This window comes from Dreissena polymorpha, chromosome 12, assembly GCF_020536995.1.
Source record: "Dreissena polymorpha isolate Duluth1 chromosome 12, UMN_Dpol_1.0, whole genome shotgun sequence".
Classification (NCBI taxonomy): Eukaryota; Metazoa; Mollusca; class Bivalvia; order Myida; family Dreissenidae; genus Dreissena; species Dreissena polymorpha.
In genome coordinates this window covers 49051339-49172754 of record NC_068366.1, presented here as the reverse complement: position 1 = coordinate 49172754, position 121416 = coordinate 49051339, and the positions used below count along the sequence as shown (strand labels likewise).

General features: G+C 34.0%; 2 protein-coding genes, 1 long non-coding RNA gene and 1 other non-coding gene across 4 annotated transcripts in view; all 4 read left to right on the top strand.

Annotated features, from left to right (window-relative positions):
* LOC127852581 (E3 ubiquitin-protein ligase RNF213-like) overlaps positions 1 to 5914 on the top strand; it is a 30177-nt gene extending 24263 nt beyond the window's left edge. The window contains exon 27 of the mRNA XM_052386532.1: positions 5844 to 5914. Coding sequence (XP_052242492.1) covers positions 5844 to 5914 — 71 coding nt within the window. The remainder of the gene's footprint in view (positions 1 to 5843) is intronic.
* Positions 5915 to 8764: 2850 nt separating this feature from the next.
* On the top strand, positions 8765 to 94444 carry LOC127852580 (E3 ubiquitin-protein ligase rnf213-alpha-like). Its single transcript, XM_052386531.1, has 51 exons — positions 8765 to 8797; positions 12391 to 12527; positions 16091 to 16288; positions 16764 to 16884; positions 18733 to 18974; positions 19148 to 19253; positions 21922 to 22014; positions 22126 to 22260; positions 22603 to 22763; positions 25384 to 25606; positions 25752 to 25922; positions 27826 to 27888; positions 28007 to 28116; positions 28288 to 28425; positions 28621 to 28783; positions 30090 to 30283; positions 30388 to 30570; positions 31633 to 31765; positions 33600 to 33791; positions 34431 to 34567; positions 34735 to 34942; positions 36479 to 36609; positions 37135 to 37349; positions 37499 to 37643; positions 37808 to 37973; positions 38246 to 38408; positions 40829 to 40962; positions 41165 to 41380; positions 43874 to 43974; positions 44553 to 44741; positions 44867 to 45115; positions 47598 to 47712; positions 48318 to 48422; positions 49338 to 49535; positions 49740 to 49855; positions 51542 to 51692; positions 52677 to 52842; positions 53581 to 53588; positions 53849 to 53906; positions 54950 to 55146; positions 55892 to 56021; positions 56182 to 56268; positions 56689 to 56878; positions 57005 to 57233; positions 63012 to 63086; positions 63276 to 63467; positions 64733 to 64831; positions 68471 to 68670; positions 69667 to 69806; positions 86686 to 86773; positions 94153 to 94444. The coding sequence occupies exons 1-51, from the start codon at positions 8765 to 8767 to the stop codon at positions 94442 to 94444; spliced, it is 7686 nt and encodes a 2561-aa protein (XP_052242491.1).
* A 5502-nt stretch (positions 94445 to 99946) lies between these two features.
* Positions 99947 to 108537, top strand: LOC127853315 (uncharacterized). Its single transcript, XR_008036562.1, has 4 exons — positions 99947 to 99965; positions 101395 to 101502; positions 106405 to 106469; positions 108211 to 108537. It is a non-coding gene; the product is annotated as an uncharacterized LOC127853315 (long non-coding RNA).
* Trnas-uga (transfer RNA serine (anticodon UGA)) lies at positions 103898 to 103979 on the top strand. Its single transcript has one exon. It is a non-coding gene; the product is annotated as a tRNA-Ser (tRNA).
* Positions 108538 to 121416: the final 12879 nt, after the last annotated feature.

Genomic DNA, 121416 nt, shown 5'->3' with positions numbered 1-121416 from the left:
ATTAAATTACCGATGACTTTGCAAGAATGGCGTATCTACATGAAAAATACAAGCTGAGTCGGTGAACGTGTTATTCAAGGTAATGTCTGTCAAGACGAGTACAGATTTTCATTATGAACTAATATGTCACGAAGGATTTCGTAAACTACACGTTTATCATCCGGGTATGTGCAGAATCTAGGGCTTGCTTTTGGCTGGTGTTGTAATTGTCGTACAACGTCATACTATATATTATATGTAAACATAGCCACGGATAATTCAATCCAGTTTAATCGATTGCATTTACATGAACGTTAACTAGCGAAATTAGGCTGTATCTGTGCGTGCGTCTAGTTGTTTGTCTTCTTTATATCGTTGTGATTTCTGAACTAATTTACCAATTACTTGGTGCAAATATTAATTATTGTGTGAATATATGTAAAGCGAAGACCAGGGCTCGTCTCTCTGATTTCAAGTCATATTTGGAGGTTACCATACATTTTGTAATTCGTAACTTTATCGTTAAATTGTTCATCATTTGCCTTAGAAAAGTAATATAAAATCAATTATATTCACCAAGTTCAATTGCATTATACTCATAATTGTTTGTTTTGGTGTAAAGATTTGTATCATTAATCTTATTACTTTTTCTTATATCATCGTTTACTTAAGACGTTCTGTTGAGAATTTTACAACGCAGTAATTTTTCTGTACAACAACAATCATCGAATATTCTTTATAAAGGTATTCACATTTTGTTTCCGTCATTAGATCAATTTAATTATTTGCCGTAGGATTACGTTGAACATTTCCTTAACCTACGAAGAATATTTTTTGCACAATTTAAGCTTTTTAAAGCTGGCAAGTATTTGCCAAACCTCGCCGCTGAAGTCGTTTTACCTCGCCGAGACAAAAATTACGGACCTAGTTTTGACATAAACTCGACTTTGGCAGAAATTTGTTGGATATTTGGGTCAAGGGGGATTTCTACAACAAAACTAATTGAAACTCGTGTCGAGACTCTTTTCTAATCGGCTTGAACAGTGTAGCAAGGTTAAGCGTGTGTACGTGTTTTTAGTTAACATACACGTTAGGAAAACGTTATAACCACAGAATACTGCTTCTAGAACTGTTGTTAATTATCATGCATGCAATATATAAAATTTGTATTAAATTCTACGTGATTATATATTGAACGTTATTGGAGAAAGAATTAGTAATATCCCTTTTAATTGCCCGACTAGGAACTACTTTTTACGTTTAATGCGATTTGAATTTGATTTGTTTGTCACATTATCATAGTTTATCACCACAACGAAATATCAATAAATGCAGTACATGCTAATAGTACCGTTACTACTCACTCCTACTCATGTCATATACAATGTAATTATCAATCGGAAAGCGTTACATTTAATAATATTATTACCTTACCTCTTTAATCTACACGTATTAGGCCTCCTAAGTCGTATTGAGCAAAGGTGATCAATAGATAATGTATCGATGGTACTGATATAACCCACCTGGTTGTTAATCTTGGCATACACGTTACTTAAAATCAATAGTATGTTGTACCGAATGTCTCCTTATCAAGGTCCGACCATGCGTCTCTAGGTCAACTTTCCAAATCAGTTCGGAATACATAGCGAAGAAAACAATTACTACACATCATTAATCCTCTTCAGAACACTGTTTCATCGTACATATTTACATTTTAAAGAGTATATTTCAATTTATCCATCGTGTATGCGTTTCAATATTATGACCGCCGTGAGGTTTTGTTAGTAAACACTTACCCAATTCCGCGCAGAAAATGTTAATTCATGAATTGTTTCTGATCGGATGACGCCGGTTAAAATGTTTGACGTCCCGAGTGATTGTCCATTGATAGGACCAAAAGCAGCACCTACACAATACTTATGAAGTCATTTATTGTAATCGTACATAGTGCTGAAATATTATTTTCTTAACCAAATAACTTCACATCAGTTAAGGTATAGTACGGTTATAAAAGGTAATACAAGCAATTAATATGTAAAGAAGAATGAAAAGCGATGACATCATGTGTTTGCTTTCGTTGAAGTAAGAAAATTCATACATATTCACTCGCGTAAGCGCTTAAGAAAGTATTTATTTTCTCAATTTACAGAGAAAAATCATTCACATTATTAACCCCGAAAGTAAACCCATATCCTCTATATGTCGCACCGTGGAGTGACATCCAGGCTATTTAAAATATAAAAATGATATTTTATCGGAATGTACCGACATGATAGGAAAATGTTTCGTCCACAAACCATGCACTTTGCGTTTTAAATTATTCACAATAAGTTTGGTTTATTGGTGTTTAAAAGAACCTTCAAATTCAAAATTTCAAAAAATCATATACAAATGCCATACATGTTTATGGACACTTACGGCAGACAATCGACATTTAAGTTTTTTAAAGCCATGCCTTCTCACGCTGTATGTACTGATATTCGACCCTCGCAAATATCAGCGTATTTTTTCTGAAAAAAAACATACGTGTCGATACCAAATTGTGGGCTAACAATTTAATGACTAAATATGTATTTCATATGCAAACAGCTTTATTATGGTGCATGGATGAAAGCGATAATGTTTCGAGTAGTGATGAACTGGAAGAAAATACAGATGTTGCAGACATAGATATGGCGCAGTCATTTTCTGGATGGAGTCAGTGTACATCAACTATGGCGTCGATTATACAATCGAATTTGTCAAAACTTAGTTCGCAAAGGTATCCTGATTTACACATGTTTAAACTATCGTATGCTTTAGCCTTGTCCTTAGATTTTTTATTAATATGTTTTATTGTGAGTCGTTGTGAGCGGATATGGTGCACGAATCGCTTTAAGGCTTTTGAACATGTAAACAGCATTATTAGTTGTCAGATTTTGAACAATGGTTACCAACACATCTCAAAAACAGAAACACTTTTTATAATAATTCAAAGTAAAATTTCTGATAACTTTGAGTTGTAAACGTTGACATGATACGTTTTTTTACCATTTAGTTCAGGGTCAGTAATACAAAGGCTAAATGCTCTTTGGCAAATTTTCCTGGGATCGATTTCATCAAATATCAGCGACTACCTAAGTCTCGAGCACTTAGGGATAGTTCTGAAGCACCTTGCTGGTACGTTTTTCATTCCTTTTTGGCTAATTCATCTCAATTCATTTACTTTTCTATATATCCCATTGAAATGTCTCATTGTTTTATATGTTAAATATCAATAAAAAATAAATAAATCGTATTGAAGATTTTTATAACTATTACTTTCAGAGAAGGAAACGCTGGACAGAAAACTTGCAATGATTTACCATGAAGGAGAGCCAAACCTATTAATTTGCCGTTCAGGTTAGTAATTTCATATATACAGATATTGCTTTACATCCGTTTGTATGTTCATGGGTCGTTAATGGATCAGTATAACAGGAATAAGTCACTGGTACTCTGGGTACTTTCTCACAAAGAATTTTAAAGGACCTATCCTGTTTATGCCTAAGGAGATACACATATTATTTTCTGCTTCGTTCCATGTATATATGTTGTATGTTTAAATAATTACAGATGAGATCCTCAAAGTGACACTGTCTATTTACATGCATGACAAAGAGCAACCTCTTCCACAATCTGATGAAATACTCGTTTGTTCAACGAGTACATCACAGGATGAGGTACCGTTCATGTCTGTCGTTTCATTCCTGTCTTACGCTTATAAATGTGTTTGACGCGAAGTTATAAATAACGCTTGTCATTAAATGTCTACATATACATACTTTTAGGTTGACATATTTTGGCGACGTGCAATCTTTGGTAGCGGACGAAGGATTCATTGTCTTGTACATGCAGATTTGTTAGATTTTGACGTCAGTGAAGCAGCAGAAAAAACTTTAGAAGAATACATTTTAAAAAACAGCCGTAGAGAAAGTAAATACGATAAGTATAAAACACGATGTTGGGTATTGATCAGATCTGTTAGTATCCAGTTTGCATGTTTCGTGTGGCGTTATCGTCACGCATTCTTTCACTGAAACCTATTAGTATTTTGACACCTATTATGACACAATCATACATATGTAAACACCTTTTATTGTATTTAGGGGGACCATCTTTATATTTAAGACATTTTTTTCTTATTGTCGGTTTAGGCACAGGTGGTTAGCGTGTGGCTATGATATTAATTAGTGAAAACATCATTTTGAATGGTAAATAATCATATTATAACGAACAATCAACTTTTCTTTCAAAAAAATCACTATCAAATATATATGTATATATATATATAACAAGGTATCCAACTCAAAATCACCCGAAAACGAGGTGCATCGCTTTGAACAGCCATAACTTCATCAATTGTGCAGCGATTTTCACGATCTTGGTCTTACCGTTTTCGGGTGATTTAGAGATGGATACCTTGTTATATATATATATATATTTGATAGTGAATTTTTTTTCCAGAAAAGTTGATTTTTCGTTATAATATGATTATTTATCAATCAAAATGATAATTTCACTAATTAATATCATAGCCACACGCTAACCACCTGTGGGTTTAGGTACATATTTCATACATATTCACAGTTCGTTTAATTGACATATTCGTTTAATTGACATATGGAAGTTCACTATGATGCTATGCTTAGTAATACAAATTAACGAAGAATGTTAGCGCAATAAACAGTTGAATCAATCAATTTACTAAAATTCTTTCTTTAGATATATACTTTTCTTGATGGCATAAAACCACGACAGATATTGTGTTTGTATTTGGTATTTTTATGTTTACGAAAATGCTCGTGAATGTTTTAAGTTTATACGGTTTCATTATTGACATCACTCAATAAACAAGAACATAAAACAAATAACTGTTGGGGGTTTTCCAGATCAGAAATATCGATTATTTGTAATATGCGGGTCGGACAACGAGTACCGGTCGCCATTTGTGTCTTCACTGGATAAGTATGTTCGGCAAACTCCAATCTTCAATAAAAATGTTCTCCTGAAATATATTGCTGAAAAATTAATACTTAACACATCCAACGTTAAGTCAGCATCACTTGTTGACTGGGAAAGGTACGCATTGTTTCTTGGCATTATATAATAGCCTTAAATTTTTAAGAGATTGTTATTCTGCCTAAATTCATGTATACAATTGTATTTGTGCTGTTCCTTGAGGAAGTATATATTAACGATTAACACCTTTGTCTAGTTGATCATCGTTCTCATATACAATATTCCGATATAAAATGATTGTTGTATTACGCCTATCGATAGTTTTCTTGAATGTTACGTGGACATTGTTTGTATTATAAGCGCGTTCTGTGCAAGGAATAGCCTATATAGTATTATATTCAACGCATCTAATGTTGCTTTGTTGTTTTACATTTTGAAAATAAAGCTAGGAACTCTCTTTGTTTTTATTAATTACAATTAATACATATTTTATATACATAGGTCTACAGCACGAATAATAAAATCACATCGAGCTGGCGTTGGCAAAACCCTGTACGTTCAACGGCAGGCGGAAAAATTGCTGGAAAACTATGCACATGGCAACACAATAGACAGTGTTTTGGCTACAATTCAATTACAGGAAAAATGCATTAATCTACACGAAATGATACAGACACTTCTTAAACATACGACATCCTCTGAGACAAAAACGGCACGAATATTCCACATTAATATGTCTCACGAGGTTTGTAATTCTACATAAAACAGTTACACTTTGTTTGCTCATATCGACAAAAACTACTGAATACGTGTTCGTGTGTAATGTCATGTCAACACCAACTTCATAGTTGAATCAGTCGAATTCATATTGACATTGTTATAAGGCCAGGATCATGAGCAAAAGGCCAGAGATGAGTCGTTTCTATTCAAGGTGATTATGGTCTCGGTGCAATGATAGCGCAAACGCTCAGTTCACTCGCTAATTCTTATTTCCTTTCTGGTGTTTATCCGCTACAATAGTCATTCAGATAAAATTAAATAGTTTCATCGAATTCATTACGACACAATCATAAGCTAAAAATGAAGAATATCACAATAGCATTAAATCGGAAGTAAATAAAACCGGCCACACATTAAACCGGAAATTCGTCACTCGATAGACTATTCAAAATGTATATTAAAAATATTAGTTTGGGCGTGTGTTATGTTTAACGTTTCTGTGCACCTGCGAAGTCCTATAGTAGTTATCATCATGGGCGTGTTCAAAATTACGGTAAATAATTTTTATATTTCATTTGCCGAGCTTATCCTGAGTTTTGATTTGTTGAATCTCTAATTTCGGACATTCGTGGACGAATGTCGTTTGCTATGCATCATTAAAATTTTGATAGTACCCACTTGAGAAGCAAATGTTGTTGCTTTTTATTGTAATGACACTTTGTCATTAGGTATATATATATATATATATATATATATATATATATATATATATATATATATATATATATTTATCTCAACTCATCTGTTTATTAATTCCATAAGTTATAAGTTTCTAGTTATAGAACAGTTATTTATAATGTTTATAAATATATCAAATAAGCTTTTGTGATAAGAAATACGAGTATTCATAATATTGTTTTTAATATCGGTACCGCCTCGATAGAACCTATGTGTTAATGCAAACAATTCTATTTATTTGTATTTTTAAATTACTATTTAATGTTATGTTGTATAACTATTTCGTGACAGAAAATAATGTGTACGTTTAAGTATGAATACGATGCACTTGTGTTTGAGCATGAATACACTTTGGTCTATCGATATATCGACAATATCTAAGCCAAAAGATGTCAGAACATGGCCACCCAGACAGACGTTTAAAAAATCTATTGTTATCATTATAGATGCCTTATTGACTTTGTATTCATGTTACAATTAGTTTTATCATAATATATAGGTTAGTTCGAATATTGGTTTAAATGGGGTTATACACACGTTAACTACTCTAGAATCCCTATTTATGATTTATCTTCATGAACATAATAAAACTGTTTGTATTGACAATGCGTAGCCCAAATTACAATTCGGTTCAATATCGTAAAAAGGTAGTCACCATGTAAACTGCGTGAAACACTTTGTCCCCAGCCCTGAAACCATATTTTCGACTCAATCTTGTTGAAACATGGTCAGATTATATATATATATATATATAACTGGACAATATGTGTTATATGTTTTAAGTCGGTCAATCATTGTTATTTATGACTCAGCTTTCACAAAACTTGGTCAGAATATTCATAATAAATATATCGGCAATTCTCGAATTCGCGTCATGTACGGTTTCAAACTAGGTCAGCGGGTCAAATTTTATTTGAAAACAATATTCTTCACAACTAGAGAAACAACTTTCCATATTGACGAAACATGGTCAAAATGTTTATAATGACATTACCAAGGCTGTGTTCGAAGTTTGGTGAAATGCGATCAATTATTAACACACCGCTCTTAAATTAGAAACACCAAACATAATACCTGATAAGTTTTATGAAGCTTGTGCGTCAAGTTAAAAAAAGAAGGTAACTATGTCAAATCAAATGAATTTATGACTACTGCAGAGGCAACAATTACGATTTAATCTTGAACTAATACAATTTGAATTGTTTTATTAATTAGGTTGATGTTTGTTTACACACGCAATGTCTGTTGTGTTATTGGTTCTGCGCGTAGCGTGATGCTAGGTTAGTCATCAACAGGTTTAAATCCCCAATGCTTTGAATCTCCCGTTCCAACGTTCTTCTTTTATTTGAACAATAACTCGGACAAATCAAAATTGGTCTCAGTGGGATAAAACATAAGGTCATCAGGTCAAATCTAAAATAAAGAATATAACCTCATTTACTACTAAATGCCGGTGATTTTTGGTCAAAATGTTTACATTTTCATAACTTATGACAAGTACAATTTTGGGTGAATACGGTTTATAACTCAGTCACAAGTTCAAATCAAAGAACATAAATGTTACCACTGTATGATACATGTGTAGCACAATTTTTTTTACTTTACAATTATTATTGATTAGATATGTCAATTATGTAAATTTTAGCGGTATAGACATTGATTTTAACAGCATTGATTAAATACGGTTTGTGTGACAACTTTTATCATTTTTTGCCTTTAATAACATTTTGAGCATACCATTTTATAAAATTAATTGCAAGAAAAAGATATCAATATCAACAACTTTGGAAATAGATGTCAGATAATTTTGTTAGAACGGGACATGGTGCGAAATTTAAAACAGATTAACCAACCTCGATGTGTTTAAAACATTTCAAATTTTACCTCGGTTAAATAAGTAAGTAATTGCATTACTGTAATGATAATGTTCGCGTATTAAAATCGTATCAGGTGTTACCTTATAAATGTAAATATAAAGGGACTTGCGAAAAATGTACGCTTGATTTCGTTTAAGTAAAATAAAGGTTCTTGGTTTCTCGCAAGTATGCGTTTCCTCATTAAGTATTTTGGCACACCTTATACGTATGCCGATTTTCCATAATATGCCATATTATTCGACGTTATTATGTAACTATATATACATATATATACATATAAATCTTATATTACACAAAGACCCAGTCGTGTGTATTACGTAATTTTGACGTGTATATTATTTGACTCGGATTTGTAGGTTCAAGATGGTGTCGACTTCCTTTTGTTTAATCTCTTGATCCTGAACTGCTTGGTGGACAAGAACGGTTACGTGTGGAGAAGGAGCATGGATGATCTCTATTTGATCGAAACGATGCCAATGATGAAAATTACTCCCGAGAAGCAGGTCGGGCTACACAATAACGTTGTTCGAAAAATGAATGTTTGAATGAACGTTGTTATTGAGATTTCTTAAATGTTTCGTTTTGTTGTTAAATTTTGTTCAATGTTATATAACATTCCTATTTGTATTGATTTTTAAAGATTCAGTATGTACATCAGATGTTTGAAATACTACCAGATGTTACATGTAGATCACCACAGGAGAGTTTCGGTGTATATGCTGAAGTAAAAATGTTCACACCTGGAGGTAAGATAAGATAAGTGCACTATTTTATAAAAGTGCTGTAGTTACGTTAATAATATGTATTCACGTTAAAAATATCGCGCAAAAACGAAAGATACGTGCGTTCTTGTTTGTTTCAGACTACAAAAAGACGGATAAGCTATTTGACGATACACAATTTAAAAGTACAGTGTTTCAAAGAACATACCAATATCTTCGACGATTAGACACTGGGACAAAGATGAATGACATAAATCCTAAAAATACGGAAGGAGATGTTAAGACATGCTTGGAGGTTTTATTAAAGTAGTGATTTCTTTACACAATACTCACATTGCATTTTGATTTAATACAGTATAGTTCATGGTTTGGGTATTTTAAAAGATTATCAAGATTAGCCGCACATAATGTATGCTTGAAGACTCAGCGACTACTACTACTACTACTGCTTCTACTACTACTACTACTTCTACTACTACTACTACTACTACTACTACTACTACTACTACTACTACTACTACTACTACTACTACTACTACTACTACTACTACTACTACTACTACTACTACTACTACTTCTACTACTACTACTACTACTACTATTACAACTACTACTACTACTACTACTACTACTACTACTACTACTACTACTACTACTACTACTACTACTACTACTACTACTACTACTACAACAACTACTACTACTACTACTACTACTACTACTACTACTACTACTACTACTACTTCTACTACTACTACTACTACTACTACTACTACTACTTCTACTACTACTACTACTACTACTACTACTACTACTACTACTACTACTACTACTACTACTACTACTACTACTACTACTACCACCACCACCACGCAAAAACGCCCGCACGCACGCACACACACATGCATACGATATTTACAAGCTTAACAAAATGGATAGTTTTGCACATGTTTGTATATTTATACAAATTTGCAAAATCCGGAACATATAATTTAACAGTAAATATAGATATAAAAGTAAATACACTTTCTATCTCATTTACACGATATAATATATTAAATTTTGTTGTGATGTATTAAGTCGATGCGGTGTGAATAATCCATCCTGGTCGGAGCTACAACACTTTGTCTGGTTTCTCAACACTCAACTTGTCGACTTCGAACAAAATCAATTTGTCGGCGATGCTGCAGCAGAAGATTTGCCTGGATTTGATTCTTTTGTTCTAAGATTCCTCATGCAGATGTCTAAGGTAATATGTTAACGTCAATCAGAACTCATTTTTCTGTCTTATTGACGCTTTTTTGTTACACAATCAACAATGTAAAGGGCGAAATAATTAATATTATACCCTATGATTATTCTGGCCCTCCGTTGAGATAAATTCCACTGAAATCTGCTGATAATCAAAGCAAATTCTAAATTTAGATTATTTAATTACATTTATTAATTCTAAATTTAGATTATTTAATTACATTTATTTTAATTTTATCTGTATTTATAATTTTGTTCAAGACATCAAAGAAATAATAAAACTATACTTAAATAGACAACGTTTTATATAGTTTATTCAATAAAACTACTTACCGTTAACATTGTAAATATATTATGACTTCTTTTAATCATTTAAATTGCATTACATTTTTATCGTATTAACATCTCTGAATATTATCTTACTTATTCTTTATTGTCATATCATTCGAAAAGTAATGAACAATAATGTAACTGCATGAAACATCAGTATTTTAACAATTAAAACATCAACACAGACAATCAATGTACATGCAATCAGAAGAGACACAGAGAAACAACTTTACTAAGAAAACCGAACGAAACACAAAACTGCTCAACCATATTAAATGTAAAATGTATTCGTTTTGCATTCTTCCTTCGATATATATCGGCACACGAACGAATCACTAGCACGTTGATAAAAGCATTGTGGTATTTTGGTTAGTTATGATATTTGACAATTAAAAATTGAATGAGCCGTAATTGCCTTTGATATCAAGTATTATACCATTAGTATAAATATATGAATCTGATTCTTATTCATAAGATTGATCATGATCATAATAAATAATAGACGTCCTTAACTAGAGTCTTGTAATATTCAGGATGTAATGCTGCATGCACCAAATGTAACTCAATCTGTCTTAACGAACTGCGGAGGATTTGTCAAAATGACAATAATACATCTTTAAACTAAAAAAGTAAAAAAAATAGTTTCAGTTTATGCCGACTGTGCGGTAAAATATTATGTTTAGCTAAAATACAAACTGTTATTATAGCATAACCATCATGAACATCGCTTATTTATGATTCAATATGTCTTATTATAACAGATTGACATGAGTGACGCTGTCTCAAACCCGACTGATGCTTTTTGTATATATGAGTGTTTTGAATAAGCAGGCAATTGATTTGACCCGCCTTTTCATTAGTTTGGGAATAAGAAGTAATAACGAAATGTTTCTTCGCTTATTGGGATTGTTCATCCCAACTTATAATCAGCGGTAGAACTGTTCCATTTTATTAGGCTTTTACGCCTTTCTTATACACGAAGGCGTGTGTTTTTGTTGTGAATGATGTCATATCGTGGAATATTCCATCCGTCAGTCTGCCGTTATGTTCTAAACAATGATCGCAGATATGTAATAGAGGAAATAGTAAAAAAATAAAACAAAATAAAAGTATACATTGCCATATATTGTTTCATCATAATTAGCAAATTTGCTTATTTAAAAAGAGCGTGTGTTAACAAAATTGATTCCGAATTTCTATTTTGAGATATCTATGTCGTGGCAAGTAGGCATCATTCAATACATATGGTTACTGTTTATTATGGTATTTAACACGGTATATGGTTAGGTTCGTACTCACATTAATGGTAAGTTTTAGAAAAACAAAATCTGTTTCATTTTAATGCAACAGTTGTCTATCATCCGACCATTTATTTTATTACATTGGGTTGATAATAATGTCATATTCGGTGTACTTATACGCTCTAACCGTGTTTCTTTGGTCATTGATAATTTAAACTGCTTGCTATTTCGAATGTATTGATATCTAAATTTTGGGCCTACGGGAGAGATTGATAAATTGGTTAGTTTTACCAATGATTCACTATTTTAACTACAACTGAAGAGTGCAAAAGAATCGCAAAGTATATCGATGTGTTTTGAAAACAAATGTGTTAATATGATTAAATACCGTTTTTATATTACGGCATTACTGTTATTGCAACATGTTACAATGAATTGCAACTATATTTATTATGTATCTTTTAAATTATAACTTGTAACAGGTAAAATGTTACATAAAATGTTTTAAATTATCTAGTCAAGATATCTGTACTTTGAAGAACTTTTGTCTAGGACTTCTCCACACGATCATTGCTTATCAGCGAGGAAACGCCCGATTCTGCTCCTATAGAAGACAAAGAAACAGATTCCAAAGATACTGAAGACACTTTCATTGAACGATTGGCTTTGAGGCGAACTTGGGAAAGCAGGTGAGAACATTATTCATATTCGATAATATCATATTAGGAAAAACTATAATGTTACTGTTCAACATGATAATGCTTTTTATAAGTTACGCTGTTGTCAATTTCATAATTTTTAAAGTAGATGATATCACTTTTATAATAAATTCCGGCTACTAGAAATATTACAAAAATGATGTGTTGTTTATTTTTTCATAATATCGTGAACATCCCATTCATGTACAGAATAACTTAATTCTGTAATAAAATGAAGATATCTGTGTGTGTGTGTGGGGGGGGGGGGTGTTCGTAGTAAAAAGAAAGCAAAAACACGACAACATTTTTAATGAATTCTTTAAATTGGTTTTTAGCTAGATTAAAAACAATTTTTGGAAATGATCAAATATACACCTACAGTAGATGTATATATCAATTCTACTCATTTTTTAAATGTGTAATTCTTCCAATTTGTTTATAAATTTCAGTAAAATCAGAACCAATACGATATACCAATACGTAGTACTCATAAATCTACACATATATTTAAAAGTAAAACAAATATTTTCAACTCATTTTATATTTATAATCGCCAATATTGTTACAAAATATGTATTGCAACAATATCTTTCTTTTTTATTGTGAACGTATTCATGTATGATCACCATTAATGATGAAGCTTATAATAGACTTTAATTTTAAAACAGTCACATAATGTACATAATACATAACAAGTATATTAAAATGGCCAGTTTATTAATGAATTCATATCAAGTTCATCATAATCTTATTTGATAACATAGTGCACATTGTGAGCTTTTGTGGTCGAATTTGGTCCCTCGTCCGTCGAGCGTCTCACAGAACTGATTCTTTGGTGATCATATTTGAAGACTTTTAAATTGTTTTCTATACGCTCAACTTCTACTTTTCAATCACAATTTCTAAAGGTAAACTACTTTGGTAGTTGCCAAGCCTCTCACCACCTCCTCAAAAGGGATGACAATGTCCTCTTGAGTATTTTTACTACAGGTTGTATGTGAAGTCCTTATGTAACATACCGCGAATGAAATAACAAACTGCCGTACATCTATCGTTGATGTTGACTTAAACTTAATGTTGGATGATAGTGGACGTTTAAGTTCGACACACGAATGGTCGTTGATATTCTAGTTGTGAAGCTAAATAATTTTACACTGCAAACAATTTACTAAACCGGTCATTAACAACGCATTTTACTTCAACAAGCATTTTGCGAACACTAGCAATGCATCACATATCTAGTGCAACATATTGTTGTAACAGCTAACCCATTCGACGACAAGTCTAAAGCATTTTTCTCAAGTTCTATCTTTTAAATTGTGACAATTATTATTTTTACACGCAAAATGTATTCCATAAATTTGTGTTGTTATTGTGTTCGTTGCTAAGCATTTTATAAAAACTCGTAAATAAATTAAACCACCAGCATCAATTTAACCGGCCATGGCAGATCGGGTTTCAATTACTTGATATAAAGCCCATTCGCTTTACCCGCATAGCCGATTGAATAAATGACCCCACCTGTAATTGCATTCCGCATTTAAAGAGTATTTACTTATTCCCTGATGTTTTATTAAGTTTCTCAGTGTAAATATTCAAATCCTGAATCATAAGTTGGGTACCATCTCATAATATATATTGGATTGCGCATAATTTGATGTCAACATGTATGCAGTCATTTATTAATTATTATTATTATTATTAATTTTGGTACAAAGAGAGGGCGTGTTACAAATTGTGTTTGCTAATTTGAAAATTACTGATTTAATACTTAAATACTAAAAATATATGGCTGTTTTTTTTATACGTGTTGTGTTATTCTGCTCTTTTTATCGGATACATGCGACCTGTGCTTGCGCGACGCACACAGATAGCAAATACACCTACAGCGACAGCCTGACCTATACTTGAGAGTGGCGGACAGTTGAAGGGGTAGACGAATCAAAGTGTTAAGAAGAAACCGCAATTGTGTGTGTCTGAAACCAGCATACCAGCAAACCAACGCCACCCAAATATCAACCATATCTAAATAATGAAATCATAAGCCCATTAGTATATAGTAGTAGAATTTGACGGCAATTCACGTTCTTTTGTCTTGATCGTGCCATATGGACTAATGACCAGGGCAAACAAGCTAAAACCAATACCCATCAGCAATCACACTGCATTGACAAATTAGCCCGTCCGAACCCTTTCCCTTTATTGCAAAATAGACACACTTTCAAGAAGATATTCAGTAGGGCCGCAAAACTCCTGCAACTCTGACAAAAGTCCATAAACGTGATCATATAGCATGCATTACTGCGGCGGCGTATTATAGTCCAAGATAATTTTCGGTTTGCTATTAAAGGATTCTCTATTAAATAATGTTTGCACACACGAAAACGCAACCAGGCTGTTGATGTTCCTGTTCAACACTCTCATATTCTTCTGTTTTTTTTCTACTTCTTCTCAACATTATTAGACGTTAATAATCTTAAGTCAACGCGATTGAACTTGTATTGTTTGCATCCGTGTTTTTCCGTAAGCTAACGAAAAGGAAGTAGGTTTAACAAGTCAGAAGGTAACAGGTGATTTGTTTCTGATAGCATTATAAGAGAAAGATTATAAGGCAGCTTGCTGTTACGATTCAATAATAAATTATGCCTGGTGACATGGTATAGCGGATCTTTTTTTCAAACTACAATAAAATTATTTGAAATAAAATAGTATATATTATTGGAGATGTTAACCCTGTTTTAGCAAGCAGGCAGACTCATGAGATTCTAGATTATAATAGAAACTATAAAAAAATATGTACAAAGTGTATTCAAATAATGCCGAGGGGCTAAATACTTAACAAGCCATTCATAAGATGGCACTAGATAAATCAATTCGTATTAGTTGTGTTATTGGATAAGAGGCAGTTTCATTATTCCAAATTTAGGCTTAATATTCAGCTGCGTTTCTCAGTTTTAAACTAAATACTTTTTTGACAGCAGTTTATGTGTTTTTTATGGGTCGATTTCACTATTCATATTTGTCACGCGACAAAATATAGTAAATGTATGAATTACAACTATCCCAATATCACGAATATTATACAAAGTCTAAAATTATAAATATCGAGCGTTTTCAAAATGACTTCAAAAATCATATCGTATTGGCCACGATACTCCTTAATTGTAAGTGCTCTTATCTCGTTATACCCGCGGTATATACTTGTAAATGTCGCTCGAATATAATGTGCTTCGTATTGGGATGTTTTAGTTAAAAAAAACGATACTTTCCGAGTTAACGTTTATAGAAGCTTTCTTGATACAATTGTAAAATGTATAATATTTACAGATTTACGCCAAAGTATAGTGGTTCTCTGCAAAATATTTTAAAATCTTACCACTGATGTAAAATATTCCATTGTTTGCAATTCCCCGGCGTCACATAAACATATTATGTGAACTCCATCAGACTGTCCTATTGTGTGACAGCCTTGGATCTGATACTGCAGAGAAGTCACATTTCTTGGATCAGTTTCAATATTTCTCTTTTATTAATCTCATTCGATTGTTTTTCAGTCCACATCCGTACCTGTTTTTCAACTCAGATCACTTCACGTTCACTTTCGTTGGATTTTTCATTGACAAATCTACTGGAAATCTGAAAGATCAACAGACTGGAAAAATATTGGAGCAGGGAATAATGAAAGCTAATTTGTATGATGCGTTAGTGACTAATAATGTTCCGCTGCGAGAAAACTTTGATGCGCTTCCAAGGTTTGCTGGCATATATTAAAAATTTATAATATATATATCTCATTATGTCCTTTATAAAAGCATCATTATTTCTATGAATAGTGTTTGAGGTAGTAACAGAATATTGCTCAAGTAAAGAAGCATTTTCAAAATAACTAATAAAGTTATTTGTCTGCACTCCAACAATAAACATTATATCAACTCAACTCTGAACATATCTTAAGTGTCGTAGAACATATCCATTTATTTACAAAATGCAGAGTTATGAAGATCCAGAAATTACGAAATATAATGGGAGCAAAGTCGACAAAAGATCCAGATCCTACATATGAACTGACGACTGACAATGTGAAGAAAATCTTGGCCATATATATGAGATTTCGGTAGGTCATTGCAAAGCTGTTTCGTGGCATCAATAACAAAATAATTTGATCTTATAAAAACATTGATGGATAATGTTTCTAACAATAATGACTTACTTTTATAAATGTTGTAGCTGCGACATACCCGTCATTATCATGGGAGAAACAGGGTGTGGCAAAACACGTTTGGTTAAGTTCATGTGTGCCTTACAAAGCCCATCCGAGGTCGAGGTCAACAACATGATTCTAATGAAGGTACGTTTTAGGTCAACCTTTCAATATGCTATGAATATCATGAATGTTTAAAAAAAATGGGCCGAGGCCTTTCAATGTATATTTTATTTACTTGTGGTTCTTATACTTTTTATGTTTCGTTAAGTGTTTTATTGCTGTTGTACCTTTGCTCTCGGTCACTTGCAATAACAAATCTGTTAATTGAGTAAAATGAAGTACAGTTTTGTACCAATACACTTTGTATCGAGTTTTTTTTATAGTTAAAACAATGCTGATAATATATAAGATTAGGGTGAGAATCCAACTTTTTAAACTTTCTTGTTGTATTTATAAAGCTTTTTTGTCTCCATGATACACGAGAAATTTTACATTGCTTAAAATATGATAACATATTAGATCCTAACAGACAATCTGGTTGATTCCGCTTGCGGTTTACTTAATATAGATATCACAGTGGTTGAGTGTATAATTATTTTGTATTCGTGCGTTTGTTCGATCATCTCCAGCCATTCTTAAATTAATAATAAATAACTTTAAAGAAAACATACCTGCCAACAAATTAAAATGAAAATTTGTTTGAACATATATGCGTAACAATGCAACCCGTGTTTTTAAATCATTAATACACATCTACATATATGTAGCTCGTCATGATCTTAACAGTGCAGAACATCTAGCTTGTCTAGAATTAAACTTCATTATTGATCTGCCAGTTTTAAAATATATTTATTGTGCCCAAGCGCAAAGATGTAAGTCACACTAAGAGGCACACAGTCAAAGATTGGCTTAGGGCAGCTCTTTAAATATATACATGCATTACTTGCCACAGACTCCACATAAAATTAATACATGCATTTTTAAGAATACATATCTTGTCAATATCTAAATAAATACTGACTATTGTTTTCTTTTTATTACTTTTTGCCTGTGGCAGAACACGCAATAAAGAGAGACAACACACTAGCACATTTGTTAGAGCTTAATATGTTTATCAAGCTATTTTTTGAAGACAGTAGCACACACCTTACTATATAAAACGCAAACAACACCAATATTTTATAGTTCGTATCAAAATAGTGGCTTATTAACCCGAGGATTATTCAAAGTGTAAGTAAAAAATTGCTGAAAATACACTTTTGAATGTGCAAATTGCATGAGGGTTAGGATCAAATCGACAAAGATTACCGATGATCCGTATACATCTGTCAGATTTCTTGAATGTTTCAAGTTAATTTACGATGAGGGAGTTTATCACAATGGGCCCAGATATGACGTTGAAGCCAACCACGTTCAAAGTTAACTTTTGTGGCCCTTAACACGAGGCCATTTTCTGCATGATCATAGAAAAATGCCATTTGTTGTTACGAGTGTGTTTACAAAATGGCATGTAAACGTGTTCCAAGACTCTTTGCATTTATACTTCACAACCGCAGACGTAATAGGAAACGAAAAACAAATATACACTAAAAATAAAACAATATAAAGCGAGCACATTTTTGTATGACAGTTGCCATGTGTGGATGATTGGCGTTGTGCTCTAGGGATGTCTTTGAATCCTAGTTAATTACAATGACCATTTTTCAGAAAGTCACTCAGGTGGAGTAAATGTACAATATGCAAACATTCACATCACAGACACATACCATTTATATGACTATAAAGTCATGCACATGATTATAAAGTCATGCACGTGTCGTAAAAAAGTAAACATACACAATGTCAAGCCAACCTACCTACCCATATTGTTTTACTGATGGTCATTGAAACAAGTGAAATGTTATTGTTGGTATCATACATAAATGACGCACTGGAAGTAATCTTAAATTACACTATCCTTAATTACTCGTAAGTTTGTATTGTGTTGTACAGGTACATGGTGGAACAACTAGAAAGGATATCCAAGAAAAGATTCGCAAGGCAGAGAAAATATCAGAGAAAAATATGAAAGACCATGGTCAAAACATGTACACTGTACTGTTTTTTGACGAGGCAAACACAACCGAAGCAATTGGAGTTATTAAAGAAATAATGTGCGATAAGACTATTTGTGGCGAACCTATCACGCTAAGCCAGAACTTAAAAATGGTCGCTGCGTGTAATCCGTATAGAAAGTATGATTCAAGAATTATACATAATGGCAACGTTCCAACTGTATCGTTATGTTCTATAAAAAGTTATCAAAGAATGTTTTAAAATCAAACGTCGTATGTCATATAATATGTAATTTATATTTTTATCTTAAGATTTCTCAATGTTCCCTAAAACTAAATCGCGAATATTACAGACATCCCGATATTCTAATAAAGAAACTGGAACAAGCCGGCCTAGGCTACCATGTCGATGCCGAAGAAACTACAGACAAACTGGGCAGAATTCCGATGAGACGTCTGGTATTGTGTATTGTTATGTGCTCTGACATTAACAGTATTGCATCAATGCATTATTAAATATAAACGTACAATATTAATGCAAAAACGGTGCCGCGAAACTCATAAATACAATTTTAGGTGCAAAACAGTTCTTTCCCACAAAAACACCAGCTTACCAAGATAACACGCTAAACAAACGATATATGATACATATACATTTAAATAATTACTATGAAACTTGCTTAGGAATATTCAGGTACGATGAAGCAATTTATATATGCAGTTATATGTCTAATTCTGGACAACCAAATTGTAAGAAAGACAGTGTATACTGGAATATGGTATTCTGGACGCAGAGTCGTACGGCGTCAGAACTTCGTATATTTTGATATGGACGAATCTAGTATACTTTCAAATTGAAACTCAACAACGTTAACTTTCTTTTTATACGTCAAGAATTATTACCGTTTGTAGGTTTCAAATAGTATTTATGTCATGCCTCGGATACTGAATGAGTTATCAGATGAATACTAGATGTATCTCATTTAAGGAAAAGTGCAGTACGAATGATCCCTAAATCTTGATTCTATATTTTAAAGTTATTACCAGTTGTTATTTTCATATTTAGTTTTTTGTCAGAAAACAACAAGAGGTATGTTTAGTTTTTGGTAGTGTAATGCACACAAGACAAACTCTCATTTTCATATGTTTGAGTTATTTTTGTTGTTTATTACATATTTATATTTCTTTTCAACGGCATATCTCGTGAACTGTAAACATAGGCACATACAGCTCAGTGAGATACAGGTCAGTGCTAAAGAACATTAACTCTGACTTCCATTTTCCGAGATATTTCCTTTTGATTTGTTATGTTTAAAGTGTGTCCAAATATTATGTCGAAAATGACACGATGTATGACCAAGATACTCCATATGGTATTTATCACATATATGAAGACTGCAGTACCAAACTGGTAAACAATTCAAAATGCAAATTCAAAAGAACTATGAACTTGAAACTTCATTGGTAGAAAGATCTTATTACGGCGACGTGCAAGGCGCATTAACCATAAATTTTGTTTGTATAATTTGAGACTTGTTGCCCTTTAAAATTGTTTTCTAATTTGTTCGAGGAGCATATCTCGAAAGCAATAAGTTGTAGCTATAACAATACAGTATTTTCATGCACGACGAGGACTGAAGTAGCTATATTTTTACTAACATATTAATTTTAATTTGGGAATTAAGGTACAATTAAAAAGCATGTATTAGTTTATTTTTCTTAACCTTTCGGTATTATCACCACTAATAATAAATGTCACAGACCCCTTGAATAAAGTATTATTTGAAGTTGCATTCGTTTCAGATCGTTCAACCACTTGAATTTAAAAGACAAATATATTTTATTTTACTAAAGTTTTGTGATAAATTCCGGAAGTTGTTGCTGCCATATGATGATTTCAGCGTCTTCTCCAAGTAACGTCATTCGAAAAGGCAGTTCTACAAATAATAGCAAAGAAAACGCCCAACATACGTTCACGATGTGACAATTTGATTTTATTAAACTGGAAAAAAGATATTGCCTGTAAAACAAATGCATACACTATGAATATAAATACACACAATTTGCATTAAAAGGAAGCACTTTTTTCCAGGTGTATAGAGTACAACCACTTCCGCAAAGTTTGCTACCACTTGTGTGGGACTTTGGACAACTAAATACGGACGTTGAAAACTTATACATTATTCAGATGGTCAGACGATATGTAAGTATCCCAGAATGTTCATGGCTTAGGGAAAAAGGTTCTCGTAACTAAATATAAATATCATAATTACATTTTGTTCTAAACCGCACGTTAATATTCGATTTGTCATGTCAACATGTTTGGTGTGTTCTTTTAATATATTTAACGTTAACTCTTGTCACCAATAAAAGCTAATACTCTGTTTTATTAAAATCTATTCAGTGATCAGAACATTATGTTTAAGGAAGTGTCTTATACAAACGCAAGCATCTTCGTGTATAAGTTAATGTCATTTGCATGTTTCCGTGTAGTTATTTTGTTCAATATTTGTATATTAATACTTTTTGGGGTGTCCATTCGCACAATTCCTGTCATTAAAGCGAGATTATACGATTTTTCATATGTGTTCAATTGTAAAATATTGATAAAATATGTCACAATAACACAAAATAGGCAAGAAAATTATGCATTAAATACGAATTTCATAAAATGCAGCAAAGACAAATTAGCGCCCCGAGCCGATTGTGACGAACATATTTTCCTAAAATAACCGAAGCATTCGTCTTTTTATTAGGACCAGAGTTAGTGTTCGTGTGTCGTATGAATATATATCGTTGCAGGAATTTAAAATGAACCGTTAAACTAAGTTTATGTTCACATCGTACATGTATGATATACATGCTGGCGAAATCGACTGTACAGCCGTTTTCGATTTCAGAATTAAATATCTGGCTTATTTCGCATTTTTCGACAAATGTTCTTCTGAACTTTAATTTTTATTGTATATTGAAGTATATATATAATAAGTTTTTTACACATTTTATATAAATTCATTAATATTTGACAAAATCGTATATACTTGCTTTAAGGAATTTAAAGTATTATGATACGATACATAACATATAAGATAAATTGCCACAATCATGTTTGGTATTTCATTTGTAGATTCACAAGAAACTCCTTCCGGATACCATAGGTCTTGGGGAGCTTCTTGCTTCAGTCCTTACGGAATCGCAGAAATACATGCGTGATCAAAAGGTTTGCGATATAAACCGTTCATTTCAACATTTACTTATACTTATTTAAAGAAAAAAACGTATCCGTAAATGTCTTGAGCATGAAATTAAACGTTTTCGTATTTTATTGTAGGATGAATGCAGTTTCGTATCATTGAGAGATGTTGAACGTGTATTGATGGTTATGGCGTGGTTTTATGAACAGGCAAATACAAATAGGTTTTTGTTTGATGCAATGGATCCTATATTAGCACGATGTGATGATGATGTATGTATATTTTAAGTTTAAGTTTTAGGTTTCTTATGAAACAAATTCCCTTTTTAAAGTGTATTGTTTTAAATACGTTACGGAAGGCAGATATAACTTCCTTTAAACTGGAACTATTCTATGAAGATTTAAAAACACACTTAGTCCTACATGTATTTTTGAAACAAAACACATGTTCTAATAAACTTTGCTCTCTATATTAGATACAAAAATAGCTCATTGTGTTTGTGGATGTAGGTTGCTTTTGTAATGTGCCTAATTGTCGTAAACACAAGACCACGCACTCTTATGGATTCCTCTCCTGCTATTACTGCTCATCAATGACATTTGTTTTACTTCTAGTTACTAGACGATTTGACACGTTCCCTGATCCTTGCTGTTGGAGTGTGTTACCATGCTTGTCTGCGGACACGACAGCAGTACAGAGAAAGAATTGCACCCACATTTAAAGAACCATGCAATTTACCAGGAGGTGCAAGGCAAATGCTGAACGAAATAGAATGGTATGTTGGTAAACTAAAAGAATATATGCACACGGTAGCATGATACATTAAAACTGTGAATAACATTTTGTTGTCTAGGTTTGCTCTTTTACCGTCTGTCCTTCCATCCGTCGGTGTTCTGCGTCATTCAATCATGGCTGTTGGACAAGCGGAAATATATTTGCTAGAATATATAACGAACCAATGATAATGTGAGATTTTTTTCACCAGAATTACTAATCTGCGGACTATACTGTTAACGTCTATAAGAAACGTTTTATTTTATTTCTCAGATGCTTTAAGTAGCCAAGCTATTTTTGTTAGGTAGGTGAAACTTATTTACGCTCTATTTTCACCTGGTTTGTTTGACAATTTTCTTTCCATGCATCGCTTACTCGATAGTTTAATATCTTTAATAGATGGATAATATATTTTACACTTTAAAACGTATCCCTAATCGTTTTAATAAATTGCGATTCGAACGATACTACAACAATACAATTAATTGTATAGTACTTGATTCGCGCTCCGCACTTTGACATTCATGTTTTCTGCCTGCATATGTACAAGTGATTGAAAACGCGCGTTCGGTTTTGCTTGTCTTTGACAATTTCATAATAATACATGTTTTTATTTTCGGTAAGCGTGTCTCAGTTTCTAACAATACATTTTTCTAAGACATCAATCGTGCATTTATAAGTGCTAAATATGTTTCTTACGTTTATCTTATAATATAATAATTTATTGTATATTAGATAGTATATACTGTGAAATACCTGTTCAATGGAAAGGGTAACTATATAACAGTTTAGCACAGATATTTAAACTAAAAATTGCATAATTGTTTTAATTTTGAACAAGCAAATTAGTTGACTTGTTATCGCCCGCCAAATACATTTTGTTTATGGATGGGTGCGAATCCCTTGATATACGGTATAACCCTTAAACAAATAAGTATTAGAAATTGATTTCATACATTCTTGTAGCGTATCCGAGATATAGCCCTATAAAGTTTCTGAGGCAAAGCCCTAAAAAGTTTGTTACAGACGGACAGACAGACTGACGAACGGACTGACGGACTAACGGACGGACGGACTGACAGGCGGAAAACCCCATTTTTATATCCATCCACCTTTAGCGGGGGATAAAAACATCGCTTTGACTGATTTATAAACAATTTTGTTTCATGCAATTTGACACATTTCTTTTATGCAGTAATGCAAAAACACGAAGTTAATATTTTGTGTATTTCATGAAATAATACTTGATTATCATTTGCTCATCAACAAACCTTAGAGTGGCAAAACCAATGAGAAATATAAAAAATATGACAATTCCGACATTTAGCAAGGACATGTAACGGTACAGAGAAAGCGTTGTTTTATTGTTAAAGCTTTATTGTTAAAGCTATTCTTCCATAAAATTTAGATATATTTAATGTATTTTGATAAATGTTTAACTCAGTCGATGTATATATAGTATTTGTTGTATCAGTTTTAAACACATATAGGGTTTAGTATATTAGTTTAAGCGCAAAACTTGCTGTACTCATTCGGTTCGACCTTCGAGCTTTTATTCACCCAGTTCGCCCGTCTCTTTGTCTAAAAATATGTAACCTCAACAAGTGCAGTTAACTTAATATACGCATTTGCTTTGTAATGGTTTTGCGTGTGTGCGTTCGTTAATCGGTTTCGTCCCTACTTGCATCGTGAATGAGGAAAACATTAGGTTACTATTACTAAATAGAAAACAAAAGGTCCCTGAATGATTTGCCTTAATTGCTCGGTCACTTAAAACCACATTGTGATATTATAATGAGCTTTGCCGAAAGATAATTTTTCAAGATATTTCAAAGATAAAGTTTTCATTTTGTGCATAAAGGAAAACAAGTTATCAATAGGACGAACGGTACTTTGCCTACATAATTGATAGTTGAATGCACTTGATCGAAGACCACGTTATGATCTAAAATACAAAATATATACACCACATGGCCCTGCGGTTGAAAACCAGATTTTTAAGACATTTCTCTATTAGAGTGTCAATATATACCACTGGAACCCCCAAGCAAAATTGTATCATACAGGCATAATTTGAACAAACGTTTCACATTACGTATGGAAGGACAGTAGGAACGAAGGACGGACATGAGCTCGTGTATATTTGAAGCATAATATATGAAGCATAATATATATTCCAAAAGCACGAACAATTCATAATATATGGTTTTGAAAATTGGTATTCGTATTCAACGCATTGCCCGGTTAATGCGCAAACAAGCAAACATATGCTTTATGTTCAAACACAGATAAACTATAACATCTTAAAATGCATATTGCTGAGGAAAATAAACCTCGTAATAAGTAATTAACCGTCATGTAATGGGAATTGGTTAACACTAAGGATATAAACATTTTAGTTATAGGGGTTTTAACCTGTATAGATCGAAAGTTACCATGTTTGTATTAATGCATGTATATACATTTTCTGAACGAAGTACGTAATTGTATATGAATGATGCAGTTTTGTTAGCAAAAATACAAGTTGAACATATGCCTTCGTGAAACAATTTGTGAGACATAATGTGTTGTATATCAATTTTATAAATTGTACTTATGAAAATGTGCATCCATGTTTGCAGTTGCCAAGACGTCTTTCTGAACAATGTTTCACTAGATGAAAACATCGCCCGCAACACAGCCTTAAAGGAGAATGTGTTCATGATGGTCGTTTGTATTGAGTTGCGGATTCCACTGTTCCTTGTTGGCAAGCCAGGGAGTTCAAAGTCCCTTGCAAAGACAATAGTTGCAGATGCTATGCAGGGAAATAGCGCGAGATATCCATTGTTCAAACATTTAAAACAGGTTTGTTATGGCAATTGGTTAATACTAAGGATATTAACATTTAAGTTTTATGGGTTTTAACCTGTATGGATCGGTGATATGAATTTGTATCAAACATTGTTTATTAGCACCGCCACACTAGCAGTTTTTCATTACCTTATTGTAGGTCCAGATGGTATCGTATCAATGTAGTCCGTTATCGACACCAGATGGTATTGTCGGAACCTTCAAACAATGCTCAGAATTTCAGAAAGATAAAGATCTAGATAAATTTGTGTCAGTTGTTGTTCTTGATGAAGTCGGGTTGGCAGAAGACAGTCCACGAATGCCGTTAAAGGTAGGTCTTTAGTTTTAGTGGTGATGATTAAATCCACGCTGTTGTATGTTCTGTAATCAGAAATGAATTTGTAAATGACGAGTTTAAATATATTAGGTCAACTTAAGCATATTCATAACCCCACAAAGTATATTTCCAATTCGAACTTTGACACTCCAATGATCGAGCATACAACTCGTCCATTCATATGTGTTATGAAGGGCGTTCATTGATAATGACAATACTGATACATGTTTCAAATATCAATGAAAGCGTAACACGTATCCGGGTCAAAAAGTGAATTTTCATTATAGACAGAAACGCAATATGCCTTTGTCGGAAGTTTCGGGTATTTTTGTTTTAAGGAGTAATAAATAGCATATGAATAGCGTGTCAACATTTAATAACACATTTGATAAGTCACACATTTGCATATGATGTTAGTAATCTTTGTTTTCACATGTCAATTTTCGTATTTATTGGAAAAACAGAATAACACCTTGAAGTGTATAAATCACGAAGCGTGTGCAATAGTATTCAACTTTCCTGAAATGTTTAATTTGTATGCCCTTACTCTTTCAAAGAAGCGGGTGAATTTTGCTTTTCACATGTATATATGTCTTTCGGATGGATTAATGGACAAGTGCGTAAAACATTAGTTGTCGCACGATATCTTAAGAGAAGCAGCTTGTTTTCATCCGCACCTGTCAATGACAAAAGTTTGAATATAAGAGGCTCGAATATAATCCCTAAGGGCATCCCACAGGTGTTGCGTTGTTATGCGACAATGCACATGATGTCCATATGATAATTAGAACCAATCAACCCTAAAGGAAACATCGATCGAACCAATGGCTATAGCGTCATTACAAAAATAAAATGTTGTACCGTGTCAAATATCTTTGGAAACTCAAATATGATCATTCTGACGATTTGGAACTTGTTGGATAGATGTTAAAGGCATTTGTCGAGAAGTGTGTTATTGACCAGTCATTATTTCAACTAATTACCAGCTGAATGACCATAACTGAAAACCTGACTATATGCATGTTTTACACACATCACTTTAAAAATTACCTTTTGTTAAATTATGATATTTCACTAGCGTAAGAGTCTTGTATGGTCTAGTTTTTAGCGTGTCGAAATGTTATGTTCTAATGAATTATTTTTTTGAGTTGAAGCGAAATTTAAACATTAACATTTTATGTCACATATAACAATTAATATTAAGTATAAGTTTGATTATAATCGTATGCCGTTTTTACTTCTACCAGAATTTAATGTCAAATGTCTTTGAACTAGGTAAACTTGTTTGTTTTTCTCGATCATGGCTTTGCAAATTTCACTTTCGTTTTTAAACGTTATTAGAATGAACCCATTGGTAAAATGAACCCATTGGTAAGTTGGTATTTGAAGTTTTAAATATGTAAAACATTATATATTTTTAGCAAATAGAGTATGTTTACTACGGCTGTAACAGATGAACCGCGTGACCGACTGTACGATGAATATTGCAATTACTTGTGTCTGAAGGATATTTTTCCTAGTATAAGTTGTTTTTCTGATAAAAGGCGGATTGGTCTTCATAGTTTGCAAATTGTTTATGCTCTCGCTCCTATGGAGTACACGTTTTAAGTTCCGTTGTGTATATAGTTTTTGAAAAACACATGTCATATCAAGAAGACATTAATAGTTGTCTAACAGTCATTCGCAAACTCAATTTGTGAAGAAATATTCGGCTCCCGATCTGTAGTCATTGTTCTGTCTTCAAGAGTAAGCGACACCTTTTACAAAGAATAATGCCTTGTAACATGTTTGTCTCGTGATTTCCTAATCATTAGGCGAAAGGTCGCAACGCCTTTTCATTTTAAACTGTATATTCGACATTTGTAAACTTTGTAATACTTAATGATTATTTAAATAGACATTACATCCACTTTTGGAAGATGGATGCCAGGGAGATGAAACTCCAGAACCATACAAAAAGGTACTTGTTTGTCGAAACGAAATGTTCTTATTGATTTTTGTTTGTTCAGCACGCGTTTCATGTTTCACGTTTGAAATTCTTTGGGTCGATTTCCATAAACGTCTCTGGTGATTTGAAGGTGGCCTTTATCGGTATCTCTAACTGGGCTTTGGATCCTGCCAAGATGAACAGAGGCATTCTGGTGCAGCGGGAAGTCCCAGATCTTGACGAGTTAATTACTAGCGCAAGGTAATTAATTAGCTTTACACGAGTACCTGTCATGACTTAATAATTGAGCACACAAATGATGCAATATATGTTACAAAGATAAAGAAGAGTTGAGAAGGATAAATACACGATGAAGAGATGCTGGTTTATGCTCTACGCTCCTATTGTATTAATATGATTATTTGTTAATAGGGGGATATGCCGCACACAAGAAGACGTGGAGTCATTTATAGAACCACTAATTGAACCATTGTCCAGTGCATACCTGGAGGTGTTCCAAAGAGCATCTGTAAAGATGAGAGAGTTTTATGGACTTAGAGATTTTTACAGGTGCTCGATCGTTTCTTTATTTCAAAATTAAAACAATCATGATGTTATGTCCTATTAATTCCACACTACACTTTTTACAACGTGTAATAGTTTGACGTTTGATATTTAAAGCTTTCAGGATTTATATATAAAACGTAATGTGTAATTAATTGTATACATATGTTAAGTATATAACATCGTTTTGCAATGCAACAGTTTAATGAAAATGGTATATGGCTTTGTGGCGACGAAAAAGCGTAAACCAAAGTGGCAGGAAATGCTACATGCGATCAAGAGGAACTTCGGCGGGATGGATCTTGTAGATCCAGAAGAATGCTTCAAAAAGTACCTTTGCAAAGTCATGGATTGCTTGCAAAATGTACGTTATCTTCAACATTAAAATGATATGCTGTGAAATTTATTGTGAACACTATGATTTATTTAATACGTTATCTACTATAATTGCTAGTACAGGTATGTAGTGTTACATTATTTTGTAGTGCGATGACTTATATCCTGACTGTAGTGCAAAGGGACTGATTGAAGCATGCCTCTTTGATACATTGCACACGAAAGGGTATACAATATATTACTAAGTGTACTTATGTAGAAAACTTCCGCGCCGATGAAATATATATCAGTATATAATAAGCATGTATCATAGACACTTAATTTGAATGAACCAAATATATATGTTCAATTATGCAATAATGTTTTCTTACGTTAACAGTGGTTTTGAATAATGCTGTCGTCTGTGTCATTTTGTAATCGCTGACAATAATGCTTATATTGAATGAGCCATACTTTGTTATGTGCACTTTTAAGGGAAAGCCGATATCTGTTGTTACTCACAGACAACTATGGAGCATTGGCGATTATCCAGCAGCAGATTTTTACCAAACGAAACAAAATTCGACCTATTACTATATTTGGAAGCAGTTTCCGCAGTGACCAGGAATACACTCAGGTGATTATGTTTATTGCCGAAGTTTTATGAATTGGTAGCATGCAACCGATAGGTTTTAAAACCTGTTTTTAAACATGCAATCGAAAATTATTATAATTATCATTGACGTTGCGATATTGGTGGATTAGGCTTAAATCAAAACATAACTAAATGCATGAAAAACAAATAACTAATGTGTAATAGTTGGAATTGTGTACATGTAATATGTCGCCGTTCATTATGTTATATTATATGTGTTGCATGTTTGATACAATTAATATATATATTGATTAAATATATTTTTCGACGTAGTATTTGAAAACGTTTGCAAATGTTTTTGAAAAAGCATATCATTATATGCTTATGGTTTTTCGTCGAAACGGACAAGGCTTCTCAATATGACTGTGGGAGATTTGTCATGATGGTTTGATATGATTATAGTGAAATATGATTACAATTCATACGTTTATATATCACTTCCAATATGGGATAAATTCATTTATAATACAATACTAAACACTTCGTAACAATAAAAGCGATGCATTCATTATTACGCAGCTTTATGCAAACAATAAAATTCCAGTACATGATTAATCTCATAATACAAATAATAATTGAACAAATCGGATGCTTGATATTAAAATTAATTTGGAATGATCTTATTGAAGCTTTGCAAATCTTCCTTAATGTTTTAAAAACAAAACTTGGTTTAAAAAAAGGTTATATTGCATATGTGCAGGTGTGTCGGAACATCAACAAGATCAAGGTTTGCATGGAGACGGGTAACACAGTTGTATTACTGAACTTGGAGAATCTGTACGAAAGTTTGTACGACGCATTGAATCAGTACTATGTGTACTTTGGAGGGGAGAGATACGTGGATCTTGGCCTGGGGACACACAGAGTGAAATGTCCAGTTCATAAGAACTTCAGGTAGGAGAAGTCTTAAATAATAATAATTAAAATGTGATTATTGTACATATAACTTTTTTCTTAAAAAAATATATCGGGGCACATAATTGTTTATTAATTTATAGGTTAATTGTCGTTGCTGAGAAGCAGACAGTCTATGCGAAGTTTCCAATACCTCTGATCAACCGATTGGAAAAGCATTTTTTATCAGTAAACACAATTTTAGACGAGAGACAGATAAATCTTGCAAATAAACTGCAAATATGGGCTACAGAGCTAGCCTCGGAAATTCCCTCAGGATTCCAAAGGTATCGTAACATTAATTTTTGGCAGTGTAGATGGTTGATTCTCATATCTTCTTCTTCTTCTCGGTCGCCTTGAAATGAATGTCAGTGTTGAATGGCAACATTTGTTCTTTAGTCCGCTATTTAACCTGGGCTGTCGAATCTGAAGTTTTTTTATTTGGAAATGTTTTATCCCCCACCAGAGGAGGAGGGATTTAGATTTTGCGGTGTGCGTCCATCCACCCGTCAGTCAGTCCTTCCGTCCGTCTGTCACACGATTTTCATGGTTATATCTCAGATACTATAAACGACATCAACATGAAACGTCATAGTTTTATTGCTATCAATGAGGACAAGTTCCATGCACAAGAACCATAAACCTACATTTCTTAAATAAGAGTTATTGCACTTTGTAGTTTTTGTATTTTGCAATTTTTCAGATATGATACAAGATTTAAGCATGAAACTTCATGGGTGTATAGATATAAATGTGGAAAAGTGAAATGCACAAGAACCACAACACTACACGACTTAAATAAGAGTGATTGCCCTTTGTAGTTTGTGTATGATGTAACTTTCAGAGCTATATCGCATATATGATACCAGATTTAAACATGAAACTTCATGGTTGTATTTATTTCCATGAAGAGAATTGCCAAGCATAAGAACCACAAACCTCCAATTTCTTAATTATGACTTATTGCGCTTTGTTTAGTTGTTTAAGATGTTTAAGATGTAACTTCTCCGGTCATTATCTTAAATACGACACAAGACCTCAACATGAAACTTCATGGGTGTATAGATGTCATTAGGAGAAGTGTCACGCATAAGAAGCCTAACCATACCCTTAACTTATCGCAGAGCTATATTTAAGATGCTAAACAACTGTCAACTTATATGATATAATATATACCGACATTAATTTACTTTTTAGTTATTGCCCTGTTCACGCAGCTGCACCCATTAATTAACAAAATTTGGCGGGGGATATCAATTCAACAAATTTGCTAGTTTTTTTACACTGGCCTTGTGTAAAATTTTATATTTTTTTTTATTTTATGCATGTGTTTTATCGTCTATATACAGGCAGATTCGCAAATCCACACCGAACGTAGGGGACGTTTTTATCGGATATCAGACAGATACATGTTCTGCGATAATCATGCACGTATTTGGAAAAACATCAGCAAAACAAGACGCAACTATGTCTGATCAAGAGGTATATGTAAATTGTTTAAGGGTTACAATAATCGGTACATAAATACAACATGTTAATAAAATTATTGTATATTTCAACAGTTACCACGCACAACTGGATATAACACGTTGTGCAGAAGTGCACATCCTTGCAACATTGTTTGTATACAGTATTGTATATTTGGTAGATTGGATGGGAATATTTGTCTTTCGGTGACCACTATCAGCTTGATAATTTTATATTGTGACTATGTATACGATTACGCGATAGATAAGTTTGATATATAAGTATTTACTTTAAGTTTTTGATAGTATTTTCAAGGACGTCGGCAGTTATGCACTTCATACAACATACGTGTAGTTGTATTATTTCAGTACACCAGTATAGTGATTATAATATATTCATAAGGCATTTACTTTAACAATATACATATATAATTGTATTGTCGATTGACTCACATAGTCAAGATTTGGAAAATATTATCCATATTTAACTCTAAATGGACTGGCATATCTACGAATAACTGGGATTTTACAAACAATGCGCTTTGCATGTATACCTAAGGAAGCAATATATTGTACGATAGCACATTAAAAAAAGTATTCTTACTAGAAGTAGAATGAATGATGTAGACAATTTGAGACTCCAATTACTTTAACTCTAAAAATTAACATTAAAAAGGTTAGTGACGATTTAATGTATCTGCAAGACACGCTTGAAACCAATAATTAGAGGAAAAGATTCAGACGTCAATAAAGACTTGTTTTAACTTACATCAATACTAATAAGTGGTTCGTTCAACTTAAAATTTTAATTTCACGTTAGATTTGAAAAACTGTTAACATCAGACTAGTGTTTTTAAGAGTCTTATAAGAATTCTAGACCGAGTAGCTCTTCAGTTGATGTCAGGTCGCCGGAAGTGTATTCTTCGATATGGCTCATCTTTCGATAACCCTAAGACTTCCGATGCAATAGATTTAGAATAAAAACATTTAAAGCTGATTGAGAAAATAAATTGTACTGTTTCAAATCCATAAAAAATATATATTATAAATAGGAAGTGCATGAAGTAACAGTGTTGGTAAATTTTAACGGTTTCGAACGCCCTGGTTTAATCATTGTAAAGCATTGTCAATTTTATAGACGGCTCAAGACTGTCTTCAGCTAATTTGAACTATTCGCGGAATTTACACATCAGTTTCATTTACTGAGTATCATTGCTTACCAACGAGACATTCTAAATTATAAAGTCTTAAAAATGTCAAATTCAAAGAATCCGTTCTGCACGCAGAATCCCCACATTCAATCCCCATACGCGCTCATAATTTTTCAAAAGTATTAACATATTTGCAATGTATTTCCAATATTATCTCCCAGTTTGTTTTTCATTTGTAAAATGTTCATCGTTGCTGAGTTGTAATATGTATGAAGCTTAAATCTAATATAAACAGATCATTATGTAATGTGTTTGTTATACCAAGCGCGTGGAGAGGTCCGTTGATGCAAAAAATCGATAGGCACTTACTAAAACGTATATTAACCAAATATATTTTGACTAATGCCTGATTCTTATATTCAATCTTAACGTTCACTTTGTTAGTTTCTTACTAAACAATTGGCGTGTTCCGTATATTAAAATGAATTAAATGCATGTTTACGGAAAAGTAAATCGTGCATCATCGAATGGTAATACTTATTCGGCCACTATAGACACCTTTCTCTTATAAATGAAAATTTTACTTTACCCATCAACTTATATATATTTTACATCTTAAATTATTGGAAAATGAATCAATACACCTTTCATAAAATAATCGACCATATTTATCTGTACATTTCCACACATTTCATTTAGATACTGGAAGAGGCAAAACGAGTATTACTTTGGAGTGCCACACCCGAAGCTCTTTATAGAGAAAACAAGCTAGAAACAACAGAGCGAGAAAACGTCTGTAAATGTTATAACAAAGAACAGGCGCACGCTAGTGTCATAGAATACCTCAACTACATGCTAGCAAATATGAAGTGCCCTCAATTATTTGCACAGGTAATATAAGCACTAGTTTCATAGGATTATTTGTGTGCGATTTATGAATGTTGTTGTCGTATATGTCTTACCCATGTTTTGGTCTAATTCAATAACAATGGAATTTTGGATACATTTCCCGCCTCTACACCTTAATTGAAACATCATGATATTTGAGTTTCTGATTTAAGAAAATACCCTCAAAACACTGGTGACATCCCTTTTGGGGTGAATTATTATAGCGCAAACGATTACACTGTTCAGTGTATGAAAATCTTCCCTGTTCAGTGCATAGGGTCATCCGAAACAGACAAAAACAGTATGGTATTGTAAGTACCAGCCTACGTGTCAGGATTGGAGTTGTTCTTACTATATCTTTGTCGTCATGAACATCATTACTCCTGTCGTTTTGTTGGTCCCTATGCCACCATTTGCGATATATAACGAAAAGCCACTTCGTCGCATTACATTTTAATACCAACAAATTTAAAGTAGTAATAATCCAAATTTAATAACAATGCAATGATGTCTGCATTTTCTTTTAACATGCCATCTCGGGCATATTAGATTAAGTACGTCTTTTGAATGCACTCGTTAAATCATTGCCGACCGGAACAAGACCATTTATTTTGACTGGTTGTGTTGTGTAATGCTTTTCAGATCACATGCCATTCAAAGTTATTGGCGGTGAATCATCACGAAAAAGCAATCACAAAGGAAGTTGAGTCACTGCAACGGGTGGAAATTCTTTCCTTGTCAGCTTTTGATACAGAACAACAATTCAGTAACCGCGTCAAGTAAGTAGCTCATATATAGAGAATATTTAAGAAGCGGTATTTAGTTATGATATCCATAAATATTTACAAACACGTGCACATCGACTTGAAATCAGACAGATAATACTCATGATGAAAGTTGTGTACACACTATGTTTCAAAGAGTTATTTTGTGTTCTTTGTTTTAGTCAGCACTTTGTTTCCACTGAGAACCTACACAGTCTTCTTGTAATCCAGTGTGATTCAGGCGATAAAAACACTAATTTGATAGCCTGTGCGAGGTACTGTGTGATGGATGAGTTAGAAAAGATCAGGTTTAAACTGAAGATGCCGAAACACATCGTGTTTATTGTGCAGCTTCCAAGACAGGCTGGAGGCTGCTTCAGTGGGTTCCAGGTTTGACAATTTTACTGATTTCAATCGTGTTACATAACATATAAATCCGTCATCAACATTTCACTTCCAACGGAATCTCCTTCTGAACCGATTGACAGATTTTCCCGAAACTTCAAATGAGCCATGTGTAATCATTTCCAGTTAGCTGTGTATTAAATCATACTTAATTCATACTTCATTAGCGAATATATATATTTGCTTTTGAAACCGTCACCACAAGGCCATTTAATACATGACAATGCTCATGAAAAAAGTGTGTCAAATTAAAAACTGACAATGTCATTGAGATCACATTTAAATATAGACCTAATTTGGCAAATATGTTAAATCGGCTTTTTATTCACACGGCTCAGGTGTGTAATATGGGGAATGGTACATCATATATTGATCATCTGTCAGTTTTGAAAATAATTCCCATTGGGTCAAAATCATCACAACAAGGGAGGTCACATAGTTTATATATAATTCATTATAAAACGGCAAATATATTAAATCGGCTTTTTATTCAAACGGCTCAGGTGTGTAATATGTGGAATGGTACATCATACATTGATTATCTGTCAGTTTTGAAAATAATTCCCATTGGATCAAAATCATTACACCAAGGGAGGTCACATAGTTTATATATACTTCATTGTAAAACGGCAAATATGTTAAATCGACTTTTTATTCAAACGGCTCAGGTGTGTAATATGTGGAATGGTACATCATATATTGATTATCTGTCAGCTTTGAAAATAATTACCATTGGATCAAAATCATCACAACAAGAGAGGTCACATAGTTTATATATACTTCATTGTAAAACGACTTGAAAAACCATCTCATTGGAAATATACAGACTCAGAATAATACATATGCATGTGACATAAATTGTAGCCTTAAAGTGTTTTTAAACCGGACAACTCAGGTTAACACTGATCACACAGTGGTTCCATGATTTATATAAACTTATATTTTTATATTTAGAAATACTTCTGGAAGTCTATATCTCTGATACAACAAAGCCACGAGCTCGGCCAAACATATGCAAAAATATTCTTGTGTTCAGGTGTTTCTAATATTGTTGTGCTGAACTTTTGTTGTCATGACAACCAATGAAAATAAATAGTTCACACTTGCAAGCTTTAGCATTGGACATGAATAATTATGGATGGACCGCTACCGAGATTGTGCAAACTGTTATGTAGCCCTGTGGGGGATATTATCATTGCTAATCAGTAACATTAGTTGTAAGCTGCAAAACATAGTCTAACATTGTCTAACATGATATAACATGTATGCCAGTATAGTGCTATACAATTAGGTGAGCGTTTGATGACTATATTAGCAATAGTACTGCTATGTTTCGTCAGATATTGAATGAAGTTGAAACCTAACTGGTATTTTTTTAATAAATCCACACCATTAAGGTTCAGACCAGCAATGTCATATGATGATGTTTCATAGGGGAAACGCACAGATGATTTTACCTCTTTGCGCAAGAGTGAGTGGTGTCAAAACATTGTGCTTTGATCATATGTATTTTTATAATAGTGTGGAGTATGGCAATCGGTTCATATAGACGATTTGTATGAAGAAGATAAAGGGCTGCCTCGGATCGAAGATATGTACGACAAAGGTCTTGGCGAATTATTCAAGGGATTTCTGCAACATCAGACAATAGGGTATGACACTTGAGAAGCATGTCGTTATATAATTTCTTTGCTAATAATTTGTTTTAAGAAAATACAATACAGTGTAGATAGTAGCACACTGGCTGAGACAGATTAAGAAGAAACATACTGTTCGGATTGTTTTACAATTCGGCCATGATTTGTATATTGTGTGCTCATCTTCTAGATTGCACATAGTATATAAGTAGGATGAAAACAGCAATTGATTGCAAAACGATTAAAATCGCGTTGATATCTGGTTTGCTTGGTAAAAAAGTAACACACGTCTGGTAATGTTAGTTAAATTTAAGTTAATGCAAAATTTAATGGTGTTTGCACTAGTATGAGGTAAATGATCGTCTGATTTCGGCTACATTTATAAGTATAAATAATGTATTAGCAATGATCCATTACAAATTCACGTATCAAATGAATATACCTTTTTTATAAGCACGTCTGTATAATGATAAAAAGTCGTTATATTTATTTTAATTCAATATACTTGCCGCTTTGATTACCATGTTTAATTACGCACAGATCTTGGGAGGACCCAGAAAAATTGGAGGCTGAACACGATGACTTAGGAATCGATACGGCAAAAACAGTTGATAAAACAAACCTTAAGGGGATTATTATGCTATGTGTGCAACCGGCATTGTCCATGGTAAAGGATAAGGATAAATTTCCAAACCGAGAAACAAGAAGAGTGGATATTGTGTTGAGCTCTTTACGTGACAATAAAGATGAGACAGGTAGATCGTTTATTTGTACGTTTTCATGCAATGCCGTGTTTGATTATTGATATTTTTTTTTAATCTATCCAAATCATTAAAACTGCATACAATTTGTAACTGTTCTGGATAATATAAAGAATCCAAAAATGTATGTTTAATTATCTCAGGAAGCGATGCGTTTGTAATCGGTGTCATCAGTTTGCTTGGAAAATTACTTATTGAGAAGGAAAAGGGAAGCGGGTATCTTGCAAAACAATGGATGACCAAAGAGGCGGCTGCCACAGAAAACATCAACAAGAACGGAACTTTTCGGTTGTTGTCGGATTACTATTTAGATATCATTATGAAAGTGAAAATCCATTGTACAATTATAGTTGCATGTAAAAAATGTCTAACTTTCAGTGACATATTCATTTGTATAATATTTACAGTAAAACATATTTTATTACGAAAATATGGCATTGTATACTTTTCAGGAGATCGTGTTATAATACAATTGTTGCTAAGGTGAAGCAATTATTAGCTGGCGTATGTGCGTTCTTGGATACCAATGGCAACCTCGACCTTATGGTTTGCGATGTTCAGTGGAAACGCACCTTTTTCCATCAATGTCTTACCACAGAGGGTATTTTTGAGTTGAAGGTATTTGCTATAAATATCAGTAAATAACTTAAATATGTTGGTATACATTTTCATTTATATAAGAAATGGTTAGTCGTTACGAAATATCAAATACGCTAAATAGATTGAAACTGTTGGTATATTAAATGTTTTTACAATAACACGTTTTTAATTGAAACAGGAAATAAAACATGAAAGTTAGAAAACATAACCGAGTAAATACTACACTTTCATATACATATTCGCATGTCATTATGGAAGAGGTAATGTGACCTTTTTTTCTTTGTTTGTAGTATTCGGCCTTGCAATCACCAAAACATAAGTGCGAGTTCAAAGAAATGATTGTGTCAAGTACAGGATTCCAAGAACACCCATTTCAACCCCGTTTTCCATTTTCGTGGGTTATAATTGAGACTCTTGACGAGCTGTGTAGGAACCTTGTCTCCGACGCGGATGGTAATGTCTATAAAGATTGTGTTTTAGATTAACCTGTTTATTATATATCAATCGCAATTAGGCATTTTTCAGGTAAACATCAATTGCAAGTAAGTATTAATATACTCTTTAAAAGTATTGTGTATGCATAACAATCTATAACTTTTCTTAACATTATTTTAACTATTGCCATTTTACAGAAATCCCTTTTAAGTATTTATATCCTATATTTTGATTAAAAAAAATCCAGTAAGGCTCCGGTACTTCTGTACATATGTTGTAGGTGTAAGATAGATATTACTCAAATCAACATGTTTTAAACCGTGTATTGCATGTGTTTAATATAAAAAAAGTATCATCAAGTGGAAAATGACATTGGGACATTTTTACTCTCATTTCTCAGATTCAGACATCTGAACATGAGCAATGTATAACAATTAAAAAATTCCACCTCCTATGATTGGTGTTAAATATCTTAAACCGTGGATGTAAATTCATTTTTATTTATTAGAAGAAATATACATGATACTAAAATACAACGAAATAAGAAATGATTACCACAAGATTGTTTCTGACAATGTCGTCCTTTATGTAGACCATAATTTGTTTGAGATCAAATTTACAAGAGTCTTATCTGGCCAATCTTTGTTTGTTTCTCAGTTTTTCCTTTATTTAAGTCCCGGCAAATACTAACAATCAATTTCAAGTTCATGTTATGCATGTTTGGAAAATATTTGAAGAAATAAGCATGAATGTTTACCTAAACATTTTGACCACTTTATGAACTCCATGTCAATATGAAACTGGGTGGTGAATGCTACTCATGTCTGCAGTTCTAGTTGATTTAGTGAGTCATCTTACTGAACTAACCATATTTATGTAATAATCATTGGTACGAAAATCAAGGGTACAAAGTCGAAGGTAACTGTAAGGCTAGTGTACAATGAAGGATTGCAAACATCAATCTTTTTAACTTTTAAACCTTGCGGGTGACAATTAGCCTTAAAAACGATAAGAATATAGCCGGTTTAAATCCCAATGCTTCATACTTCGACCGAAGTAAGGCGTTTCTAATGTATTTCCATTATTTTGTATTTCTTACTGATTGTTACGAGAATAACTTGGCTTATATTGTTTTGGGAGTTTCAATAATACTGCATTAAACACAACACGAACGACTATAAGATTTAATGAATTTGAGTGTTGATAGTTTGTTATAGCTAGCTGCATTTATAAATAAACGACCACTAAATGTGTCCACTATTTCGACAAAGATTATTTATTTGAATCTGTAATAAACTAGTACTAATCACACTCAAAATATTTTTTCGTATTATAATATCATGATTATAGTATATATCTTAAATTGTTCTGCTGTCTTCAGATAAATCTAAAATAAGACAAGAAAACACATATAATACGCCTTTCCCGCGTGTTATATTATCTGGTAGATAACGGGAAATGCAAGCAATATATAAATGGTAAGATGAAAATGGTAACGGCCTCTCAAGTCTGATCAAAGCGTTCCCGTGCCAAGCTCTGCTAATTTAGGATACTTGGAATTGCATATCAGATACCTACTTACTGTTCAATTGAAAAAAAAAGGTTTACACGCATTTCTTAAGCAACAAGTTATTGCAAAATATTAAGAGTAATGTATTTGCATTATTGCAAGTGTTTTACGTCATCAACACATATCACAAGTAAAAAGTACTTACCAGCACAGACAGTCGTGTTCAACACAAACAGTGGGTATTTTATTATGCTTATTTGCAACGTTAGTGGTACAAGCTCTTGTTCATAATACTTAAACGACTGTAAGTTGTTAAACGAAACACAAACATCACAATTCAGTGAAATGATTTCCTTAGCCTAATTTAACCAACGTCTACTTGAACTTGAACAATCCCTATCCTCACATAAATTTCATGAAGCATAATTACGGTCGGTAAGAATCGAAGTCTTATATTTAAATCGCTTCTCTGTGTTGATTTGATACTTTTGAGACTATCGCATTTGTTGCCAGAATGAAAGTAATTATGTCATTAATGTTGCTTAACCGGAAATATTCCCAAAACAAAAATACTGGATCTACAAAAATAATCCTTAAATAAAATACTAACAAACTCACTCTTTCCGGAAGAATGCACGTTGGGTGATCCGATAAATCTAGTGTTATTTCATTTTATATCTTCTATATAAATATAATTATTCACACTGTGCATTATGACGTAGTTACGTCACGGAAAATATACAATAATATACTGATTTTCCTCGTTAACCGTTCATTTTCGGCATCATTCGGTTCTACCGATTAGTGGCATTATTAAACGGACAGAGAGGTCAAATAATTAATGTGTTACCTAATTAAAACGTAGATTATAGCTATAACAAAACATAAGGCCACATATTGTGACATGTTGAACATTTTCATCACACAGGAAAGGATCGTATTGATAAGTTCTCAACAGGGCTGAGTCATGGACCAATCGGCAACGTTCTTTCGAAATTGAATGCCAAACTGAATGTCAGCTCTGAGCACGATACCGACAGTTGTAATCCAACACTCCATGACGTACTACATGAGTACATTCATGATTTTGTACAAACAGTGTACAACACAGATAATGAAACAGAATTACAAGTAAATATGTGTAAATTAACGGTTTGCATGTAATGTCTATCGTACGTTCTCGTATTAAACATTATTTCTATTTAAACATTTTTACTTTGTATTGAACATAACGTCCATGTTATGAATTATGTTATATTTACAGATTGTGTGCCGTGAGGTTTTGCTGACAACGATTAGTTTTTGTGCTGAAAAAGATGGAACACTTGATCTGATTCGGCACATTGTTTGTGTCCGTCTTGCGTACGAAAACTTATCAATTCAACTCACAGACTTTCGACGCATAAATCAGATCTGGCCAGGTTGTAGTGAAAAGTTAGAGAAAGAACGTCAAAAACAAAATTTCAAAGACGACGCAATTGTAAGTTTGTATCTTTTTGTTTAACGTCATCAAAGACGATGATATTGTAGGTAATTAATGTATTTTTGATTTATTAAAAAACATACGTTTAGCTTTAGTTTCTGAACCCCACACAGGTTAATAATTTATATCAATTCAAAATCAAATATGAAGAATGTGTTCATGCGTGTGTGCAAACTGTAAACAAACATATTTGGTTAAGGTGAGCCACTTAAACTTGTACGTGGTATGTTTACTAATGTTAACCGTATCAGTAATATTATACTACATCTGACGGACTGATGTTGTGATCTTGTTTAGATATTTTCAGCGCTGTGCTTCTTAATTGAAGATTTGAATCCAAGTCCACAAGACTTGACAACTAATGGCTCACAACGTCTATGGTTGGGTAAGGTTTACAAATACCGCCCTGTTGTAGAAACTATTCTTAACGGAGAAGATATTGCGCAATGCGGAAATGACGCCGTTAATCAAATAAGGTATGTATAAAATAAATGTAGAACAACAGTCATATAATAAACACAATTCACATGAACAACTGTTATGTACTAATTCAATGCAAAGTAAACCCTCAACATCAGTTACGTTTTGAAAACATGCTTGTGCACATGTATATGTATCCGAAGGCTGGTGAGTTTCATTGAGTCAATCAATATCTTATTATTGTATATTTCGTTGTTATCAAAATTTTGTTCAATGATACGTTCGGTAAAACGACTGAAGTAAATCCAAAACACTTCACTTTCGAATAATATTCAGTTACTGTTCAGTCAGCCATATTATATTAATTCGAGCTTAGCCTGTCTACAGGGTTTATAATGTTAAGTAAGATTCACGCTTAGCATGTACTATTCGCCCGTTGAATACCACAACTTATTATATGGCCAACTATTAAAAAGAAGTTAATTATGTTCCTTCAAAATTAAGACCAACCGCGTTAAAAATCGCAAATTCGTGAATATGTTTATCTTCGAAAATTCCGTTGACCACATAATTTATAAATAGACATGTCATACATGGTTTTAACGTTCGCTAGAGTTTTATATTTTTATTCCAGATAATTGTACAATATACTGCTGAGTGTGACTTGCATACAAGTGCATGCACATACCTAAACAACCATTTCAATGAGAAAAAAACTTGTCACATCATATTTTTGCTAATTTTACTTAATATTTACCTTTTTATGTCAGGTCGATGTGGAGCCGGGTCACGGTACTGAAATTGTTTCTAGAGAATGTGTGCACGCAGGAGGACGAGAGAAATATTACTATCAAGCACTGTCGTCCTCTTTGGGCGGTAATTATTATTGGAAATTTCGATAACATAGCAAATTAGAATAGACTATAATATAGTATTTTAATTTGATAATACAACTTGTATATTGCCTCATTTATTACAAAAACAAACGAGTAAAAGTATGTCATCCTAGAGGCATTATCAGTTCTTCAACCGCATCGTTTGTATATTTCATGATAATATATTATATTATAAGCATTCAACTCGGTGATATTATGCATATGTCTCAAGCTTTAGTTTGAAAATAACTTGTTCACCCACCAATGTAAACTTTCCTTAGCAGGAATTGCTTAGGCTGATCTGTTTTGATCATATAGTATGTGCCCGGCGTCGTGGGTCGTGCGGTGTGCGTTGTCAACTTTTAGCTTATAACCCCTTTTTTCCCCGTTTTTTGTTTATAATTGTGTTCATTTAAGAAGCAATATTTATGACTCAATCCTGATAAAACTATCCCAAAATGTTATTTTGATAAATGTTTATTTGATAATGATCACGTTTATGATTGAATTAGATAAAACTAGGTCATAATGTTTATGTTGGCCATGTCCTAAATTGACGGAATGTTGGAACAAGTGAGGCTAAACACCAGTTCACTTTGTAAAAGATAAACACGATGAACACTTTGCATGCATCATTTTTGACTCAACCTAGATTAAATAAAATCATATATATTTAGACCGATTTTGAAAATCGGTCAATTGGTTTTAAAACTGGGTCACCTGGTCTTCTTTGATAAATCTTTTAAATAATCCAAAAGCCACAGATGTTATGTTGATGTCGTGAAAAAATCGTGATAAAAGTTATTCACTGCCTTTAATTTACTATATATAGGTCACGTGCGAATTTTGGTTAGCTTTTTTCGAAAACTAGTTGACAAGGTCAAAGCAAAACCTCATAGCAATTTGAATACGTATGACTGTACTGTTATTGCAGAGTTTTATGTCATATATTGTATCGCTATTCCAAACTAAAAACTGTGTAATTTGAAGTGAACAACTAGGTAACGAGGTCAAATCTTCGACAAGTGTTGTATTACATTAACTCAGGCGATCGTTTTATAGCCATCGCATTTCATATATTGATTGTAGTAAAATACTATAGTCGTTTTTATATCGTTTCAATGCATGTTAAGAGACGATATGGGTTTTATAAATGTGTCAATATACAGTATTAAGTTAGTAAATGAAACTTCAGTTGCTTAAAGATGACGTCAATATGAAAGAAAAAAAGGCGTTTTCGGCAGTGGAAAAATTCTTACAAACGTGCAACAAGACCGCTGTGAAGGAAAGTAATGGGTATGTATAGTATGAATTCGTAAATTCATTGTGTTACTTCATATGCATTCTCACAATTAACCGTTATTATGTTGCACCGTTACCGCATCATTATAGCTTACAACGGTCTCAACGAATTCGAATTGTCGGTGTGCAACTGAATGCACATACGTAAACGCGCGCTCGTGCGGACGTACACTCTTAAAGACACACCAACACACATTCTTGCTCACACACACACACATGCGCGCACACGCACACACACATTAATCATATGCTATGCCAAAGATAAGCAAGTTGAATCGCGTTGTGGTTAAGTCACATTCACCATCTGATTGATGATCTGACCTGTTCATACGCAAGAACTCGTGAAGATTCTAACATAATAGTTTTGAGGTCGGTGTTAACAACACATCCATTTGCCTATTGCGTCAAGCGGCCGAAGCGTCCAATACTTTTTTAGAGTGGATATATTCGGAATTATGTTTAGTAGTAGTATTTTCAGTAATAATGTATAATAATTATATATTAAACAATATTTCAACTTTAAAAACATTAATTATTGATGCGAATGATAATTGCATTCATTTACATTGTAGTTCGGAAGCGAAATGTTGTCGTTGTGAACATGTGTTAAAAAGTCCACCCATAACTGTACCATGTTCTAATAAAGACATCTTATGTCACACATGCTGCACCGAAATGAAAGCGCTAAAAGAACACCAATGTCCAAACTGTGATGAACCGTTTTCAAACGATTGGGAACCTGTGGAGGATAAGGACAGAAAGTAAATCTTATAACATTTATAGCTCACCAATGAAAACATGAAATACATTTTGTTTTTAAATTGTAAATCAATACTCGAATTTTGCATAAATAATTCATTAAGTTTCGTGGTTTTATATGATTCAGAATCGGGAACGAAAAGCTGGAGAATTATCAAAAGCGTTGCAATACCTTCTTTCTGGAAATTGTTGCAAAACTTTGCTTTGCGGATGACACACCGCCGTCAGAAGAAGTTCTTGAAATACTCCTTGGTTATGTAACATGTACTTCAATGTCTGGGAAAATTTTCACCAAGAATTTGAGTTTGTTTGACACAGGAATAGATCCCAATCCGGTATTCAGATCATTCTTGCTGCAACTTATATTGAAAACAAGGTAATACTTTTATTTAAACAAACGCATTGGAACTTAAATGTGATTAAGATAGCGGCTAACAGTTAAAACCGTGTTGTTGTTTTTTGTATAGCGAAGAACATCTTGTGTCAACGTTTTTAAGACAGCTCATAGCAAAAACTATGTTACCAACGGACACAGGTGGAGATACGAAGACTGAAATGAATATGTTGATCATACAGTGTTATGAAGTAAGTTACTCATTTAATTATTTTAAGTTAGATTTAGAAATGTATCGCTCCATTACTGGTGAACAAATTAAATAAATAAATGTTACTTCTTACATACAAAATACCTTTTATCGAGACCTGACTAGGAATCGAATACGTTGTGGATAGTTTTACCGTTTAGGTAACCGTACGAAATAATCGAAAACAGGTTTTATTCAAATAAAACTTCTCAAGAAGATGCCTTATATTACGACCTCATTTGCATATGATTTGGATTTGGTCACCGTTAACAAAATAGGAAAGCGGTTTGCTTTCAATTACTCGAGAGTTAATTGAACTATAGTCATATGACTTCATACGTAGATACCTTATATCAAGACCTTTTCGTGATGCTGCATAGTGGAGATATCATTTTTCTCGAGGTTGAGAGCGGTAACTCCTATTTAATAAATGATTATTTTTCAACGGCACTTTAATTTGTTGGCACTCCTGTGTAGTTTATTGCATTGATTTTAAATAAAAATATAAAACTATTGTTCATTAATATTAATGATGAACCATTGTAGTATACCATACGTCGATGACAAAGATGACGGTCAAATGTTAAACAATATGGATTTAAATATTTCCTAGTACTGAATGAGTTTTAAATACCTCGATAGAAATGGTAATAGTCGCAAAACACAGGTCAAACACATCAAGATCTATATGGTAAAGCTCATATTATGAGGTCAAGACTAACAAACAAGTATCACTTTATGTTTTTTATATATTAAAACACAAATTTATTGTATGCACATTTTACGTTCTCATCCCTGTTATATATGCGGGAACATTATCAGAGCTCGATATTTCATTAATATTTTATCCTTTTGAGCTCGACCGAACGTGCAAGGCAAATACGGCAGACTAATTCTTATTGGGTTGCAAATGTTTGTGTTTAGCTACATGTTTTATTATATTAAACTATATGATATATATAGTATTTGGCACGAGCTGTCATATCAAACCATATTTTATTAAACGAGTTCAGGAATTGTGTTAGTAAGCGAGCTTTTGGCGAGTTTACTAACGAATTTCCTGGACGAGTTTACTAAAATATGGTATGATATGACAACGAGTGTCAGATCTTTTTTATCATATGCTTTTAAATGAGCAAATCAAATAAATATGTACGCAAACATAATGATAAATCCCGAATGTTGTTTACATTTCGTGACGTCGTTTGACGTTGCAACGTCATTTCAGCAAAATAACAAAATGCGATTGGTCAATCGAACGAAAATAAGCCAATGAAAATGCTTAAAAAGTATATTACACATGTGTAAGATAAAAATATTCGTCATGGTTATATTACATGAGAAACAGGGCATGGCATGTGATAAATTAGTATATATAACTAATGTTTTCTATTTAAAGGATACCATTTGCCACACGCTTGCGCAAAGTTCTACGGCTGGACATATAAGACAAACAACGGAAAACGCATTGGCAGTTTTACACGAAGAGTCTAATGTGGTGGAACTGTTGATAACAATCGCACGTATACGATCACTTCTGTCCTTCACAGTACCATGTCTTGTGAAGCTTGCAAAGAATAATGCCAATATGCAATCATTGTCAAATGAAGAGCACATACGTTTAACGTCCGCACAAGAACTGTGCGAACAGAAAGCGTCAAGGTGGCCAAAGTAAGTCGTAGTTTTGGTATGGCTTTTGTAAACTGATCGAACATTCTATTGATGATGTCATTGTTTCACAGGAGCATATCATATGGATGCTTGACCTTTACACCCGTTAGTTCATTTTCATTGTTATTAAAGGATGACTTACTAGATTATGTTGATAGCCTAAAAAACGTTAATTTATATAAATTCGGGGCTCAGACGAATGAGAAGTGATAGTAAATAACTAATTATCGCTATTTATTAAGATTTTACAAACGCATGTAATGAACATTATCAAAGCCAACTGAAAATGGGGAAAAGTAAGCAATTTATAAATGCTATAGAAATACATTTTAGGAAACAGTAGATAATATGTCTATATTTAGAACACAATTTGACAGCATCAAAGCTTTCCGTATTATATGTGTTTTAGCGCTTTTTGAAGTCATAAAACAATTGTACTATGACATGTCTATTTGCTCACAGACAGTAGTATAGAATGCTTCAAGTGTGTTTTAAATCGTCTATATCGGTGTATGCTTCACCAACACATCTCTCAATACATCACATTTTAACACGATACTGTAATCGATTGAAACATATGATATTTTACAAATATCGTTGCAGAGTGTATCTTGTAAAACTCCTATATCGAAGATACGGCATGGATGTGTTCCAAAGTCTCGTAAAGTCGCCAAATCCAATAGTCAACTGGATAGCGTTTGACGATACAAACCGTGAGGTAATTTTGCTTACTGATATACCTAACATTAAACAGACGTTGTTATTCGTGCTGACGGTATGCTGTCATTCGCATTTTTTACAGTTTCATAATGAAAATGTGGTTTGTTTTACACTGATCCAAAAATAATGGTAAGATACACTAAACAAAGTATATTCAAATCGAGCAATTATTTAAAGAAGGGGCTAGTCATACCTTGCGGTTCAATGGTCTTATAGCATAAATCAATTTTTATTTTATTTTATGTAATGCTATATTAATATAAATTAAATTATAACACACTTTGATTTAATAATCGTAATTTTTTATTCATTTATTTAAATATTAAATTAATGGTGAATTAATCTATTTTAGGAACAGATCCCTGATAGATATATTGTATGCGGTAATAATTACATACGTTTGAGAGAAATTATAGCAAAAGTGGCTCTTGGAGAAGAGGTGAAGATATTGCAATCTACATTGGAGGTATGTAATCTTTCTGTAAGCCTATTATCGAAATCGTGAATAATTTGAATTTTTAGGCGTTGTCCATGTGTTTCATGTCATACATATTATTTGATTACAAATGACCGGATACATGGTTATTGTTATTGTTATGTAAGGAACTACGCGGTCGAGACGAGGACTACGAACGATACTTGCTTTTAGCATTTCACAGAGAAGTGACATGCGGCATGATTCAGAAGACATGGAGTGGAAAACCCGAGGTATTTGATAAAATATGTGACTCTTACTGAACCACACAAAACATATATTATGTACCAGTGTGTATGTAACTAGATGAGTAACGTGTATTCCATGTATTGGGTCTAGCTAGCAAGGCATTGAAAAGCATACTGATAAAAACAATTATGCATTTTTCTGGAAAGACAGTGTGCGATACCTTTTACTGATTGCGCATTTGTGAATGAAAAATTATGAACAACATTTGTTGCAAATAAGCAGTTGGTATTTGCATAATGCAAAATGATGATTGCGAATTTTTTACCCCAAATTAAAAATGATAAATGATTGCAACCCATTAAATGACCGATGTTTTTTGTAAGCTGAAAGATAGTTGATATCGGCCTAATTCAAATTACTAACTGATTAGTTAAATGAAGTTAAATGAATAGCCATTTGAATGCAGAATTTATCACTTGTTAACGAGCAACTGTCATTTAAAGATGGGCACGAAACATCAGCTATATTTGTCCAAAACTACTTTGCTCATTAAATAGATCGTTGATGAATGTACTATGATCATTGTAATAGCTTACTATACATGCCACAACGTATCAATAGTATGTAATGTATTGTGAAATTGCGTAATTCGACATTGTTTGGAATAAACTTAATAGTGTCACACATTTGAACGCGCATACTTGCTTATTGTACATGAACGTACATATGGTGTTCTTAAATTATTATTTCAGTCATTGGAGAAACTAAACGAGCTTATGCAAAGAACAGTAGCAGACAAGGTTGCATTCTAGTCTTTTATGTGACTTTTTTAAGTAGCGAATGATTATGTTAATTTTTCGAAATGATACTTAACAATTACTAGGCGATTTTTACGCATCCATAATATTATTTTGTTTATGATATGTTTTAAAAATGTTATTATGTACTTTTATCCACAGGAATTGTTTGGCAAAATGCTTCATAACAAACTCCAACCAGGCTTTCTTGTAATGGTTACTGATACAGATTTGTCAAATCAAGGATTGCGTTGTTTATTGGTGCATTTCAAGATCGTCATGTCTGCAGCTGACAAAAACCGAATGGGAAACATTTTGGACCCATTAATTAAAATGATAACTGGGGATCCGATTATACACGTATGATATGTTCTTTTCTATTAGTATCACCATTGAACACACGTTCAATATATAATTTATGAAATTAGGCTGTATTTACCTTTCAAACAGAAACTACAATACAATTTATGAAGCCATGTCATTCAAATTTGGAGACAATAACTTTAAAACGTACGAAATAAGACATCATATAAGAATACATATGTGAATTCATGCTTTTTTCAGAACATGATGTTCCCTACAATGCCCCAAGACGACCTTGGGGAAATTCAGCAAGCTATTTCAGCAAGTCGTGGAGAACACGAAAACCCAACATTGTATCGTACGTACAGCCTTGCTTGGTATTTGTAATACATTGACTCAGCTCACATCTACATGATACATTTAATACATTACACAAATTCGATATTTCCTGTTTCTTTCAGGTTGTCCAAACGGACATCCTTATGTAATTGAAGACGTAAGTAACTTTTCTTTTTTAATTAAGCGTTGTTTCAAGTTCTCTTGCTGTTATTCTTGTTTCATTTTTGGTTTTCTAACGGTATCATCTGTATCGCTTTAAATCTTTGTTTGGTAAACGTTTTTTGCGTGTTTGTCTTGTATATAACTTGTGTTATTCCCTCGCATTAAATATGTATATTTTTACTTCAATTTATTTATAACATATTTAGTTATTCAATTCTAAGTAAAAGTGTTTTTTTAATATTGTGCAATGATTGATATATTGCACTATTACACATACCATTATTCAATACCAAACACGAATTACGGGCATAACATCAGTAATTATAAGGTAATTTCTTGAAATGTTTATACACTTCACAACTGTTTCATTTTAAGTCAGTACTTTAACTCAGCTCAACTCAACTCAGTTTGATAAGTAAATAAAGGCCGTGTGCCCAAACTTCACAGTGATTGTCACAAAAGATAACACGTGTTTGTAGTTGCGAATACATCATCTTAATTATAAAATATATCAATGTATTCCATTGTGTTCATGTTACATTTAAAATATATCAGCTTATTAAATTTTGTTCAAAAGATGATACACATACAAACATAATTTTAATAGGGTGTCATTACCTGTTTAGCTCATTAGATTATAAAAGTCATGTACAATATTTCCACCCGTATACCAGTTATATAGAAATACTCTACGGACAACGTCATATTTACTGCATTGAAAAAAACAACAAATGTTATTCACAATCAATAATAAATACATTATTCTCGTTCAAACAAAAACAAAATACAAATTCTCAAATTATATGCAACATGCATCTGCCTACCATCTTCAATATTCAATTTGTGATCGGAGTACCTAAACTTGGCAAAGACTTCCTGATATTTAGCGGAATTTCCAACTGCAAATACCTTTCGGTGTTAAGTAGAGATTTATAGTTTTTATTTCGTAACAAAGTCGTGCGATTATTTTAGCCGTACATTAAATAAGGCCGAAAGGGAATTCTCTCAAACTCATAAAACTGTTCTGATGTTAGAATGCTTCAGGTAAAAAAACAACATTCGAACATGTTAATTTATATTGCACTTGGAAAAACTTATTGAAACATTAAAACTGTGTTTTTAAGGTAGTTTTATAAGCATCTCATTGATCCAGTCATATCAGAGCAAATAACAGTAGTTGTCAAGGTTGAAAATCTTTTATTTAATTGTCATAAATAGAAGCTCTAATATCACTTATCATTATTAAATTTACATAAGTGTGCTCACCATGCTTTCTATGTAACAACGGTTACATTTTAGTTAAATATTTGTTAACGTTGTTTAATCTAAATAAGTATTGCCTTATTCTGTTTAAAGTGTGGAAGGGCTGCGAGAGTCGGAACATGTCGATTTTGTGGCGAGAAAACTGGAGGTGCTGTTTACGATACACCATTACCAGGGAATGTCAAATATACAGGGTATACATAATCTGATAATGCATATGAATGTAATGTCATGTTTTTATCGGTATAATTAAATAAATACATGATTGTTTATTGGTGTTGTGTTTTGTGCATGTACAGTCTGGACACAACGCAACGAGGACATATCCTTGGCGAAGCGAATGTCGATGATGTTCGAGCCATATACCCCGAGAGAGATCTTGGCTCCCTGCCATGTGCTATTCTCAGGCTTCTTGTCCATATGGCCATGTTTCTTGGCCCTGTTGATGAGGTAAAAGTTACCTAGTCAAGTAAATACTCGTCAGCATAACTATTTTAATATTTATGTGAACAGTTTAAAATAATCTTGTTTGGGTTTTGAAATGGAAAGTTGTGTAGTTATTTATCCGGAGTCGATTAAAATAATCTGTAATAAATTTTGAAAAGGTTAAAGACGGCATCTTGTGCCCGATATGTACGTGGTTTATGCCCTATTTTCTGAAGCTGGTCACTTTTGGTGTTCATTTAGAATGCATACTGGCTAGCAAAATATATAACAACACTCTACGAATAAATATATGCCTTAATGTGTCGATGTGTTTCGCGCCTTAACAAGGATCGAATGTGAAAAACTCAGAATTAGAATTCAAAGATCAGTTTGATTGTGCGGGTAATAGTTGGCCGTGGATGAGAAGAATTTAACAGTTACATTCTAAGCATGTTTGTTTTAATGAGACGACATGCTATTAATAAACACAAGGTATTAAGGTCAAATCACGGTCATGGTCATGGAAATCAAATATCGATCTTTTCGCTGCTCCGGAATATAACTTTGATAAAGATAGACGCATATTTCAAATATACTCGGATCAAGTGTTTCATTGAAACAGCGTTTGACATTTATGAAAGAGGTATATAGGTGAATGGTCAAGGATGACTATGGACGAACTGAATTAATTTCCCAATAAGGCACCGTACAGCACGGAGAAAATAGTATAAGGTTACAAATACACTCGAACGTTTACATTTCAAAACTGGAACTTGTCCGTGTTAAATCAAGCTATTAATTAGCGTAAAATAATATATTTTATCTTGTTGTGCTAGTGAAAGCCACCGTAACTTAGCGATGTCATTGCAAATGTCGTACCTGGAAGCATCCATTAGTTTCTGCACTGACTTTGGTATATACATTATATAACTATAAGGTATAGGGCGCAAATGTGACGCATACATATCGAGACATAAGGAGGCACGCAGCGTGATATCTTATTTGCAGATTCAAACCGTCATCAAGCCAGATGTCGATAAAGAACGTGTTCCTGAATTCTTACTAGGCCATATTCGCGAGAACTTGATCAGCTTGCACAGGGCGATGGAGCGCAGTTCTGATGATATTATGTTATTCATGCACCAAATCATAGAACACATTGCGTTTAAAGCAGGTAAAATCCAGTAAATAATTTGTATAATGGGTTTAATGCCTTCCGTTGAATGTGCGTTTTTAAAAAGAAAAACTTCTAATGCTTTTGAGAGCAATGGAAAGTTATAAATAGCTCGGAACGGCATGCTTACAATCGCTTCTCTGATTATTGACGAAGTTTGACATGCGATGTAAACTAAGTCATGCTGTTTAATCGAATAAACACCTGTTACGGTTACACATCCAATTAGAACATAAGAACGATACAATTCGATGACTTTCGACATATTTCAATAGTGTTGTTTTTAAATGTGTACTTCAGTATTGAACTAAGTATATATGTGTGTGTGTGTGTGTGTGTGTGTGTGTGTGTGTGTGTGTGTGTGTGTGTGTGTGTGTGTGTGTGTGCGTGCGTGCGAGGGTGCGTGCGTGCGTGCGTGCGTGCCTGCGTGCCTGCGTGCGTGCGTGTGTGTGTGTACAAATATGGCAAGTGATATTGTAAATATCATTAATGTTTTTCAACACAACCGTATTATGAGGCTGTTGTATGCATTTGATGCATTTATTTTATTTTTATTTGTTCTGATAATCATAAAAGCAACTTGCTAATACTCGTAGATGATCGTCGCAAATTACTTATTACAGTTTCAACTAAGACAAGGCGAACACATAGCAGAAGCAAGTAATACACAACTGTAAACGATTCTTTACAAATGTTATTTATCTTGAATAATGCTTTAAATTGATCGATTATTTGTAGGAACCCAGGTGCCGAGTGAAATAACTTCACTTGAGTCTAAAAGCGATCGAAAAATATGGGAGAGAGAATTTGCCTTGTCTATTCTGCAAGACATAATATCGGTAGACATGTCATTATATGAAATCAGTAATATTTGATAAAGAAATACACCAAATTATTAACTGATTGAAATAAAATAATCGTAAATAATTCATTTGTTGTATTTACGTTAATGTCGATATAAGAGTAGTAAATGATCTTAAAGTATTGTGTGTTTACTATTCTAAAGCATGCGGATGACCTTCTGGAAAACTTCAATAATGTATTAGCGACCGACGAACGTTTTGGTAAATATATGATTTTTGTCTGTTTTACATATTAAATTAACATCATGTGATTATGTGTATTCTTATATCTGTCTTATATCAAATTTAAAATAATAGTTTGTACTTTAATTCCACATACGTATTAGCAATGAAAATAGAACATTATTGCGGTAAGAGAATTATTTAATGTACCATATGTGTGCTTAATAATCGAATGTAATGTTTGATACGAAATTATAATATATGCAAAAAAGTGCCCCATACACAAAATGTATCATACCACTACATATCTATTTCCCTTTTATAAAAGGGACTGATATATGTGTTTCTATCACTTCAACCGGGTTAATATGAGGCAATGTTTGGAGGTAGGTCGTTTCATTCGTTCGGAATCAATTATAAAGTCAACATTTTGTAGCAAACACATATTTAACAATTGTTAAACTCAAGTGCTCATGACGTCATGACTAAGATGTCAAACGGTATGCAAAATTTTCTTCCCCATCTAAATTCAAGCGTCGTAGCGATTTTATTTCATCATTCCTTTTGAAATGAGTACGTAGTGATATGATTAACACAAACATTATATACTGTCCTAACGATTTTTAACATATCAGGCTTGGCACAAATAAAATAACGGCTCGACAACCCTCATCATTATAATATTCTGAGTCTAAACTAATATATAACACGACGGTAATTACCTGTTATTCTCAATATACTGTTAAATTAGATTTGTGAAATATCATGTACATGAACTGACAATGACACCCGTAATGTTCAAAACGTGTCATGAAATTTAAAGTCAGCGTCTTAAATTAGCTCGTTGCCATGCTATCAGAAGGAAATACTAAGAAGACATGTACACAAAAGTATGTTTATATTGAATATTTGATAAGTTATATTGACAAAAACAACCCATTATAATAATAATGCAGACGTCAAGCTAGATTCGTTTTAGCATATACTGTAATTTATTTTGTTTTCATCAAATATTTGACGCTTAATCATGCTTCTTGGTCATAATTATTGAACATTCTTTTGATTTTGATTTAAATGATCAGGCGCTGATCCTTTGATGGCTCTCATCTATGAAACTGGCAGTATCAAAGAATCCGAACATCCTGAAAGTTTAATAAACAATCCCATGGTTTGGAGGTACCGCACTCAGATTTCTGTTCAGCACATTCGTCGGGAACTCGAAGCAACTGGACTTCAGGGTGAAAGGCCTCCTCGTGTACTCCATCGCTTTATTAGAGAGGTTTGCATTTGAAACTAATTAATAGAAATTAAAAACAACGTTTGTTTTTGAATTTAACAACTGCAAACATGGTCGATTATATGATAGTGTGCGACTTGCTAATTTACCGACCGTTTCATGTTGTTTTTCATTATGCAAAAAATGTCAATATTAATCTCATTCAATTATGCGTCATTTATATTACCATAGTAATTCCCAATTAAATGATTACCCCAAAAATGTTCACATGTTTAATGAAGAGAATGAAATGAGTTTCACTCATTTTTCAGTTATTACTGTTACAAGGTGTGAGCAGTAGGTTTTTATGATTTTCATATAGACCTTTAACTTATGTTGTAAGACTATTGTACGACATTTACTATTGTTACAGTGCACGATTTATAAAAAATAATCTAAGTAATTTAATAGTTTATTTTTAGGGAATAATGCATTTGTTGTCAAGTCTCTTTTCTCGTGTTGATTCCCAATGATAGTATAAATCCTTCTTTGGCTGAATAGCATCTGTCTTTAGTTTTTTAATTGGATACTAAATTAAACATGTATACGTTACACATATAATGTCAATGTAAATTACATATTTAGCGTCCTATTTGCATCGAAACATTAAAAACACGCTCCAAAGATTCGTCTGTCAAATTACGTACATGAAGGATCTTACACCATGAGTCGTTTTAAGATTTAACGGCTTTACAACCCTTGAGTTGTCTAATTTAAATTCATTTCTTTTTGGTTTCTTTTCATTCAGGACCACCTACTTCGTGCGATTCGGTTCTTGCCCAATATAATGAATATGCAACGAATAATTCTTCACAAGTTCCAAAAGAAACTGGATAAATCAGAAGCAAATGTCATTAGCATAAAATCAGTAAAGAAAGGTATTCACGGTGTACACAAGTTGATTTCACCCGTGTTATATTGCGTTCGACTGTTTGTGTAACTGTTAATCGTTTACAATAATAAGAATTACACCGTCGATTATCAGTGTCTCTTCAACTCCTATGACAATTACACACCTATACACGTTATGTGTTGCAGAATCATATGCTGGGCCTAATACGTGCAAATGGATAAACGAATTTTCATTGGTGTGGGAAATCTGCAGACAATCACTTGAACAATACGGTATGATTATGTTCATTGTTTTTGGAAAAAGCTTATAAGCAGTATTAATATCTATAAATAATTAGTTTTAAATTATAGAATTCAAGGACATGTATTCGGTTTGTCTACGTTATTCAAGCCGCGCATTAAGTAATGATTTTAATTTCGTTTACGTTAGCCCAATGATGTCGTGGCTTTGTTCCTATTTTGTCTCAGCAAATTATAGAGGTTAATCGGTCTAGGCTAGAAATCGATATTAAGAAAAATATGTCAGAAGATGTAATGCTATCTTGGCATGACAAAGTTGCGCAAAATAAATTCGTGTTCTATAGTCACAAAACTTAAGTGAAACGGAATGCACGCACATTCTCTATATTGATCACTGTTCGGTCATAAATAAATCATTATGACTGAAAACGAATATTTGATTTATATTTTCAGCGTGCCCTTCGGAATTCGGTTTACTGACAGTTCCACAGGGGTTTTGTACACGACAAATAAATGATGACATGCCAATGTCAGTACTTTTACCATCAACGACTGGTCCTGGATTGTGCTCTTACATAATGCTGGATTTCTTTTTTCGAAAACAGAACGACTTTTTGGACAACTACATGAGAGAATCTGGCAGGTAGATGAATTCAACGTGTGTTCGGTAGTTCATCAGGGAATAATGAACACGTTCATGTTAAGTTTAAAGTGTATTTGATTCACAAACTTAAATGTAGTTAAGCATACCATATTTTATTCTTTGTAGACGCCGCGACACAATGCAAAGTATAAAACCAATGGCCGTCACATCCGCCCATTTGATCAGTTACGACCACGAGAATGACCTGATGCCCTTGATATTGGCCAACTGTCATTACTCTTTCGAGATGGGCGTAGGTACCAAAATTGAGTATGACTTTATTGGCATGGAGAGACAACTTATAGACAGGCTTCTGTACTCCAAGTCAAGGATATACATTCACCAATACTTGGAGGTACTTCAAACCTTTTAATTTATAACAAATATATTGTTTGATCGTGTAGCTTCCATTAATGAAACAATCAAGATATCCGATATGTATGCTTTTGGTCGCTATTACATTATCCCTAGATGTTTAATAAACACTTATCAGAACGACAAAGACACACCTACAAATGCTGGACATACAGAGTGTTTGATGGTGCTTGGTGAAGCTAACGTTAGCAAAGTAATGGTTAGTAAGCATCAGGTACCAGAATAGGTTTAGTCCCTGAACCAGCTTTCGAATTACCACTTAAAGACAATACACAGAGAAACACCGCATCCTTTATAGTTCACACGCAATTCAGCTCACTAAAAAGAGATCAGAACAGTAACGCAAAGAAGAAAGCCCTAATGCTAAACATTCTCGGAGAAATTCACGCGAAGGAGGAATGGATACGAGTATACTCTAAAGGGTCAGCACCAGAAAGAGTCAATAGAACGTCAGCTGTAACGTTTGTGCAATACCCAGACGCACAATTGTAGGAAGTGGCGAAATCAACGGGCCAACAAAGATCTAAGATACAAGCCCTGTTGCAATATGCAAACACTTTCAGTAGACATATATTCATTGACCGTCTTCCTGACAGAGGCTTTGTTAGTCTTTGTCAATAACACTAAACGGCCTACCATACAGGAGTACTAGAAAGCATCAGGTTCTATGGCATGGTACTCAAGTATATCTCGTACCACTGCGGAATACACGTAAATAATAAATTTTCCGAATTTGATAGCCATAGAACAGGCTTTACAAATATCCATGCCAGAAGGGTAATATCTTTCAATTGCGATCAGGACATAACAGACGTAACAACATCTCATATACAAGAGATTCCATCTTGTGCCGTCCTCAAAGTTCTATTGTGGAGAAGACGAACAGAGAGCTAAATAAATACTAAAAAATGATCACCAACTACTGTTATAGAAGGTATTTCAAGAGCCAGTGGGCCTGCAAAAAAAGCTGTATTCCCAGCGAGAATCTCTCAGAAAGCAATCCGATTCACCATTGCCTCGGGAGAGCACTTGCAGCGGTGATCGAGATGAGAAGGAGGAGGAGAAGAAGAAGAAAATATACGAAGAAGAAGACGAAGAATAAGATGATTATGATAAAGAAGAACAAATCGATGTTTATTGACCAATACGCCAATACTGTGAATACTTTTAAATATACTTTGCTCAGATGTTGGAATGTTGCGTTGTTAAAGGATATTTAGAATATTTATTGTCTATAAGAAGATCAGAGAATTCAATGTATAACAAAGCTTATTTAGACTGCAAGATACACACTTTACGACGGGTTCTGTGAACAGAAATGTATAATTTTGTTGAATGTTGTCCTAACATCGAAAACCTTAACGTTCTACTCATTGTGCATTTTAAACTAAAAAAACAATATCTCAAAAAGAAATAATAACATCTAAACAATAAATATTATCCCATTAGTTTAATAACAAAAAGCGCCCGTTGTAGCTAAGACTGCATTTGTTTTTAAACATATACATCATTAGCGTGACATAAATTATAGCAAACAATTTAACTCCCGAAACTGTATCCACGGTGCCTAACCAATACGGATAACACTGGAAACATTTGTCCTTTTCCGGATAATACGCGAAACGGCAACGGATCATATCGGAAAATAAACAAGGTAAAATGCAGGATGCGCATAGTATTGGAAGTGAAATTGTCCACAAAATCGCGTTAAAATGCCAAATACTATTGCTCACGGAACATTATGGTATTTCAGCTAATGGTTTACTTCAAAATTCGTTATGTAAATAAAACATTTTATCAAAACGAACGAAAACAAATGAACCATGCCTACTTCGTAGTCATGGAATAGTTTAAAAAAATTACTGAAGAGAAAAATAACATATAATACTACTACTTTACATTGTTGTTATAATCATTCAGAATGAAATTGTAGGAAAATACTGGCAACTTCAAACACGTGAGTATTTCCGTTTTAAAAGGATCGCATATTGATTTCACGGGCACCTGCATAACACACGAAACCACAAAATACTGTAAAACCATGAAATTTCGTGTGGTACGAATTTTCGTGGATTTCGTTGTTCCGCTGAACCACGAATTCAAGTACCAACGATTATTTTTACATTTTTAATCCGAAATCGGTTCTTTCCGACTGTCATTTCCGACATTCTCTATTGTTTTCGATTATCTGAGATATTTGACTGAGATATGCTAGGAAATACAATATGTTGTTTTCTTGATAAGTGTTTGGGTAATAATACTTTTTAAATCAAGCACACTTTCATGCTTCAGTGCACATAAACCTCAAGCTATGCTGTCAACACATAGGCAAATTATTCTTCGTTATTACTCTGGTTGTTTTAAGAAAAGTTTAATTATTATGACTGTCAATCTTCCACGAAAATTTGAAATCCACGAAATTACGTGTCAAGGAGTTAGTTTTTTTTTTATTAAACCACGAAATTTCATACCGACGAATTTCTATACATTTACAGTACTGGCACCGGATAATGTCCGGAAACACAACACTGTATAATACACAAAATCGATTGATACATGTACAGATTATTACGTGCTTTTCAGCATGTTTTATTAACATCATGTTCACATCGTATGTTTAACGTTTAATATAGTACTTGAAGTTGGTGACGAATTTTGAACTACCGGTATGGTATGGCTGCAATTTCCAGTTATGTGCTTGTAACTGAAAGATATTCATAACGACATGCGTATATAGGTTTCTAGATTGTGGGAGACAAAAAACGTACCGTTATCATTAAACGCAGATATTTGTTACGCGTATTATTTCTTGTAAGAAAAGCTTATGATCTTAACTTCAAGGTAATGCGCAAAAGACATCAAAGCACCCATGAAATGTCATTTCACTAGTACCATATGTCGTATATTTAAATTCCAATTAACCGCTAGATATTTACATTTTACTTTGATTTTTAGGAGATGGCTGCATTAATGTAATTTGTTTGGGTGTATTTTTCTTTGTTTACAGAAATCATGCATTTGATTCACCTTTGAAGCGCGGAAAACGGTAAACCGAATGAAGTCGCAAGGGGCTGTTTGCCAATTAGATGCCACTACAACTGTGATGAATCGAAGATTCTGCCGCCAACCACTCGTCTAGGCATAACATTGCAGGACAATAGGATAGCGTAAATTTTATTCTGTCAACCTAAAAAGAGACATTGAAGCTAACTTAATTAGGTTGAGTCAGTGTTCGAACCTGCAACTACCACATTAGGTGACCAAACTGTTCAACACGGAATAGAACGAACTATGTTTGACACTATAATAAATAATTTTATTCAGTACAATGTTTTAGTTCATACATGCTTGCATGGTTTATACCAAAAGTTCATTACTTTACAAACACGTCAAGAATGTGTCTTTTAAAGTAAAAGACACACAATTTCAACATATTTTGCACAAATCAAACTCAATAATGTTAAACTTTACCTCAAATCATAGACTTTCACTATTTTCATAAGAGTGATAAATGATTCGGTCTTTCCACATGCACATAATCAATTAATATTTCCAAACACTATTGAACTACCTGTAAATCTCTATAATTTCAGTAACATTGGCATTGACATACTTCAACAAAATTTATAGACAATAACAAAACACAACAAAAATGATAATTATGTTTTTGGTATCTACAACAAACCTTAAATTTTGATGCAAAAAATATTTCACAAGCTAAAGCAAATATTACAAATATGTGGCTTACAACATATCGTCTGAAGCCAGTTTTTGTCCTATATTTGTTGTCACATATTTTGCACTGATATAATTATTATTGTCGACAACAATTTCAACTGAACATTCTACATGTAAACAGCTAGCTATCTAATGGTTGCTTGGTGGCTTCATGATTGTTGCAGTTCACCTCAAACAATAAATTATCCATTTCAGACTCAACATTGTATCTGTCTTAATTACTAGGGGGGAAACAGTAACAGATAAAAACACACAACTCTCCTGCTTCTCTTCAGTCTCTGCAGTTTCAAACCCGAAAAAAACATCGGTCGGTCGTGACATTCATGAAATTATCATAATTATAGCAATTGACATGTGCTAGTGTTCCGACGTCATGGGTTTGAGCCTATCAACTGGCACTTTTCCTCCGTGGTTACTTAACACATGTCATGGACATAGCAGTTAATCAAAGCAGGATAAATTGTTCCAATAAAGTTTTAAGTTAATGATACTCAGAAATTGTACAATTAGTCAGTCCACTGCTATATCCAATCCAAAAAATATTGAACAGTAGCCAAAAGTCCATTGAATTAACTTATCAACTGAGACTATACTTACCATATTATATCTCGAACTTCAAATACAGATGTTAGGGCACTGAAGTCTGAAACAAAAAGAATACAGTAATGAGTGAATTATGAAATGAAAACTTGTGTATGTTAAACATACATCGTGTAAAAATAAAAGAGATACTAGCTCTAAATGTTGATAATGAATTAATCCAAAAATTACAAATACCTAACTATGTGTGCATTTGAAGAGTGCAATTGTAAACAAGGGAAGTATAACGATTTGGGAAGTATCTCTTAATCTAAACCGTAGGTTACACACAACTTATTTCCCCTAATATTAAATATAATAATTATAATTATAATCCCCCAAAAGTAAACAAAAATGGTTAAAAAAGACTAATTATACAACAATCATATTTTACAATTAACACTGCATAACTGGTCTTAAAACTTTCTTTTTCAAATTGTTATCGAATCGTGTATATACATTTTATATTTAAACAATCAACGGTTTCTTATATCTTATAAATTTTATTGCTGAATCGGTCGTTCAACAAAAGCACGCGTTCTACATCAGATTTTTTAAGAACCAATACCTTGTGTAGCCTTAAGTGCCTAGTTTTAATAACCTTTTTTCAGTGTCGGGTCAATACATTTTTCATGCGTTAAGACAGTGGTCAGGGCTGAGGGACGAGAAGTAACAGACCCTTTTCATTTAACAATATAAAATCAAGAAACTCTTTAAATGATTACCATATATGATTAAACATGCTATACATGTACTTAAATTCATTAGTCTCGGCTATTATCCGGTGCCTACTTCATGCATTATCCGGTGCCAGCAATCGACACATAAAATACCTATTTTTTCTACAAACTTAACCGTAACTCATTATGTCAATGATTTAACAATAATTATGCTGCCGTTTTTATCAGGAAACTAGCTCAGAAATTTGAATTTCATTGTTAATATGAACCAATATCTGCATTTTACTTCCGTTTCCACAGGTTTTGTGCATCAACAATATAGGTTCCCACTGCATAATGACGTTTTTGTTACTGAGCACGAGTATACAATATACTGAATGAATGTCTTAGTTGCTCCGTGGAATATTGGTTTGGTGAAAAATGTTAACGTAAAAAAGAGAATATCGAAATAAAAGAACACACTTACCTTAAAACAGTCAATATATTTCTGATATGATCCGGTGCCGTTTCGGGTTTTATCCGTAAACGTTCAAATGGTTCCGATATTATCCGTATTGGTTAGGTACCGTGGTATCAGAAGAGAAACTACTTTTGTTATACAGTACTTAAGTATTAGAACATTAACTATGAACATAAAATGATTCCAACTGTGATCATCGCATGTGAAAGGTAAATTCGATTACACCAAAGGAACATTTCCATCTAATCATAACTAATCGTTACTGATAAATCTAATGATTTATGCTAAATTTAAAAATCAGATTGACCAGATGGTGTATAGAACAGAAGTCACAAACCATGCTGTTCTCGAGAGACTTGCGGAAAAAATCGTGCAGGTATTCTATCCTTCTAAATGCTATTACAAATTTACGCGATGTTTTTAATAAGTGAGAACAAATATATCAACACAGTTTTAAAGCTTATTAAAACAACACTATTTCTAAAGACAAATATCACTTATACATGTTTTCATGACATGTTTATTTTTTATTGTGTATTAAATCTTGGGTTTCCTTATGTTGTAGGTACGACTAAATAAGGCGGCACAAACTCAAATTTGTGAAGATTTGAAGTCGCTCCCAGACGTATGTAAATCGCTGGATTCTCTTGACATTGCTATCAGTTTTCTGAACAGCACTGGCGGAAAACCAAGCGAACACTTGCACACATTCATGATTACAACTCTCCAGATGGACAGTAGTATTCTAAGTAATAAGGTAACATGAAAAACACATGTTCAAAAATAAAAGTTTTATATTGTACATACTTCCAGACTTATATTATCATTTGAAAAACAGTTTAAAGCATTAAAATCGAGGTGTATTGGGTCTTTATTATATTCATTTGACAAACGTGACCATTAACCTAACTGTAATGTATGTGTATATCAATTGTTAAGTGTTGCATTTTACTCTAATCTATCAAAAAGTTTAAAAATATGGTTAAATGATATGTTGTTGCGTAATTATATGACACCTTAATGTATAAGATAAAAAATTAACACGTCAAGCGACTTGTTGCCAAAAGACAAACAAGGCGATTATGTGTTTGTCATTATGGGCGAAGTCTTATAGTTGAAAAGTAGTAATGCGATGAACTTGACAGGTTCAAGCAGGTTTTTTAATGCGTATTCGACAAACATATACGTGAGATTCCTTGCATTTTTTCTCAAGAGTTCAAATGTTAGTTTACTGTTAATAATAATAGAATTACACTTTATAAGTCGATAACTCGAGAAGTACATCAGGTTTTGATCATACAATTTTGAATACTGTGAAGCGTGCAAGACTCGCGACTGCGAAACATAGTTTATATTAGACAAAGATCGTCTGTTAAATGTTCAAAACTTATTTACCGTAAAAGTGCTGTAAATTGGAGAAGTGGCTGATGTCGGCTTGTACCTATTTGTCGGTGAAATCTAAGAACATGGTCCTATGGTCTTATAACATAGAATTTAATTAGGAATGATGTATATGGAACGCAATGACTTTCGATTATCTAAACTGGTATTGCTGGCTACTACTCGAGTATAGACAGCTATAGATTTTAGCTCAGTAGGTCAGAAATGAAGCTCACAGTAGAGTGTGACATAACATTCGCTTCCTCGCAACTATGCCAAAATACACATTGAATGAGACTTTACAGTTTACACTTTTAACACCATAGACCGATTAATGATATCAAACGATCAACGACCACCCAAGCAAGGATACTGGTTACTCTGGTCACTCGCGAAGATTGGTAAGATCCATGACGATTTAAGATCAACCTGTCAGAGGGCATTTCGCGGTTTGAAAAATGATCTAGAGAGCGCTTAATCCGCGGATAATATTAACTTGAAGGAAGAAGATTGTGAGATCAGGCGATCAAATATCAAGATCACAACAGTATGCGAAATTTATATATTATCGACCAGTATACGTTTATGTTTTACAAAACAGCTCTTGTTTATATATGTGTGTGTTATCTTGCTGCTTCACAGGCAAGCCAGTTTTGTGAACTGAAACATGCTAGGGCATTGTGGTTGCTGTTGTCGCAGCAGAAAACCAAGTTATTGATGGATTGTCTACAGAGTACGGAGGTACGTGTTATTTTTCTGATTGTGGAAAATAAGTAGCTTTAGTCGTTATGTTTTTTTTATTCAATCTTAAAATTTTGTTAACAAAGTTATGATCGAGAGTTAATATTAAATAATCGTATACGCATATACATTTTTATCAGAATAACAAGTATATGTTTATGAAAACCTTGAAAGATCGCTTTTTAGAGAAATAAACATGTGTACATCTTTATCAAAGATTTCTATCAAGATTAGTTTTTCTGAGCGTTTTGACGGAATGTTTTTATACGAACATGACGAACCTCAGGCTTATTAAAACGGTCTCGAGTCCGTTCCCTGGGCATAGAAGCAGTACTTGGTGTGTTCGTGGGAGAACGTAAAAACGCTCCCACTGTGGGAATCGAACTCGTTACCTCCCGGCCACTAGGCGGAAATCATACCCATACCACCACGGCGACCTCAAACACATTAAAACATTGTTTTGTGTTCCATAAGTTGGCCGAAACGAAGAAATATTGTGGTATCAAACTGTGCATCGTCTCCAGTAGTTATCGCTGTTAAATAGTATTTTGAGTCTTTTAAGTTTTAAAAGAACAACTTGTTTGTATCTAAACAGGTATATTTGTTTACTATAAAACACGCTACTAAAACACAATCTAACATTACGCTAGTAGTTGAACTATACATGTCAATTGTAGCCATAAAAAATTACAGTTATACCATCATTAAGCAACGCTATTTCGTTCAAGTTGACACATAAACTTATTGCAATGATTAATCTTATGGTCCACTGTTTTTCAACTAATATATCTGAATTGCGATGGAAGTATTTTTGTTTGCATTCAAATATAAATTACGACGTGTTAAGCTCCCCTGTGCATAATGTGGTCATGTTGAGGGTTTGGGGTCACCTTTTGTCCTTCGTACGTTGTCGGTCATTGGAACGTCATCTCATCCTAAAAAAGATATTATAACAAGAACTTCATATAAATCGTTCCGTTTAGGGTCCCCAGACCTCAAAATCAATTGTTAAAATAACGTCCGCCTCTTCTTTAAAGCCTCAAATAGAACGCCGCAATTTTGAAGGATTGAAGTTGTGTTGTAAAAAAGCTTTTTCGTATTGTGTTCCAATTTAGTGATGATCATGCCTTAGTGGTTAAAACTGGCCACGCATCACGATCACACGATTTATGTCGTAAATAACCTTTAAAATAGTGTGTCAAACCGCAGAAGTCAGGGTTTTAATAGTATGTGTGTAACATCGTATGATGAGCCTGTATTCAGTTTGTTCAAATAATGTCCCTGTGTTCGAAAATGGCTACGCACTAGGGGTTTCATGATCATGAAAGACTTATACATTAAATATTTCTAAAAATCTGCTCTTAACCCACAAGGGACAGAGGTTCAATATTTTGTGAGTAAAATAATATGTTGTTTGCACAGATTGTCGTGTGGTGGTCCTTTACCAAGAGTATTGAGTTCATGCTTTGGGGTCAAAACTATCACCGCGGTAGGAGTCAACATATTTATATACATCTATAAAGCAACTTAAAAGCGCTCTTCTCTGAAACCAGAGGGTCCATATCTTTCTTTTTTGTATGATACATAAGTAAGTGGTACTCTGTAATTATTGTTCAAATCATGTTTGTGGTGTCAACACTGGCCACGATCTGGCTGCCACATGGTTATATATACATATATAGTCAATAAAGTCACTAAAATCTTTTATGAAATGGCAATGGTCGTGGATTTAATATTTGATGTGCAACTTCGTATAACGGTCCTCTAAAAAGTGTGTTTAGATCATGCTCCTTTAGTCACACATGCCACACGTCAGTGTTCACATTTTTGTTATAGACTTACAATAACTTTTACAATCTTCTTGGGTCATACGTTTAATATTTGGTGTAAAGCCTCGTGTAAAGGTCAAAATTTATTCAAATCATGTCGTCAAACTGGCCACGCTTCAGGGACCACGCGATTTTAATAGACGCATATATTACATCTTTTCTCTGCAAACTCAAAATAGTCCATAGATAGATTCGTTTAAAACATGGTGTCGGGCTATAAAACTGACCACGGCCACGTCCAGTGGTCACTTGAATTATATAGATTTGCACAGTATATTAATTTAAACAATGTACTTTGTATGTGGTTTAATATTTAATGTGTAAAATCGCAGAGTGGTCCTCTACACAGGTTGCTCAAATCATGCAATGAGTTAATATGGCTACGCTATAGAAGTCATATATATATATATATATATATATATATATATATATATATATATATATATATATATATATATATATATATATATATATATATATATATATATATATATATATATGGAGAAAGATATGCGTGAACAACCAGATACACAAACATACATACATATTCCTATTGGAGACTTCGCGTGTGCGCCTAGCTACGATTCAGAATGAAGCAGACATACTGTGAAATCCCCATCCCCAAAAAAAGATGGTTCATTCACAGTAATATACCCCATACTTTCACCGCAACACATCTCCAACGTTGGAACAGTTTTACATACACAGAAGGGACAGTTACATGACCATTAATTTACAAACATGAAACCATAGTTGAATTTGGGCACGATCCGATAAGGATTCATTAATACTCTAACACTATGTTAATGACACAGCGGAAATACGTTGGATCTAGAAGATACAGTGAAATTATGAGTATTTTTTTTTCTATTTATATTTCTAGTTATATATACTCTACTTTGTTGAAATAATTCTCCTGGGGTTAAAGGGGCCTTTTACGTTTTGGTAAATTGACAAAATTAACAACACAAGTTTCAGATTCGCAAAGTTTCGTTGTAGTTACGATATTTGTGAGGAAACAGTAATACTGAACATTTACCATGCTCTAAACAATCCATTATATGCATATTTTGACGATTTAAAAACCTGAAAATTATAAAGCGTTGCAACGTGACACGATTGAATAATTTGCAGAGTTCTGTTGCTGTCATAATATTTTGTGACACTATGAGGATTGCTTATATAAAGTATAAAATACTACTAGCATACTATGAGCACCGATGGCCGAGTGGTCTAAGCGGTGGAGTTTTACTCCAGGGGTCAGTGGTTCGAGCCCAGTTGAGGGTTACTTTTTGCTTTCTTTAATTGTAGTCTTGTTTTTCACTAGAGCTTTTTAGATCCAATGTTTACATCTATCAATATAAGCATAACATTTAATGAAAAATCTGCGAAAATGGCGCTGACTGGGAATGTGCGGTTGAAATGCTTAATATTGAATACTATATCATTATAACTTTAAACTCTTCTATAAACACCAAACTTTGATATTAAGTATGTGAAATAACATTATCGTCGTTTATAAACGATGTTTAAGTGATGCCTCGGTTTCGGAAACTGGTTGCGTCCTATAACAAAAGTCAGCGAGGTCGGGCAATCTTGGCTTGTTTGTAGCATATTACATATACGAAACTAATTTGTTATTCCATATGTACTCTTTTACAATATTATTGACGTGCATGTAGTGTTCTACAAGAACATGAACTATTTTAATCACGTCCTTTTTGATAATTTAACTTATCTATTCAGAACGAATAGTCAACACATCACTCATGCAAATGTATTTTGTAATGCCTTGCTTTTTTGTTTGCAGGAGGTTTTCGAAACCTTACCCAATGAGTTCTATGAAAATCTCGGTCACGAGATGAATACCGTTTATACGGATTATTTACATAACTTGAGCATTGATAAGTTATCGAGTCTACTGGACATTATGCACGAATTCCTTATTCTGAATGTAGCAGTCCGCCAAAATCCTAATGATGAGGATTATGTAGACACTAGTGTTTACCGGTAGGTACAGCATAAACGTTTACACATAAACGATTTGCACAGTCACTAAACCGGTTGTATTTGCCCACAATCAAGCATACAATGACAAACTAGCACCCCTTTCTATAAGGCTTTACTAACATCTTTTGTCCGAACTATATGAAGCCTTGTACTGAAAGAAGGAAAATGATAGGAGTGTATATCTGTTTCTCTCTCTGTCTCTCTGTCTCTGTCTGTCTCTCTCTCTGTCTCTGTCTCTCTGTATCTGTCTTTGTCTCTCTGTCTCTGTCTCTCTGTCCCTCTGTCTCTGTTTCTCTCTCTGTCTCTCGTTCTCTCTCTCTCTCTGTCTGTCTCTCTGTCTCTGTCCCTCTGTCCTCTGTCCTCTGTTTCTCTCTCTGTCTCTCTGTCTCTGTCTCTCTGTCCCTCTTTCTCTCTTTCTCTGTCTGTATGTCGTGTCTGTCTGTTTGGCTGCTGGCTGTCTGTAGGTCTGTCTGGTTGGTCGGTTTCTCGTGGGCCGAGTCGAGCGACGCAGTTCTCGAGAGCTCTGCAAGTAGCGCTAGCTGGGGAGCGCGCGGGAGCGCGAGGAGAGGAGAGAGAGCGAGAGAGAGAGCAGGGCGCGCGGAGCGAGCGCACGCGCGGCGCGAGGGGAGCGAGCGGCGCGAGCGCGGAGCGAGGAGCTCCGGCGCGCCCGCCGCGATCCTCCCGCTCGCGCGCGCGCCGCAAACTCTCTCGTCTCTCCCTCCCTCTATCTCGCCTCTCTCGCGCTCTCTCTCTCTATATCTATCTTATCTATTTATCTATAATATATTAGATATATTCTAATATATATATATATAATATAATATATATATATATATATATATATATATATAATAGTGTTCAATAAGGAGAAGCATAATATAATATATATAATATTAACACTAATATTAATAATTAAATCAAAATATAAACAACGTGCAGCAGCATACCCGAAACCCGTATGTATATATTATTATATATGCCATTATATGTTTTTAGTTTCGTTGATGGCCTAATCGAATACGCTTCTCAAAACGAGTTGGATACTGCAATTACGGAACATTTCCCAAGAGATATCTTGTATGTTCACGGAGCGAACTCGTGGGTTTTGGGTTACATGATCCTTAAAAAGAAAATGGGTGCTAAGCGGAGATAGAAACATTATTGGCTGTTCGAGCGTTGATATATATTACATTGTTAATGTTCCATATGCAACTTTGTTATATTGTACAGGGCATGTACATAGGATTCAATGTGTACACGTGTTGTTTTTTTCTTTATTAAAATGTGTATATTTTATTTGTCAACGTGTAGACAATTCCCTTGTAATGAAATGTTTACTATTTGTCTTTGTGAATTTTATTTTTTAAATATAAGATGCATTTAAAGTGTGTTTTTCGGTTTAGTTGGTGTAAATAACAAAGTAATTAAATGTAGTCAGATTGTATAGTATGTGTGTCAAAACGTTTGTATCTAAGTGTTTGCTTTATGTATCCAACATGTTTGTTGCCTTCTCGGCTTCTTTTGTATTCATATCATGTTGTTTGTAACGATTTTGTAGAGTAAGAATTTGTTTATTATGTGTTAAAAAACAACGCTAGTTATTTATAAGAATGCTTATAAAACGTCAATGAATACTAAGTATTTACGATATATCATATGAATGTGATTTCAATTTGTTAAATACAGTCCCTAACGTGAGAGAGATTTGATTTGCCATTTATGACACGACCATTGTGTCAACCATACTCAATTTTCAATTAACCTTAATTAAATATAGTGAATAATTTTGAGATTTCTAAATCTTGATTGTGAAACATTGTTCTGACTTCATTCCGAAGCATGTCTTGAACAAAACTGTGCATGTTTGAAATTTCATTTTGCTGTAGATTGAAGTGTTTATTTTAATTACACTGTTGTAAACGTTGTATTTTTTCACATTTATGAATGCACTGTAAATAATGTTCAGGATGTGAATAATTCTAAATAATATGTATGCGGTTAGTTATAGTTACATGTAACGATATTGTTATGTAACTACTTACTAGTATGACATTCATCAATGTGAATAATGTGAATGTGCTAATTTTACGTAGGAATTATTATTGCAATTAATATCAGTTATTTATAACCTTGTGAACATATATTATTGGATTACAATGCTAACCAAGACTATGGTTTTTTATGTAGATGAGGTGTTATTCATAAGGCTTAGAGTGTAGCAATTTGAAAGAAAAAACCTGACAAATAAAGTGTACATATTTTATAAGCGAGTTTATTGATGTTGCAGTATCCTTCATTACTACTTACATGTTGATATGGATAAATATTATTCTTCATAAATTGTTAATAAATTGTTCGGTTTAAGCGTGATGTTATTAACAATTACTACGTGACACGATTAAGATACTTAGATAAGACAATTTAGCATAGAAGCGTAAAACATGTTAATAATGATGTAAAACTGAAGAATTTGACAAAAAGTATTATTATTTTAATAGATTATTTGAAACATTATTTTTGTTTGTTCATATGTGCTTTTGATTAATATAAGTCATCTGCTTTTGAGACCGTGTGCTTGATTACATTACTGTTTTTGCACATGCATGTTTTCAAATGAATAATTAAAAATGTTGTACAACGTTACATATTTTAGTCGCTGTGTATATGTTTATTTGTACAATATGTGTAAAAAGCTATTTCTTTTCATTGTTTTACTATTTCCATGATATAACAAGTATTACTAATTAAGATTGTTCATATTGATAAATAGCAAACATATTCGTGTTTTGTTCTTGTGTTGCTTTAATTCTAACTAATGTATTATGATGTATGAACTAAATATACATGCACCTGTGTCTATACATGTTCGTTTAATGTAAAATGCTACATTCAACGACTTTTTGAATAATGCATGCTTCTAAAATTGAAGATAAGCCCTTTGCTACGTTCATATAAACGTAAAAGCGCATCTTTTAGTTCTTTTAAATTGTATTATTGCTCTTAATTATGCTGTGTTAAATTGTACTATTTATTCTGTTCCATTTGAATATACATAAAATTTTCATGAACATAATTTTTTTTAAATATAAATGTCCGTTTTGTACAAAACTAACCACATGTTTGCTTCTAAAATTGTAGCGAACGTGTGCTGTTCGGAAATGGTATACACTACATCTTAGTTTTTGTTTATTGAATTGTTGAGCTAGTTCGATCAAAAGTATGTATAGGACTTAGTATAATAAGGTTGCGAACAATGATGATGAACGTAACGACGCTTCATTTTGATGCGCAAATCAATTTTGTTCCAAACATTATTTGTAATGAGCTTAGTACAATCATTACTTTCGTGCCATCATCATGTAAACATCATGTATAACTGAAAACCTCTATTGGTACTTTTAATGTCTTAACACTTGAATGTGTACTCGTTGTAAAATTGACGCTGTACCACAGTTGTATAAAACACGTTTGTTCAGAATGAAGTATAAATCAAATGTATATACACAGAGAATTGAAAATAACACACAATTACTTAAAAGTATTACATTATTTATGTTCTGCATAATTGTTTGTATATAGTTGTTTTTGTTATGATAAATCATCTACTTTGTAGATGTGCGTGATTGATTATTACACTTTGTTTACATTTGCATGTAAACGTATGTAGATTGAAATCATGTGTACAGTTTCGATTATTGAAGTCGTTATGATTGTATACTTGTGAACAATATTTGTGCGTTTTCTGAATGTGACATTTGTTTTTTTGAAGAACTACTACTTTTATCATGCTAGCAATAATTATTGATGCAAAACATATTTGTTTTAGTTTAGATGGAAGATAAAATGTCCCGATCGTTCTTATACAACATTCAAAAACGAGGAAACTTATCAATTGTATGTGCCCAAAATGGACATAAAATACGATCTTACAACCAAATCGACATAATTGTTTTCATACTTCGTAAAAGCTATAATTAAAAAATATAACAACGTCAAGTATATGTCTTTGTAAATTTTAACGTCGTAAATTATTTGAAACGTTATTTTAAGAAGGGAGAAGGTGCATCGATGTCTTTAATTTATGTTATTTTATCATTATACATAATTGTATAAGTTAATAGTTTACTTACATAGTTTCAAATAAATTTATGCAAAATTACTTAATATAGTGTCCGAAAAACACAAACATTAAAGATTACGTAATATTTCACTTGCATTCTCGAGCTATTCACTGCATATATTTACAAAGACTATGTTTTGTGTCTTGTATTAAATATATTTTATTAATAACTAACATTTATGATTTCGAATAATAATTGATGTGATAAGTAAAGTTCATGTTTATACTTTGATGAAGTGAGCGTGTGTGGTAAAAACAAAACTATTATTTAGTACAGTACGAGTCTGTTTTTTTTATAGGAATCTTTCTTAAATTTTCCAAAATGACATGTCTTCGATTTACTATAATATATGTAAATGGTAATATATTTTAATACGCTGCATTAATCTGTGTTACATACGAGTTGGTCGTAATGGGCAAAAGTTTCTGGCTGGACCTTGTGAGGGTTTGTGTAATATAGTAGAGGGATAGTAAAAGGTATAAAATTGTAATTATGCGTTATTGTGCAGTCTTCGTTCTCATTCAATCGTTTAGAACCTGTTAGTTGAGCTTATCTTTTATCTGACCAATGTTAAACTGTAAAGAAATCATTATCACAGTTTACCAGTGTTTATTGTTATGTTTTTATCTGTTCATTTGTGACGTTGGGGACTAACGTTATTCAAGGATAAATGTTTTGTTATTATTGTTTTTATGATACATCTTAGCAATCCCACTTGATGTGCTTGATAATGTTTACGTTTTCACACTTAAAATAATACAATATAAAAGACATAATGTGTGACTTCGTGCCATTCATGTATTACACTTTAATATGATTCATGTCTATAATACATATTTGTGTACCTGTGATTTTATATCGTTGGTGCGTTTTCCTTGTCAGATGATCGTAATGCTTTTGAAAATGTCAATATATGATCGGGTTAAAAACAATTATGTTTATATTCCGTTCATGTTGTTTATACATGTTAGATCACACAAATAGTAACGATGTGTTTCAAGTATGAATATTGAATTTAAAGTTCGTGCGATAATAAATATAGACCTTATGTCAGACATAGTTGTTCTATAACAATTGGATAAACATTAGCGAAACTTTGCTAATACCGTTGTTCTTTTTTTGTTGCATAAATTATATAAGCTTGCCTGGAAGAAGTTAACATTTTACGATGTTAGTTTGCCCTTATATCAATATCAAAGTATTGCTTTGTATGGCTAAAATAAGGACTTTGAATTGCCATTGTTTACAGTAGTGTTCGCATAATAAGATATAGCTGTGTAAACATGTGTTTACTTATAATTGTCTCAACTGGTGATGAAATTCACTTTTTGAAAGAATAGATAAACGCTTTTCGATGTATGAAAATGGATGAAAGATGTCTTGACGATCCGAAATTGACAAGACGTTTTATTCGGAACCATACTTTTTTTGCTATTTTGAACGGATCTTACATGATCAAATATATCGAACAAAAAACAACATCGAATCGCTTATCAATTTCAAATGTGAACAGTATCGTCTAATATTTAATGATACTTATCATGCGTTTGCAAGTATCATTAATACTCATGATTATAAGCATGAGTATTATATTGTCATGTATTTTTATGTAATAAATTATATTAACCATATTTGCCTTTATATAGCATATTAACCAGATTTTGTTTTAAATTAAATGTCCAAAACAAAGTAGAAAAGATAGTAATGGAAATCTGTATTAGGAGTTATTTTAATCTAAATGCAGCGTTCATGATGAAAATGAATTAAAAATAAACCTCAGTGTTTGCCTTTACCTACTGGAAATAGTAATTATCAAAAAGTTTTACTATGTTTTGGACATGTTTGGGTGGACTATATTTTGTAAGGGAGCGTTCAATTGACCGATCGGGAAAAAATACTAACACTGCATAAGAGCTATTTTTGAATTCGAGATTTCATGTTTTGATTGAGATGAACAGAGCAGAAAAGTACATTTAGACTTTTATTGAAATAACTGTTGATAAAGTATAATGTTTATTAACAAGTGTTTTCATACACATGATATTGTGTTGATCAGGATAAACTAACAGTATCAATACGAAATCAATTAATTTTTAGTATTTTATTAAGCAACTTTACCTAAAATTGTCTTTTCAAAATTATTTTTAAGGATTATTCGGATGTGTGTTTTATTTAACTATATTAACACTTTGTATATTAACACTGCCTTATTTAATTTCATATAAAATTATAATTACCTATCAAAACACTTATTTTTATATCACTTAATAGCATGAATGCATCGATATTTTGTTTCGTTTTCTAAACAACGCAATGCTTCAACTAGATCATGCAAATTAACTAAATTGATAGTGTGTAGTTTAGAATCGTGCTAACGGATGCATCTATATTGTACTTCAGGTTATTATTCATTCAAAAGTGTTAAGTTGCTTAATTACATGTTTTATTATGAATGTGTCCGTAAAAGTGTATTTCTGCTGTGTGGATATATAACCTTATAAGTTGTATCAATATTTTTAATCAGTATTTGTCCAAAATATTAAAGTTAAAATTCGATATCATATTTTAAATTCGTTTCCCTGAAAATATATTATTTAAATAAAATAAAAACTTTGTTTTTTTAATGTTTGATATCATCAAATTATTAAAGAATAGAGATCAAAACATACATTTTAAAAGATAAACACGAACATCATTTAAACCTTTAACTATTATGCTTGTTTTAAACAGGTATTCATTACCGGTTTGTTTTATGTGTGTTTACATTATACCATATTTATGTGCTGTGTGTTTTGCATTAATATATGATATACCTCTTTATATAGTCAATGTAGGACTTTTAAATCCAAGACAGCGTTTTGTTATAAAATTACCATTGCTAATTTTGGCAATTGAAACAACTCACAATAAATATATTTATCTTTTAATATTTAACTGATAATATAATATTTTTATCCGAAAAAGATTATGATAAAATATTGTATTTAGAGGGCCTAGCCAAACCATTTAGTCGTTAACTTTCAAATTGTTGGTATTTCTGATAAAATAAATAAATATGTGTTTTATAAGACGATTATTTAACAGCGTATTGTTCACTATGATTTATTTGACTTTTAAATTATGTAATCGCTTTTTCTAAAAAAAAAAACTTACAAACTTTACAACATTTAATTGCTTTAGTATATAATGCTTTAAATGTATTTGGGGTTGTCCAAAACGCTGTTAAATCTATTAAAAGATATCCTGCACTAAAATTTTGGTAGCAATTTGTTTTATTTCAAAGGTTGTTGTGAAAATGGTATATGTATGAATGTGAATAAATGCACGAATGTACGATGACTTATGACATATTTAAACAGCAAGCCAAAAGCGGTCGCGTTGTGCTTATCTCTATCACTAATCCACTATGCGTCGAAGCATAGTTATTCTTTTGCACACATGAACATCGGTTTGCGTAAATATAAACCTTTATATGTAGATACCTATACCCTTTGTTACCAAGATGTACATATACAAGACCGGAACCCGTGTTTATAAGGTTGCTTACTTATGGACCAAACTTGACGCGAAGAAAGATAGTCAGACAGACTCGCTTATTAAACGTAATAACAAGATATAAACACACGCTCATTAACTCCACCGTTATGATCGCAGTGACGTTGTTGATGTGGTGTCAGGATAAAGGTCAAGAGGTTATTGATTATATACCCACTCTACGAGTGTTCTCAGATTCTTCTCTTTAGTCACCACGTTCAGATTCTAACCAGGAACGGACTAAACAGTATCTTAAAAGCCTGCCCTCGAGCTTAAATACGTATTTTTCAACTAAACTCAACTCAGCGTCCAAATACGCTCATTTCCTCAAACAACAAATCGTTTACGTACATTTATTAATTGAAGCCGTTAACCTTTAAATAACGGAGTAAAAAGGAATTAAGTCATCCTAAGCACGTCAAAACAGTTTATTGCGTTTTGCTCTTTGAAAAACTGTTTACATGTTTGCGTTTACAATATGATTATGCACAATCACAGAATACAAATAGACTAGAATGATAACTAGGTAAACAAAACATGCGTTTAAATCATATTATAACTATTAAAATTGAAGCAAAAAAACACACAAAAGTTCAATCATTTCTCAATAACAGCCAGACCGTTTAGGCTAAGACCTGAGTAACATATGCATATAAAAACAAAATATAACATTAAAGCATAAGCAAAACGTCACTACAACTGTATGTTTCATATTTCGCTAAACACCTGCACCAAGTCATTATTGAAATCAGCAACGTTTGAATTAATTATGCGTTCGAAACATATTCGTCTGTCAACATCATTAGTATTTTTTTTTAAGCCGAATAACATTGCTTTTAACAGTTATATCAGTGAATAAAACAATCACGTGTCATAAAAAACAACCGGCTGTCTGGCTAGCGCCGTGATTAGTACACTCGCTTTTCACCTAGGTAACCCGGGTTCAGTTTCCGTTCCCGCAAGCATGTGAGTTTAGTTGGTGGTCACCATACCGTACAGGTTGGGTTTCATCTGGGTACTCCGTCTTCCCCCCCCCCCCCCCCGATCACACGCACACAACACGCAAGAACATACACAATTGAAAAATATATCATTAACAACGAAATACCTGGACATTGCAGCTGTAATTAAAAATTCGTTCCGTCTTGCGATGGTCTAGTAAGGCAGTGTGTACACACCGGTCTTACTGACCTGTGTACTAACGCGAAAGGAATTGTGGGTAGCACTTCTTTTACGAGTGAAAAGTGAAAGCGAGTGTGAAGAAAAGACAACATTCGAGCGTGTAATTTATGCATATAGAGTTCACAAATATCAAGTTCATACTTTTAAACACATGTAAACAATATGTTTGATAAAATGTGAACATATAATATTTGTATTTAAGTACATCAAAACAACTAAGCTGCCATTCTAGATGTGAACAAAAGAACACTATTAAAAGTAACAAACCGAAAATACCCGTTCTTATTGTTGTTTTATATGGCAGCTGCATCTCTGGTGATCCCCTGCTTAGCGAGGTACCAAGCTCCATCTTTTCTTTCTCTTTTAGTAATTCGCCAAGCCATAGGGCAATCCCAGTTATAAATGTATCTCTGCCATTTTCAACAGTTATTTCTTCAATGCCAAATTTAGTAATTGCATAACAACAACAAACGAAATTACAGCTTTGTCATAAACCCATTGGTTTGTCATATATAAGCAAGGTTGAGTAATTCATGAATGTTTGGATCTCTGGGTATCAAAAAATAGTCTTACACATTAACAATTCATTTATTTGAAGGTTTAATATAATCGCTCTAAAATGTGCAAGTCGTTCGCTCCACAAACATAACATTTAAAGCGCATTGACCATCTGACCGACCGAGTGACTTTGCTATATACCCCTCTAACTTCGAATGCGTGTTAATAACAAGATATGGTTGCATAGACATCCTTGTTATTTGTTTAATATAGGCAGCAATATATCATACTGAGGAAACGATGTAAATCTTCAGAATAATGTGTACTGCAGACATAACAAAAATTGCTGGCCTTCAAAATGGTCAATATTTTGAACTAATATCCATATTGGCTACAACGATTATTTATTTTAGTTCTAATACTATAGGAAAACAAGTCGGTTTGGCAATTTATCACTGAATAGCTGGTATAGAGCAAATGTTCGTGGTAAACGTACACTTTTCTCAAACAAACACACTTTGTTAAAAACTATTTATGTCTTAGAAACGTGAACGTGTTAGCAGTTTTGTCTTGCTGAGGAAGAATTGATTTAACATTAACACAATCGAATATTTAATGGTTTCACACATCATAATAAACACCTCACCTTCGTGTGAGTCAGCACTGCTTGGCAGAGAGGTCAATACAATATCCACGCGTTTTGTTTCCCGTTGATAGTTGATACAAATTCTCTCGATCTTTCACCAGAGCAAGAGCAAGCTGAACGCATTCCATGATCAGTCATATCACGTTTTTTTATCGGACCTTCCCGCATTTCGAGTTAAGTATTGGAGTCTGTTTCATCTTCTTAAGTAGTTTGGGTCGGTTTTCCGGAGGATGGGTTCTTACAAACAGGCGTTGTGTCCGTTGGCTTACTCCTGCGATTACCAAATCGATAAAACAGATGTACATAAGGAAAATAACTGCTTATGTGCAATAGGCTCTTCACGATAACACTCTTATGATAGGGACGAAACAGATATTTGATTTATATACATGTAAACTATAGTTGAAGAAAGAAATCAAATGAATTCAATGTATTACACAAACATTGGGTGTTGACACAAATGCAAGGTTCTGACTACAAATTGACGTATATTTTAACCTCAGATATCGTTACAATTTTAACGGTCCATGCTAGCAAAACCATCAGTAATACATGTTTCGTGCTTAGTTATTTAATAATCATTCAATACATGTGGGAGCTAGGACAAACGCTTTTTTAACGAAATAAGGTTTTCTATTAAAACGTTAACCTAATATTATTAATTTGAACTTAAAGGTAGTCTTTTGAATGTTACAAGCCGCCAATCGTCTTATAAATGATAATGTTTAACACGTTTGCGTAACTGGTATAATAATAATTAATTATAAATTCCTTTCATGCATAATGCAAATATGGAGCGGAACAATACAAATACAAGTATTTGACCAATAGGCTTGACTTGAGCCTTGACGGCTCATGAATGAGACAGATCAGTAGGGAAATAAAAATGCCACCAAGCAATATTTCTGTACAGAATATTCGACCTTTAAGAGATCAGTGTGTTTCTGCTTTACTAAGGTCGATTATCAAAGGTTTATTGTTAATGCATTTGGGTTATGGATACATTGTAATGTGTACCAATTAAGTGAAAACGATAATTGGTAAAATCAATCCATAACTGACAAGTAGCACAGAGTCATTATGAACTCATTGCACAAAACAACGATAACAGCTGTTCAAACAAATAAATCAAACGTTCTTATCAAATTGTACGCCTTCTATGGGTATTAATTTAAATTTACCGATGTAGTGCGATCCGTAAGGAACCTTACGATTGGCCAAACATTACTTATCGTAATTTGTCACAATGCTTTCAGGCTATGATACGATGATGTGCGCGTCCTTATGCAATTATAATTTGCTTTGAGCACAGTTGACTTCTATTTAGGATTTAAATTTTACATATCCATTACGTAATATCTCTATCACGGTTTAGATGCGATAAATAGCGGTCCGACAATATCGTTTTACTCCAGTCAAGAATTTGGTCTTGAATTCGATACAATTAACACGAATGTGCCCCCGCTTTAATTCTTATGTGTTCTAGGTGATACATTCATATCAGGATTGAGTTAAAAACTTTACTTTTACTCCACAGGTGGAACTAATGAATTGACACAAAACAATACAAATTGTTTATTTATATACAACCATGAATCTAGTTGTACTATTGTTACCAATTCCAAAAAGCTGTTCTTACATAAGAAACGGTAAAAGTTATTACATCATAATGACAGTTCAAGCAAATTAAAATTTAGTGAACTAAAAATACCCTCGAATATGCATACAACATCAAAAACTGCACTTTCTATTAGATTTGCAGCTTCTAGTTTTACATGTAACCTCAAACCCCAGAAAGATGGAATTACAATTGAACTGCTTTTTATTCTTACACCGCAACCGAATAATTCGGATAAAACACAACGGGTGAATATTAGCTTGATCCTTTTGGTATTTTAGCACGCGTGTATTCCATTGCTATTTTGATAACGCTATGTATATCAGTCTGACGTCGTTTAATATGAAGTATACAAAAATTGTTTCTTAATTTAGTAACAAATTAATTACTTTCCACGCTCTCACGCATAATTTGAAATCTAACCATCCTTTACCGACAAAACAAAATTCTGTTTAAACTATACCCATGTAAGTGTATATGCCCAATCTCGTGATTGCAATGTTTTCTACAATTAGCAAATGCTTTATTCTAATAAAGTTTTTAAATGGGCTAATACGTAATGATCCAGCTAGAGTTTGCTTGGCTCTTCACTTAGGCGGACTTATTAAACCGCACAGGATGCTTTAGGCTTAGCTGTTGGTAACCATACTGGACAGGTGGGGTTTTCTTCTGGTACTCCACTCCCATTCCTACCTCGCCAATGAAAAGGGAAAAATCATGTGATTGAAGCAAACTCATTGAAATTTTACTAGACTTCAAAAAAGAAACGTCATTGCTGTAGGTTCCAAACAAAGCTTTGAAATAAACACTCGCACAATCGTCCTTCGCGAGAAAACGCACGTGAATGAACTAAACACACATATCCAAAACACCGCGCACTCATGAACACAAGTATAAATGCACGCATACATGCACGCGAGTATCACAAATCAACCACGTGATCGTACTGTGCAATTTTATCTACTCATTGTCTTCAATTATTTCTGTTTATTGTTTATTTTATTCTTAGTGTATATTGTTTCTTTTAGGTTATTGATATAGCGATCTTGTGATCTATGGCAATGTCCCAGTTACCCTAAATGATTAGTACTTATATATATATACTTATATATCGCGCATTTTATCACAACAGTTAGTTATAATCCCGACCTCTTCAAGTTTACATCTAAATATAAAGTATAAAGTATTTTAACTTAGATAATTAACAAAACATAATGGACTTTGAGCACATAGAGACTGACAATCTTCTTGTAGCGACTTAACAGCCTTGCTGAAGGATTCCTACAGCTCAATTGATCGGGTCGCTAATATTTAACAATACGTAAGCCCAATCGCTTTGTACCAACACTTTAAGACAGTGTTTAGGTTCCATTCCTAGGGTATGAGGTCATAATACAGAACCGGAGTCGTATGTACGTGACCCGAGGTCTTGTTTCGAAGTTTTGTTGAACTAACCGGGAGTCGTGTGCTTGACAAAGTAGCTCGAGGTCTTTAAGCGACTAACCGAGGTGAAAGCTCATGCACGTTGTGCAGATTGTTGTATATAGTGATCGAAGTCGTAGTTTAATATAATTTTATTATAATTAATATACTGTTCCAAACCCAATCAATGTATTAACAAGAGTTCCGCGGTCGGAGATGACCGCATTGAAGCCGGATTTTTGATTTAAATGACAGGAAAGTACCTTTCGTGTTTTTGTCAATGCAATACTTAAATTACTGAAATATTGTTCAAAGGTCAAAATGAAATGTAAGTACTTTTCAAGGCATGAGCAAACCTTGTGTTATGTTTTGAATGCATGCATATACATGAACAACACTAACATTTAAGGTCACAAATATGAACTTGAATTGACAATTAGGAAAGTTTGATCTCAATTTTTTTATTTTTTAACATTTTTACATTCAAGGTCACGGTGACCTTGACCTTAAAATGACCAGTGGTCATCTACTAGTTCTGGCCAACCTTCATATCAAGTTTGAAGACTCTAGGTCTAAGCATACCAAAGTATTAACAACTTTAACATATTTACATCCAAGGTCACAGTGACCTCGACCTTCAAATGAATGACCTTGAAATGACCAGTGGTCATCTAAGTGTGCTTGCAAACCTTTACGTCAAGTTTGAGATTCTAGGTCCAAGCATACCAAAGTTATAACAATTTTAACATTTTAACATTGAAGGTCACAGTGACCTTGACCTTCAAATGAATGACATTGAAATGAGCAGTGGTGATCTTCTAGTACTGGCCAACCTTTATGTCAAGTTTGAAGACTCTAGGTACAAGCATACCAAAGGTATAACATGGAATAAGAACTTTAACATTTTTACCTACCAAAGTTATAAGAACTTTAACATTTTTACATTCAAGGTCACAGTGACCTTGACCTTAGAATGAATGACCTTGAAATGACCAGTGGTCATCTAAGTGTGCTTGCAAACCTTCATGTCAAGTTTGAAGACTCTATGTCCAAGCATACCAAAGTTATAACAATTTTAACATTTTAACATTTAAGGTCACAGTGACCTTGACCTTCAAATGAATGACATTGAAATGACCAGTGGTCATCTTCTAGTACTGGCCAATCTTTATTTCAAGTTTGAAGACTCTAGGTACAAGCATACCAAAGTTATAACATGAAATAAGAACTTTAACATTTTTACATTCAAGGTCACAGTGACCTTGACCTTCAAATGAATGACCTTGAAATGTCCAGTGGTTACTTACTAGTTCTGGCCAACCTTCATGTCAAGTTTCAAGACTCTAGGTCCAAGCATACCAAAGTTATAACAACTTTAACATTTTTACATTCAAGGTCACAGTGACCTTGACCTTCAAATGAATGACCTTGAAATGTCCAGTGGTTACTTACTAGTTCTGGCCAACCTTCATGTCAAGTTTCAAGACTCTAGGTCCAAGCATACCAAAGTTATAACAACTTTAACATTTTTATATTGAAGGTCACAGTGACCTTCACCTTCAAATGAATGACCTTGAAATGACCAGTGGTCATCTGTTAATCCTGGCCAACCTTCATGTCAAGTTTGAAGACTCTAGGTCCAAGCATACCAAAGTTATACCATGAAATAAGAACTTTAACATTTTTACATTCAAGGTCACAGTGACCTTGACCTTCAAATGAATGACCTTGAAATGACCAGTGGTTACTAACTAGTTATGGCCAACCTTCATGTCAAGTTTCAAGACTCTAGGTCCAAGCATACCAAAGTTATAACAACTTTAACATTTTTATAAATTGAAGGTCACAGTGACCTTGACCTTCAAATGAATGACCTTGAAATGACCAGTGGTCATCTGTTAATCCTGGCCAACCTTCATGTCAAGTTTGAAGACTCTAGGTCCAAGCATACCAAAGTTATACCATGAAATAAGAACTTTAACATTTTCGAGCACGCCGCCCGCCCGCCCGCCCCCCCGCCCCCCCCCCCCGCCCCCCCGCCCGCCCGACAACATCAATCTATAAGCCGAGATTTTTTCGAAAAAAATCCGGCTAAAAACTAATCATAAAGCTATGTAGCTTGAGGAGAATATATTATATTTTGTTTTGAATTTAGTTTTAATTACCTGCTCCAGACAATTAAGAATAAATTACTTAAAACATATTTTAACACGAAGCTTGATCGACGGCACGTTACAGTACGTCCTAGTGTTTGGATGCGTTGCGATCAGCAAATAAATCATATAAGTTATTTATAAACTAATGCTATTCCATACGTATACATCTTTTTGTGGAACGTACTATCAGCAAATCCTGCTCGGGCGCCATCATTATTGAATTGACAATTGTAGTCTACACTCTGGAAAATATCGTATATCTGCCTGTGTTGTCTTCCTGCATAAATGTTGAAAGCACTTGTCAAATACATGCAAAAAGAAATTGTACTCCTGACGGAAATGAACATTAACATTAAGAAGCTGGAACGATTAACCTTGTGCACATCAAATGCACAAAACAAAATGCATGTACACGTTATTAACACAATATATTTTAGTGGCATGCATGAACTGGTGGAGAAACCCTTTTGCAGCAAACCGTGCATCAATTCTGTGACAAAGACTTGTCATATTGAAATAATAACAGTTATACTATTAAGGCACTTCAATAAACATATAATAAAACACACACGGTCTCGATACCGAAATAGCTTTCTATACACACATGTCCTTGTTCTGAAATGTATGCTTTGATTCGTTCAGTTGACCGATGCCTTGTAAATGTTAAAATAACACTATTTAGACACTACATTTAATAAGCAATACAATACACGTGTTCTCGATCGCGAAAATAGCTTTCAAGTACAGCTATTATTTCGCTGTATTCAAAATTCAATAACATAAACCTCCATGGCAACTAACAATGTTTATGTAAAATGTGTTATGTTATCTCCTAACGCGATTCAGATGTTATAATATAATTATATTTTGCAGACGTACTAGAACCACAAGTGGTTATCGTGTGGCTATGATATTACTTGGTAAGAACTTCCTTTTGAATGAAAAATAATCAAATTATATCGACAAATCAACTTCCCTGAAAGAAAAGTTATATATATATATATATATATATAACTAGGTATTCAACTCAAAATGGCCCGACCGAAAAAAGGGTGCATAGCTATGAACAGCCATTACTACGTCAATTGTGATGCGATTTCCACGAACTTAGCCTTATAAAACGCAGAAATGAATGTCCTTTCTGCAAATGTACATATCTTGCAATATGTTAACAAATATTGGGTCAAATTTTAAGAAATAACAATATACACAACTCGCGTGACCTATTCGCCGACGATCTGACCCGATTCAAGTATGAAATCTTCAGGGAGTAAAGACACACCTTCGCGTTGGACCAATCAAATCGCTCTTGTGTTTAAAACGACGGCCAGTTGGAATATTCAGACATTTTAAAGTAAGGTCATATGGCTTTGTTTACAAATCATCAGCATCGTAAAACTGGTTGTCAATTTAATAAGTGAAAACATATGAAACGAAAAAATCAATGACCCGCAATTCTTTATGTACCGCAATTCCTTATGTAAGTATCAATATAATATTTTTTAAGATGTAATTCATGAGGTTGAATCCATTCGATTCAGTGATAGTCAAAATTCTGTCTGACATTAACAAGTTATTATTGATCAATAATTATCAAATCAAAATCATACATGAATATTGGGATGGAAATGAACATGTTGAAAAAAGCTATGCAGGCGATGAGTCGGAATAGTCTGGTCATTATTAAGATTCCTAAGATTTCCGTTAGCATGTTGATACTCCTTCCATTGCATGTTCTCAAGTCACCAGTAAAAAAAAACTATAAGAATTCTTTGAAAAAACAAGTGGCTGTCGGCATATGTACTTAAATCCTTGCAGTGAAGCTGTTACTGTCACTGACATTATTGAGATTAATTTTATTTACATAAAGCAATCAACATTTACATCAGCTTGTAAAATCAGACATCGCAACACGTGTCATCCTTACGATGTCTGTAAACAAACGACAAAGACCAAGTCAAAAATACTAAATATAATTATGATATAGGAAAATAGTTTTGTTAAGCAAGTTTTTTCCACTATATAACTGTAAAGTAAATTGCAAGAAATGGCAACTTGACGCGACAAAAAAGGACTTGTAAATGTACCATTCATTAAAAAAAACACTACCACATAACAATATACCATTTATTGAATAAGAATATGTGGTCAAGGTCATTGAACAATAAGTCTGCAGGAATGCACCATTACCTGACAGGATGCCACTTGTTAAAGTCAGCCAATTGAAAGATTTATAGCAGCCCCCATATAAAACTAAGTTAAACAGTTTTGTTATATGCCTACCAACGATCTATAATTTGATAATATACCGGTAAAGTTATGTGTACTATGAGTAAAAATATAAACTACAATAGTTTTAATATAATGAATTGACTTTATTCAGAGAATCCACAATTGAGTACAGCACGAACCATGATGATAGCTGGACACACCAAATTTGCTCTCCAGATCAGAACTTCGGCATTTGGAAGAACAAGTTTACAAACATGGATGTAGAAATTATGCAGGTAGTTATGACTCAATTATTGGGTACAATGTTGCACATATTTTAGTATGCACACATAGTTCAAAGACACACATTTGTAATAAACAAATACAAATGCATTATTATATCAATTGCTTTAAAACTTTTGCCCACTGAAAGCAAAGCATATCAATGCTTTTATGGCACAATTTAAAATAACTATGTCGTTGATTTCCGATACATTACAAGGCTGTTTGGTTATATTTTTCACGGTAACATGTCGTCCATTGATTGTTTCAGTTGTTAAGGGTATTTGTAAACTGGGTTGTTATACACATGTTAATAATTAATTATTTTTTATGCAATTTTTACAGGAGTTGGAAAGCTGCGTGGGAAGATACATATGAACGGTCACAACTGCCCACCTACTGTGTATGAGGCGTTTGATTTCTCTGACTGGTGGTTGTTTAGGCTATTGAAGGGACTTTTTCAGTACCATAAGGTTGCGTTCAGTTCAACAGATCCGGGATTTGTTACCTGCATTGAACTTTACCATGTTGAGGAAACCAAGTTTAACATATTGATAAAAGGTGTCAGCATCAATAAGGGACTTAAGTCACCACTGCCAGTCACAATCTCATACTGGAAGTTTGCAAGTGACATGTGTTGACAAATTTGACATGCCTATTGCCTGATGTTGAAAGGCCTGGTAAAGCAAATAAAAGAGCAGTTTATTCAGGTTGGGGTAATAGCACATGTTCATAATTTGATTTATTTTTATTTTTCTTCATTTTTTTCAGATCACTTATGTAATGGTCGGTTATGTATTTGTAAAAAGTTTGTTTAAGCAATTTTTAATATTCATGATGAATGATCAGAACATTTACTTAAAAAACCAATACTGTGTTATCATCCTCTCAGACTTTTATTTGTACTTAGTATTCTTAGTATGAATTAAATTTTTGACAGAGGTTTTTTCATGCAAATATGCATGAATGTGCTTAAAATTAAGCAGAGAATGCCATTACCCATGATTTCAGGCTAAATAATTTATGACAAGAGCGTCGACGGCGTTGAACGTCCATTGGCAAGATACCGGAAAGTTATTGCTGAAGTACATGTTAAAGGAACTGTTTACTGAATGAGAATCTAAGACTAAAAGGCTATCGAAAAGAAAAACCTTTTTTAGAATAAGTACACATAAATGAAACAAGAAGTGTAGGTATATTTCAAACCATCCTATACAGGGTTTCCAGCCAACCTTGAAATCAGGGAAAACATGGAAAAAGACTGTCACTTTTTCCAGTCAGGGAAAAGTCAGGGAATTAGGGGAAAGTTCCTGAAATCAGGGAAAAATCAGGGAATTTTGTTTGGTCCGACTTGTGTCGAAAAGTCCATACAATCAAAGCAGCAAATCGATTCCTCTGCATGGCTATGGTGGCTTTGTAGTATACATGTAGCTCATTGTACTATTGGTAAATACCTACTTCTTTCTCTCTTTCTTTATAATACAAAATTATGATCCTGGATTTTTTATTTTCCATCAGGGAAAAATCAGGGAATTTTGTTAATACAAAAAGCTGGGAACCCTGCTATATCAATCGGAAAATCATAAATATTTATCAAGGGAGATTGGTATTTTGCGAGTAAGTAAATGTCCGAATGTTAATGTTATTTCTGATTGGCTAGACGTTTATATATGATATTGTTTAAAATAACCTTAGTATTACATCATTACTATTTACGAGACAGAACAACCTATTCATTCGGAAGGTAATTATAACTACAGTTCAAACGTTTATTGACCTGATAAAATAACATTGTAAAACTTGAAGTGGCGCGGCAGAGGCCGACGCGTATCCCCACGCCGCATAGATGTTATATTAAAAGGCCATTTTGGGTGGGCAAGGCCTATGTTGGTGGGGCCCCGGGTGGGTAATGTGGACATGGATGGTCGAGGTAGACCGTGTTGTCATAAGAAATGTTCAGTATTTATTTTAAGTCAATTAGTGAATAAAAATTAGGGTACGAACATTTTGGGTGCGAAAAAAATATGCCAAAAAAATGGGTACGAACAAAATTGGGTACGAAAGAAATTTGGGTACGAAAAAAAAATGGGTACGAAAAAAAAATGGGTACGAAACAACTTGGGAACGAAAAAAATAAGGGACCGAAAAAAAATTGGGTACGAAAAAAATTTGGGTACGTAAAACAATTAGGTACGAAAAAAAGTTTGGGTACCAAAAAAAATTCGGTACGAAAAAATTTCGGTACGAAAAGTTTGGGATAAAAACATAAGTTACGAAACAAAAATTTTGGTACAAAAAAATATGTTGGTACGAAAAAAACATTGGGTACAACAAAAAAAATTGCGTACGAAAAAAAATGGGTACAAAAAAATTGGTACGAAAAATTTTGGGTAAGAAAAAAAAATTGGGGGTACGGGGAATTAGTACCCGTGGACCTCTCGATCGATAAATTTGAAAGAGGACGGGAACCAAGCTGTCTGTACTTTTATCAATGTCTCTGTGGTTGGTAATGTGGACATGGAAGATCGAGATAGACCGTGTTGTCATATGATATGTTCAGTATTAATTTGAAGTCAATTGGTGAATAAATGAATCAGTAATGTTAAAACAAAATTGTGTGTGGGCGTGGTTGTCCACTATCTCCTCCTACACTATTAGCACTAGAAGCTTGAAACTTACACACATGGTAGCTACGAGCATATGTGCGACGGTGCACTATTTGGAATTTTGATCTGACCCCTGGGTCAAAAGTTATAATCGTGTACGTCGCATATTGTATGTAAAATGAGTTTTTTTACCCATTTTAAAGTTTTGGGTGGGCGTGGTTGTCCACTATCTTCTCCTACACTTTAAGCGCTAGAACCTTGAAACTTACGCACATGGTAGTTATGAGCATATGTGCGACGGTGCACTATTTAGAATTTTGATATGACCCCTGGGTCAAAAGTTATTATCATGTGCATTGCATGTTGTTAGTAAAATGAGGGTTTTTTACCCATTTTACCCATTTATTTACCCATAACTTTGATCTCCGCTTTCTGTCCGTCCGTTCGGCCACTATCTCTTCCAACACTATTAGCACTAGAACCTTGAAACTTTCACAAACGGTAGGTATGAGCATATGTGCGACGGTGACGGCGACGACTATTGAAAGGGAACACGCGATTGTGATAAAAGAAATGTACCGCTTGTTTTTAAGCAACGTTCTGTGTTATTATAGACATAAATACCTTTGTTTTCATTCCTTAAAACCTTCTAACGATCAACTGCAGTATGGCCGTTTGTCTTCACTAACAATGTGCCGATTTCACTACAGAATTAACCTTCACTTTCAATCGCACATTCAGAGTTTGGGCACTTCATAAATTAACCCGACTTTGTCAGCTATAATTTAAAATATAAACGACAATGATAAGTGTACATCGAAACGTTTTATATACATGTATATTGTATAATATGTTCGCGTTTTTAAAAAGACATTCGCATCTTATGATTGTGCCAAGTATTTCAAAGTTTGTATGAAATTCGGTCAAGTACTTTAACGTGAACTTTAACATTTGTATTCATAATTAATAAAACCGTATTAAGTACTAACAACTGATATATCCGAAGTAATAATACTTACTTTTGAATATTTTATCCTTGAAAATACTGTTATAATGTCCACGATCGGCTTTATATGTTTTAATAACAGGCAAATAATTAATGTACACACGTATGATTTGTGTTTGAAATCGAAAGTAGCTTTAAAATATTGTAAATATTAAGGTAGTTTATATCAAAAGTCCGCTTATAAATGCTGCATCTATCTACTGTAAACACATCATTTTATTTAATTCTAATTGCTAGACACGTGTTACGATAAAACATGCCTGTGTAATTATATCTCGGAAATACACATTATGATAAGCTTCAAATGTCATTGAACAACTCATTTTAATTATATAGAACATAACAGGTTGACTTCAGGGGCGTTTCCATGATTTCCTGGTTTGCAGGGGGGGGGGGGGGGGGGAGGCGTAAACTTTGATATTTTTAACCAAAGGTGTAAGCTATTAAATTTCAATTATGTATTAATAAATATAACATGTCCAAAGTCGTGTTTGCCGGAGATGACGCTTCAGTGATCGATCAAATCTCTGTTAAAATGAATAACCCGAGGGAAAATGCATTTTCAGGTTGGTATACACCAACAATCAACAGTCCACTACAGGTTTGATATATTTTTTACAAATTAATTATATTAGCCAACGTCGAAGCAGAATTTAGCTATAAATTAGCTCGTGTTTTATAATGTATGCGTTTTGTAAAAAGTATGCTTAAGAAGCAACAATAGTACCATATAGTGTAGATAGTATCTTTGTTTAAGCAAACACTTCTAAGAAACACATATGTTTGCACAAAATATGCAAACTTTCATGGTAAATAGGTATGTAAATTTAACAAAATCAGCATTATATCTGGATTCTATGTATTTTTGCAAATCTAAGTACGGAATTATATTTGCTATCCAAAACAAAATCAAACATTTTAATTACTGTCGGACTCAGTTTATAGAGCGGACGACTATAAATCTGAAGATCGAGGGTTCGATCGCCGGCCCGGCCACATATGTGGGCTTTGTCAGCAAATCCTTTCTACGGCCATTTTTCCTCTACCTATCTTTCAATTAAGTCATTTGACACTAGCTGGCAGTTTGAACACTCATAATGAAACAAGTAACCGAAGAAAAGTGTGAGTTGGTTAACTTACAGTGGTATGACTGAAATTGCTTTTGAAAAAAGCGGGGGGGGGGGAACAAATACAACTTTAAATCTTGTTTCGCGATGGGAACCTACGCAAGCAAAAGGATGCCGCAAGGTCGACGCACGTTTTAACACAACTCTCGACAAAAAGCATTATTCGTTATGTCGCCTCAATCCGGCTGTCTGACTCACATAACAGGAGAATAATGTAAACGACATTTTGTAATTTTCAAAAAATGTTTACGGGTGCTTAAAACATTACGATCAGGTCATTTTTGGAAAATGGATTACTCTTTCTAACTCAATTTCGTTCACATATAAGATATAATCTGAGAAACCAAACATTGCGCAATTTTCAAAAAAATGTAATTTGGTACTTATACCCATGCAATTTTCGGAAAGTGTGATACACGATCTACCTGAAGTTCGTTCACTTGTTCGACATAATGAGGAAATATGTTAAATGGTAAGGTTAACATTTTACATAGCATTAGTTCTGTATATTTATATATGTGTGTTTATCACTGTACATTGTTCGCGTTTGTTGTTTAATTTTAGTAATTATAGGTTGATGTTCATGCACAATTAAGTACATTCCTTATTCATGCACAATTAAGTACATTCCTTATTTTGGGTTAAATCCATGCTCATAATTATATTAATGCTATTAAATATGTATATAGAAGTGTTTTATTGCACTAATTGAATATTGGGTAATGTTCAAGTAAAATATTAAGTTTTCAATAAAACACAACAACAATTTAAACTTCAAATTCACTTCCCGAATAACAATCAATACTCATTAATTTTAAAAATCACGAAAATGGTGCTTCAATAATTTATTTTTCGAAAACGTCCGACTTGGGATTCCAAACATGTTATCTACGCAAAACATGCTAATTAAATGATTATTCATTTTCAAAGAATAGACACATGTTTGTATGTGTTATCTTCTGTACATGCAGAAGGAAGATAAGTTTATCGGCGTAAAGTCATATGAATCATACTTAAGCATGTAATACTGTTATCGGCGGCGCACATGCACGTTTTCTATGTCGTCTCTTATTTCCTAACCTTGCCACAAATGTGTATTCAAGCTATATAAATATCTTATAAAGTTGCTCACTGAAAATCTTTTGGGGGGGGGGGGGGGGGGTAAACTTTTTTTCAAGTATTGGCTGTAATAAGCTTGTACGTCAGAAATTTATATTTGGCTGGACGTTATGAACTGTGGTTGGTCTCCAATATATATTTTGCGAAGAGCAATTCAGTTCGGGGAAAAACTAGGATTACAGACTCAGTTCATAGTAAATTGGCAAATATGCAAATGTGCTCTTGGTTATATGAAATTTGGTAATAATTGCCGCTAAGTCACATACAATTACATTCCTGTGCTGACCAGTCCTGACGCATAGCAAGAATTAAAAAGGAGCAGGGTGCATAATGCTGCTATTTTGCTCTGGATCTCACAATTGGATCGTACTGGAAATCATCATAACTGAACAAAAAGTGGCAGATACCGTTGTTTATTTATTTATTTATTTTGTATATATTTACTTATTTAATAAGTGCGCTTATTCCATATATAATGTACCATCTTGAAATAAAAAATGGCCGCTGATGAAGACCGTGAGGTCGAAAGCTTCGGCATAAAATAAATACAGCGTTTTTGTTTCTATATTTATTTATTTATTAATTAATTTATTAATTAATTAATTTATTTATTTATTTATTTATTTATGTATTTATTTATTTACATTTGAAACCAGGTATAATAATCAAGCTAATCAAGTCATGATGGTAAAGGGATGATAAAAAAAGATAACCGTAAACATAATGCTATATGATTTCGCTTTACAAAGATATGTAAAGGACGTTCGAGCTTCTTTATACTGTATAAAGTCGCCATTAATATTCGTCACATGTAATCTTCTTATCTTGATAACTTTGTTTTCGAAAATGTATACGGTAATTGTTACGCGCATTCATGTATAATTTTCTGAAAATGAATTACGTAAATACGCCACCTTGGTTTCAGTAGTACGTGGAGTTTTACGACATGATAATCTGATAGTGATTCTGTTGTACGGTAAGTGTTACTTTAGTCAGCATTTTAGTTGTTAGCTAAAACAACTAAGGATAATAATCGTGTTTCGAAAATCGGTATGCTTGGTACTACCGTTCACCAAATCACACTAGACCCGCACCCGCGCCGAGAAAGAGTTTGCGTGTCAGAGCCGTGTTAAGCGAAAATGGGTCTTATGCCATATGCGGCCAGCGTAACTATGGTTCCGCCTGCGCATCTCGCAGTCTGGCCAGGAGATACGGAATGAGACCACGAAACCTTGCGTCATTTATAGCGGACAGCGCAGCCGAAGCGCCATAAGACCCGTTTTCGCTTGACACGGCTCTGAAAGTATTATTTGAATGTGTGAAAAGAAAACTGTGTGTTAATCAAATATTTAAATACCATATATTTCGATGGTGAACAAAACAAACTCATAAAAAGGCATGTGAGGACACATATGATGTGATCTCCCGTAGTGTAATTTTTATTTACAATTATGTACGTGTGGTTTGAATATACAGTACGTGCAATTTATAACACATTTCATGCGGTGAATATTCGACGAACAATTGACAAAAACAACAATTTAAACTTTTTTATTTAATAATTTAAAAAAAGGGAATTTTCTAACTTTATTTCAAAGTCAGGATTTTATATTTTAGCGTTTCCGATCGCCAATCGCAAATGGCGATTGAATCTTTCAGCTGGCGATTCAAGTTGAAAATGTAAAAGAAAATGGCGATTGTGTAAAAAATCATAGTTTCTCTATAAATGTATCAGTATTCCCTTCTTTAAAAGAGTTCGGTCAGCAGCTGAAGCGTGCACGTCCCGAGAGTCACCCGAAGAAGATTTTGTTGAAGACTTCTCCGAATAATCGCAAAACGAAATGGTAATTATCCGTAGGTGGATAGTGGTTTGACTACATCGTCTGACGAGGGCCAGATAGGGGAACTTCTGCGGGCGGCTCTGTTAATCCAGCGAGTACCGTCATCCCTCTAGCCGGACGTACTCTCCCGCTGACTTCCCTGACTCCCAGAACTTGAAAGGATCGCCAAGCGGAATGGCAATTGTCAATAGGTGGAAAGTGGTTTCACTACATCGCCGGAAGAGGACTGGGAGCGGCGGAGGTGGCAGCGTAGAAGACGAACAGGGTAGACTTTGGGCAGAGATGCAGATCAGGATTTCGACGGGTTGGCCCTATGAAGAAAATGGAAGTGTCCCAGTACGGCGGTACTCAATACGCTCCACGTGCTGGGGAAGCCGTTCTGGGGTTCGGGTCGACGGCTTGTGACGTCTAGAGAGGCCATAAAGGCGGCGGAGCGCGCGAGAAGCGGGAAGGTCTTTATCATGGCACCATGCCCTTTGCAGAGTAACCTTGTTATTATACGGGCAACCAGACATGAATTGTCTTAAATGGTCTACGAATACGAATACGCGGCCAGCCAATGTAAATTTGACCTACTTTATCTCAAAATTTAATATTTCCCCCTGAAAGTTTACAGGGGTGGGGGGAGTCTGCACGTAATATAGTCGTGAAGACTCAGTGATGACCTGTAAATAAACTTCTGAATTACACCCACACATTAAATGAGCAGTATGTACCTTCTTCTTCGCGTAATCGCCATAAACGCATGGGGTCATATATAATCCATTGATAAGAGATAGCAAGACGAACTTATATAATATTCAAGCCACATTTCAGTGTCAGGTGTGCTACCACAAATGCGTCACGAGAAATTCTCAGGTTTTTTTCTAGTCACCAAACTGTGATTTTCGCCGTCCAACCGATTCCTTGAATGTAGGGACCTATACAAACAATTGTTTGCATAGATCCCTTTTGAATGAGGGCGGGGTCAACTGACGACTTTTTTTTTTTTTGATTTACGTCGGTCAATGAAGTAAGCGCTTACCGCAGACAGATAAACAAATAATTACAGTTTTACCATTTGCGTAATATAAAACGGTTTTCAATACAGTAAGTACATTGAAGACACCGTCGGGCCTCATCCTCACACCTTTTAACTGTAAACAATAGTTACTTGTGAATAGTCAAAAGCAAATGGTGAGCAATTAAATCTTTATGGCGAGTAAGTTGTGAACACAATAATCTTTGAACAGATTAGCGGAAGAAATATAATTCAAGAACATGTGCATTAATTTACGAATTATAAATTGCATAAGATGGTACATTCTTGAACAAATATTGATGATGAAGAGGGGGAGAGAGAGTTACACTTTAATGTCAGGACATGACAATGAATAAACATGAAATGGAAATAAATTCAATAAAGCATTTTTAATTTCATGCGAAAACTATTAAACATTATATTAGAATTTAATAAAATGCTCGTTGATACCAATACATTTAGTATTATAATTATGGTGATGTTTATTTTAGACTCACAGCCTTTTCCTCAGCTCCAACTTATATATACGTTGAATATCTGTTTTCATCTTTGCAATCATAGGTGGATTTTGTGTGAATCCTGTATAAAATGAAAGCTTAATTGTAGATCAATGGCACGTTCCTCTTAATTTTTATTTTCAAATCTCACAGATGTAGACAGTTAAAAATATATTACATTGGTGTTTTCATTTCTCGTGGCCGTTTGATTGGCCTACGCTATAAAGTCGAACTTTATGCCCTTTGCCTGTAAGTAATATAACATATATTCAAAGAACGAATAATTGCCTTCAGCGCTTTGATTATTACTTTAAACGTGTACGAATATAATATATCTGTACACCGTGTTCATCTTGCTGTGAATGGGATAACTGTTTTAATATCTCATTGGCAAGTACAATTTTGATTGTGGGCTTAAACGCATTTAAGTTCCATCTTACCTAGTTATATATGGAACACTGTTTTATTAAAATAAAATTTGCAAATTTGTTTTCAAGTTTCTTCCAAACAAATTGTCACTTTATTAAACCACACCGTCTCTATCATAAGTTTAACCATGATTATTACCATCACGACCATGATCGAATCTACCATTATCGCAATCACTGCCACTATTCCAATACCAATTACAAGCACTTCTATAGAACAGTATTCGCGAGAAAGAAAATTCTACAGACTCAACTACACAATTAACAGTCGTATTGATAATTAAATATAATTGGCATCACTTTCTTATATATTTTAGGATATAAACACGTCATGTTTTCTACTTTTACTGTCTCCTTAAACAAAGATCTTTCAATAAACAAAAAATCGTGTCATCGCGAGTTGCCGTCGATTTTTGCGGCCCCCGAGATTACAATCAGTCAAGTGAGAAAGTGACGGGCGTCATTTAATCGCAATAATCTTATCTACACATGTGCAGGAATGCGGTGTCACAGGCTTACCAGTAAACGCTCGTAATCCACAATGGTGACATGGTCTCCCTTGAAGACTATGCGTTTGCGCCTCTATCGCAGATGTTTATTCAAAATGTTTATTGTCTTGCTAATATTATTTTTATCCGTAATAAAAAAGGCGCATTCTTTTTCCTGTTTAACATTTTGATCAAAATTTTCACTTTATTGGAAAATTTAACAAAGAAATTGATAAGCTTAGGAACTATAGAGAACATCGTCAATTTTATTTCAGCCTTTATATTTTTATATCAAAATTAAAATGACAATTAAGAAACAAACAAAAAATTTCAATTTAAGGCAAAGGCAGATATTAACTTTTCAATAAAAAAATGTGTGCTTCGGCCAGAAATCTTTCGAAGTTTCTCTTCTGAATATCTTTTGAACTGCTTCAGTTAAAATCGCTTATTTAGAAATAGTATAGTTGATGACAAAGGCGGAAATGTACTGTTCAATAAGAAAATCGGCATTGGCTTGATATGTTACAAATATTTGCTAGTAAAAATGTCCGAGACTATTCACGTTAAAATCAAAAACTTTTCATACACATTGTACTTGTACATTTTTGTATTCCCTTTGAAATGATACCTAAATCAGAAGTATTTATAAAGAAACAATACAGTTTTAGGCAAAGGCGGATATATACTTTTCAATAAGAAAATCTTCATCGACCTGAACTGTTACAAAGATTCGCTAATGAATATTTCTGAGACTATTCACGTTAAAATAAAATAAAAATTCTTATACTTGTACATATTTATATAACCTTTAAAATGATACGCTAATTAGACGTATTCATAAAGAAACAATAAAGTATTAGGCAAAAGCAGATATATAGTTTCGTATTGTTATTTTAAACCTCCGAAAATATTTAGTTAAAAGCATACAGTTATAGACTATATTTTATATCACTATATTTTATATCACCTATATACTTGTTTGATTATTTCCAAAAATAATTAAGTTTTAGGCAAATGTGAATTAAAAGGTGTACTTGTAAAAAAAGAATACTATTATTACGTATTGTTGCTTAATATGGGTTCAGAGACACATTTTTTCAAATCTATTATTTGAATATATAAACGCTATTATAAATTATAATAATTATTATTATAAATAAATAAACCTTGTTTCGTTTTTCACATATTTTCAGTTCTGATTTGCAAAGTCATGAAATGTTGTTATTTGATTCAAACGCTGTCGTAGCGCATGATACCGCCAGATAACCGAGGGCCGAGAGATAAATCGAGCTCTCCCGCAGTCTTGCATCGATGTTTCCAATATTTGTTTATCGATAGATTGTTGCTTAAAAAAAAGAAATGCTGGCCATATTTAAAAATAGGTTGACTATCAACACGCGTATACAATAAAATAAAACAGAATTGTTATTCACTTTTGAGTAACATACATCTACCATATATTCTATAGATACACGTTTTCACAAAGTTAGATTTTCGAAAATGTTTACAAATGGATCCCAACAATGTTATCTTATCAACATTGCGCGTGCGGATGGTTATACGTATCACGTCATTTTTGTTCAAATTGAAATTATTTATGGGACGTTATAATCACAATACCGGTAATCAAGAACCAAAAATTACATTAGTGGCAATCATATTTGTCAAATACATCGTATACATACATCCCTATGCGCACTTTACACATCTATAACACGTTTATAGAGTTTATTTACTGAAGTATTTGGATAAAAGTATGTTCTGCTGTCCATCGTTTTTGTTTTATTTTCAAAAGCGCACGGAGTGTGTTTTTTATTTGTGCGGAATTAACAATTAATCGAAGAAGTTGGAGCTGCATTTACCAATGCCGGATCCGTCGTGTAACGTACGATTCACGATAAGACGTTAGTTCATATGCGTGAACTGGTTCACAGAACATGTATGTGTATTTAGAAAAAAGAAAATAAATTGAATCGTTATTTAATCTGATAAATGTTCTAAACCGTGTTAAACGCCAAGACAAAAAATAGCTATTGACAGGGACATAAACACACGTTTGTATAGGTTCGTGTTATTTATTTAAGCTATACTAACACACTAATTTTAACTATCAGTAATTGTGAAGATTTCTGCATATCAGTGCATATTATCATTAAGGTGGGAAATAACAAACACAAAATAGTAAAGGCGACCTATACTTATGAGTTATGCGATGTCAGCGGAAACAAATGCCATTTTATTTTTATCGTAATCTACGGCGTCTGAAAGCTAACCTGAAAGGTAACCGTTGAAATTGGTGGAAAGTAACCTGTACCTTTAAACTGTCTGTAAGATAGTGTACCGATATGCGCAGTTGTAAACGATGTAGTGGTTAAAGTTGGTTTCGATTTCCAATAAATATAAGGTATTGCGTTCGATATTTAAGTTGTATTGTTATTTAAACGTTTATTACCAACACTTGATATGCCTCTTACCCTTATTAACTAAATAAGGACCTTATAGTTCAATGCTGATGTAGACAAATTTATTTCAACTTTCGATTTCATTTTCAAGGTTCATTTATTTTAATATAAGATCTATCAATAAATTGAAGTTCTACAATGTATTTTTTAATTTTAATTTCATTGTTTTCCACATTTGGTTCTTATGATTGACAAAAGTGCAAGTGAAAAATTAAGACAAACCCACACTGTCTGATAGCAACCAACCACCGCACCTACCACATTCAGGGGAGATAAGTTTTTTCACGAAAACAGACTCCACTGTAGGTTGCCAAAATACGCGTCAATTACTCGTTGAAAACGTATTTTTAGCAAATAAAAAAGAACATGGATTTAATAAAACGATGAACAAACTTGAAGAATTTTATCAACATATTTCGCGATCGCGTTGATTTCTTTGCCGATTTTTTTATGGTAAGTTTTCATTTTAAATTATTTATTTGTTATTTTACGAATTCTAAGTATTTAATGGTTTTATTTAGAAGAACAAAGTATACTGTACATAATAAAAAATAAAAATCTGAAATATTTTGCGCGTATGTGTTATGTTTGTTATTTTATAATTACCTGGTAAAATACAACAAGGGAGGTAGCTGTTACATTGTAAACAAACAACAACAACAACTTGGCTGAAACACTTGAGAAGTTTATTGGTTTGTTTAATAATATAATTATAATACTTACACCTGTGTATGTTTTTTTATTTGTTTGAACCCATTGAACTTGTTTTTGTGTAAACATTAAGGATAACAATCGAATATAACTGTTTTATTTATGAAACAAAATTTTACGATTTGTACCAAACTTCATTCGTACCAAATTTCATTTAATTTACATAATTATTGAAAATAACATTGATACAGATAGTCGTACCTATTAATTGAAATTTTGTATATTTTATAGATTACACAGTTACTAATGAACTATGAGTGAAGACCTGTATGAGTATGATTCTGAAGGAACTGATGGCTGCAGTGATGCAGTTATAGAGGTACAGACACTGGCAAGCAAGGGGAAAGCAAGAATTATTTGAGAAAATCGTTTTATAAATAGTTCAACAATTTGTATAAGTGCTATGTTTTAAAAGCAATACAATTTATGTAATATATATTTTTGGAAGGTATAGTTATTTTATATTCTTTAAAAGATATAAGATTATTAATTTAATTAAATGAGCAAATAAGATATTGATTTGATTAAAACATTAATACATAAATATGGCCAGGGTTTTTTTTAGAAAAAGGGGAAGACGCTGGACGCTGGGTAAAAGGGGAAAATCGAGCGCGAAAAAGACATATTTGGGGAAAAAATAAAAACTGTTCATTTCAATGTCTATAACTTGCCTACAGACTTCAGGTTTTTTTTTAGAAAAAGAGACATGTCTCTGACCTTTTTGTTCTTAAACACATGAACAAGTCTGATATTAAAGTCAAAGTCCTAAATAAAGTTGCAAAGGGTAGATCTAATAATGGGAAATGTTTTCAACTGGGGCCGGAGAACGATTTCAATATTGTGATTTCAATTTCATGATGAATGGGTTGACGATCTAGATCTGCTACAGTATTGGAAGGGAAAGGTGCGGCAGCTGCTGATTGTCTACTTTCACTTTCACAATAATCCGACAGTATTAATCGATGTTGATTACATGTACCTCCGAATCCTGCTGGGTTTCAACGGTTTTTGATGATTCATTCTTAAAAAATGTGTCAACGCAATTAATATTTTCCGAGTCCGAACGTTTTATTTTGTTCGTGTATGAACGCCAATTGTGAGACTTTTTTTCTGTTTTAACGTTTATACCCATCTTGGCTTTCACATAACCCGGATGAAAACTCGACTGATTTCCGGTAATTAATTGACGAATCACCCTTCTCGCGCAAGACCGGAATCCAGTAAAATAGTCACATGATTAATACGATTAGTTGCCTGGTTTCCATGACGTTATTTAAGAGCTATATATAGAATCACTGGGATTCCCAGATTTGAGTGTTCGTCGGGAGAGAGAGAGAGCGAGATCGTTGTACATGGTACAAATAGGATAAGTGTCGACTTCCCAAAAGAAAGAAAAAAACATTTCTTTGAGTGTAAAATATTATGTTTTGGTGAAAAATTATATTTTTGGAGGGGAAATGGTAGTTTTAGGGGAAAAATTCTGGTAGGGGAAGACGCCGATTATCGGCGTCACTTTCTTAGTAAAAAAAACCCCTGATGGCATATTTTAGATGAAAGGAAATTATTTAACGCATTGACTTGTTTGTGTTTGACATGAAACAATAACTTGTTTGTATATTAAATATAATATCATACACATTTTCATACTGTTTAAAGTAACTATATACAATGTACAACTAATAACTATAAATAAATACATGTGTTTTAATACATTTATTACAATGTTATAATACTTTTTTTAAATAAAGATTTCAGATTCGGACGAAACTTTGCCGCCATTTGACAAAGAAACACAGCCACCTCTGGAGGAATGTGGTCAGGAAGTTGAATGGTCCCAGTCACCATTAAGATATTTTGTAAGTCATGGTGAAGGTAACATGTTAAAAAGTGTCAAGTGATTTTTAACAGGACTACATTTTAATGTCCCCAAAGGTGGGCATCTACTGATTGCATTTCCGTCTGTATGTCCGTCTGTCCGTCATACTTTTTCAAATGTCTGTGCCTTGAGGTTATATTTTACTTTTTACATAGAATGTCAATGGAGAAGGAGTAGCAGATTGCAAATTGTAAGCCATCATCCAACATCAATGTTCACTTCATTTTCATCAACACACAGCAATAACATCAGTATTGTGGTCTCATTGGAGCAATTAAGCACTGAAATGGATGAACATTTTTCACATTCACATGATATAAATGCCTTTTTCATTCTTTCTAACTATCATAAACAAAAGTTAAACTAACAGTTCAATTTGTTAAATAATGCAAAATAAGGTTATGGTTGTTTTTCAATGTCATTGTTTGCAAATACATGTATTTGGTAATCATATAGTATTGCTTATACATATTTCATCTCTATCATTATCCCCACGTTTTTCGGAGAAAAAGTGGGGATATTGTGGTGATGTGCGTCTGTCCGTCCGTCCTGGCCACCTGCTCCTCCTACACTATTAGCACTAGAACCTTGAAACTTACATGAATGATAGCTATGAGCATATGTGCGACAGTGATAGTGACGAAATTTTGATCTGACCCCGGCCCTGGGTCAAAAGTTATGGGGGTTGGGGTGGGGCCGGGTCAGAGATTTTCACTCATTTTTATGCCCCCCTTCGAAGAAGAGGGGGTATATTGCTTTGCTCATGTCGGTCGGTCTGTCTGTCGGTCGGTCTGTGGGTCCGTCCACCAGGTGGTTGTCAGATGATAACTCAAGAACGCTTGGGCCTAGGATCATGAAACTTCATAGGTACATTGATCATGACTCGCAGATGACCCCTATTGATTTTGAGGTCACTAGGTCAAAGGTCAAGGTCACAGTGACCTGAAATAGTAAAATGGTTTTTGGATGATAACTCAAGAACGCATACGCCTAGGATCATAAAACTTCATAGGTAGATTGATCATGACTTGCAGATGAGCCCTATTGATTTTCAGGTCACTAGGTCAAAGGTCAAGGTCACGGTGACCCTAAATAGTAAAATGGTTTCCGGATGATAACTCAAGAACGCATACGCCTAGGATCATGAAACATCAACGTTAGATAGATCATGACTCGCAGATGACCCCTATTGATTTTGAGGTCACTAGGTCAAAGGTCAAGGTCACGGTGACCCGAAATAGTAAAATGGTTTTCGGATGATAACTCAAGAACGCATACGCCTAGGATCATGAAACATCAACGTTAGATAGATCATGACTCACAGATGACCCCTATTGATTTTGAGGTCACTAGGTCAAAGGTCAAGGTCACGGTGACCCGAAATAGTAAAATGGTTTTCGGATGATAACTCAAGAACGCATACGCCTAGGATCATGAAACTTCATAGGTTGATTGATCATGACTCGCAGATGACCTCTAATGATTTTGAGGTCACAAGGTCAAGGTCACGGTGACCAAAAATAGTAAAATGATTTTCGGATGATAACTCAAGAACGCAAACGCCTAGGATCATGAAACTTCATAGGTAGATTGATCATGACTCGCAGATAACCCCTATTGATTTTGAGGTCAAAGGTCAAGGTCACGGTGACCCTAAATAGTAAAATGGTTTCCGGATGATAACTCAAGAACGCATACGCCTAAGATCATGAAACTTCATTGTTAGATAGATCATGACTCGCAGATGACCCCTATTGGTTTTGAGGTCACTAGGTTAAAGGTCAAGGTCATGGTGACCCGAAATAGTAAAATGGTTTTCGGATGATAACTCAATGACGCATACGCCTAGGATCATGAAACTTCATATATACATTGATCATGACTCGCAGACGACCCCTATTGATTTTCAGGTCACTAGGTTAAAGGTCAAGGTCACAGTGACAAAAAACGTATTCACACAATGGCTGCCACTACAACGGACAGCCCATATGGGGGGCATGCATGTTTTACAAAAAGCCCTTGTTTTATGTTATTTTACATTAACTTCTTCATTTCTGCACCGATTTACTTCAAATTGATACTGAGCCTCTCTTATGACAATACGGTCAATCTCAACTATGCATGGCCCCATTACCAACCCTAGGGCACCCCGCCCACATAGGCCACACCCACAAAGGCCACGCCCACCCAAAATTGCCTTTTACTGTAATTTCTTCATTTCTACACCGATTCACTTCAAATTGATACTTAACCTCTCTTATGACAATACGGTCAATCTCAGCTATGCATGGCCCCATTACCAACTGCAAACTTTAAGGTAGCGCACCAAAAATGATTTCCCGCGATTTCTTCGAAGATTGAAGAGCCAGTGTAAAGTTGCCGTGGCCGAGAGGTTAAGGCGATAGACTTGAAATCTTTTGGGATTTTCCCGCGCAGGTTCGAATCCTGCCGTCAACGCATACTTTTTGCGATGCGTTTTATTTCTTTTCTAACGTAATTTGATTTAATAAAGCATATAAGCTATGTTTATTACCCAAATGTTTTTTCGGAGAAAAAGTGGGGATATTGTGGTGATGTGCGTCTGTCCGTCCGTCTGTCCCTCCTGGCCACCTGCTCCTCCTACACTATTAGCACTAGAACCTTGAAACTTACATACATGGTAGCTATGAGCATATGTGCGACGGTGACAGTGACGGAATTTTGATCTGACCCCTGGGTCAAAAGTTATGGGGGTTGGGGCGGGGCCGGTGCAGAGATTTTCACTCATTTTTTAATGTTATTTTAAATGAACTTCTTCATTTCTGCACCGATTTACTTCAAATTGATACTGAACCTCTCTTATGACAATACGGTTAATCTCAACTATGCATGGCCCCATTACCAACCCTGGGGCGACCGGGCCACACAGGCCACGCCCACCCAAAATTGCCTTTTACTAGTATTTCTTCATTTCTACACCGATTCACTTCAAATTGATACTGAACCTCTCTTATGACAATACGGTCAATCTCAGCTATGCCTGGCCCCATTACCAACCCTAGGGCACCCCGCCCACATAGGCCACGCCCACATAGGCTACGCCCACCCAAAATTGCCTTTTACTATAATTTATTCATTTCTACACCGATTCACTTCAAATTGATACTGAACCTCTCTTATTATAATACAGTCAATCTCAGCTATGCCTGGCCCCATTACCAACTCTAGGGCATCCCGCCCACATAGGCGACGCCCACAAAGGCCACGCCCACCTAAAATTGCCTTGTACTATAATTTCTTCATTTCTACACCGATTCACTTCAAATTGATACTGAACCTCTCTTATGACAATACAGTTAATCTCAACTATGCATGGCCCCATTACCAACCCTGGGGCGCCCCGCCCACATAGGCCACTCCCACCCAAAATTGCCTTTTAGTATAATTTCTTCATTTCTACACCGATTCACTTCAAATTGATACTGAACCTCTTTTATGACAATACAGTCAATCTCAACTATGCATGGCCCCATTACCAACCCTGGGGCGCCCCGGCCACATTGGCCACGCCCACCCAAAATTGCCTTTTACTATAATTTCTTCATTTCTACACCGATTTACTTCAAATTGATACTGAACATCTCTTATGACAATACGGTCAATCTTAACTATGTATGGCCCCATTACCAACCCTGGGGCGCTATGCCCATAATAGGCCACACCCACATAAAATTGTCTTCATCCCCACGCTTTTTGAAAGCGTGGGATTATTGTGGTTATCTCCGCTGTCAGTCCGTCTGTCCGTCCGTCCTGGCCACTATCTCCTGCTACACTATTAGCACTAGAACCTTGAAACTTACACACATGGTAACTATGAGCATATGAGCAACCCTGCACTATTTGGAATTTTGATCTGACCCCTGGATCAAAAGTTATGGGGGTTGGGGTGGGGCCGTGTCAGAGATTTTTACTCATTTTTTAAGGTTATTTTACTATAATTTCTTCATTTCTACACCGATTGTCTTCAAATTGATACTGAACCTCTCTAATGACAATACAGTCAATCTCAACTATGCATGGCCCCATTACCAACCCTAGGGCGCCCTGCCCACATAGGCCACGCCCACCCAAAATTGCCTTTAACTATAATTTCTTCATTTCTACACCGATTCACTTCAAATTGATACTGAACCTCTCTTTTGACAATATGGTCAATCTCCGATATGCATGGCCCCATTACCATCCCTGAGGCGCCCCGCACACATAGGCCACGCCCACCCAAAATTGCCTTTTACTATAACTTCTACATTTCTACACCGATTCACTTCAAATTGATACTGAACCTCTCTTATGACAATACGGTTAATCTCAACTATGCATGGCCCCATTACCACCCTGGGGCGCCGCGCCAACATAGGCCACGCCCACCCAAAATTGCCTTTTACTATAATTTCCTTATTTCTACACCTATTCACTTCAAATTGATACTGAACCTCTCTTATTACAATACAGTCAATCTCAACTATGCATGGCCCCATTACCAACCCTGAGGCGCCCCGCCCACATTGGCCACGCCCACCCAAAATTGCCTTTTACTATAATTTTTTCATTTCTACACCGATTCACTTCTAATTGATACTGAACTTCTCTTATGACAATACGGTCAATCTCAACTATGCATGGCCCCATTACCAACCCTGGGGCACCCCTGGGTCAAACATGCGGCGTGGGGATACGCGTCTGCCTCTGCCGCGCCATTTCTAGTTGCATTTACATTGTATTTAAATGAATCTAAACGTATTGAATGTTTATTTCATTTTCAATATTTGTCATCATAATTAATGCAGCAGTACTGTGGGATAAAGTAAAACCATGTATTATTTAATTTTTATCTCTATTTCAGGATTATTATTTTTATATTCCATCCTATGGTGATCGGAGACTAAGAAAACAGTGTAGACAAATGAGGTATTATTGATATATTTAGTGTATATTATTTACATTAGTAATTTCACAGTCCCAATTTTCGAATTATGTACACAATGTTATTATTTGTATACGCCCGTCTATGACGGGACGTATTATGGTATACCCCGCGTCCGTCTGTCCGTCCGTCCGTCTGTTAATGTCGTACGCTACGTCAAATATCCTTTGACAGATTTTCTTCAAATTTTAACACAATCTTAATATTGATAAACCCTGATCCCCTTTCGTTTTTGACGGAATTCTGAATTGTCGTTCCAGAGTTATGGGACTTTGTTCGTCAAAATTTCGTGATTTCATTGAATGTCCTACTGTAGCTCAAATATCCTTCGATGGATTTTTTTCAAATTTCAACACAATCTTAATATTGATAAACCCTGATCCCCTTTCGTTTTTGACGGAATTCTGAATTGTCGTTCCAGAGTTATGGGACTTTGTTCGTCAAAATTTCGTGATTTCATTGAATGTCCTACTGTAGCTCAAATATCCTTCGATGGATTTTTTTCAAATTTCAACACAATCTTAATATTGATAAACCCTGATCCCCTTTCGTTTTTGACGGAATTCTGAATTGTCGTTCTAGAGTTATGGGACTTTGTTCGTCAAAATTTCGTGATTTCATTGAATGTCCTACTGTAGCTCAAATATCCTTCGATGGATTTTTTTCAAATTTCAACACAATCTTAATATTGATAAACCCTGATCCCCTTTCGTTTTTGACGGAATTCTGAATTGTCGTTCCAGAGTTATGGGACTTTGTTCGTCAAAATTTCGTTATTTCATTGAATGTCCTACCGTAGCTCAAATATCCTTCGATGGATTTTTTTCAAATTTCAACACAATCTTAATATTGATAAACCCTGATCCCCTTTCGTTTTTGACGGAATTCTGAATTGTTGTTCCACAGTTATGGGACTTTGTTGAATGTCAAGGAGACGGCGCTCCATGCTCATGTACTTATAAAATAAACCATGTATTCAAATACAAATAAACTGAAGTAAAAAAATGATTCAAAGGGTTATTTATTACCTTACTACTTCATTGGCGAACGACGGGCGTATCATGCGCTCATGGCGCAGCTCTTTATTTAATTTTTTATATGAGCCTCAATCTGGGAAAATGAGCTTTTTGCATAAAGTGTCCTCCCAGATTAGCCTGTGCATAAAGTGTCCTCCCAGATTAGCCTGTGCATAAAGTGTCCTCCCAGATTAGCCTGTGCATAAGGTGTCCTCCCAGATTAGCCTGTGCATAAAGTGTCCTCCCAGATTAGCCTGTGCATTCAGTGTCCTCCCAGATTAGCCTGTGCTTAAAGTTTCCTCACAGATTAGCCTGTGCATAAAGTGTCCTCCCAGATTAGCCTGTGGAGTCCGCAAAGGCTCATCAGGCTGAAAATTTCTACCTAAACTGGATTTTTGTTAAGGGGAGAGATCTTTAAACGAAAAATACAATAAAAGCGGAAAGCGTCTTCCCTGATTAGCATGTGCTATTTATTGTACATATATAACCATTTGAAAAAATGGTTTGTCATAAAATGTCATATAAATGAACTTTCATGTCATGAAATTACATTGTGCAGGTATAATAAATTAAATACTCATAACACAATTGTGCACTTTAAATTATTATATTATTACATTATATTTTCTTAATGAGGTATTTTTTTGCAAAAAAGACACAGTATTTTTCATTATTATCTTAAAAAAATGTGCATTTCAATTCATTACAGCGTGCAATCCAGGAGGGGGAAGTTCTAAATAACTCGTATACAGCACTGTTGCAGCCAACTGGGTTTCCTTCTCTGTGTGAAATGTTGAATATTTGAAAAATATGTTAATGCAATCTTTAATTCTGTCATATAAACAAATATATAGTACTTTTAAATGTGGGGTTAGATTTTCTTTCAAAAATGTATATCCATTTATTACCTCCCCTGAATTTTGCAATTTATATTCTATTTTAACATTTACTCTTTTACATATAGGGTACAAAGTGTATATTTTCTGATTAGTATTCACTAATTATTTAAGAAAATGTATAGTTTGCCATTGATTATGGTGACATTAAAAATATGTGGTGGTTGTAGGCTACAACAAAAAGTGTTTGTTTCCACTGACATGGCCAAAAAAATTAGGGTAGGTATAAGGTAGGCAAATAATCTTATTTTAAAAATATTTTTTTTTAGAAAATGTCGTATATGGTGCATCTTCTTCTCATTTTATTGTGTACAGCTGTATGTACAATAGATTTGATGATGTATGTAATGCTATATGGCTGTTTTTAAATAATTTTATGAAATAAAACTTGCTGTTCATTTATATTGCATTTGCTGCTTTCCTTGTTTCCGAGTTAAATGTTGTCTTCAAAATGCCAGTCAGAGTTACATAAGTTTGCCTGCACAGCCCCCTTATGATAGTTAGAAAGTGTTGCAAATATGAAAGCAATAGCTTTGATTCTTTAGGAATAAAGTGAACCTAAACACAAAACTTAACCAAATTGTCAATTTTCTAAGGATAAAAAGGGAACATAATTCTTACAAAATTATTGATACAGTTGTCTGCTCTTGTTTATAGAATGGGATCATGTTGGTTAAGAAGTATGCAAAATATAAAAGCAATATGACAAGGTACATAGAAAATATTTGAGGTGGTACGCAAACTTTAACATAGATTTATCAATAATATGCATCTTCTAAGTGAATAAAGGGTCAAAATTCTTACAAAATGCTTGTTACAGTTGCCTGCTTCTGTTTATAGATTGGGGTCTTGTTGGTAAAGAAGTATGCAAAATATGAAAGCAATATGTCAAGGGACATACACAATATTTGGGGTAGTACACAAACTTTAACATTCCAACGCTCATGGGAACGGGAACGCCGAGGTGAGTAGGATAGCTCCACTATATATATATATATATATTCATATATAATAGTCAAGCTAAAAAGTAGGAATGATTGTAAGTGTAATTTTTCTCCTTTGAGGTGTTTGCTATATATAACCTCTGAAGAAGCAAAATCTAGCCCCTTTAGACAATGAAGTGAAATTACATTTATGTTTGTATTTTTCATGGCTGTTTGATTTACACAATATAAGGTCCAACTTCATCTCCCAGCTATGACTGCTATCAGACAATCCAAAAGCGCTGGTCCGTCAGACCTGAGCCATGTTTTTAAGACAGGTTCGATCGAAAATGCTATGTTGCCGGTTGGAATGTCTAGTAAATAATTCAAGAGCAAAAGTTTATTTATTTCATTGATTTAAAATAAGAAAATAAAATAAAGTCAGACAGCTTAAATGAAATATGAGCAGTAAAAACAGTGTTATTTTCACCAGAACAGAACAGAATTTTATTACACATTAACTTTACATTTTCTAGTGTTAAACAAAATGATAATACAAAATACATGAATATAGTAAGTCGTCGTATTTTCTTACAGAAATATCATTATTTGGTAATGGATGAACTTTACAGATATTTTAGACAAACATGATAACAGTGTATCTAGCTATATATGGAACTGCTTTAATATGTTGTTGTATCAATAAAATAAATCAATATCTATGTAAAGAACAAAAAATAATACAATTTGAATCACAGTCAAATGTTAGTAGTACACTGAATACCGACTTTTATTTATACTTAATGTTAATGCAACAACTCCATCAGCATACAATAGTTACACAACATGATCAACAAAATAAATCAATATCTTTTGAAAGAGCAAAAGATAATACAATTTAAATCACAGTAAAATGTTAGTAGTGCACAGAATACCGAATTTTATTTATACTTTATGTTAATGCAACAACTAAATCAGCATACAATAGTTTCATATCATGGTTAAATGCAGCCTATCACTTTATTGCATAATGTATCATAATGAATTTAGTCTACAGTTATACATATAACACTACAGTTATACATATAACACAATTATACATTACTATGAGTATAAACTGAGCGAATAGTTAGTGCCTCTGATATGAACTTGCCTAACTTGAACATTTCACTTTTACTTTGTGTGGTTAATAATTGTGGCAACGGCTTTAATAGTCCATTTTATGACCAATTAAAGGCATAACTATTACAAGTTACAGTTAGCCTGATTGTCCCAAATTTTTAATTCTGAAAATTATGCCGGGGGTCTTGGAACTGCTGCCACAGGAACCCAACAGGAATAAAGGGCAGAGCCCCCCCACCCCACCCAGAGCCCTTAATAATTGTTATTTTTTATATAGTCTTTCCAATTGCAATTTCATGTGAATACAATTCAAAATATTATAAACCACACCGTCCGTATCACCGCATGTGTATTCGTCATTCTATTTCTTCTATAAAGAACTTTGAAAATAAATTCATGAAATTATAACTGCCGAAAAATAATGTATCTGAAAACGACAGTCCGAAAAATTGTACGCGTTTTGCACATAAAATAAAATGTGAATATTTGTTTTACTGCAGAAAATGAAAACCAGTTATTTAGCAAATACGTAATTAATATACAATTTCCTTTACAATAGCATAGTTTGTGGGTAAAAAAACAACTTAATTATCACCTTTTAATTTAGAATTATGGCCCCTTTTATACTTAGATAATTTAACATTTAGTTAAGTTCTGTGTTTTGGTCCATTTTACTCCTAAAGTATCATTGCTATTGCTTTCAGACTTAAAAAACTCGCTAGCTATCGAAAGGGGACTGTACAGGGCAAGTTGCATGACTCTGGTTGGCATTTTAATGGAATTGTTGCCCTTTTTTGTCTTAGTAACTTTGAATATTTTGTTAAATTGTGTGTTTAGATCCACTGTACTTCTAAAGTATCAGCTTTCAAACTTCAAATACTTTCTTACTATCATGAGGGTACCGTATCTGGCATGTTGAATTTGACCTTGACCTTTGAATGACCTTGACTCTCAAGGTCAAATTAATAAATTTTGCTTAAATTGCCATAACTTCTTTATTTATGATCAGATTTGATTCATACTTTGACAAAACAACACTTACTTGACACACCACAATGGACTCCACCCAAACCATCCCACACGCCCTACCCCAGAATCCCCCCCCCCTCCCAAATTAATATTTTTAGCTCCCCTGAGCACAACGTGCTCATGGTGAGCTTTTGTGATCGCCTTTTGTCCGTCGTCAGTTGTGCGGTGTCCGTTGTGCGACGTCAACATTTGCCTTGTTCACTCTCTAGAGGCCACATTTATTGTCCAATCTTCATGAAATTTGGTCAGATCATTGGTTTCAATGATATCTTGGATGAGTTCGAAAATGGTTACGTTTGCTTGAAAAACATGGCTGCCAAGGGGCGGCGCATTTTTCCTTATATGGCTATATATGGCTATAGTAAAATCTTGTTAACACTCTAGAGGCCACATTTATTGTCTGATCTTCATGAAACTTGGTCAGAAGATTTATCCCAATAATATCTTGGACGAGTTTGAAAATGATGCCGGTTGGTTGAAAAACATTGCCGCCAGGGGCGGCGCATTTTTCCTAATATGGCTATAGTTAAACCTTGTTAACACTCTAGAGAACACATTTATTTTCCGATCTTCATGAAACTTGCTCAGAAGATTAGTCCCACTGATACTTTTGATGAGTTCAAAAATGGTAACCTTTGCTTGAAAAACATGGCTGCCAAGGGGCGGGGCATTTTTCCTTATATGGCTTTTTATAGCTATAGTAAAATCTTGTTAACACTCTAGAGGCCACATTTATTGTCCAATCTTAATGAAACGTGGTCAGAAGATTCATCCCAATAATATCTTGAAAGAGTTCGAAAATGATGCCGGTTGGTTGAAAAACATGGCCGCCAGGGGGCGGGGAATTTTTCCTTATATGGCTATAGTAAAACCTTGTTAACACTCTAGAGGCCACATTTATTGTCCAATCTTGATGAAATATAGTCAGAAGATTTGTCTTTATGATATCTTAGATGAGTTTGAAAACGGTTACGTTTGCTTGAATAACATGGCCGCAAAAGGGCAGGGCATTTTTCCTTGTATGGCTATATAAAGCTATAGTAAAATCTTGTTAACACTCTAGAGGCCACATTTATAGTCTGATCTTCATGAAACTCGGTCAGAAGATTCATCCCAATAATATCTTGGACAAGTTCAAAAATGATGCTGGTTTGTTGAAAAACATGGCCATCACAGGGGCGTGGCTATTTTCCTTATATGGCTATAGTAAAACATTGTTAACACTCTAGAGGTCACATTTATTTTCCGATCATCATGAAACTTTGTCAGAAAATTTGTCCCAAAGATATCTTGGATCAGTTCGAAAATGGTTTTGGTTGCTTTAAAAACATGGCCACCAGGGGCGGGGCATTTTTCCTTATATGGCTATATATGGCTATAGTAAAACCTTGTTAACACTCTAGAAGCCACATTTATTGTCCAATCTTCATGAAATTTGGTCAAAAGATTGGTCTCAATGATATCTTGGATGAGTTCCAAAATGATTATGTTTGCTTGAAAAAATGGCTACCAAGTAGCGGGGCATTTTTCCTAATATGGCTATAGTAAAATCTTGTTAACACTCTAGAGGCCACATTTACTGTCCGATCTTCATGAAACTTGGTCAGAAGATTCATCCCGCTAATATCTTGGATGAGTTCAAAAATGATGCCAGTTGGTTGAAAAACATTGGCTGCCAGGGGGCGGGGCATTTCTCCTTATATGGCTATAGTAAAACCTTGTTAACACTCTAGAGGCCACATTTATTTTCCAATCTTCGTGAAACTTGATCAGAAGATTCATCCCAATAATATCTTGTTATCTCAGGTGAGCGACTTTGGGCCTTTTAGGCCCTCTTGTTTTTCCTTTTTTTAGCTTGACTATTATATATGAAATATATATCGTCGCTGTCGTTCTCAAACCTCGTAGCTACAAAATGCCAACTTTTCAGGAGAGAGAAAAAAGTCTCATTTTTTTATAATGATGTTTTAGAAATTGAAATTCTGTAAAAATACCAAACAAATGAAGCTGCAAAATATGGTATAAGCCGTAGACGCGTAAGTCATACTGATAAGTCATACTGACAGTCAGACATGGTAGCTACGATATTTTGTCACCACAGATTTGTCATTTTAATGAGGTACGACAATTCGTCGTATAGGAAACCTCGTAGTTGCAAATAATTTTTTTTATAAAAACGTTTTTGTCAAATTTGTCCAAACGAAACGACGTACCTATAGGTGAAATGGCGTTGCTACGACTTTTCGCCGGGAAAAAAGCCAACAATCATTCTACAACATTTCGTCACGTGGCTTTTTCAAGGGCTCTGATTGGCGTAGAGCTACGAGATATAGCACAAAACACGCGCCAGACTTAATATATTCGGAAAAGACGAAAAAATTTTTTTGAAAATTTTGGAGCTACGAGGTTTGAGAACGACAGCGACGATATAGTGGATCTATCCTACTCACCCCGGCGTCGGCGTTAGGCGCGTGAGCGTGCAAATGTTAAAGTTTGCGTACCACCCCAAATATTTCCTATGTCCCTTGACATATTGCTTTCATATTTTGCATACTTCTTTACCAACATGACCCCAACCTATTAACAAGAGCAGATAACTGTATCAAGCATTTTGTAAGAAAAATGACCCTTTTTTCACTAAGAATATGCATGTTATTGATAAATCTATGTTAAAGTTTGCACACCACCTCAAATATTGTCAATGTCCCTTGACTTATTGCTTTCATATTTTGCATACTTCTTGACCAATATGACTCCAACCTAGAACAAGAGCAGACAACTGTATCAAGCATTTTGTAAGAATTATGGCCCTTTTTTCACTTTGAATATGCATATTATTGATAAATCTATGTCAAAGTTTGCGTACCACCTCAAATATTTTCAATGTCCCTTGACATATTTTGCAAACTTCTTTACCAACATGACCCCAATCTATAAACAAGAGCAGACAACTGTATCAAGCATTTTGTAAGAATTATGGCCCTTTTTTGTCTTTGTAACTGAATATTTTGGTAAATTTTGTGTTTAGATCCACTTGACTTCTAAAGTATCAAAGCTATAATATTGCTTTCAAACTTCAAATATTTTCTTACTATCATTAGGGTACTGCACCTGTTCAATTTGACCTTGACCTTTGAATGACCTTGACTCTCAAGGTCAAAATAATAAATTTTAGTTAAATTGCCATAACTTCTTTATTTATAATCAGATTGTATTTATACTTTGACAAAACAACACTTACCTGAATACCACAATGGATTCCACCAAAACAATACCCTTTTTTATTTTTGAAAGATCGTCTAATAAATGACCACACCCCACATTATAACCCCTTCTCAACTCCCCCCCCCCCACCTTATCCAAAAAGAATATTTTTTTCTTTGAAAAATGGTTGAAATAAATAAATATTTATTTATTTTATTTTTGAAGGACTGTCCAAACTTTCCGCCCCAGCTATTTCTATCAAACTTGAAATAAAATCTTATTAGTTTGTTTTATGTCTTTACAAATGTTCAATAGATTGTGGAAAATATACTTGAACTATTACCTTGACCTTATTGAATAATTTTAACAATTTCCCCATGATGGCATACGTTATACTGTCAAGCACTAGAATAGTCGAGCGCGCTGTCCTGAAAGATTTTTGAAAGATCATCTAATAAATTACCATACCCCCACATTATACCCCCCTCTCCACCACCACCCCACCATCCCCACCCAAAAAGAATATTTTTTTTGAAACATGGTTAAAAAACAACAACAAATATATATTTATTTTATTTTTGAAGGACCGTCCAACCATCCCACCCAACCTTTTGCTATCAAACCTGAAATAAAATCTAATAAGTTTGTTTTATGTCTTTACAAATGTTCAATAGATTGTGGAAAATATACCTGAACTCAGAATTGTCTATAAAGTACAACTTTAAAACATAAGCGATCAATATGTTTCAATTATGGTCCTCTTCCACTTAGAATATGACTATATTACCTTGACCTTATTGAATATGAACAATTTCCCCATGATGGCTTACAATATACTGTAAAGTACTCGAATAGTCAAGCGCGCTGTCTTCTGACCGCTCTTGTTTCAGGATGCACACAAACTTATTGTGATTACAAAGATACAGCAGAGCTCCAGATAAGGGCCGTACAGCCGTAAATACGCCTTTTTCATGAAGATTTACGCATTTATTTTTTATAAACTGGACGTACAATTACGACATTAATATCCATTTTACGCATTTACGAAAAAAATCTGGCCGTACCAATACGTCTGCTTCAGCGCGGCGTGATTTGTTGGTCTCTAACCTAACGGCGCTTTTCGTTAATTTAAATTGCCGAAAAGTTGTAGACTGGGTTCATATATTATTGTCTATTCTGTCGCGTGATTTCCTGTAACTTGTAAATCCGTCAAAAATGATATGTCTGCACGCAATTGAATGCCGGCTTAACCGAAAGCGGCTCAAAACAACACTTTGTTGTCATATAATGACTACATATGGTGTCTTCTAACCATCCTGACATTAAATCTGTAAACCCAGAAAAAGACATTGTCGCCCCGATATTAAACAATTTGATTGCATCGGTGGCGTAAAACGTTAGAAAACACGATGGGAAACGGATGAGACAGTGAAATAAGTGTTCATTTACTTAGCTTACTAGTTGGCTTGTGTTTTTTTGTCAAGAAAAATGAAGAAATAGTATTAGTCATGAGTTTTAATGTGTAGTTGTATTAGCATCAAATTTCAGAATGGAAAACCTAATACAGTAACTGTTTAAGAAGCTACATATATTTATTATAATTGCTGAAAATGTTTTTGTAAAGTCAGTTATACACCCTTCAATATCCAAGAACACGGGTAGTACAGTACTACCTGTATTTTTGGATATGGTAGTACACGTATTAATTGATTTTAAGCGTTACTCCTTTTCTTTCTGTCAGTGGCAGTACCGTTACTAATTTCACAAATCCTTATCTGGAGCTCTGATACAGTTAAGTTTGTAAAAAAAACATCAAAATCGTATACAACTCACTTGTACTGCATCTGAACGGGAGGGAATCTTCACAGTGAGGAAATTACTCTCCTGTTTTTAGCTCACCTGATTGCTCAGGTGAGCTTTTGTGACCGGTCTTTGTCCGCGTATGTCCGTCCGTCCGTTAACATTTGCTCGTAAACACTCTAGAGGCCACATTTCTTGTCCCATCTTCATGAAACTTAGTCAGAAGCTTTGTCCCACTGAAATCTCGGCCGAGTTCGAAACTGGGTTGTGCCGGGTCAAAAACTAGGTCACTAGGTCAAAAAAAAGAAAAACTTTTAAAACACTGTAGAAGTCACATTTCATGCCCAATCTTCATGTCACTTTGTCAAAATGTTTGTCTTAATGATATCTTGGTTGAGCTCAAAAGTGGTTCCGATCCGTTTAAAAACATGGCCGCCAGTGGGCGGGGCAGTTTTCCTTATTTGGCTATAGAGAAACCTTGTAAACACTCTAGAAGTCACAATTTTTGCCCAATCACCATGAAAGTTGGTCAAAACATTGGTTCAATTGATTTCTCGGACGAGTTCTAAAATGGTCGCGATCGGTGAAAAAACATGGCTGCCAGTGGGCGAGGCATTTTTCTCTATATGTATATAGTGGCAGTTTTCCCTATTTGGCTATATAGAAACCTTGTAAACACTCTAGAAGTCACAATTTTTGCCCAATCATCATGAAAGGTGGTCAAAACATTGGTTTTATTGATATCTCGGACGAGTTTGAAAATGGTCGGGATCGGTGAAAAAACATGGCCGCCAGTGGGTGGGGCATTTTTCTCTATATGTATATAGTGAAAACATGTGAACACAGTAGAAGACACATTTTTGGCCCAATTTTCTTGAAATTTGCTCAGAACATTTGTTTCCTTGATACGAGAGTTGTGTTAAAAAATGGTTCCGGTCAGTTGAATAACATGGCTGCTGGGAGGGGGGCAGTTTTCTCATTATGCCCCCCCCCCCCTTTCGAATAAGAGGGGGTATAATGATTTGCTCATGTCGGTCTGTCCGTCCACCAGATGGTTTCTGGCTGATAACTCAAGAGCGCTTATGCCAAGGATCATGAAACTTCATAGGTACATTGATCATGACTCGCAGATGACCCCTATTGATTTTCAGGTCACTAGGTCAAAGGTCAAGGTCACGATGACCCGAAATAGTAAAATGGTTTCAGGATGATAACTCAAGAACCCTTATGTCTAGGATCATGAAACTTCATAGATACATTGATCATGACTCACAGATGACCCCTATTGATTTTCAGGTCACTAGGTTAAAGGTCAAGGTCACGGTGATCCAAAGCAGTAAAATGGTTTCCGGATGATAACTCAAGAACGCTTATGCCTAGGATCATGAAACTTCATAGATACGTTGATCATGACTGGCAGATAAGCCCTATTGATTTTCAGGTCACTAGGTCAAAGGTCAAGGTCACAATGACCCGAAATAGTAAAATGGTTTTGGGATGATAACTCAAGAACGCTTAGGCCTAGGATCATGAAACTTCATAGGTACATTGATCATAACTCGTAGATGACCCCTATCGATTTTCAGGTCACTAGGTCAAAGGTCAAGGTCACGATAACCCGAAATAGTAAAATGGATTCCGGATGATAACTCAAGAACGCTTAGGCCTAGGATCATGAAACTTCATAGGTACATTGATCATGACTCGTAGATGACCCCTATTGATTTTGAGGTCACTAGGTCAAAGGTCAAGGTCACGGTGACCCGAAATAGTTAAATGGTTTTCAGATGATAACTCAAGAAGGCTTATGCCTAGGATCATGAAACTTCATAGGTACATTGATCATGACTAGCAGATGACCCCTAGTGATTTTCAGGTCACTAGGTCAAAGGTCAAGGTCACAGTGACCTAAAATAGTAAAATGGTTTCTGGATGATAACTCAAGAACGCTTTTGACTAGGATCATGAAACGTCATAGGTACATTGATTATGGCTCGCAGATGACCCTTATTGATTTTCAGGTCACTAGGTCAAAGGTCAAGGTGACCTGAAATAGTAAAATGGTTTCTGGATGATAACTCAAGAACGCTTATGCCTAGGTTCATGAAACTTCATATGTATATTGATCATGGCTCGCAGATGACCCCTATTGATTATCAGGTCACTAGGTCTAAGGTCAAGGTCACAGTGCCAAAAAACGTATTCACACAATGGCTGTCAAGGTCACGGTGTCTCAACTTAGAAAAATGGTTTCCGGATGATAACTCAAGAATGCTAGCGCCTAGGATCATGAAACTTCATAGGTACATTGATCTTGACTCGCAGATGAAATAATGATGAAACTTGACCAGGATGTTTGTCTGGACAATATCTAGGTCAAGTTTGACATTTGGTAAAGATTGAATGAACCGACTCCTCTCAGGTGAGCGAACTAGGGCCATCTTGGCCCTCTTGTTAACTAGTAGGCTAAGTCATGCATTCATTAAGGTAAATAAAAAAGAAACAAACTATTACCTCTTTATATATGTATTGTGAATGCTTTCACAAAGGTACGCAAATTTATCAACAAAGAAATAGGTCTAAATTGGTAATTGTAAATACCAATATTTAAACTTCACAAAATGAACAAAATGTTTGTCTCTGACAAGAAAAATATATAAATTAATAATATTTTTCAAGATAATAAAAATTGGACATTTGTATGACATTACTGTCATTATTTGATTTGATTCTTAACATTTACTAATACTACCACTGATTGTCTCACTACCAATGAAATGTCAGTGATATCATGAAGCAGCAAGTTTTGAGAAAATTTTATTGGATTCTTAACATTTACTCATACTAAAACTGATTGTCTCACTGCCAATTAAATGGCTGTGATGTAATGAAGCAGTCATTTTCGAGAAAATAAAAACTTGCAAAGAATTTAATGAAAATCTTTCATTAAAAAAATGGAAATGATGAACAAGAGTTAAATGATTCCCCCTGCCCGAAATAACCCTCTTAGTTTTCCCCCAAAATATCCCAACTTTTCAAATAAACTCAATTATTGATTTATTGAGTTTATTAAAAAGCAATATATTTCATTAGCAAAATATAATATAAATTTAGAAATGCAGTTAAACATGCACTTATAAGCACTTGGAATACTGTAATTTATTAACATATTTATAATGTTTCATTATTCAAAATTTCATGGTTAATGGCACAAAAGGTACAGGCTGTAAAATATAAAGCAAACAAAATCACTGAGTTAGTAACCCATGATGGAACAAATAACAAGTAAAGCAGTCAGACTTCACTTTATGCATTTTTTTAAGTTAAACGAATTTTAATTCTACATAGTTCATACACATTTTCCATTTTACTTAATGGGGCATTTTGACGTGTTGGTAAATTGACAAAATTAAAAAAAGTTGTTTCAGATTCGCAAATTTTCATTTTTGTTATGAAATTTGTAAGGAAATGGTAATACTGAACATTTACCATGCCAGGGTTTTTTATCTGATTTTGGGGAAAGGGCCCGGCTTTTTTGGATGGGAAAAAAAATCGCGCGAAATGCCGGATTTTGGGGAAAAAAACATGCGAAATGCCGGATTTTGGGTAAAATAAGGCATACATGCCATACGTCCCGGATTGTCCGGGACAGTCCGGGAAATGAAGAACTTGTCCCGCTGTCCCGGAAATCTGTCAAATGTCCCGGAATTTACAAAATCCATATAAACATGTACCTTATCTTAGGCTTAACTGCACCTCGAATCTGTGTATATCTGCAGCGTCTCCATGACAATGCCTACCCGAATAGGCAGACTACGCTACGTGTCAAAATCGATCAATTAACAGGGGTCCTGTTATCATATCGATTGTCTCCCGTTCGCGGTCAAACCGAAAAGGCGGCATTGTTTAATGTGGTTGTTAATTGACTTTAATCTACTACGTCATTATTTCCTGCTGCGTAAGGGCAAAGGATAGTTGTTCACACATCTGAAGTCCAACATCGCTGCGTAAAAAATTAAAAGCAGTTTATGTTCTACCGGTACTGTTTTGTTGTATTTGTTTTATTGTGATTGGTTGTATGTATTGTGAATTGATTTGAGTTGACGATCTAACGGTACTGTATTGTTGTATTTTTTATTATATAAAGGCTATAAATGAATAAAGGCGTATCAACAACTACGCGTTACACACCGGTCTTAATAACAATAACGCAGTGACGTCACCATCTATGTTTAGAACGCTTACACTGAAAACACGTGGATTGTATCTAGTAACGGAAGTAGTAATGTTTAATTTGACGTTAATAGATAAAGTGTATTTCGGATAGGCTTTCGAACTTTTGCAATTAACGATGCGAAACAAAAAAAACGTACCAAAAATGCATATGTCTATAAATATCGCTACATTTTATACATGTCCCGGAAAATCGGCAAAAGTCCCGGACAATTTAACTCAATGTCCCGGAATTTGTCTGAAAAATTATGGCATGTATGAATAAGGAAAGTCTTAAATAATCAATTAAACATATTTTGCTGTTTTTAAAACAAATTCAAGGCAACAGATAATTTAATTATGCAATATGTTATATTTTCTACACTGGATCAGGTTAACTTATGTATTTAAAGTTTAAAAAAAAAAAAAAAAAATGTATTATATTTTTTTAGGGGAACAAAATAAAGTCTGGGGGAAAATTTACCTGCTGAGGGGAAAAAAATCCGAGGGGAAAGTGTCGTTTTTCGGCGGGTCCCAAAGAAGGAAAAAAATCCCTGCATGCTAAAATATACATTATACATGTACATTTGTATGCATCTTTTGACAATGCCCCAGAGAGGGATCTTGTACAATACAAATGTATATGAAGATGAAGAGTTTCCTATTTATCCGTGTTGAATGTAGACACTAATACAAAATATGTTTTTATCTTTTTCAATTTCAAAATTA

Excerpts from the sequence above, each read along its gene's own strand:
- LOC127852580 (XM_052386531.1), top strand. The coding sequence starts at position 8,765 with ATGCCAATGATGAAAATTACTCCCGAGAAGCAG. Across the intron at positions 18,975-19,147 it reads GCGTGTAATCCGTATAGAAA|ACATCCCGATATTCTAATAA; the intron begins GTATGATTCAAG and ends CGAATATTACAG. Across the intron at positions 22,764-25,383 it reads ATGCTGAACGAAATAGAATG|TTGCCAAGACGTCTTTCTGA; the intron begins GTATGTTGGTAA and ends CCATGTTTGCAG.